We start from the raw sequence: 121,896 nt of genomic DNA on the forward strand, positions 1-121,896 counted from the left end.
TTACTCTGAACATCTCAATCGGTCTCTCCCATACATTTGCTGTCTACCTCTAACTGTCTCGGCTTAAAAAAGTGAAAGTATCTTATTCAGATCTACAGTCTTCGTACTGTGAGGATTGCATTCATGCATTTGAACCAGATCTGACAGGATGTCGATTTTAGTGAAAGCCACACATTGCATGAAATAGTGTTACGAGTAAAGCAAGTTGTCATCTGTTTAATGACTGTGTACCTCATGACCTTCTAGAATAAAGACTTTGATGGAGAATGGATTATGTAATTTGTGCCCACCCCCCTTTGACTATTGAATTAGCAATGCAAGCATTCATTTATATTTTGAATGGGTGTAATGCGTGTATGCAGTGGCGATTTTAGACCCTTTTTAGGGGTTCTCAAGCACCCCTAAATTTCATCTCAGCACCCCCGAAAATAATAATAATAATAAAAAATAAAAAAATAATATTATTGTTAATTATCATTTGATGCTGGTAGTTCATGAAGAAAGGGACATCCTTAGTTTTTTCATTCATTCTATTTTGCATAATAATACATAAATGTATTCATTGTTATCCAGCGAAATTACGGATTTATTGCTTCCCAACTTTACAACTTGCTCTGGAACCAATCGTCACTCCTAATGCCTAAACCTCACAGCCAATCAGAGGCAGAGTGGGGAGATGTTTACAGACCCATCTTACATCATCTAGTAGAAACAATTTTAATACAATATTAAAAATTATGTCTATTGGATGTGTGTTAGCTTTACAGCTTTTGACTTTTGCTTTTTAAAGTAGTTCAACACAGGTAATCATGTTTGTTTAACTGTTTATGGTTAAAAGAACATGACATTGTTTACAAGGGCACAGATTCTACATAGATCTAGCCTCTTAATTTTGCTCTCAAAGTGCACCAGATTCATGCGTTTAACTTTAGAATTTCATAGATTTTCGCTCTATCCTTCTCACCTTTTTTACCCCTGACCTGTTTGCATGCCTGTTATTAGCAAGGGGTTCAGCACTTTTGCAAGGCACTGTATTCATGTCACATTCTCATAGGGGGCTGAGCACCCCTAAAGGTCTGATCCTAGAATCGCCCCTGCAGGTATGTAATGTGTTTCAAGCAACAATAAAAACAAAAACAGTATTTTACACAGACAGCACGATCTAAATGTGTTTTATAATTGTATTTCTAATATTTATGATAAAGTATCCCAAATTTGTTAAAAGTATTTGGATTTCCAAAGCAGTTATCTGTGAGATGTACTCAAATTCAGTTGTTGTGCACTTGCAGATGTCAAGAGTCCCCTGTGTATCTGTGGTAACACTTAGACCCCCCATAACCCACTATCATTATCATCACCTTACCCATCACTTATCAAAACAAAATGTAGTCTGTTTTAGACATGTTTAAGAGTTGGGCATGTAAGACAAGGGAACACTATTATCATCCATCTTCTTCTTAATTTCAAGGTACAAAAGAGTATCAGTTTCAGTGAACACATAGGAAAAAGTTACCAGAATCAGTGTTTATTGTGTTTGTACAGGAAAGAAAAAAACATTTTAAAATCTGGTCAGGATTTTCATATTGGATGACAAAGAAATGGGTCAACAACTCAGTCACTCTATCCCACATACAAACTGTGCATTATGTGTGTATTTATACAGTGTGTGTGGATCCATGGGTGTTTGTAGTTTGTCATCAACTGACAACTGTGGGTCTTAGTTGGAAACTTAGGTACTGTCTACCGAAGCTTCAACAATTATTATCGAGAAAAGTATGCAATTAAATAACCCCATTGATATTGTTTTTATGTAAATCACGTGTATGTACATGAATGTAAAAACAGTAAACCTTTAATAATATTTTTACATTAAATGACTATGGTCAGACAAAATTAGATTTCACCTCAGTGGCAAGTCAAATTTAAGAAGTGCCAAAGGTGTACCAGGGTTAAAACTCTGTTATAACTTCTAACTTACTGAAACTTACAGAGGCTCCTACCACTTTCAGTGGACATATGTGTGCAGTAATGCCTCATGAGACGGTTTTTTTCTTCTGCTGAAGGTGCCATATGTAGTCATTGGCAACCTCTACAATCTTAGTCATAGCCTCCAACACCAGGACATCAATGTCATTGTTCAGCTGTGTCTCTTCATGGTAGTTCTTCACTGGCAGGATGCAGGTCATTGGGACACCCAGCAAATTGCTGCAGGTCTCCATCTGGAAGGAAATGAACCGGAAAGGGCTTGTCAATGACCAAAGTGGTTATATACGTATTTATATTTAGTTTGAGTCCACACAGAGGAGAACTTCACAGTCATTTAAATTTGTTGTACCTTAGATTTGATCTCCTTGCTTCGGTAGATATTTTTCAGATCCCGTGCCACATCTGGACAAGCAGTGTCTACCATGGTCATGACAAGAATTTGAGGAATTCCTATAATTAGATGAGTGTTTAATGTTACACACAGCCGTGTTCTGTATCCAGAGAATCATAAACAGTTTCTGATGTTCACTTACCCAATATGCTGGCCTTGTCCCTGACAGTTCTCATCTTGGCTGTAGTCTCTTTTGACATCATAGAAATTTTATCTGCAGACACAACACTCACCAGACAGTGAACTTTGTCACTTAGTTTGGGATCCTTGACGTATTCTGGCTTTGAATTTGTCAAAAATACATTGGGGTTAAACTGTAACAACAAAATAAAAGAAAGAGGGTTAGGTATTAACAGGAAAGTATCTGAAAAAATATTTTTTCACAGAATGAAAAAGTTAATTAAAGTAAGAGCCATTTCCTTTTTGTGTAGGCCTAATGTGGGTGGCAGTATAGCAAGTTGTAGGCATATTGGTGGGGTCACACAGATGGGCATGATTTGGGAAGCATACTAGGTTTTGACAATGTCAATCATGTGATACCGTGAAAAGCTGTAAGCATTTGCCTATATTGATTATGATTAGTGGACAGCTTCGAAATGCCAAAGAAACAAATTGTTAAACAAGACATAATCTATGAATGCAGGAATTCTGTCTGTGTTTCTGTATCTGTCTATTGCGCAGTTATCTTGAGAACTGGGCATTGTATGAAGTGTTTTGCTTAGGACCCAGGTATGTGAAGTAGCCAAGGCCTATTGGGTGTGAAGTTGTTTGGATGAGTAGTTATATAAATACATTTACATAGGCCTATACATCTATCATTTGCTATATACAGCCGTGGCCAAAAGTATTTGGAGCAACATACATTTTGTGTTTGCAAAGCTTGTTGGGCCTTGGCATAAAATGACTGCTAACATAATTTCAGTCATATCATCAGCACAGTGGAAAGATTGAACAAGTTCTAGCCAGGTGAAATCACACATTCTGATAGGATTTTAAGAGCAGATTGACTGCTGTAAAAGAGGGGACGACTATTTGCATATATTGCAAATTTTCGCAACCAAAAGGCTTGCAAAATATTAAATGTGCCTTATTATTATTCCAGTATTCTATAGAAATATGTGAAAAAAAATCCTCAGATACTGAACCAGCAAACTTTGCAAAACACAACATTTGTCATTGCATAACTTATGGCCACAACTGTATGCGCTGTTGAGCTGCACTACACGTGAAGCAATGGATCTTACAAGCTGCAAAAGGGCAGTGCACTAGTAGATATTCATTGCCATTGGGTAACACTTGCGTGCACCGCCTTCACACTAATATAACAAAACCGCATGAAACTGCCCTGACATCATCTTTAACGCAACACAACGCTCTCGCTGGATCTTTTTGTCGGCAACCACAGGTTCTACACCTCCTCCATTGACAATGGCGTTGTGCAAATGGATATTCAATCAAGTAGTCCAGTGACTTAAGAGAACACTGGCGTCCGCTATAGACAGTGGTTGCTATTTTATGCCGCTATAATAGTAGCTAATCTGGCTATTTAAGAATGGCAGGTTTGTGCTGTAGGCCCATGTCCCATGCTCCCAATTCTCTTTGACAAATCAGTAGTCTTCAGTGTTCTCATGGCACCTTTTGTTATTGCTTCAGATCTCTTGCAACCCCAACGGAGTGGTTCCAAGAAAAGTACCAGATACTAGGTTCCAGGGTGGCACAATGGAAAACCAAAAACGTCGAGTTGAGCCGGAACCACGCAGTGGAAAAGCATCATAAGTGATGTAGCCGTGGATCTTACTAGCTGGCAATGAACACTGCACTATGTGGAACACGCGGCAAACTCGTTATCCCCTGATCAGTCAACATACAGTGAGTCCCATGGTCCCAAGTAGCCCATGAATTACAATGCTAATGTTAGTGCATGTTTTTATGCGTTCAGGTTTGGTGTACCTCATAGCCTTCTGGGATATGACCTTTGAGTGCACTGATGATGTCGTCAATGTGCACCCCTCTGGATTCCTGTTCCTCCAGACCCATGGTATCGTTGAACACAAAAGGTGAACGTCCTTCTCCCTCTTTAATATAATGTGTTTCATACTACAACAGCAAATCAACTCCTTTCAGATTATTTTTATTCATGGTTTAGATGCATCAGTTACTAAACTGTAATTGAGTTCATCATACAGTATTATATTAATATATATATATGGAGTCAGTTGGCTGAGCAGTGAGGGAATCGGGCTAGTAATCCGAAGGTTGCCAGTTCGATTCCCGGTCAGCCAACTGACGTTGTGTCCTTGGGCAAGGCACTTCACCCTACTTGCCTCTGGGGAATGTCCCTGTACTTACTGTAAGTCACTCTGGATAAGAGCGTCTGCTAAATGACTAAATGTAAATGTAAATATATATATATATATATATTTGTCATTCAAGATTACTTACTTTGCTGGTAAAGCTACTGTCGGAAAGAGACGCTACTAGCACACTCATGACCACACGTCCAGCAAAGACACTTTTGACTGAGTTGATAAAGCTGGACTTTCCTGCCCCAACAGGTCCATGCAGCAGGATTCTGATCATGCCAAATTCAGGATCATTCAGCGGGAATGTTCTGAGTTTCTCCACCATCTGGTCTCTATTACTGTAAGAAAAATGCATTATTTCACAAATCAATATGCTACGTAATATTTATTTCAGAATTTGACACAGTTTGTGCAAGTACAATACAGTTTCTTGCCCATGTATATATATGTATTTTTATCAGTACTCACGTCCAGACAGTTTCTCTCCAAGGTTTTTCAAGAACTGCGTTTAAAAAAAAACAGTCGAATTAGAATAAACGGGAAGTTTGCAAAACTGCAGGTTATCCTAAAACATGGAACTTGTATGTAGTTGAAAAAAACATCTTGCAGCATAATCTTGGCTAACAACCAGATTTAATGCAAATTCTGTTGAGTTTCTACCCAACTGAATTTGAACTGAGTGGCATGTGTCTTTTCAACACAAGGATCTTAAAATCTATGATAAGTGACAGACAGGGAGGAAGACGAGGGAGAAAGAGAATGTTGAATTAATAGAGTAGAGTGCATTTAAAGCGGTTTTATTTAGAGTAAAGAAATTAAATGTTATACTTAATAGTATACTATATAAGCGCAGCTAGTTCAGGCAGGGCAATTGGGCAGCGCGCGTCATCTGCTCATTACCACACCTGTGTTAGTCAGCACAAGCCCATTGGGCCACGTCCGATAAGACGGCATTAAAAGGCCGCGCGGATACGCACACACACGCACACACTCAACCCATTTGTTGTATGATCATGTTTCTGCCGTCCTCCGCCATCCCCTTCTCCCCCGTGCTGTCTGTATGTTCTATCCATCAGGGGGATTATATCTCTATTGCTCCCTGCCTCATATGTCATGTATGTATGTGTTGCATCAAGGAGGCAGAGTGCTTCCCTTAGATCATCCACTCTGCCAAAGTCAAATCTACATGTCCATGTCATGTAACAATAAATGCTCAAATCTAATACGTGATTGTTTTGACTGAAATACTATAGTAAAATTGAAAAAATATTTTAAAATACTTAAATATACAGTAAAGCTGTCCCAGCTGTCTTTGACAGTATAGGTGTCTCACTTTACCAATGTCACATGATCAAATGTGGTCAGCAGAGGTTCAAAGAATGTCATGCTTCCTGTGTTTGGTCTTTCAGGCTTTTTCCTTATGAATAGTTTAAGGGACACTTAAAGCTTTTCATTAAGGTAATATGTTTTATTATATGGCAATGCATTCTTGGCAAATAAGTGACGTACAAAGCTATTTTTCTGAAAGTGTCCCACTTAACCTGTATTCTCTCTATATGGTAAATAACGACTGTAATCGTCTCTTACCTGCAGATGGCACTGAAGGAAACCAATAATTTCTCAAAGCAGATGCCATGTCTACCTATTCATGGGTACAACAATTTGAGAAATTAAAAAGCATCGAATGTTGTGGTGGTGGTGTTGACTCGTTACCTCCCATGTTGACTGTTTTGCAGGGGAGGTCAATACAACAACTTCAACATATGACATGTCTTTAAGGAATTTATTTATGTCAAAAGCAACATATTCAAAGAAACATATAATTTATGAATGATAAAAATGTTTCACCTGCACTGCACTTTCTAATATACAGGCATTCAACACAGTAGTCTCAGAATTTGCTATAGTCTACCAACCTAGATTTTTTATTTTGCACAGCATCACATAAAATCAATGTCTATTCGATTAAGAACACAAAACAACTTTTCTAAATGTTGGAACATCTAATGTAGCAGTTTTAGCAGTCTACCTAATGTACAAGTCCATGTATTATGGAGAAAGAGTTTACCGAAGAGATTCCAATAACAGCAGAAGCAGAAAAGACTTACCCTCTTGGATGTCTAAAAGATAAGCAGGGGTGTGACTGGACATGATATATATGCAGATACCCAACCCAGATACCAGTTACTTTCACTTTCCCGGTGTGCCACCGGTATGCCACAGGTGAGCATGCCAGTACGTCACGTTTTCTGAGGCAGGGGCGGACTTACATTTAGTCAAACTTGTAATTGTCTTGGGCCCCAAGCTAACAAGAACCCGATTTTCGTGTTGGACAGGGTACACACCTTTAAGTATGATCAGATTGCCATCTCGGTAGGCACTGCATAATTACCGTACGGACAATGAACAGCTTTGTTCTGTCAATTTCTAGAATGCCACTGTTGATTTACATTAGGGAAGGGGAAGATAGTGAAAGTGAAAGAGGTCAACTTGATATGTTTGAGATGTCCTCCGCAAAATGAGATGTCCTCCGCAAAATGTCTGAATGAGAGACAGGCGAGGAGGAGGGGGGAAACAAATAAGTAATGAAGATATACAAACAAGCAGAACACCTTCAATTAGATATGTTCTGGCATCTGTTGTACTATTACTTCTATCTATGACAGGAAAGTGAATGTGGCTTAATGGAGACATTCGATTGGTCAATTCGTCCCAAGCATCTGTATTAATTCAACCATAAAATACTTGAACGGCATACTCACTTGGGCAAACGGTAAGTGTGAACAATGTTTTTAGATAACAAATAATAACTTGTCCTTTGCAGTGTCAGCAGCATACCAAATTGTGATGGAGGATGTGAGGATGGATTCAACGATGGCTGTGTAGAAGTGCACCATCATTGTCTTTGGCAGGTTGAATTTCTTCAGCTGCCGCAGGAAGAACATCCTCTGCTGAGCTTTCTTGATCACCTCACTTTCAGTGATAGATGATCAGTGATTTTCTTATCTGTTCAGGATGAGGCTCTACAACTAGAACTGAGGCAGAGGACAAACATGGGAGTCAAGGAAGGTTGGGTGTAATACAGCTATCAGACATCCATCAATATTATTTATTATTACTGATGGACTTCTGACAGGTGTATGGTCACTGAAAATGTTGTTGTTGTCCCTGCAGTGTACTGTACCGTCTCTTTACTATGCCTGTTTCATGTTGTTTAATTGTAACTTGTTTAACTACATGCTCTTATGGTTCTTGCCTTTGGCACTTATTTGGTTTTTCACAATGTATGCTTCATGTTTTGGCTACCCGCAATGTTTGGGGCTATCTCGTTGTTATGGTCAGTGACTTTTGCACTTTTGTAAAGCGCTCTCTTGGAAGTCGCTTTGGATAAAAGCGTCTGCTAAATGAATACATGTCAATTTAAATGCTTCCAAGAATTGCCCCTTGGGGATTTTTTGTATTTTTATTGTATGTTTAAGTAAATATGTATAAAAGTTTGTTCAAAATTTTCTTTGTAAAACATATACATTCAATTGGTGTGTTTATTTATTGTGCATGATTATATTTTATGCCTATAAAAGTATTGACAAATTTTGTTGCACTCTTACCATAACTCTGTAAGTCATGAACAGGCAAACGACATGTCACGGTACGGCAGAGTAGAAAATCAATGTACACCAAAACCCTCGTGCTAACGAAACACTGCGTGAAATTAGACCTTCACCCAATGCAAAACATTGCAAAACAGTCAATTGTGCAGTAAAACATTTTGTTTGTGTTGCTGTCATTTTTAGGATATTAATATTTCATATATATTAAGAGGTCAATCAGACCCCCAACATGCTCCAAATCACCCAAAATTAGTTTGAGCTTTGTTTGTGCCGTTCACAGTTTTGCTTGTGCCGTTAATTATTTATTTATTTTATTAGACATTTAATTAGCCTATAGCCTAGGTGATGACCAGTACCACAAAACAAACGGAGCGCAAACGATTGAGACGATTTGAAACTTAAAATGCATCTTTTGGATTTAATTGGGTAAGCATTACAGGCTGCCTTACCTGAGACAGAGACTGTCAGATAGGGATCTTTGCAGAATCCTAACCTGTGATGTTGCAACTGACGGCTAAGGAATGAGGGAGAGATGTGTTGACATTTTATTGTGGTTTATTTTTTTCTCTATGGGACTATGACCATAAAGCTCAAATACAAAATGCATACATTTAAATCTGTTCAATCCATAGATTAATAATCAACTGAATGAGTCGATAATTGACAGTTGGACATTTTATGAAGTGTTTTGTCAGCACATACATTCAAATATGGGCCAGAGCATCTTTACAATAACTATACATCTGGAAGAAATGTATATGTCTGTAGGTAAGGAGATGTACTGTCAGTGTAGTCTAAAACAGCTATTACTCTGGACTGGATTTCTAATAAAATGCATTACATGTTGAAAACTGAGGAGGCAATATCATATCCTGTGTTTCCAAATCTGTGTACATTTGCAGGATTATATTATTACTACTTCCAGCGTGGCGCTGACTAGGTTGGCTTCCTGTTGCACCAGCTCCTGCTGAACCTGGCAGGTCCATGCTGAACATGTTCTACCAGTCAGTTGTGGCAGGTATTATCTTCTATGTTGTAGTGAGGTCAGCAAGACCACACAGAGCCAACATCTTGCCACACCTGGAAAGTGATTCAATCACATCAGACAAACCTAATCAGCCCTTGTGACACCCTCAGTATGCTGATTACCCACCAAACGCCAATGCAAAGGAACTATAGAATTGGGGGAGGACCTCTCCAATCTACCTAATCAGCCCTCCTGCTAGCTTGCAAGCTTCAAAGGGCCTGATTGAGACAACACGTCTCCAGCAACCATTTGCTATCCGTTTCGGCGGCGATTTGAACAAAGAACATACCTTGATCAGAACTTTTGAGGAAAGTTCTTGAGACTTCACCTTTACCACAAGAGTACAAGGTGGAGAATTATGAGAGGGATATTTGTTTCATGTTTGTTACTTTGTTTTAATATTGTGTTCACTGAAATCTTGATTCTAGTAACAACTCCTTCTTCCTGAAAGATAACCACGTCATTCTTGGTATCTACACAAAGCTATCATAATAAAACAATCATTCAACTATATTTTGTAACTGTACCAAGATGTCCAGAACAATATTTGAACAATCGAATGAACCAGCCAGAGATCAGATCACAACTTTGGTAGGTGTGAAGGAAGGAGGGGGGAGTTGAGAACCCAGCTTCCCCCAATCCACATCTGACCCCAGACGGGTCCTCCCTCGAACTCTGAACTGTATAAAGCCCTAAGATGACCATCAATCTCGGACTCAGAAGCGAAACCAACCATGGAATGAACGCCATCAGGATCGGCGTTCCAAAGGACGTCGCCAAGCTTCTCCTGAGATTCAACTTCATAGTGAACGCGTCACTATCTGGACGTTTCAACAGAAGAACCAAAAACGCAATTCTAAATGCGGCTTCACTGAGATCCCGCAGACTCAGTCACATGACCCAGCGCAGCCGCGCTTTGACTTCAGATTCTTAAAATGGACCTTTGGCGCAAACCGCCCTCAACCTCATTGATCAACCCCTGATCAAACATAACTACGGCTAATGCTCTTTCCTCCTCGACATGGCATTGGCGTGAGCTCTGTTTATGATTTGTAAGGATGTAATCATTGACTGTAGTACAATTTCTATCTTTCTTTAAGTTAGACCATTTCATTCTGTTCATTGAAACCAATCTCTCATATCAAACCCATAATCTAACTTGTTCATAAGATCTGTTTACCTTACTTGAATAAATTCATTGTAAAGATACTTTGACGTGCGTGTTCACTGATGTTACGATTGGCTCTACACTTAGAACGAATTCATTCCTAAAGATGAGACTGATTATTACATATTAAACATAGGATTCCCTAATGTCTTAAACCAATATTAGGGTGGTGCCCCGAGACTTTATGATACATTAAGTATTCTTAATGTATCATATATCTTTAAACAAGCAAACCACGCTACAATGTGACTGGCTGCTGGGGTAGCAGCATCAGAGTGGCAGATTGCAACGGACTGAACAACTTTATAGGGAGGGAAGGCTCTGTTTAAGGGGCCAGCCCTGACTGTGGCAGATAAGATAATGGTGGCCAAACAATTGACAGTTATGGACAACACCTCACACCCACTACACAACATTATAGCTGAGCATAGGAACCCTTTTCTGACCTGACTTTTAGTCAATGCAGACCCAGCCCAAGCCAAGGCCCTAAGCAACATTTTATTTTGTGGCCCACCACCACGTCAGGCTGCAAATAATATTGACATTATCATGGCTTAATCATTTGCACACCTACTCTAAATCTGGTGGGCTCAAAAGCATGACTTGAGGCAGAGTTCAGATTCTAAGTTTTTAACATGCATGTGTTCAGTACACAGAAAGGCAGTCAGAAGAACAAGCAATCCAACAGGAAGGAGGCATGGCAAGGTTCAGGTACAAAGCAGAGGTCAGTAATACGGTTAATCACAATGTCCTGATTAATAAGCTGTCAAATTTTAACTTTTGCCAAGAATCTCTTACCTTCTTGAAATCGTATCTTCAGGGAAGAACCCAGTGTGTCAGAGTGGGTAATGTTTCATCATCTACTCTGAGATCCAAAGTGGGAGTCCCCCAGGGTTCTGTTTTAGGACCTTTATTGTTCAGCTTGTACATTAATGATTTGCCTGGTGTCTGCAATGGATGTGATATTCAAATGTACGCTGATGACAGTGATTTATGTACATGCAAAAAACAAAGAACAAGCTGCACTAAAACTCACATCCACAATGACCATGGTATCTAAATGGCTTGCAGATTCCTGCTTTCATCTGAATGTTAAGAAGACTGTTTGTATGTTCTTCAAAAAAAAAGGCTTGCAAGGTGTCACTGGAACCAGATGTTTATGTTGCTGGTAAAAGGCTACAGGTAGTATCCGATTTTAAATATTTAGGAATCTTTATTGATTTCTAATCTCTCCTTTAAAAAACAGGTAAAACATGTGACAAATGTCTTAAAATTTAACCTCGTGAATTTTAGATATATAAGAAACGGTCTAACTATGCAGGCTGCAAAACTATATTTTAATGCAATGATTATCCCCCATCTGACCTACTGTTTAACCAGCTGGGCACACGCCAGCAGCACAACATTAAAATCTATACATATTCTCCATAAACAAGCTTTAAAAACACTTGATAAAAAAAACAAAAAGTCACCATCACTGCAATATCCTCATCAAACATAATATCTTGAGGTGAGAGAACCTTGTTAAATTCGCTGATGTGTGTTTGGTTTCTAAAATTTTAAATGGTATGGCTCCACCTTAGTGACAAGGCAGCTACGTGGTACATGCGCATTACATTTTTTTTCTCCAAAGATATGGGATATGAAAGAGTTCTATCACAATATATCGATTTCTTTATTAAATGTATAGAAAGGGTAATTCTGCAGAGTTTTTGTCTTTGTAAAGAAAAACAAAATTGTGTATGGCTCAGTGAGAAAGGGGTTACATTATTCAGATCTCTCCTGAACTAGTCCTTCAATTGACACATACCCTAACCGTCGGTTCACTGTTCTTTGTGAGAAACCCAAGATCTCCGCAATCTGTTTAGCAGAGAAGTTAAAGGACAACATCTGCAACTGCTCTTGGGCGATTTGGTAAACCGGCCTTCCTCCAGTCTGTCCTCGAATTCGAGGTACGATGAAACCAGGAGCAACTGCAGTTCAAGAGAAAAATGTTAGGCATCGTGTTTTGAATCTTGCTTCTTCAGATCATGTTTAAATATGACGAGTACATTACCAGGTTGTTGTTGCTGATCGTTGGCTTCCCGAATTAACTCGCTAATGAGCAAAAGCATTTCATCAACCACTTCAGATTGAAGCAGTCGACCTCTGCTCCAGCGAACGCTCGTCGCCATGATCTCTAACCTGTTATCATGACAACATATATTAGTGGTAGCTCTAGGCTAACTACAACAAAGCTTGTTAAACAACTCTTTGAGATTGCTGGCTTCAGTAACATAACCGCATTCAGTAACGCAATATTCAAAGCCTTATAAGGTCTAGTTTAGCGGCGTTAATTTGAGCTTGCTCATTATTAAAGAGTTAGCACTACAAGTGTGATGACGAGAAGTCAGGAGCCCAGGAGGACAGGAACAGCTATACAAAACTAGCCTGACGTTGTCATACTCATAATTCTAGTCAGAATATGAGTCTGAGAACTCTCCGTTGGGCTGTGACTATGGGGCGTGTTTCAAACGAACCTGGAAAACAAATGCCTCTTCGCTCAATTGGATAGATCTACAACCAATCAGAGCAACGTAGTATGTTAACTTTGACCGAATCCCGTAGGAAGGACGGCAAGAACATATTTTCCATCGACAAATGCCTTGATTGCGTTTCTCTGTTCCTCTTTCAAAATTAATGCGCTGTCGATGTCTTCTAAAACAGACTCAATGGCAGAATCATAACATCCCAGGGGGGTGTTCCATCAACGTCGCTAACGCAAGTCGCGCTAACACGAATAAGTCTCACTTGGGTAAACGTCAATTTAGACTTAAGCCTCAAGCCGTTCCACTAACGTTCCGTTCCACTAACAGGCAACGCTAATTCAAGCTAGACCTCAATAAGCTTAGACTGTGCAGCCCAGATCAGGCGATCGTCGAAAAGAGGAGTTATGTCGCAAAAAGTATAGCGTAAAGCAGAAGAGGTGTGTTGTTTCAGCAGCGTAAATTGATTTTTTGAGTTTTTTTGTTCCCAAAAAGGGCAATGTTGCTGCAATTAACATGGCAAGGGAGACAACTTGTCAAACCATTACGACCGTTAAAATGCCTAAATTGTAGACCGACCAAATCTACTTAACATATATATATATATATGCATTTAGGCCTACTGATAATTAGCGTAATAGCGCACTGTAGCCAAGCCTTGACGTTTGCTTCCTTGTGTGAGATTCCAGCAGACTACATAGTCTAGGCCTACCTACATAGACTGCAGTCTACTACCCTCCTTTCTACTATTATAGTCTACTCTCCTTTCTATTACTTTTTACAAAGGATGGTAGGCTGCTCTTATGTGTTCATTGCCATCCTTAAGAGTTGCTAAAGTGTTATTTCATATATATATATTTATGTCTTTTTTTTTTTAAGAATCACAATTACATTTATCTAGATAAACTATGCTGGGCCTGCTGAACCTATACTTCTTCCACAGATACCGGTCAAGGAACCATTACTTCTGTCTCTGAAGACCCTTAGGGCTGGTGGGATAAACGCTCTTTGTATAATCTGAGTACCTTCATCCACCACAGGGTTGTCAAAGAACGGATACGCCATAATTGATTGTAACTTGTCTAGACGCTCTGCTTAGTTTCTAAGTCCTTATTTTATGTCAATTAACCAATGGCTTTTGAAAACAAAAGTGACATTATTTCTTAACTTGTTTATTTAAATTAATATATTTTTTGGAGATTAAGTAAACATGTAGCTAAATCATTAATGTCTGCACTTCAAAATGTCTGAATTTAAGTTTCCGAACACGGACTAAAGTGGTTTGCGCGCAGGAATTTACTCGACGGAACTGTCTTTTGAGATTCTGTTTCCGCCTGTTTGAAATTATTTGCAACACATTTTAGTTTAGCTTGACTTTTAGCCTGACACGGATCAGGCTAGTTCCAAAGTATAAGTTACCTTGGTTACGTAGCTAGAACTAATATAAGCCACCTTAATGGAACGGAACTCTCGCTAAAGTAAGTGAGACTTGGCGAGATAAGTCTAGCTTTTCCTTAATCGATGTTGATGGAACACCCCCCAGATCTCCAGCGGTAGCCATGTTTGTTCATAACGAATTCAACTTAAGCACTCTTTTGTGACGTGGGTGATTACGTTACTGTTGATCATCTGTCCATCATCGTATAAAGCCCGCCCTGGCAATTTCATTGGTCCGCCCAGATTCTGGTTTTCTGTAGTTGTCCCCAATACGAGACCCTCCAGACCCAACTTCCCGACCAATTTTTTTTGTGGGCGGGACGAAGTTGGGCTGGCAGCCAGGCTAATACAAAACAAGTGACTTGGCTTAATCAGAATCAAAATCAGAATGGGTTTTATTCACCATGAAAGTTTGCACAGACAAGGAATTTGCTTTGGTAGGAAGGTGCATACATTAAACATATAGGAATCTTAAATTTAAACATGAGGACTAACTATACTAAGGCCAGGGTACATAACTAGCAATACTAAGTGGAATTAGAATTAAAGTAAAATATACAATAAAATAAAATATAAGTTGCCGTAATTTACAATATAAAACGTTGCTAATTGATAGCTTACCTGGTTTGAACAGTCTGTATAGAATCCTGGTCATCTGAAGACAAAAGTCGGGTACATTCTGCAAAAGTCTGGACAGAAAGTTTGTGGTCTCATTTTCTTCTTTTTGCCTCCACCAGAATTCGAAATCACACAGAAAGTGTTTGTCTTCTTCTTTGGTTCTTTTAATGGCGGTTAGCAAACAAGGTATAGGTGCATCATCGCCACCTACTGGACTGGAGTGTGATACAGGATAAACCGCACAAGTTGTTCTTCCCCACACAAATGGACTGTCCCAAATACTAAATGATAGCTACGTAAGAGCCCACATGATCACAGTAGGACTATGTACAGCCTAGCGCAGACACTAGGTCAAAATGGGGGGTGGCTATGTTGGTCCCAACCAATAGCATGGAAGCATAGATGGTCCAAACGTGTACAGACATTAAAAACGGCCGTGTACAGAGGTCAAAACGTGTACAGACGTTAAAAACGGTCGTGTACACGTTAAAATGTAACGTCTGTAAACGAACGAGAATTCAGACGTTTTGGCACAGTTGGCGTTCCATAGCTAGGCTACTATCAAATAGACCAATTATCACCCTACGTCACACCACTGTCAAGCATGCTCAACTGCGCATGTCGGCTGCAAAAGACGAACTTCTCCCGGGTATTGACCATAGAGTTAATATAACTAGAGGAAGCAACTTTTGTCTTCCAAGATGGCGTCCCCATTCATTTCTATGAAAAGTGCTCAGTGGCGCAGTGAGGCAAGCGAGAGCGCGAAACTGGACCGCGCCATCTTTCCACTTCCGACTCTTCTGGTCTAGCTTTAAGCCTCTATAGTGTGTAGACTAATTAATTCCTAGTCAAGTCAATAGCCTATATTTTTCTGTAGCTTTGTTTTGTGGTGTGTTTGGCCTCCGACAGTTTGGAAAAAAGCAGAGAACTGATGTTTAAATGTAGTACATTGCATTATATACACTGCATAATATACTAACCCCATTGGGTTAGAACAGGGGTGGGGAAATCATTTGGTCCGGCCCGCCATGTCACTGCAGGAACCATATTATTAGGTGCATTATTCGTTGGCAGCAGCACTATTCTAATATGTGGAAGAGGACCGTGGAGGCACGCAGCGTTGCGTACCAATGTACCAAAAAATTTGGTTCGCGAGGTTGCGCGCTCTGTGCGCTCGCATTAAGTGTGGAATTCCTTTCTAGCAAATCAAACCCAGAATACGTTGTTGGTTTGGGCTAAGCCCCGAATGTTTACAACGTATGGCTCCGCGCCTGATTAACACTCAGATCGATAAGCAGTCTCAAAAATGGTAGCAATATAAAAAAATAATACGATCCCTTTCCGTTATCATGATACCCCCGAAGAAATGTTCGATGCACCCCTAGTCAAAGCAGGCTGCATCCGTGCCAGCTAACATCACAAACCTCACCAAAGAGAAGCAGTTCCAGCCATCACATTAGGGGTGAGTTAATTAAATGTTTGACCAAATATAGCAGGCACATTTTTAAGTTGATAATTCTGTACGGCCCCCGAATGATTTTATAAATATCCAAATGGCCCTTGGCAGAAAAAAGGTTCCCCACCCCTGGGTTAGAATATTAAGATAGGCCTACATAATCTAAATTGGCCAACTTTAGACATTTCATAAACAACGTGTTCAACTTTATGCATAAATATATGTGACTCTGTAGCCTACACATAGGCCTACAATTTGAGACAATTTAAGACAAGCATTTCATGACAAACTATTCAGTGTCATTCATTTTACGAAAATGATGCACCTCGACTGGGGAACAGGGATGAATGCAACCATAGCCTATAATGACTCGGTGCAGAGCATGCAAGGAGATTGTAAATAATTGATGAAAGGTCATATACACATTTATTAAAGATTCGTTTTGGCATGAAAAAGTATTATGCTGAAACTTTACAACCACCAAAGTGTGAGTGAAAAAATAAATGTGTGCGCTATGCCCCATGTATGGTCAGAGAGGATTCAAACATTCAATAGCCTACCAAATAGGCAAAGGAATGCACCAGATATCTGGCCAAAGGTACTGCTCAGGCAATGCAACTAGCGGCATGGAGATTAAATCTGTTCACATTTGTTACATACTGTATTTGTTTTTACAGCCGATATGGCCCAGTTTCCCAGACATGGATTAAGCCTAGTCATTTTTCTCTTACTTTTGGACTAGGACTACAGGTTTAATCCATGTCTGGGAAACTGGGCCATAAATAATGTGCGCTCCTTGCTCAGGTTTAATTAATGGCACTCTGTTCCTTGCTCCACTAATTTACAACTCAAACATGCTCTGACTAATGCTGGGTACACACCACAAGATAATCGGGCTGATTATGGGCCGATTTCCCCCTTCCGACAATCCTAGGTAATGTCCCGACAATCCTAGGTCATGTCCCGATTATCTACAGATTATTTGATCAGATTTTCCCTTGATGTGAGGTGTGTTAAGAGTGACCGAATTTGCTCAGAAGAACGTCGGAGCCGCTCCGAAATCATGATGTGTGGGGGGAACCCCGAGGACAAACACCACACACTATAGGATCAAAAAGGTTAAATATAGGATTTTCTTGTCCTCATGTTTGTGGTCTCTCACATTTAAAAAATCTTAAAAGATTAAAAAAATATTTTTGTGTGTACCCAGCATAACACAGGTCTCTATCCTCTATAGACCTGTCCTGCATGTTTGAGATGTTTCCCTGCTCCAACACACCTGATTCAAATGAATGCGTCGTTAACCAGCTCTGCAGAAGCCTGCTTATAACAATTCATTTGAATCAGGTGTGTCGGAGCAGGGAAACATCTCAAACACGCAGGACAGGGGGTGCCCTGAGGACCAGGGTTGGGAACCACTACCACTACTGATAGGTTCCCATCCCTATCCAGGGGGAAAAAAACAGACCCTGTACATTTTCATTTACTCTCAATTACATTAAAAGTATTTTGTACATTCTCTGTGTTGGATATTACTCTATATTGCCATGGGTATTACATGTTTTATTTATTGAATAAGGCTACTCTGTGTACTGTCTTCAACCCTGTGTATTCCTAACCTGTTTTGTTGTAATGTTATTTGCTTGCTGTCGTGCCACAATTTATCCTTGGGTATACCCATCACATTGACCAGAGGTTTTGCCCTTACTATTTGTGCTCTCACACTGCCATCTAGTGGGCACTTTAGCAAACTTAAATGTATACCTTTTTCGAAATGTGAATGATATAGTATACAAACATAGTTATTTTTTCAGTAGCTTACAAAATAGCCTACAGTTGTTGATAATGTCACTGCCAATTTATATTAGCCTATTTCTTAACCTTAATTCAATCAAGATCGGTTGAGTGTGGACAGGTTTTCTCTCTTGCAACGATTGTTATCTGGTTTCCCCTCAGAAACGAATGAAGTAGTGATGGGCATTCCGGCTCTTTTTCGTGAGCCGGCTCGTATGGCTCAGCTCACCGAAAAGAGCCGGCTCTTTTGGCTCCCGAACGGCTCTTTAAAAAATACATGTTTTAACTATGAATTTGACTATGATGGGTGTGAAAACTATTTGAATTAAATTATTAAATGAAATCATACTTGACCGTAACCACATATCTTAAAAAATGCATTGATTTGTCATGGCTCTCCTCGGAGTTTTGACTACTCTCTGACTGTGTGTGAGTTGGCTCGGCCCTCCCTCATGCAGGATTGACAGGAACAGAATGTGAGGATGATCGTGTGCGCCTTTAAGCCTACAAGTATTTTTTTGTTGTTCTTTGAATTAGTCAATTATTTTAAATACAATGAAAATTCATTATTTCATAATCATTTAGTTTTTATAGGCTGTATTAATCTATAAAAAATAGAGTCGGCTCTTCAGATATGCGAGCCAGCTCCCGACGTTCACCTTCAAGAGCCGGTTCTTAGAGCCGGATCGTTCGCGAACGACCCATCACTAGAATGAAGTGGTAGCACCCAATTTTAAACGTGTACAGACGTTAAAAACGGCCGTGTGCAGACGTCCAAAATTGACGTCTGTACACATTAAAATGTAACGTCTGTACACGAACGAGAATTCAGACGTTTTGGCACAGTTGGCGTTCCATAGAAGTCGGCGCAATGGACGCCGTCTTTGCATGCAAAGGCAAAGACTGCGGCTTATGTGTTTTGATTCCCGCAAAGACTGTGGTTTGTATTTGGTGAATTACATTTTTTTATTTTTTATTTTATTATTTTTTTGAATTTGTATTACTTTTATCACTTGTATTATTGTTTTTATTGATTTTATGTAAAGCACATTGACCTGCAATTCTTGTATGAAATGTGCTATATAAATAAAGTCTAGTCACCAGACAACTGTGGGTCTGTTGTTGTACTGTAGTTGGAAACTTAGGTACTGTCTACCAAAGCTTCAACAATTTTGATCTAGACCAGTATGCAATTAAATAACTACATTGGTATTGTTTTTATGTATATCACATGTTTGTAAAACAGGAAACCTTTAATAATATTTTAATATTAAATGACTATGGTCAGACAGCATTCAATTTCACCTCAGTGGCTGGTCAAATTTAAGTACAAAAAGTGATTTCCAAAGAGTTAAAACTCTGTTATAACTTCTAACTTACTGAAACCTCCAGAGGCGGTTACACTGAATATATGTGTGCAGTGATGCCTCATGAGAGGTGTTTTTTCTTCTGCTGAAGGTGCCATATGTAGTCATTGGCAACCTCTACAATCTTAGTCATAGCCTCCAACACCAGGACATCAATGTCATTGTTCAGCTGTGTCTCTTTATGGTAGTTCTTCACTGGCAGGATGCAGGTCATTGGGACACCCAGCAAATTGCTGCAGGTCTCCATCTGGAAGGAAATGAACCGGAAAGGGCTTGACAATGACCAAAGTGGTTATATATTTATATTTAGTTTGAGTCCACACAGAGGAGAACTTCACAGTCATTTAAATTTGTTGTACCTTAGATTTGATCTCCTTGCTTCGGTAGATATATTTCAGATCCCGTGCCACTTCTGGACAAGCAGTGTCTACCGTGGTCATGACAAGAATTTGAGGAATTCCTATAATTAGATGAGTGTTTAATGTTACACACAGCCGTGTTCTGTATCCAGAGAATCATAAACAGTTTCTGATGTTCACTTACCCAATATTCTGGCCTTTTCCCTGACAGTTCTCATCTTGGCTGTAGTCTCTTTTGATATCATAGACATTTTATCTGCAGACACAACACTCACCAGACAGTGAACTTTGTCACTTAGTTTGGGATCCTTGACGTATTCTGGCTTTGAATTTGTCAAAAATACATTGGGGTTAAACTGTAACAACAAAATAAAAGAAAGAGGGTTAGGTATTAACAGGAAAGTATCTGAAATTTTTTCACAGAATGAAAAAGTAAATTAAAGTAAGAGCCATTTCCTTTTTGTGTAGGCCTAATGTGGGTGGCAGTATAGCAAGTTGTAGGCATATTGGTGGGGTCACACAGATGGGCATGATTTGGGAAGCATACTAGGTTTTGACAATGTCAATCATGTGATACCGTGAAAAGCTGTAAGCATTTGCCTATATTGATTATGATTAAGTGGACAGCTTCGAAATGCCAAAGAAACAAATTGTTAATAAACAAGACATAATCTATGAATGCAGGAATTCTGTCTGTGTTTCTGTATCTGTCTATTGCGCAGTTATCTTGAGAACTGGGCATTGTATGAAGTGTTTTGCTTCGGACCCAGTTATGTGAAGTAGCCAAGGCCTATTGTGTGTGAAGTTGATTGGATGAGTAGTTATATAAATACATTTACATAGGCCTATACATCTATCATTTGCTATATACAGCCGCGGCCAAAAGTATTTGGAGCAACATACATTTTGTGTTCGCAAAGCTTGCTGGGCCTTGGCATAAAATGACTGCTAACATAATTTCAGTCATATCATCAGCACAGTGGAAAGATTGAACTAGTTCTAGCCAGGTGAAATCACACATTCTGATTGGATTTTAAGAGCAGATTGACTGCTGTAAAATAGGGGACGACTATTTGCATATATTGCAAATTTTCGCAACCAAAAGGCTTGAAAAATATGAAATGTGCCGTATTATTATTCCAGTATTCTATAGAAATATGTGAAAACAAATCCTCAGATACTGAACCAGCAAACTTTGCAAAACACAACATTTGTCATTGCATAACTTATGGCCACAACTGTATGCGCTGTTGAGCTGCACTACACGTGAAGCAATGGATCTTACAAGCTGCAAAAGGGCAGTGCACTAGTAGATATTCATTGCCATTGGGTAACACTTGCGTGCACCGCCTTCACACTAATATAGCAAATCCGCATGAAACTGCCCTGACATCATCTTTAACGCAACACAACACTCTCGCTGGATCTTTTTGTCGGCAACCACAGGTTCGACACCTCCTCCATTGACAATGGCGTTGTGCAAATGGATATTCAATCAAGTAGTCCAGTGACTTAAGAGAACACTGGCGTCCGCTATAGACAGTGGTTGCTATTTTATGCCGCTATAATAGTAGCTAATCTGGCTATTTAAGAATGGCAGGTTTGTGCTGTAGGCCCATGTCCCATGCTCCCAATTCTCTTTGACAAATCAGTAGTCTTCAGTGTTCTCATGGCACCTTTTGTTATTGCTTCAGATCTCTTGCAACCCCAACGGAGTGGTTCCAAGAAAAGTACCAGATACTAGGTTCCAGGGTGGCACAATGGAAGACCAAAAAAGTCGAGTTGAGCCGTAACCACGCAGTGGAAATGCATCATAAGTGATGTAGCCGTGGATCTTGCTAGCTGGCAATGAACACTGCACTATGTGGAACATGCGGCAAACTCGTTATCCCCTGATCAGTCAACATACAGTGAGTCCCATGGTCCCAAGTAGCCCATGAATTACAATGCTAATGTTAGTGCATGTTTTTATGCGTTCAGGTTTGGTGTACCTCATAGCCTTCTGGGATATGACCTTTGAGTGCACTGATGATGTCGTCAATGTGCACCCCTCTGGATTCCTGTTCCTCCAGACCCATGGTATCGTTGAACACAAAAGGTGAACGTCCTTCTCCCTCTTTAATATAATGTGTTTCATACTACAACAGCAAATAACTCCTTTCAGATTATTTTTATTCATGGTTTAGATGCATCAGTTACTAAACTGTAATTGAGTTCATCATACAGTATTATATTAATATAAATATGGAGTCAGTTGGCTGAGCGGTGAGGGAATCGGGCTAGTAATCCGAAGGTTGCCAGTTCGATTCCCGGTCATGCCAACTGACGTTGTGTCCTTGGGCAAGGCACTTCACCCTACTTGCCTCTGGGGAATGTCCCTGTACTTACTGTAAGTCACTCTGGATAAGAGCGTCTGCTAAATGACTAAATGTAAATGTAAATATATATATATATATTTGTCATTCAAGATTACTTACTTTGCTGGTAAAGCTACTGTCGGAAAGAGACGCTACTAGCACACTCATGACCACACGTCCAGCAAAGACACTTTTGACTGAGTTGATAAAGCTGGACTTTCCTGCCCCAACAGGTCCATGCAGCAGGATTCTGATCATGCCAAATTCAGGATCATTCAGCGGGAATGTTCTGAGTTTCTCCACCATCTGGTCTCTATTACTGTAAGAAAAATGCATTATTTCACAAATCAATATGCTATGTAATATTTATTTCAGAATTTGACACAGTTTGTGCAAGTACAATACAGTTTCTTGCCCATGTATACATATGTATTTTTATCAGTACTCACGTCCAGACAGTTTCCCTCCAAGGTTTTTCAAGAACTGTGTTTAAAAAACCCCCAGTAGAATTAGAATAAACAGGAAGTTTGCAAAATTGCAGGTTATCCTAAGACATGGAACTTGTATGTAGTTGAAAAAAACATCTTGCAGCATAATCTTGGCTAACAACCAGATTTAATGCAAATTCTGTTGAGTTTCTACCCAACTGAATTTGAACTGAGTGGCATGTGTCTTTTCAACACAAGGATCTTAAAATGTATGATAAGTGACAGACAGGGAGGAAGACGAGGGAGAAAGAGAATGTTGAATTAATAGAGTAGAGTGCATTTAAAGCGGTTTTATTTAGAGTAAAGAAATTAAATGTTATACTTAATAGTATACTATTTAAGCGCAGCTAGTTCAGGCAGGGCAATTGGGCAGCGCGCGTCATCTGCTCATTACCACACCTGTGTTAGTCAGCACAAGCCCATTGGGCCACGTCCGATAAGACGGCATTAAAAGGCCGCGCGGATACGCACACACACGCACACACTCAACCCATTTGTTGTATGATCATGTTTCTGCCATCCTCCGCCATCCCCTTCTCCCCCGTGCTGTCTGTATGTTCTATCCATCAGGGGGATTATATCTCTATTGCTCCCTGCCTCATATGTCATGTATGTATGTGTTGCATCAAGGAGGCAGAGTGCTTCCCTTAGATCATCCACTCCGCCAAAGTCAAATCTACATGTCCATGTCATGTAACAATAAATTCTCAAATCTAATACGTGATTGTTTTGACTGAAATACTATAGTAAAATTGAAAAAATATTTTAAAATACTTAAATATACAGTAAAGCTGTCCCCCTTTGACAGTATACGTAGGTGTCTCACTTTACCAATGTCACATGATCAAATGTGGTCAGCAGAGGTTCAAAGAATGTCATGCTTCCTGTGTTTGGTCTTTCAGGCTTTTTCCTTATGAATAGTTTAAGAGAGACTGAAAGCTTTTCATTAAGGTAATATGTTTTATTATATGGCAATGCATTCTTGGCAAATAAGTGACGTACAAAGCTATTTTTCTGAAAGTGTCCCACTTAACCTGTATTCTCTCTATATGGTAAATAACGACTGTAATCGTCTCTTACCTGCAGACGGCACTGAAGGAAACCAATAATTTCTCAAAGCAGATGCCATGTCTACCTATTCATGGGTACAACAATTTGAGAAATTAAAAAGCATCTAACGTTGTGGTGGTGGTGTTGACTCGTTACCTCCCATGTTGACTGTTTTGCAGGGGAGGTCAATACAACAACTTCAACATATGACATGTCTTTAAGGAATTTATTTATGTCAAAAGCAACATATTCAAAGAAACATATAATTTATGAATGATAAAAACGTTTCACCTGCACTGCACTTTCTAATATACAGGCATTCAACACAGTAGTCTCAGAATTTGCTATAGTCTACCAACCTAGATTTTTTATTTTGCACAGCATCACATAAAATCAATGTCTATTCGATTAAGAACACAAAACAACTTTTCTAAATGTTGGAACATCTAATGTAGCAGTTTTAGCAGTCTACCTAATGTACAAGTCCATGTATTATGGAGAAAGACTTTACAGAAGAGATTCCAATAACAGCAGAAGCAGAAAAGACTTACCCTCTTGGATGTCTAACAGATAAGCAGGGGTGTGACTAGACATGATATATATGCAGATACCCAACCCAGATACCAGTTACTTTCACTTTCCCGGGGTGCCACCGGTATGCCACAGGTGAGCATGCCAGTACGTCACGTTGTCTGAGGCAGGGGCGGACTTACATTTAGTCAAACTTGTAATTGCCTTGGGCCCCAAGCTAACATCAACCCGATTTTCGTGTTGGACAGGGTACACACCTTTAAGGATGATCAGATTGCCATCTCGGTAGGCACTGCATAATTACCGTACGGACAATGAACCGCTTTGTTCTGTCAATTTCTAGAATGTCACTGTTGATTTACATCAGGGAAGGGGAAGATAGTGAAAGTAAAAGTGGTCAACTTGATGTAAAGTAAACAGGCTGATTTACATGAACTAGGTAATGAAGATGTACAAACCAGAATGCCTTAAGTTAAATATGTACTGGCATCTGTTGTACAATTATTGATATCTATGACGCAGAGGTGAATGTAGCTTATTGGTGACATTTAACTCACTTTTCCCTCTCCCCCATGGGTGTGTCTGAGGGCATGTGTGGTGTGTGCTCTGGAATGTCCCTCTGTCTATCCATCCATAGATACAGCTATCAATGTGACAGTTGAGTCCTTAGGTACATGACTGGCCCACCCAGAGCTTGAGATGTCCTCCGCAAAATGTCCGAATGAGAGACAGGCGAGGAGGAGGGGGGAAACAAATGGGTAATGAAGATATACAAACAAGCAGAACACCTTCAATTAGATATGTTCTGGCATCTGTTGTACTATTACTTCTATCTATGACAGGAAAGTGAATGTGGCTTAATGGAGACATTCGATTGGTCAATTCATCCCAAGCATCTGTATTAATTCAACCATAAAATACTTGAACGGCATACTCACTTGGGCAAACGGTAAGTGTGAACAATGTTTTTAGATAACAAATAATAACTTTCCAGACTACAGTTGTCCACATTTTCTTAGGTGACCAGCAGGAGATCCATTTTTGTATCTAAACATGATGACATTCAGTCTATTTACATGTTAATCACTATACATATAATATAAGCACTGTCGGGACATCATCAGGTCCAGTGTGTAAATGAGCTCGCTGTGTAAGGGCAGATTAGTAAAAGCAGTGTTGAGGCCATTTCTCCCAATCACCCTTCTTCAGGTGTTGTTCATCCTTTTCGTGGCCCATGTGGACATTGAATTCCTAGGCAGATCCTGACCGGGCCTGACTCTCCACCCTGACAACTTGTAGCAAGAAAGGTCCAGAGAATCTAAGCTGGTATCACTTATGCCACCTGCTCACAAGGTGAGTAATGGACCACTGAAGGTTCCGTCCAAACACCAGTCTCTAACCCAAATGTAGTTTAGGCTGATTTCAATGATCAGTCTGGTGTACCCACTTAATGGATCAGACCGCTAGATTGAAAAAACAACCATATTCATCCTGACTTAAATGTGTTATTTGGAGCATTAGGGTCATGTGACCTGCCTTGAACAACCTAGTAACTTTATTTACAAGTGGATTGGTTCACGTTTTCTGTTTTCAGAATCAGAATGAGCTTTAATCGCCATGTAAGTTCACACAAACAAGGAATTTACCGTGGCAGGAACGTGCATACAATAAACATATACTGATCTTAAATATAAAAATTAGAGAATGTACAATAGAAATAAAACATTCTAAACAACACTATACAGTGTAATATAAAATAAGATATAAAATAAGATCAGATAGTTCAATGTGACTGGTAGAGACCAGATGACATTGTGCAATGTGCAATAGTGATGGATGGACTTATAAATAAATGAATGTCTTAATGACAGTGGGAGTCCTTAGACTTGTTGGAGAGGCCAGCCACGGATGGAAAGAAACTTGTTTTTGTGGCTTGAGGTTTTGGTCCTGATGGACCGCAGCCTCCTGCCGGAGGGGAGTGGCTGGAACAGAGCGTGTCCAGGGTGGGAAGAGTCGGCCACAATCTTTCTTGCTCGCCTCAGGGTCCTAGAGGTGAACAAGTCCTCGAAGGAAGGCAGATTGCACCCATTCACCTTCTCAGCATCTCGGATGATACGCTGCAGTCTGCTCTTGTCCTTGGCAGTGTCAGCAGCATACCAAATTGTGATAATGTGAGGATGGATTCAACGATGGCTGTGTAGAAGTGCACCATCATTGTCTTTGGCAGGTTGAATTTCTTCAGCTGCCGCAGGAAGAACATCCTCTGCTGAGCTTTCTTGATCACCTCACTTTCAGTGATAGATGATCAGTGATTTTCTTATCTGTTCAGGATGAGGCTCTACAACTAGAACTGAGGCAGAGGACAAACATGGGGGTCAAGGAAGGTTGGGCGTAATACAGCTATCAGACATCCATCAATATTATTTATTATTACTGATGGACTTCTGACAGATGTATGGTCACTGAAAATGTTGTTGTTGTCCCTGCAGTGTACTATACTGTCTCTTTACTATGCCTGTTTCATGTTGTTTAATTGTAACTTGTTTAACTACATGCTCTTATGGTTCTTGCCTTTGGCACTTATTTGGTTTTTCACAAAGTATGCTTCATGTTTTGGCTACCCGCAATGTTTGGGGCTATCTCGTTGTTATGGTCAGTGACTTATGCACTTTTGTAAAGCGCTCTCTTGGAAGTCGCTTTGGATAAAAGCGTCTGCTAAATGAATACATGTCAATTTAAATGCTTCCAAGAATTGCCCCTTGGCGATTTTTTGTATTTTTATTGTATGTTCAAGTAAATATGTATAAAAGTTTGTTCAAAATTTTCTTTGTAAAACATATACATTCAATTGGCGTGTTTATTTATTGTGCATGATTATATTTTATGCTTATAAAAGTATTGACAAATTTTGTTGCACTCTTACCATAACTCTGTAAGTCATGAACAGGCAAACGACATGTCACGGTATGGCAGAGTAGAAAATCAATGTACACCAAAACCCTCGTGCTAACGAAACACTGCGTGAAATTAGACCCTCGCCCAATGAAAAACATTGCAAAACAGTCAATTGTGCAGTAAAACATTTTGTTTGTGTTGCTGTCATTTTTAGGATACTAATTAATCAACAATCATGACTTGGATTGTATTACAATACATTAAATAGGCAAATGGCACCTACACAGATAAAGACAAATTCTTCTGACCTCAGACTTTTAATGATAAAATTCCACCACAATATGCACACTGGGGGCTTAATTAATGAGGTGAAACTGATCAAGGCCAGGGAAGATGAGCACACAGGCAGGGTAGAAGAAGGAGACTCTGAAACGAGAGGACAGATGAGGACATCAACATACAACAGGAATTAAAATAAGACATGACAAAGAAAACATAACCCAGGGCAGGATGTTATAATACTGCATACTCGTGAGGTTTTTATTGATTTATATTGATCTATTGACATCTAAATTGAAGGTATGGTTAGGTTAAGTTAAGGTATATGTTTTATTTATTTATTTATTGTCCCATAGGGAAACTCGTCTTGGCTTAAAGCCAATCAATCACACAATACAATGTCACAATGCACACAACTACATAGATTATATATACAGAATATTTGCCTTTTGGAGATAAAGTTAGTTAATTCTGTCTGTCTGTCTCAGTGGTATAGAGGACAGCCTAAGTAAATTCAATCTCTATATGGAATATTTGGTCTTTTATTATTTTTCTAGTCGGCATCTTCTATAGAAGAAGCCCCTGGAAAAAAATAATAATAATAATTTCAATCTCTATGGTTTTCATGGTGGCTTACTATTGTTGTTGAAGTGTCCATATGTAATCATTGGCTGCCCCCACAATCTGAGTAATAGCCTCCAACACCAGTACATCTGCTTCATTGTTTGTCTTTGTCTCTTCATGGTAGTTCTTCACTGGCAGGATGCAGTTCATGGGGATCCCCAGCTCATTGCTGCAGGTCTCCATCTGAGAGCAATTAGAACCATACAGGGTTTTATAATGACCAAAGGCTCAGCCAAGACCACAGCAGAGTAACTTTAGAGCTTACCTGCTTTTTAATTGCCTTGCTTTTGTAGATATTTTTCAGATCCCTCTTCACTTCTGGACAAGCAGCGTCTACTTTTGTCATGACAAGAAACTGAGGAATTCCTAGAATGTCATGGGATGAAATGTACTTGGTAGGTCAAATGACAAGCCACTGTCTTCAGTAATCGCGCGACTAGTTGTTATTTAGGTTTGTGGAGAACATTTACCCAGACTGCTAGCCTTCTCCCTTATGGTCCTCAGCTTGCATTTGAGTCCATCTGACATTCCAAATAAGGCATTTGCAGACATGACACCCACTAAACAGTGGACTCTGTGTTTTAACTCAGGACTGCTGTTGTAGTCTGGTTTTTCTTGTGTCAAAGGACAAGTGGGGTTGAACTGTATCAGGTAAAAAGTACAGAGAGATGGAGAGTTAGAGATTGCATCTCTAACAGGATGGGAACTATGGAGGAGCCAGGGGGAACATTGGCTCCTCTTAGGACTTGCGCTCCCCTGAAAATATAATTTGTGAATTTTTGGGGGTCTCTAAAATTAAATATTTTTCCCATGAATTTGTATTTTTCTCTATCTTCATTCACTTATTGACTATGCATCAAATTAACCTACGATAGATGCATTATTCATGCATGTGGGTGATTCAGAGCTAATTCACTTTACGTAACTAGTGCAGTGCCCTTGCCTGTGATGCAGCTGGTAATTAAGATGTCGGTTTTTTGATCTGGTGCATGTGAATGAACTCAACTAAACACAATTGTTTATGAAATGTATATTGTTTATATAGGCAAGGTTGTAAAATAAACTTGCCTTTGTCCATCAGTCATCAATTTCCGTGTTCATAGCCTAATCAGTGATTATTTCATTAGAACGTTTCCCAGCAAACACACAAAGTAAAGGCACTGTATTTATATAGTGTTGGTAATTTGATTTTGTGATCTCTATTTATTGTTCTAGTGCATAGTGCCCGAGATGCTGTCGGTGCATGTAGCCTAGTTCTGCCTAAGCCTATAAAATGTTATCAAAAGTTTGGCGTGAGATTATCATACTTATCAACGGGGAGGGGGGTATTTCTCAATAAGTGAGAAATACAAGTTGTTGCGTGAGAGCATGAGAAATTGTTGAAATGCGTCTCACGGCGAATGTGTGACAATGGAGGGCCCTGGCCTAAAGGGTGTTTGCTGTTTTCATAAAAAAAAATGTATATCATGTTCCTTTGAGCTATGCAATGCTGTCATTTTTTAACAATTATTTTCTATATCACATTCACATAAATAAGACACTGACAACCGACCAAGGAGGCTACATTTGTAAGAACATGTTCCTGTCAAAATCCTCGTTTAGAGCTCGCTATATCCATGCCTCAAGAAACCAACAGAGAAAGCTTAAGTTGTAGGAATAGTGTTCTTGTCCTATAGCGCATGTCCTTGGGTTCGGAAATGGACATTACAATTACTACTTTGCACAGTGTCCAATTCTCAAACTAATACCTAGTCAAACAATCGTTGGCCTAAAATCCCACCATAAAACTTGCAGACAGAGATTTCTTGCATTGTAGTATACATATTCCTGTGATGTTACAATGATTCGTAAAGACTTAAAATGACAATTGTATTCATTGTGTTTTGTATTCAGACAAGGATACTACACAATAGCTATGTAAATGCAAGAAGTACGTTTGCTCAATTAACTATATAATCTCACAAAATGGCTAGCGTATACAGACCATTTTGAACTATTCGATATTTGATCGTATTGCCCCACCTATAGTAATGAAATTAAAGACTATCTACAAAAGTTAAAATGCATTCAAATCTGAAACACCCACAGTGCCTTGATGATATGCATCTGAGCAAGGTCTCATAGAGCCCTTCTGGTGAATACTAGGTACTCCATGAAACAACTTGAAACAATTGTCATGTGTTGCTGTGGTAGTTACATGTTGCAGAGTAGCCTACCTGATAACCTTCTCGGACATGGCCTCCAAGAATGCTGACGATGTCATCAGTGTGCACCCCCCTTGATTCATCTGTCTCCAAACCCATGACATCATTGAATTCAAAAGGTAAGCGTCCTTTTCCATCTTTAATGTAATGTTTTTGATACTACAAGAATAAAAGACACTTCCCTCAAAACTTTACATATTTTTTTTTTACAAAACAGTATATAATGTGTAAGGATGTATGTGTTTTCCGGGAATACTTGCGTTCTTGGTGAAGCTTATGCCAGTGTGAGCATCTACCAGCGCAGCAGTCACAACACGTCCAGAAAAAGCACTATTGATTGAGTTAACAAAGCTGGACTTTCCTGCGCCAATTTGTCCCATTAACAGCATCCTGAGCTGGCCCATATCAGGATCATTTAAATCCAATTGCCTCAGATCCTGAATCATAGTATCTCTCTGCCTGTCCAGAGAATTGCCAAAAATATATTTTTATAAATTTACTACAGTAATTTAAAGGGCTGCTGAGCAATGTTACAATACTTTTTCAAGAATTGCTAAACACTTTTCTATTTCACTGTATTTTTCATCAGTCAGGACAGTAGGCTACTTACGTCCAGTCAACCTCCCTCCAAGCTTTGTCATAAACTGTAGACATAAATAAACTGTTTATTTTACAAGTACAATTCATTATGGATTTTGTGAAATTAATTTGGGTCAGGGGCATTTCAAGAAGTTTAAAATGGGGCGGAGAGGACTGACCTGAAGGCTTACATGGGTATAACAATATGGATCATTCAAAAGTAACTAACCTAGTGATGGTGGTGGTGGTGGTGTTGACTGGTTACCTCCCATGTTGACTGTTTTGCAGGGGAGGTCAATACAACAACTTCAACATATGGCATGTCTTTAAGGAATGTATTTAGCAGACGCTTGTCAAAAGTAACATATTCAAAGAAACATATCATTCATGAATAATAAAAACATTTCACTTGCACTGCACTTTCTAATATACAGGCATTCAACACTGTAGTCTCAGAGCTTGCTTTTGTCTACCAACTTTGATTTCGATTTTTTATTTTGCACAGCATTCAATAAAATCTATGTCTATTCAATAACAGTTTTAGCAGTCTACCTAATATACAAGTCCATGTATTATGGAGAAAGAGTTCACAGAAGAGATTCCAATAACAGCAGAAGCAGAAAAGACTTACCCTCTTGGATGTCTAACAGATAAGCAGGGGTGTGACTGGACATGATATATATGCAGATACCCAACCCAGATACCAGTTACTTTCACTTTCCCGGGGTGCCACCGGTATGCCACAGGTGAGCATGCCAGTACGTCACGTTTTCTGAGGCAGGGGCGGACTTACATTTAGTCAAACTTGTAATTGTCTTGGGCCCCAAGCTAACAAGAACCCGATTTTCGTGTTGGACAGGGTACACACCTTTAAGGATGATCAGATTGCCATCTCGGTAGGCACTGCATAATTACCGTATAGACAATGAACAGCTTTGTTCTGTCAATTTCTAGAATGCCACTGTTGATTAACATCAGGAAAGGGGAAGATAGTGAAAGTGAAAGAGGTCAACTTGATAGTAAACAGGCTGATTTACAAGAACTAGGTCATGAATAAGTACAAACAAGCAGAACGTCTTTAGTTACATATGTACTGGCCTCTGTTCTACAATTATTTATATCTCGCTCTGGATAAGAGCGTCTGCTAAATGACTAAATATCTATGACACTGAAGTGAATGTAGCTTATTGGTGACATTTAACTCACTTTTCCCTCTCCCCCATGGGTGTGTCTGAGGGCATGTGTGGTGTGTGCTCTGGAATGTCCCTCTGTCTATCCATCCATAGATACAGCTATCAATGTGACAGTTGAGTCCTTAGGTACATGACTGGCCCACCCAGAGCTTGAGATGTCCTCCGCAAAATGTCCGAATGAGAGACAGGCGAGGACATGATGGCATTCAGTCTATTTACATGTTAATCACTATACATATAATATAAGCACTGTCGGGACATCATCAGCCTTCTTCAGGTGTTGTTCATCCTTTTCGTGGCCCACGTGGACATTGAATTCCTGGGCAGATCCTGACCGGGCCTGACTCTCCACCCTGACAACTTGTAGCAAGAAAGGTCCAGAGAATCTAAGCTGGTATCACTTATGCCACCTGCTCACAAGGTGAGTAATGGACCACTGAAGGTTCCGTCCAACCACCAGTCTCTAACCCAAATGTAGTTTAGGCTGATTTCAACGATCAGTCTGTTGTACCCACTTAATGGATCAGACCGCTAGACTGAAAAAACAACCATATTCATCCTGACTTAAATGTGTTATGTAGAGCATTAGGGTCATGTGACCTGCCTAACAACCTAGTGACTTTATTTACAAGTGGATTGGTTCACGTTTTCTGTTTTCAGAATCAGAATGAGCTTTAATCGCCATGTAAGTTCACACAAACAAGGAATTTACCATAGCAGGAATGTGCATACAATAAACATATACTGATCTTAAATATACAAATTAGAGAATGTACAATAGAAATAAAACATTCTAAACAACACTATACAGTGTAATATAAAATAAGATATAAAATAAGATCAGATAGTTCAATGTGACTGGTAGAGACCAGATGCCATTGTGCAATGTGCAATAGTGATGGATGGACTTATAAATAAATGAATGTCTTAATGACAGTGGAAGTCCTTAGACTTGTTGGAGAGGCCAGCCACGGATGGAAAGAAACTAGTTTTTGTGGCGTGAGGTTTTGGTCCTGTAGGGCTGTTTTGGCAGCCCCTTTTTCTCACTGGTCACCCAGACACTCGTCTGGGACATCTTTGATTTGCATGAATGCTAAAATGACAATCACACCTTAATGACACACCTCTCACTGGAAAGGTGGTCTCAACAGTTGAAGAGGAAGGTGGACCGAGGAAGACTCTGAAATTATAATTAAAAGTTGTGTTCTTGTAAATATTGTTTGAAACCGTTTTTAATGTCATGTTTGATATGATTTTGTTTCTTATTTCATGTATTACATTCTAGAAATATTTGTATTGCTGTAACATGTACATTTACAAGGTTTACAGAGTTTGTGCTTGCAGCAGACCAACATGTGTTTAACATATTCCCTTGTCTTGCAAGGGCACTACTTGGTCTACTGCAGCCTTGATCCAATGATCCAATTTGAATTTGAGTTCTGTTTATGATACAGCTCCGGTGCGTTAGGCGCCTAGTCTTCATTGTGAATACCTTTGTTAACCATTGCTCTGAAGGTATGTTTTGTATTTGATGATATTTCATTATCATTGTATTGATTATCTTACTATTTAGATAATAAACTATTATTGTGCATTTGAAGTTAATTGTTCTCCTTGAAACGTATCTATCACTCTACGGCAGTGAAAACTTTGATCTAGTCTGGTTGATGCGGCTAATACTGATTATAAACATTGACTTTTGAAGTAGGTTTTAACTTAAGGCCTCTGAGTCACTTACGGTGGATCTCCACGCTCCGAAGGAATTTACCGGAGCCTCTGAGTGATTGGTTTACATACTAGGTCTACTATGGTTAAAATCCATATTATAGTAATGATAAACAACTGATTAGTGAACACGCATACTTTAGGGTCGATGCTCTGATCAAGCAGACGATTTTTACCTACGCCAGAGTTTCATGTCATTAACTGTTTAGCGCTCAAGGTTACAGGTAACGCACTTGTGCACATTTCTAAAATTGGAGTCAGATATTAACGAGTCAATTATCTCCCTGAACATCTAACCAGAATTGAATTGGGTTTCCCAAGCCGGGGACAAACACCAAGCGTCCCCGGCCTTACGAGATATCCTCTCCAACCTACAGTCCTGATGGACCGCAGCCTCCTGCTGGAACAGAGCGTGTCCAGGGTGGGAAGAGTCGGCCACAATCTTTCTTGCTCGCCTCAGGGTCCTAGAGGTGAACAAGTCCTCGAAGGAAGGCAGATTGCACCCATTCACCTTCTCAGCATCTCGGATGATACGCTGCAGTCTGCTCTTGTCCTTGGCAGTGTCAGCAGCATGCCACATTGTGATGGAGGATGTGAGGATGGATTCAACGATGGCTGTGTAGAAGTGCACCATCATTGTCTTTGGCAGGTTGAATTTCTTCAGCTGCCGCAGGAAGAACATCCTCTGCTGAGCTTTCTTTGTGAGGGAGCTGATATTCAGTTCCCAATTGAGGTCCTGGGAGAGGATAGTGCCCAGGAAGCGGGAGGACTCCACAGTGTTGATTGGGGAGTTGCACAAGGTGATGGGGTTGAGTGGGGCTGGATTCTTCCTAAAGTCCAAAACCATCTCCAATGTCTTAAGAGCATTGAGCTCCAAGTTGTTCTGGCTGCACCAGGTCACCATGTTGTCAGCTTCCCACCTGTCAGACTCATCCCTGTCAGAGATGAGCCCAATGAGGGTGGTGTTGTCCTCAAACTTACGGATTTTGACGGACTTATGACTGGAGGTGCAGCTGTTCTTGTACAGGGAGAAGAGTAGAGTGGAAAGGACAATCCAATTGTCTTTCAAAATGACAGTAGAACTCGTTCAGGTTGTTGGCCAGGCTAGAGTAGTTAACGGAGTGGGGGGCTCTGGGTTTGTAGTTGGTGATCTGCCTGGGCCCTCTCCAGACAGAAGCAGAGTCGTTAGCTGAGAACTGGTGTCTTAGTCTCTCAGAGAGCAGTCGTTTAGCCGCTCTCACCATCTTGCTAAACCTGTTCTTCGACTCCTTGAATCTGTCTCTATCCCCACTCCTAAACGCTTCCTCCTGGTCCAACCTCAGCCTTCTGCTGCTTTTTGCTGTAAACCAGGTTTTGTCGTTGTTGTAGCTCACCGTGGTGCGTGTTGGTATACAGCTGTCCTCACAGATGCTGATGTATGATGTCACAGCCTCTGTGAGCTCATCAAGACTATCGGTAGCAGTCGTGAACATATCCAAGTCAGTAAAAACAAACACAGTGCACTGACCGACCGAGGCAGCCATCTGCGGCGCCATCTTGATCACCTCACTTTCAGTGATAGATGATCAGTGATTTTCTTATCTGTTCAGGATGAGGCTCTACAACTAGAACTGAGGCAGAGGACCAACATGGGGGTCAAGGAAGGTTGGGCGTAATACAGCTATCAGACATCCATCAATATTATTTATTATTACTGATGGACTTCTGACAGATGTATGGTCACTGAAAATGTTGTTGTTGTCCCTGCAGTGTACTATACTGTCTCTTTACTATGCCTGTTTCATGTTGTTTAATTGTAACTTGTTTAACTACATGCTCTTATGGTTCTTGCCTTTGGCACTTATTTGGTTTTTCACAATGTATGCTTCATGTTTTGGCTACCCGCAATGTTTGGGGCTATCTCGTTGTTATGGTCAGTGACCTATGCACTTTTGTAAAGCTCTCTCTTGGAAGTCGCTTTGGATAAAAGTGTCTGCTAAATTAATACATGTCAATTTAAATGCTTCCAAGAATTGCCCTTTGGGGATTTTTTGTATTTTTATTGTATGTTCAAGTAAATATGTATAAAAGTTTTTTCCAAATTTTCTTTGTTAAACATATACATTCAATTGGCGTGTTCATTTATTGTGCATGATTATATTTTATGCCTATAAAAGTATTGACACATTTTGTTGCACTCTTACCATAACTCTGTAAGTCATGAACAGGCAAACGACATGTCACGGTATGGCAGAGTAGAAAATCAATGTACACCAAAACCCTCATGCTAACGAAACACTGCGTGAAATTAAACCCTCACCCAATGCAAAACATTGCAAAACAGTCAATTGTGCAGTAAAACATTTTGGGCCCGATCTTGCACCCAGCGCAATTTACTTTGTCAACGACGCAAGTATCATTCCTAGTTTGCACTCGACGCAAAGCTGACTTTTCTTCTTCTTCTTCTTCTTTCTGCGAAGCTACGTTACATTGTTTTGATTTATGGCGTGTTACATTTCTTCAATGATTATAAAAAGATTTTCATGAGAAATCTCTATGTATGTGAACATGATTTGTAACAATTGTGCCAATTTTCTCCCACGCCTGTTTAACCGAAGCTAATTTGGGTGGGTTTCTTCTCCCATCTCCATCAGAATCAGAATTAGGTTTATTCGCCATGTAGCCTATGTTACACAAACACGGAATTTACTGTGGTAGTTACAAACAATAAACATATACGGGTCTTAAATTAAGTAAAAAAGTACAATAGTTCAACTAATTCCTGGAACCAAACAATTTAAAAAATAAAATATAGGGTAGGCTATATAAAAATAAGAATTTGAATGAGCAGCATGAGCGGTACAGGATTTAAAGTCTGTGTCTATTCCAATATGTAAATATAACTGCAAGCAGCAATGGCGGATTCCTCCAAACATTGCAAACCACTGAAAAATGTATATTCTTTAAAAATTATCACTGTAAAATTCCATGCAGCAGACTTACCAATGGGATACCAAATCTGAAATGCAATACCATCAAGATCCACAAGGGCTTTTATTTCAAGCCAAGGAGTGAAGGGAGGGGGCTTGGTGAGCCGACCCATTCCAGAAAGCCTTGTATCTTTGTGTATCAGGGCGTGGCCTGTAGCGTCACTTATGGGTGATATTGGGCCATTTGTGGTGTGGTAGTTACTCTTGGCCTATACTATCAATGTTTCAGGATTTTGAGAACTTTTTACCATTGCATACAAAATCGGAAATGCAATACCATCAAGATCCACATGGGCCTTTGCTAAAGACCAAGCTATGAGTGGGGGCTTGGTCAGCCCACAATTGCCTGAAATGTTGTGTATGCGTCTCGTCAAGCTTGCGCGTGTGTCAAGGGAAAGGCTGAGTGTGTGAGAATGTGGAGCGCGCGCGCTGAGGAGCAGGGGAGACATTTCATTGGAAATTTCCTTAACAATTAGCCAAGCATGCATTTTTTTAATAGTCACCAAAAATCAACTTTTCATTTTACAGTCAACTTTTTCTGAGATTTGTGTACTAAACATTCTCAAGAGTCTTCATGAACTTGTGATTGAATCAGAGTATCAGTTTTTGACTGGCGGATGTGTAAAGCATTATTTTAGCGTTAGAAATAAAAATGATTTCCTTTATTTCAATCATTTTTTAAGATATTAATTTGCCTTCTCACATGGGAACATGATGTAGTGTCTTTCACGTGACACACCAAGTTTGGTGGTGATATTTCAAAGATTTGCTGAGATTTGATCCAACTTCCTGTTTGGTTGCTTTGTTGACGATTTTGATTGGCTGTACCGGACAAACGGTTTTGAAATTCAAAAATCTGTTGAAGAATTCAGCGAGGGTTGCTCTGACGATGATACCTGCCAATTCTGGGGAAGATTGGACAAAAATTGTAGGAGAAGTAGCAAAAAAACGTGTTTCCTAAATCTTTATTGTACAAAAAAATCCAATATGGCGGCCGTTATAGGTTATTGAGGCTTTTTTGTTCCTCATGAGAAATAAGGCATATCTAATGAATTTCAGAATTTTGGGACAAATGGGATGCGAATGGCATCACTTTGTAAATGGACAATTGGGGCTTGGCCGTAGCGCCACCTATGGATAATGGTGCGTCATTTGTGGTGTGGTAGTTACTCCTGGCCTATACTATCAATGTTTCAGGATTTGGAGAACTTTTTACCATTGCATACAAAATCGGAAATGCAATACCATCAAGATCCACATGGGCCTTTGCTAAAGACCAAGCAATGAGTGGGGGCTTGTTTAGCCCACAATTGCCTGAAATGTTGTGTATGCGTCTCGTCAAGCTTGCGCGTGTGTCAAGGGAAAGGCTGAGTGTGTGAGAATGTGGAGCACGCGCGCGCTGAAGAGCAGGGGAGACATTTCATTGGAAATTACGTCAGCAATTAGCCAAGCATGCATGTTTCAAATATTCACCACAAATCGACTTTTCATGTTACAGTCAACTTTTCCTCAGATTTGTGTACTAAACATTCTCAAGAGTCTTCATATGAACTTGTGATTGAATCAAAGTATCAGTTTTTGACCGGCGGATGTGTAAAGCATTATTTTAGCGTGAGCGATAAATTCGATTTGCTTTATATCAATCATTTTTTGAGATATGAAGTTGCCTTTGCACATGGTAACATGTTGTAGTGTCGTCTACCGGTATACCAAGTTTAGTGTTGATATCTCAAAGATTTGCTGAGATTTGACCCAAGTTCCTGTTTGGTTACTTTTTTGCTGATTTTGATTGGCTGTGCTGGACAAACGGTTTAGAAAATCAAAACGCCATGGGATAACTTTTGTGAGGCTTGGTCTGAAGATCATCTCTGGTCATTTTGAAGAAGAAATGACAAAAAATGTAGGAGGAGTAGGCTTTCAAAGGTTTTTGATACAACCGGAAATAGCGGAAGATCTATATAACCGGAAATTGACGTCATAGACGTTGAACTCGTCTTGATCCAGGGAATCCAATGGCACCTCATTTTTGAAAATCAGTCATACGGTTCAAAAGATGCGTGTGTAAACACAAGTCCAACGTTGACCCATTGGTGGCGCTAGAGTGGTCTGATGGGATACATGAAACTTGGTGTAGGTATAGAAGGAACTGTCCTTAATGAGTGTGCCAAATTTAACAAAAAGTTATCCAAGGGTTCTAGGGGCTGCCATTGACTCCCATGGAACTAGAATAATAATAATAAATATAACTGCAAGCAGCAATGGCGGATTCCTCCAAACATTGCAAACCACTGAAAAATTTATATTCTTCACAAATTGTCACTGTAAAAATCCATGCTGCAGACTTACCAATGGGATACCAAATCTGAAATGCAATACCATCAAGATCCACAAGGGCTTTTATTTCAAGCCAAGGAGTGAAGGGAGGGGGCTTGGTGAGCCTACCCATTCCAGAAAGCCTTGTATCTTTGTGTACCAGGGCGTGGCCTGTAGCGTCACTTATGGGTGATATTGGGCCATTTGTGGTGTGGTAGTTACTCTTGGCCTATACTATCAATGTTTCAGGATTTTGAGAACTTTTTACCATTGCATACAAAATCGGAAATGCAATACCATCAAGATCCACATGGTCCTTTGCTAAAGACCAAGCAATGAGTGGGGCTTGGTCAGCCCACAATTGCCTGAAATGTTGTGTATGCGTCTCGCCAAGCTTGTGCGTGTGTCAAGGGAAAGGCTGAGTGTGTGAGAATGTGGAGCGCGCGTGCTGAGGAGCAGGGGAGACATTTCATTGGAAATTTCCTTAACAATTAGCCAAGCATGCATTTTTCAAATATTCACCTAAATTCAACTTTTCATCTTACAGTCAACTTTTTCTGAGATTTGTGTACTAAACATTCTCAAAAGTCTTCATGAACTTGTGATTGAATCAGAGTTTTTTGACTGGCGGATGTGTAAAGCATTATTTTAGCGTTAGAAATAAATTTGATTTCCTTCATTTCAATCATTTTTGAAGATATTAATTTGCCTTCCTACATGGGAACATGACGTAGTGTCTTTCACGTGACACACCAAGTTTGGTGTTGATATTTCAAAGATTTGCTGAGATTTGATCCAACTTCCTGTTTGGTTGCTTTGTTGACGATTTTGATTGGCTGTACCGGACAAACGGTTTTGAAATTCAAAAATCTGTTAAAGAATTCAGTGAGGGTTGCTCTGACGATGATACCTGCCAATTCTGGGGAAGATTGGACAAGAATTGTAGGAGAAGTAGCAAAAAAACGTGTTTCCTAAATCTTTATTGTACAAAAACATCCAATATGGCGGCCGTTATAGGTTATTGAGGCTTTTTTGTTCCTCATGAGAAATAAGGCATATCTAATGAATTTCAGAATTTTGGGACAAATGGGATGCGAATGGCATCACTTTGTAAATGGAAAATTGGGGCTTGGCCGTAGCGCCACCTATGGATAATGGTGCGTCATTTGTGGTGTGGTAGTTACTCCTGGCCTATACTATCAATGTTTCAGGATTTTGAGAACTTTTTCTAAAATGCATTACCATCAAGATCCACAAGGGCCTTCACTTCAAGCCAAGGAATGAGTGGGGGCTTGGTCAGCCCACAATTGCCTGAAATGTTGTGTATGCGTCTCGCCAAGCCCGCGCGTGTGTCAAGGGAAAGGCTGAGTGTGTGAGAATGTGGAGCACGCGCGCGCTGAAGAGCAGGGGAGACATTTCATTGAAAATTTCGTTAGCAATTAGCCAAGCATGCATGTTTCAAATATTCACATAAAATCGACTTTTCATGTTACAGTCAACTTTTCCTCAGATTTGTGTACTAAACATTCTCAAGAGTCTTCATATGAACTTGTGATTGAATCAAAGTATCAGTTTTTGACCGGCGGATGTGTAAAGCATTATTTTAGCGTTAGCGATAAATTCGATTTGCTTTATATCAATCATCTTTTGAGATATGAAGTTGCCTTTGCACATGGTAACATGTTGTAGTGTCGTCCACCGATATACCAAGTTTAGTGTTGATATCTCAAAGATTTGCTGAGATTTGACCCAAGTTCCTGTTTGGTTACTTTTTTGCTGATTTTGATTGGTTGTGCCGGACAAACGGTTTAGAAAATCAAAACGCCATGGGATAACTTTTGTGAGGCTTGGTCTGAAGATCATCTATGGTCATTTTGAAGAAGATATGACAATAATTGTAGGAGGAGTAGGCTTTCAAAGGTTTTTGATACAACCGGAAATAGCGGAAAATCTATACAACCGGAAATTGACGTCATAGGGTGCGTTGAACTCGTCTTCATCCAGGGAATCCAATGGTACCTCATTTTTGTAAATCAGTCATACGGTTCAAAAGTTGCGTGTGTAAACACAAGTCCAACTTTGACCCATTGGTGGCGCTAGAGTGGTCTGATGGGATACATGAAACTTGGTGTAGGTATAGAAGGAACTGTCCTTAATGAGTGTGCCAAATTTAACAAAAAGTTATCCAAGGGTTCTAGGGGCTGCCATTGACTCCCATGGAACTAGAATAATAATAATAATAATAAATATAACTGCAAGCAGCAATGGCGGATTCCTCCAAACATTGCAAACCACTGAAAAATGTATATTCTTTAAAAATTATCACTGTAAAATTCCATGCAGCAGACTTACCAATGGGATACCAAATCTGAAATGCAATACCATCAAGATCCACAAGGGCTTTTATTTCAAGCCAAGGGGTGAAGGGAGGGGGCTTGGTGAGCCGACCCATTCCAGAAAGCCTTGTATCTTTGTGTATCAGGGCGTGGCTTGTAGCATCACTTATGGGTGATATTGGGCCATTTGTGGTGTGGTAGTTACTCTTGGCCTATACTATCAATGTTTCAGGATTTTGAGAACGTTTTACCATTGCATACAAAATCGGAAATGCAATACCATCAAGATCCACATGGGCCTTTGCTAAAGACCAAGCAATGAGTGGGGGCTTGGTCAGCCCACAATTGCCTGAAATGTTGTGTATGCGTCTCGTCAAGCTTGCGCGTGTGTCAAGGGAAAGGCTGAGTGTGTGAGAATGTGGAGCGCGAGCGCTGAGGAGCAGGGGAGACATTTCATTGGAAATTTCCTTAACAATTAGCCAAGCATGCATTTTTTAAATATTCACCAAAAATCAACTTTTCATTTTACAGTCAACTTTTTCTGAGATTTGTGTACTAAACATTCTCAAGAGTCTTCATGAACTTGTGATTGAATAAGAGTATCAGTTTTTGACTGGCGGATGTGTAAAGCATTATTTTAGCGTTAGAAATAAAAAAGATTTCCTTTATTTCAATCATTTTTTAAGATATTAATTTGCCTTCTCACATGGGAACATGATGTAGTGTCTTTCACGTGACACACCAAGTTTGGTGGTGATATTTCAAAGATTTGCTGAGATTTGATACAACTTCCTGTTTGGTTGCTTTGTTGACGATTTTGATTGGCTGTACCGGACAAACGGTTTTGAAATTCAAAAATCTGTTGAAGAATTCAGTGAGGGTTGTTCTGACGATAATACCTGCCAATTCTGGGGAAGATTGGACAAAAATTGTAGGAGAAGTAGCAAAAAAACGTGTTTCCTAAATCTTTATTGTACAAAAAAATCCAATATGGCGGCCGTTATAGGTTATTGAGGCTTTTTTGTTCCTCATGAGAAATAAGGCATATCTAATGAATTTCAGAATTTTGGGACAAATGGGATGCGAATGGCATCACTTTGTAAATGGAAAATTGGGGCTTGGCCGTAGCGCCACCTATGGATAATGGTGCGTCATTTGTGGTGTGGTAGTTACTCCTGGCCTATACTATCAATGTTTCAGGATTTTGAGAACTTTTTCTAAAATGCATTACCATCAAGATCCACAAGGGCCTTCACTTCAAGCCAAGGAATGAGTGGGGGCTTGGTCAGCCCACAATTGCCTGAAATGTTGTGTATGCGTCTCGCCAAGCCCGCGCGTGTGTCAAGGGAAAGGCTGAGTGTGTGAGAATGTGGAGCACGCGCGCGCTGAAGAGCAGGGGAGACATTTCATTGAAAATTTCGTTAGCAATTAGCCAAGCATGCATGTTTCAAATATTCACCACAAATCGACTTTTCATGTTACAGTCAACTTTTCCTCAGATTTGTGTACTAAACATTCTCAAGAGTCTTCATATGAACTTGTGATTGAATCAAAGTATCAGTTTTTGACCGGCGGATGTGTAAAGCATTATTTTAGCGTGAGCAATAAATTCGATTTGCTTTATATCAATCATTTTTTGAGATATGAAGTTGCCTTTGCACATGGTAACATGTTGTAGTGTCGTCCACCGATATACCAAGTTTAGTGTTGATATCTCAAAGATTTGCTGAGATTTGACCCAAGTTCCTGTTTGGTTACTTTTTTGCTGATTTTGATTGGCTGTGCCGGACAAACGGTTTAGAAAATCAAAACGCCATGGGATAACTTTTGTGAGGCTTTGTCTGAAGATCATCTCTGGTCATTTTGAAGAAGATATGACAAAAATTGTAGGAGGAGTAGGCTTTCAAAGGTTTTTGATACAACCGGAAATAGCGGAAAATCTATATAACCGGAAATTGACGTCATAGGGTGCGTTGAACTCGTCTTGATCCAGGGAATCCAATGGTACCTCATTTTTGAAAATCAGTCATACGGTTCAAAAGTTGCGTGTGTAAACACAAGTCCAACTTTGACCCATTGGTGGCGCTAGAGAGGTCTGATGGGATACATGAAACTTGGTGTAGGTATAGAAGGAACTGTCCTTAATGAGTGTGCCAAATTTAACAAAAAGTTATCCAAGGGTTCTAGGGGCTGCCATTGACTCCCATGGAACTAGAATAATAATAATAATAAATATAACTGCAAGCAGCAATGGCGGATTCCTCCAAACATTGCAAACCACTGAAAAATTTATATTCTTCACAAATTGTCACTGTAAAAATCCATGCTGCAGACTTACCAATGGGATACCAAATCTGAAATGCAATACCATCAAGATCCACAAGGGCTTTTATTTCAAGCCAAGGAGTGAAGGGAGGGGGCTTGGTGAGCCTACCCATTCCAGAAAGCCTTGTATCTTTGTGTACCAGGGCGTGGCCTGTAGCGTCACTTATGGGTGATATTGGGCCATTTGTGGTGTGGTAGTTACTCTTGGCCTATACTATCAATGTTTCAGGATTTTGAGAACTTTTTACCATTGCATACAAAATCGGAAATGCAATACCATCAAGATCCACATGGTCCTTTGCTAAAGACCAAGCAATGAGTGGGGCTTGGTCAGCCCACAATTGCCTGAAATGTTGTGTATGCGTCTCGCCAAGCTTGTGCGTGTGTCAAGGGAAAGGCTGAGTGTGTGAGAATGTGGAGCGCGCGTGCTGAGGAGCAGGGGAGACATTTCATTGGAAATTTCCTTAACAATTAGCCAAGCATGCATTTTTCAAATATTCACCTAAATTCAACTTTTCATCTTACAGTCAACTTTTTCTGAGATTTGTGTACTAAACATTCTCAAAAGTCTTCATGAACTTGTGATTGAATCAGAGTTTTTTGACTGGCGGATGTGTAAAGCATTATTTTAGCGTTAGAAATAAATTTGATTTCCTTCATTTCAATCATTTTTGAAGATATTAATTTGCCTTCCTACATGGGAACATGACGTAGTGTCTTTCACGTGACACACCAAGTTTGGTGTTGATACTTCAAAGATTTGCTGAGATTTGATCCAACTTCCTGTTTGGTTGCTTTGTTGACGATTTTGATTGGCTGTACCGGACAAACGGTTTTGAAATTCAAAAATCTGTTAAAGAATTCAGTGAGGGTTGCTCTGACGATGATACCTGCCAATTCTGGGGAAGATTGGACAAGAATTGTAGGAGAAGTAGCAAAAAAACGTGTTTCCTAAATCTTTATTGTACAAAAACATCCAATATGGCGGCCGTTATAGGTTATTGAGGCTTTTTTGTTCCTCATGAGAAATAAGGCATATCTAATGAATTTCAGAATTTTGGGACAAATGGGATGCGAATGGCATCACTTTGTAAATGGAAAATTGGGGCTTGGCCGTAGCGCCACCTATGGATAATGGTGCGTCATTTGTGGTGTGGTAGTTACTCCTGGCCTATACTATCAATGTTTCAGGATTTTGAGAACTTTTTCTAAAATGCATTACCATCAAGATCCACAAGGGCCTTCACTTCAAGCCAAGGAATGAGTGGGGGCTTGGTCAGCCCACAATTGCCTGAAATGTTGTGTATGCGTCTCGCCAAGCCCGCGCGTGTGTCAAGGGAAAGGCTGAGTGTGTGAGAATGTGGAGCACGCGCGCGCTGAAGAGCAGGGGAGACATTTCATTGAAAATTTCGTTAGCAATTAGCCAAGCATGCATGTTTCAAATATTCACATAAAATCGACTTTTCATGTTACAGTCAACTTTTCCTCAGATTTGTGTACTAAACATTCTCAAGAGTCTTCATATGAACTTGTGATTGAATCAAAGTATCAGTTTTTGACCGGCGGATGTGTAAAGCATTATTTTAGCGTTAGCGATAAATTCGATTTGCTTTATATCAATCATCTTTTGAGATATGAAGTTGCCTTTGCACATGGTAACATGTTGTAGTGTCGTCCACCGATATACCAAGTTTAGTGTTGATATCTCAAAGATTTGCTGAGATTTGACCCAAGTTCCTGTTTGGTTACTTTTTTGCTGATTTTGATTGGTTGTGCCGGACAAACGGTTTAGAAAATCAAAACGCCATGGGATAACTTTTGTGAGGCTTGGTCTGAAGATCATCTATGGTCATTTTGAAGAAGATATGACAATAATTGTAGGAGGAGTAGGCTTTCAAAGGTTTTTGATACAACCGGAAATAGCGGAAAATCTATACAACCGGAAATTGACGTCATAGGGTGCGTTGAACTCGTCTTCATCCAGGGAATCCAATGGTACCTCATTTTTGTAAATCAGTCATACGGTTCAAAAGTTGCGTGTGTAAACACAAGTCCAACTTTGACCCATTGGTGGCGCTAGAGTGGTCTGATGGGATACATGAAACTTGGTGTAGGTATAGAAGGAACTGTCCTTAATGAGTGTGCCAAATTTAACAAAAAGTTATCCAAGGGTTCTAGGGGCTGCCATTGACTCCCATGGAACTAGAATAATAATAATAATAATAATAATAATAATAATAAAACTAACAATAACAATAGGTTTCCTCCTTACGGAGGAATCCTAATAAAACTAACAATAACAATAGGTTTCCTCCTTACGGAGGAATCCTAAATATAACTGCAAGCAGCAATGGCGGATTCCTCCAAACATTGCAAACCACTGAAAAATTTATATTCTTCACAAATTGTCACTGTAAAAATCCATGCTGCAGACTTACCAATGGGATACCAAATCTGAAATGCAATACCATCAAGATCCACAAGGGCTTTTATTTCAAGCCAAGGAGTGAAGGGAGGGGGCTTGGTGAGCCTACCCATTCCAGAAAGCCTTGTATCTTTGTGTACCAGGGCGTGGCCTGTAGCGTCACTTATGGGTGATATTGGGCCATTTGTGGTGTGGTAGTTACTCTTGGCCTATACTATCAATGTTTCAGGATTTTGAGAACTTTTTACCATTGCATACAAAATCGGAAATGCAATACCATCAAGATCCACATGGTCCTTTGCTAAAGACCAAGCAATGAGTGGGGCTTGGTCAGCCCACAATTGCCTGAAATGTTGTGTATGCGTCTCGCCAAGCTTGTGCGTGTGTCAAGGGAAAGGCTGAGTGTGTGAGAATGTGGAGCGCGCGTGCTGAGGAGCAGGGGAGACATTTCATTGGAAATTTCCTTAACAATTAGCCAAGCATGCATTTTTCAAATATTCACCTAAATTCAACTTTTCATCTTACAGTCAACTTTTTCTGAGATTTGTGTACTAAACATTCTCAAAAGTCTTCATGAACTTGTGATTGAATCAGAGTTTTTTGACTGGCGGATGTGTAAAGCATTATTTTAGCGTTAGAAATAAATTTGATTTCCTTCATTTCAATCATTTTTGAAGATATTAATTTGCCTTCCTACATGGGAACATGACGTAGTGTCTTTCACGTGACACACCAAGTTTGGTGTTGATATTTCAAAGATTTGCTGAGATTTGATCCAACTTCCTGTTTGGTTGCTTTGTTGACGATTTTGATTGGCTGTACCGGACAAACGGTTTTGAAATTCAAAAATCTGTTAAAGAATTCAGTGAGGGTTGCTCTGACGATGATACCTCCCAATTCTGGGGAAGATTGGACAAGAATTGTAGGAGAAGTAGCAAAAAAACGTGTTTCCTAAATCTTTATTGTACAAAAACATCCAATATGGCGGCCGTTATAGGTTATTGAGGCTTTTTTGTTCCTCATGAGAAATAAGGCATATCTAATGAATTTCAGAATTTTGGGACAAATGGGATGCGAATGGCATCACTTTGTAAATGGAAAATTGGGGCTTGGCCGTAGCGCCACCTATGGATAATGGTGCGTCATTTGTGGTGTGGTAGTTACTCCTGGCCTATACTATCAATGTTTCAGGATTTTGAGAACTTTTTCTAAAATGCATTACCATCAAGATCCACAAGGGCCTTCACTTCAAGCCAAGGAATGAGTGGGGGCTTGGTCAGCCCACAATTGCCTGAAATGTTGTGTATGCGTCTCGCCAAGCCCGCGCGTGTGTCAAGGGAAAGGCTGAGTGTGTGAGAATGTGGAGCACGCGCGCGCTGAAGAGCAGGGGAGACATTTCATTGAAAATTTCGTTAGCAATTAGCCAAGCATGCATGTTTCAAATATTCACATAAAATCGACTTTTCATGTTACAGTCAACTTTTCCTCAGATTTGTGTACTAAACATTCTCAAGAGTCTTCATATGAACTTGTGATTGAATCAAAGTATCAGTTTTTGACCGGCGGATGTGTAAAGCATTATTTTAGCGTTAGCGATAAATTCGATTTGCTTTATATCAATCATCTTTTGAGATATGAAGTTGCCTTTGCACATGGTAACATGTTGTAGTGTCGTCCACCGATATACCAAGTTTAGTGTTGATATCTCAAAGATTTGCTGAGATTTGACCCAAGTTCCTGTTTGGTTACTTTTTTGCTGATTTTGATTGGTTGTGCCGGACAAACGGTTTAGAAAATCAAAACGCCATGGGATAACTTTTGTGAGGCTTGGTCTGAAGATCATCTATGGTCATTTTGAAGAAGATATGACAATAATTGTAGGAGGAGTAGGCTTTCAAAGGTTTTTGATACAACCGGAAATAGCGGAAAATCTATACAACCGGAAATTGACGTCATAGGGTGCGTTGAACTCGTCTTCATCCAGGGAATCCAATGGTACCTCATTTTTGTAAATCAGTCATACGGTTCAAAAGTTGCGTGTGTAAACACAAGTCCAACTTTGACCCATTGGTGGCGCTAGAGTGGTCTGATGGGATACATGAAACTTGGTGTAGGTATAGAAGGAACTGTCCTTAATGAGTGTGCCAAATTTAACAAAAAGTTATCCAAGGGTTCTAGGGGCTGCCATTGACTCCCATGGAACTAGAATAATAATAATAATAATAATAATAATAATAATAAAACTAACAATAACAATAGGTTTCCTCCTTACGGAGGAATCCTAATAATAATAATAATAAAACTAACAATAACAATAGGTTTCCTCCTTACGGAGGAATCCTAATAATAACTAGAGAGGGTACAATTTCTGGGGAAATTGTAGGGTGTGCTTGCTTGCGTCGGTTGCAGGTGTTGCAAGTTTTTCCCTTGTAGTGATATTTTCAAGCATTTAGCCTACTCATATTGCATATTTCATTAAGAACACCCTTTGAAACAGCTGCGAACCCCCTTTGAAACAAGCTACTGTAACAACGTTGTCACTGGCAGTATGGAATCGCGATTCAAACAGTACTGTACCGTCTGCTTACTGAAAATATGCCGGCCCCCCAAAACGTAAATAAGTTTGACATGAATGTAGGGGGAAATGGCTACTTCAAAATAAGTTTGCTAGAGGCAAGCTAGCTGCTGTTGCTCCACAGTTCACTGATTGTTTGAATGCGCCGGTAATGAGAAAGTTTCTTTTGACATAGAGTTTAGCTGTGGCATTGAAGACAGTACTACTACACACTGCCAGTGGGCGAGCCGAGTCTGACTGAGGCTAACGTCAAAACAAGCCGCGGTGTCACTCAAATTCCAAGTTTTACACAAATCACAAAAATATGCTGACCCGCTGGCTATCTTCGCAATCGTCTTATCTTTAAAACACTGCCCTCCTTCAGATTTTTTTATGTAGAATTGACCCTGGTACGAAATTAAGAAAATACTCATCAGAGATCGACAACAGCTGACGCAATCGTCAACGGAGGCTGACGGGGCTCTCACGTAGCAAACCAATCAAAGTTTTTACAGCAACCTACATTAAAATCTCACCATCTGGCTGTCTTCACAATAGTCATATCGTCATAACATTGCCCTCCTTCTGTTTTTTGGTGTAGAATTGACCGAACTATAAAATTACGAAAATACTAAACTACGATGACGATTGCATGGCTGCCGCCTGAGCAGTCTCACGGGCGAACCGCACTCGCTCAAATTACAAAGACTTTCACGACCTAAATAAAAAATCCTAGATTGCAGTTCCACTCGAAATTGCTTTCTCAACAAAACCCAATGGTTGGTAATTTTGGGGGTTGGCATTTTTCACTCATAATCCAAGCTCCAATTTGCGTGCTAGAACGTCTCTATCACGTTGTATCCATGCGTCGTTGCTAACGTGTGCTGACGTAGTGACGTAGACTAGCACTGCTACCCTTCGCCGACAGAAGACACTTTTTGCCACAAAAACGTTGTAACCTCCTAAACTGTGCAACGGAGTGTAAATAAAAATACAAGCAACTCAATCGCTACCAAGACGAAACTTTTGACACCTAGGTTGTCTATGTAGGCCAAATAATGACTGAGTTTTAGGGGGGCAAAAAGAAATAAAAAAAATAATAAAAACTAGAGAGGGTACAATTTCTGGGGAAATTGTAGGGTGTGCTTGCTTGCGTCGGTTGCACAGGGGTCTGTATATTTTATATAAAAATGCATCGGGCCTACTTATTATTTATAAAGATTACATAGATTTAAAAGCATCTTTTTTTTGCTGCTCATTTACAACTCAAAATATGAGTGAAGTGTAGAATGAAATATGATGTCTTCTCATTTCCCCTGCAAGAGGCAGCTGACAGGCTGAATCAAAACGAATACATTTGGCAGACCGGTGTACAAATGGACCTAATCTCTATGACTTAAACGTCCTTTTAAGTTGTCCCTTCTCGTGATATTTTCAGGCATTTAGACTACTCATATTGCATTCATTCATTAATAAAGAACCCCCTTTTAAGATTATTCTACGACTTTACCGGCAGAAGATAGAATCGCGATTCAAACAGTACCATCTGCTAACTGAAAATATGCCCCCAAAAACGTAAATAAGCTTGACATTTATTTAGTGGAAAATAGCTCATTCATAAAAAGCTCACTGGTAGCGATCATTGTCAGTAACAACTCAAAATGCGATATAACCCTGTGTGGAGAAGCTGCCCCGGTAAATTCTACTACTACAGTACAGTACTAGACTACTGCTGTGTTCGTCTTGATAGCGATTGCGTTGGTTGAATTCGATTAAACGTTCCGTTGTACGGTTTAGGCTGAAATTAATTATTTTCATGAACAGATTGACAAAGTTTAGGCTGTGGCAATGAAGTTCAGGTTAGTAGTCAGATAGTTTCCCTACTGAAAGACTTTTGAGTAAGGGGAGTGCCGAACATGTTCTGTTGCCGTTTGACTTAAACAGCTGAGGAGTTGTTGTTAGCTACTCACACTAGTGTCTCGGGTACAGTAGGCTACAGCGTTGCAGTGAGCTACACTGGTTTGAAACCACAGGTAATGGTAATTTCACCAACAAATCGTTTACTAATGTCAGAATAAATCCTACAACGAAAATGTATATGTGAGAAATGTTTATTTTAACGATTGAAAACAGATACATCATAGACCACTGTAGTATGTGTTGCCCGGGCAACACAGGCTAATGTCATGATGCTAATATGTCAGTGAAATAGTAGACTACTGTTTCCGAAAGTAGATGTACTTCCTTAATAATATCAGCTTATATTGTACATTACACATCACAATTGTGTGTCATATCACAAAGTAAAATGAGTAAATATTTATCACCCTGGCCTCTTTGCTTGTGGCGTTTCTGCAGCTGCCTTGCAGTAAAGCTATAGTTAGCCTAGCTATCCCCCAAGTTAACAGATGCGAAACGAATGTTCTGCCAAAGGTAGTCACGCGTGTTTTCGTGACATTATTGCAGACCGGTGTAAAAATTGACCTAATCTCTATGATTTAAACGTCATTTTAAGTTTTTCTCTTCTCATGATATTTTCAGGCATTTAGCCTACTCATATTGCATTCATTCATGAATAAACAACCCCTTTGAAGATTATTCTACGACGTTACCCGGCAGTAGAAGATGGAATCGCAATTCAAACGGTACCATCTGCTAACTGAAAATATGCCCCCCAAAACGTAAATAAGCTTGACATTTATTTAGTGGAAAATTGCTCATTCATAAAAAGCTCACTGGTAGCGATCATTGTCAGTAACAACGCAAAATGCGATATAGCCCTGTGTTGAGAAGCTGCCCCGGTAAATTGTACTACTACGGTACAGTACTAGACTACTGCTGTGTTCGTCTTGGTAGCGATTGCGTTGGTTGAATTGGATTTAACGTTCCGTTGTACGGTTTAGGCTGAAATTAATTATTTTCATGAACAGATTGACAACGTTTAGGCTGTGGCAATGAAGTTCAGGTTAGTAGTTAGATAGACTTTTGATTTAAGTAAGGGGAGTGCCGAACATTTTCTGTCTCCGTTTGACTTCCTAAACAGCTGTGTACTGTAGCTAGATGTTTTTGTAGTGTGTCTCGCGTAAGCTACAGCGTTGCAGTGAGCTACACTGGTTTGAAACCACAGGTAATGGTAATTTCACCAACAAATCGTTTTCTAATGTCAGAATAAATCCTACAACGAAAATGTATATGTGAGGAATGTTTATTTTAACGATTGAAAACAGATAACGCTACATCATAGACCACTGTAGTATGTGTTGCCCGGGAAACACAGGCTAATGTCATGATGCTAATACTTCAGTGAAATAGTAGACTACTGTTTCCGAAAGTAGATGTACTTCCTTAATAATATCAGCTTATATTGTACATTACACATCACAATTGTGTGTCATATCACAAAGTAAAATGAGTAAATAGTTATCACCCTGGCCTCTTTTCTTGTGGCGTTTCTGCAGCTGCCTTGAAGTAAAGCTATAGTTAGCCTAGCTATCCCCCAAGTTAACAGATGTGAAATGAATGTTCTGGCAAAGGTAGTCACGCGTGTTTTCGTGACGTTAGTGACGCAGTGACGTTAGTAACGTCAGTGACTGTGGCTAGCAAATTAGCCACCGTTAGCTTCACTTTTCGCCACAAAAACTTAACTTACGCTTAAACCATGCAACGGAACGTAAATTCCAATAGAAGCAACTCAATCGCTACCAAGACGAAACTTTTGACACCTACGTTGTCTATGTAGGCCAAGTATTTACTGAGTTTTAGGGGGGCAAAAAAAATAAAAAATAAAATAATAATATATATGTGAGAGAACAAAGGTTGTGCTCTCGCCGAAGGCTTGAGCACACCCAATAAAACTAACAATAACAATAGGTTTCCTCCTTACGGAGGAATCCTAATAAAACTAACAATAACAATAGGTTTCCTCCTTACGGAGGAATCCTAATAATAAAACTAACAATAACAATAGGTTTCCTCCTTACGGAGGAATCCTAATGATGGTATTGAATGACACAAATCTGTGTTCTAGAAAGAGTGGTCTGGAGTCGCAGAGGTCCGATAATATCAGCTTTAATGCAGCAGTTGGAAATCAACAAGTACAGAGCTCTGGGGTTGTCTACGTTTCCCTACCCGCAACAGAGTTTGGGCTGGTTCACGAAGCATATCATATACAATGCAATTGAAAACACAAGTATCAAAAAAGGGTTGAGCTTGTTCTCTCGTGCGTCAGGGAGTCGTTCTTGCCTACGCGTCCCACCTGCTCGGGTGCCGTCTCCACCCGGTTTCAAGGTTGTTTCTCACACAATTTATATTGATCTATTGACTTCTAAATTGAAGGTATGGTTAGGTTAAGTTAAGGTATATGTTTTATTTATTTATGGTCCAGTAGAGAAACTCGTCTTGGCTTCAAGCCAATCAATCACACAATACAATGTCACAATGCACACAACTACATAGATTATATATACAGAATATTTGCCTTTTGGAGATAAAGTTAGTTAATTCTGTCTGTCTGTCTCAGTGGTACAGAGGACAGCCTAAGTAAATTCAATCTCTATATGGAATATCTGCTCTTTTAGTATTTTTCTAGTAGGCATCTTCTATTGAAGAAGCCCCCGAAAAAAATTTAAATTCAAATTCAATCTCTATGGTTTTCATGGTGGCTTACTATTCTTGTTGAAGTGTCCATATGTAATCATTGGCTGCCCCCACAATCTGAGTAATAGCCTCCAACACCAGTGCATCTGCTTCATTGTTTGTCTTTGTCTCTTCATGGTAGTTCTTCACTGGCAGGATGCAGTTCATGGGGATCCCCAGCTCATTGCTGCAGGTCTCCATCTGAGAGCAATTAGAACCATACAGGGTTTTATAATGACCAAAGGTTCAGCCAAGACCACATCAGAGTAACTTTAGAGCTTACCTGCTTTTTAATTGCCTTGCTTTTGTAGATATTTCTCAGATCCCTCTTCACTTCTGGACAAGCATCATCAACTTTTGTCATAACAAGAAACTGGGGAATTTCTAGAATTTCATGGGATGAAATGTACCTGTTACGTCACATAAAATGATGACAAACCACTGTCTTCAGTAATCGCGCCACTAGTTGTTATTTAGGTTTGTGGAGAACATTTACCCAGACTGCTAGCCTTCTCCCTTATAGTCTTCAGCTTGCATTTGAGTCCATCTGACATTCCAAATAAGGCATTTGCAGACACGACACCCACTAAACAGTGGACTCTGTGTTTTAACTCAGGACTGCTGTTGTAGTCTGGTTTTTCTTGTGTCAAAGGACAAGTGGGGTTGAACTGTATCAGGTAAAAAGTACAGAGAGATGGAGAGTTAGAGATTGCATCTCTAACAGGATGGGAACTATGGAGGAGCCAGGGGGAACATTGGCTCCTCTTAGGACTTGCGCTCCCCTGAAAATATAATTTGTGAATTTTTGGGGGTCTCTAAAATTTAATATTTTTCCCATGAATTTGTATTTTTCTCTATCTTCATTCACTTATTGACTATGCATCAAATTAACCTACGATAGATTCAGAGCTAATTCACTTTACGTAACTAGTGCAGTGCCCTTGCCTGTGATGCAGCTGGTAATTAAGATGTCGGTTTGTTGATCTGGTGCATGTGAATGAACTCAACTAAACACAATTGTTTATGAAATGTATATTGTTTATATAGGCATGGTTGTAAAATAAACTTGCCTTTGTCCATCAGTCATCAATTTCCGTGTTCATAGCCTAATCAGTAATTATTTCATTAGAACGTTTCCCAGCAAACACACAAAGTAAAGGCACTGTATTTATATAGTGTTGGTAATTTGATTATGTGATCTCTATTTATTGTTCTAGTGCACAGTGCCCGAGATGCTGTCGGTGCATGTAGCCCAGTTCTGCCTAAGCCTATAAAATGTTATCAAAAGTTTGGCGTGAGATTACCATACCTATCAACGGGGAGGGGGGTATTTCTCAATAAGTGAGAAATACCCCCCTAAGTTGTTGCGTGAGAGCATGAGAAATTGTTGAAATGTGTCTCACGGCGAATGCGTGACAATGGAGGGCCCTGGCCTAAAGGGTGTTTGCTGTTTTCATAAAAAAATGTATATCATGTTCCTTTGTGCTATGCAATGCTGTCATTTTTTAACAATTATTTTCTATATCACATTCACATAAATAAGACACTGACAACCGACCAAGGAGGCTACATTTGTAAGAACATTGTTCCTGTCAAAATCCTCGTTTAGAGCTCGCTATATCCATGCCTCAAGAAACCAACAGAGAAAGCTTAACCCTTGAGTTATCTTCGGGTCATTCTGACCCATCAGTCGTTGTGATCCACCGTCGTATTGTGACAACTTTACCGCATACAAAAACAAATTGAAGCATTTTCTTTTAACCGTTGGGCTGTATCAGACCCCCCACATTGTGAAGGTTAAAAGAAAATTACTTGTATTTGTTTTTGTATTGGGTAAAATTGGGTAAACACAACGATGGTTCGTTATGAACCTTTGGGTCATGTGACCCGAAGGCAGCACAAGGGTTAAGTTGTAGGAATAGTGTTCTTGTCCTATAGCGCATGTCCTTGGGTTCGGAAATGGACATTACAATTACTACTTTGCACAGTGTCCGATTCTCAAACTAATACCTAGTCAAACAATCGTTGGCCTAAAATCCCACCATAAAACTTGCAGACAGAGATTTCTTGCATTGTAGTATACATATTCCTGTGATGTTACAATGATTTGTAAAGACTTAAAATGACAATTGTATTCATTGTGTTTTGTATTCAGACAAGGATACTACACAATAGCTATGTAAATTTAAAAAGTACGTTTGCTCAATTAACTATATAATCTCACAAAATGGGTAGCGTATACAGACCATTTTGAACTATTCGATATTTGATCGTATTGCCCCACCTATAGTAATGAAATTAAAAACTATCTACAAAAGTTAAAATGCATTCAAATCTGAAACACCCACAGTGCCTTGATGATATGCATCTGAGCAAGGTCTCATAGAGCCCTTCTGGTGAATACTAGGTACTCCATGAAACAACTTGATACAATTGTCATGTGTTGCTGTGGTAGTTACATGTTGCAGAGTAGCCTACCTCATAACCTTCTCGGACATGGCCTCCAAGAATGCTGACGATGTCATCAGTGTGCACCCCCCTTGATTCATCAGGCTCCAAACCCATGACATCATTGAATGCAAAAGGAAAGCGTCCTTTTCCATCTTTAATGTAATGTGTTTTATACTACAAAAATAAAGACACTTCCCTCAAAACATTACATATTTTTTTTTTACAAAACAGTATATAATGTGTAAGGATGTATGTGTTTTCCAGGAATACTTGCCTTCTTGGTGAAGCTTGTGCCAGTGTCAGCATCTACCAGCGCAGTAGTCACAATACGTCCAGAAAAAGCACTTTTGATTGAGTTAACAAAGCTGGACTTTCCTGCGCCAATTTGTCCCATTAACAGGATCCTGAGCTGGCCCATATCAGGATCATTTAAATCCAATTGCCTCAGATCCTGAATCATAGTATCTCTCTGCCTGTCCAGAGAATTGCCAAAAATATATTTTTATAAATTTACTACAGTAATTTAAAGGGCTGCTGAGCAATGTTACAATACTTTTTCAAGAATTGCTAAACACTTTTCTATTTCACTGTATTTTTCATCAGTCAGGACAGTAGGCTACTTACGTCCAGTCAACCTCCCTCCAAGCTTTGTCATAAACTGTAGACATAAATAAACTGTTTATTTTACAAGTACAATTCATTATGGATTTTGTGAAATTAATTTGGGTCAGGGGCATTTCAAGAAGTTTAAAATGGGGCGGAGAGGACTGACCTGAAGGCTTACATGGGTATAACAATATGGATCATTCAAAAGTAACTAACCTAGTGATGGTGGTGGTGGTGGTGTTGACTGGTTACCTCCCATGTTGACTGTTTTGCAGGGGAGGTCAATACAACAACTTCAACATATGGCATGTCTTTAAGGAATGTATTTAGCAGACGCTTGTCAAAAGTAACATATTCAAAGAAACATATCATTCATGAATAATAATAACTAATTTAAAGGGCTGCTGAGCAATGTTACAATACTTTTTCAAGAATTGCTAAACACTTCACTATTTTCTATTTCACTGTATTTTTCATCAGTCAGGACAGTGGCTACTTACGTCCAGTCAACCTCCCTCCAAGGATTGGCATAAACTGTAGACCTAAAAAAGCGTATTTATTTTACAAGTACAATTAACTCTGGATTTTGTGAAATTAATTTGGATTAGGGCATTTTAAGAAATTTAAAATGGGGTGGACAGGACCGACCTGGAGCCCTTCATGGGTAGCCTACAACAACTTGGAGAATTAAAAAGTAACAAACCTGGTGATGGTGCTGGTGCTAGTGTTGACTCGTAACCTCCCATGATGACTGTTTTGCAGGGGTGGTCAATACAACAACTTCAATGTACAACATGTCTTCAATTAATTTATTTAGAAGACACTCGTATCAAAAGCAACATATCCTAAGTCATAATTTATAAATTATAAAAACATTTCACACTGCACTTTCTCATTATGTTTATTAAATACGATTGTATTTATCTAAAAACCTGACACTTTACGTGGTATTGCATTATATAAAACTATGTCTAACCAATAAAGAATACAACCAGAATATTCTAAAAGCTAGAACATATGATGTAAAAGTGTTGGCAGTCTGTCTTATGTGCAATTCAGTTTACATTACATCTAGAAAGAGATAAGAGACTACAATAAACACAGAAGCAGAAAATACTTACCCTCTTTTTTGACTAAAGACTAAAGCCAGGGTGTGACTGGAACTGATATATATATATGTAGGTGAAAAGTTACTTTCAGTTTCCAGTTGATTATACAACGTGTCAGTACTTTGTGTTGTCCACTTAGGGGCTGCCGTTTTGCTGTATCTATGCTGGCAGAAGCTGGCGGCCATTTCCTTGAAATGAGACTGTTTCCCGGAAGACATTTTTCTTTCACTTTCTGTTACAAAATTTATGACAGTGCTGAGTTTGTGCAGTTATAACAGTAGGACTGTGTTCCAACTTAGCCATCAAGGTTCTTTAATATTAGGTGTTTCAAAAGGCACTTTTTACATTTGTTCAAATAGGTCAATTATATAGAACAGATATTCTGTTGTTCAATTGTTCCATACTGGAGTTACTCTGGGTTGACATATCATCATTAACTGATAAAGGCAATTAGCCTGTAAAAAGAAATCGTGATTTGCACTTCAGGGCCACCGTAGTTATCCCTTACAAAAAAGAAGTATATTAAAGTATACTATAAGTATACTAAAATATGGATTGTACACTTTTAGTTCACTTTTGATATACTTTTAAGAAGTATACTTGGAAAATAGTTCACTTTTGATATACTTTTAAGAAGTATACTTTGAAAATAGTTCACTTTTGATATACTTATAAGGAGTATACTTAGAAAATCGTTAACTTTGATATACCTTTAAGTATGCTTTGAAAATAGTTCACTTTTGTAAGAAGTATACTTAGAAAATAGTTCACTTTTGATATGCTTAGAAACAGAAAATGGTATACATTTCTTCTGGAGTAGGATGTACGTTTTCTATTATTACACAGCAAAAACAGTCAAAATAATTTTAAAGTACAATACAGGTTACATTTTTTAGATCCATCTCATTCTAATTATTCATGTCTAGGAAAGTCTATTATGCATTGCACATTGAATCTTTTTTGTTACTGAAGCTGCAACCTTAATTACTGCCAAAACATTCTGAAACCCTATACTCTTATACTAATGATTATCAATCGGAGTATTAATGGAAAAAACGAAAAAGCTACTTGAGAAAGAAGCAGACAGAAGGGTATGGCGTGAAATTAGTGCCAGGAGAGCGAGCTGTGTAAAAACGATTTGTAACTTGCAAAAAAGATTTGTGTCTCTGTAGAAAATGATTCGTGTACTTGCAAAAAAAAAGTTTTGTGTCTCCGTAGAAGAAGGCAAGATTTGTGTACTTGCATAAAAGATTTGTAACTTGCAAAAAAAGATTTGTGTACTTTGTGTACTACTAAGTTTGAACTAAACATGAGCTGGACACACTGGATAGATCTAAAATGTTGGCTGGGAAAGTTAAGCGCATATTATTTGCCAGCTGGCCAGATTATTTTGAACTACTTACCAAATGACTCGCCATTGAAATCATCAGCATTCTAGTTTTGTTCTTATTCGCTGACGTTCTTTGTGTGATAGACAGACGAAAATGTCCAATGATACACAGAAATGGCTATATTTGATTGGCTTAGATGGTTTTGGGAGCATTGTTCCCGCCTTCTTCTACGGAGACACAAAACTTTTTTTAGAAGTACACAAACCTTTTTCTTCTACGGAGACACAAAACTTTTTTTACAAGTACACAAATCTTTTTCTTCTACGGAGACAGAAAACTTTTTTTTACAAGTACACAAATCATTTTCTTCTACGGAGACAGAAAATTTTTTTTTACAAGTACACAAATCTTTTTCTTCTACGGAGACACAACTTTTTTTTACAAGTACACGAATCTTTTTTGCAAGTTACAAATCTTTGTTGCAAGTACACAAATCTTGCCTTCTTCTACGGAGACACAAAACATTTTTTGCAAGTACACAAATCATTTTCTACAGAGACACAAATCTTTTTTGCAAGTTACAAACCGTTTTTACAGAGCTCGCTTTCCTGGCACTAATTTCACTCCATAGAAGGGTTGCATTTGAAGGTTATACTGTCAAACTGACTGAAGAATGAAGATAGCGTGGCTCATTGGCTGGTCAATTCCCATGATGCAAGGCGGTAAATAGTGTTAAAATTTGCTGATAAGTTTGCCGTTTGTTCGAAATACCAATGTGACTTCATGAATTTCGTTTTTTAAATGTTTCTGCTTAGAATGAAGTGTTTTGTTGAGTGGAAATTGTCATTGTTGTGCTGGTTTGCCTTTGTAGCCATGAGTTAAATGATTTACGTTTCATAAGAAGAGCTGGATTATTACATTTTAAGTGTATACGCAGTAATTAGCTTCTTTCAGTTTAAAATCTGCCGTGTCACTTTACGAGGCCCCGCTAAGTGACGCAAGCTCAGCGGCGTTTGCAGGCCCCCTGAATATTTAAACATACTTAACTAGATCATAGTAAATGGACGTTTATTAAGTTTATGTTTGAAGTACTTTCAATAATTCAAAGTGCACTTGTAAGTATTGCGAAGTATACTTCTGAGGCACTAAAGGAAGTATAGTTCCTGAACTGAAAGTGCACTACACAGGTTACTTTAGAGTATTCCAAGGTATACTTTTAAGTACTTTAGGAAGTATACTTTATGAACTGAAAGTGCACTACACAGGCTACTTTACAGTATTCCAAAGTAAACCTCAAATACACTATAAGTGTACTTTAAAGTGTACCAAATGACCCAAAAAGTGGGCCAATTCAGTTTACTTAGTACAAAAATAGTATATAAATAAGTACACTGCTAGTATACTTTAAGTTACATGATAATAGTATACTTTTTTATACTAAGTATACTTACAAAATAAACTTGAAGTATACTTCTTTTTTGTAAGGGATAGGCCTATGTTTTGGAAACTGCAAAGGCAGCTCGAGTCTAAAACGGATTCGAGATACGGCAAAGACTGCGGCTTATGTGTTTTGATTCCCGCAAAGACTGCGGCTTGTATTTTGTTGTTACATTTCAATATATATATTTTTTTTAAATTACTTTTATCACTTGTATTATTGTTTTTATTGATTTTATGTAAAGCACATTGAGCTGCAATTCTTGTATGAAATGTGCAATATAAATAAAGTCTTATTATTATCACCAAACTGTAGGTCTGTTGCTGTAGTTGGAAACTTAGGTACTGTCTACCAAAGCTTAAACAATTTTGATCTAGACCAGTATGCAATTAAATAACTACATTGGTATTGTTTTTATGTATATCACATGTTTGTACATGAATGTAAAAACAGTAAACTTTTAATAATATTTTTATATTAAATGACTATGGTCAGACAGCATTCAATTTCACCTCAGTGGCTGGTAAAATGGAAAACGAAAAAAGTCCTGTTGAGCCGGAACCATGCAGTGGAAAAGCATAACAAGGGATGAAGCCGTGGATCTTGCTAGCTGGCAATGAACACTGCGCTATGTGGAACACACGGCAAACTCGTTATCCCCTGATCAGTCAACATACAGTGAGTCCCATGGTCCCAAGTAGCCCATGAATTACAATGCTAATGTTAGTGCATGTTTTTATGTGTTCAGGTTTGTCGTACCTCATAGCCTTCTGGGATATGACCTTTGAGTGCACTGATGATGTCGTCAATGTGCACCCCTCTGGATTCCTGTGACTCCAGACCCATGATATCGTTGAACACGAAAGGCGAACATCCTTCTCCCTCTTTAATATAATGTGTTTCATACTACAACAGCAAATACACTCCTTTCAGATTATTATTATCCATGGTTTAGATGCATAATTTACTAAACTGTAATTGCGTTCATCATACAGTATTATATTAATATATTTATATTTGTCATTCAGGATTACTTACTTTCTTGGTAAAGCTGATGTCGGAATGAGACGCTACCAGCACACTCATGACCACACGTCCAGCAAAGGCACTTTTGACTGAGTTGATGAAGCTGGACTTTCCTGCCCCAACAGGTCCATGCAGCAGGATTCTGATCTTGCCCAATTCAGGATCATTCAGCGGGAATGTTCTTAGTTTCTCCACCATCTGGTCTCTATTACTGTAAGAAAAATGCACACAGCAACATAAGTGTTACCTTAATATTCATAGATGTACAGATTGTAACATCAAGTTTAAACTTTCATTTTCTCTGCAATGAAAAAGGGAAAGCAGGCAGATTGACACATTGAGTGCAAGTAAACAGGAACCCTTTTTGTCTTTTCATTGGCAATTGCACCCCAATGTGTTGCGTCCACTATCCCATTCATGTTCTGTTTGTTTGTTTTGTTTTATCCTGTCTTTTATATCTTTGCTGTTGTATTGTTTTGTTTGTCTTCGCACATGTAAAGCGTCTTTGAGTATTTAGAAAAGCGTTATATAAAAATAAATTCTTCAATTATTATTCAATTATTACTATCCCAACCAATGAGCATCACGCTGGCTGACAGCTGTCACAGACAAGGCACTTTGGTGATTGGATGCAAAGTTAAGATGCCAAGTTCAATGACCACTAAGTTTCAAGTGGCCATTTATTGTGTATGAAAGTCAACATCACGAATAGTGGGTGGATCTTGGTCACGGCTGTTTAATGCCTAAAGGTTAACAAAGAGGAACAAGTCATGAAGGGAGCTTAAGAGACCTCCAATAAGAACAGCTTCTAAAAGGACTGCATTGGCCCAGCACCCTCCAGCCCTGCACTGGCCCAGCACCCTCCAGCCCTGCACTGGCCCCCAGCACCCTCCAGCCCTGCACTGGCCCCGCACCCTCCAGCCCTGCACTGGCCCCCAGCACCCTCCAGCCCTGCACTGGCCCCAGCACCCTCCAGCCCTGCACTGGCCCCAGCACCCTCCAGCTCTGCACTGGCCCAGCACCCTCCAGCCCTGCACTGGCCCAGCACCCTCCAGCCCTGCACTGGCCCAGCACCCTCCAGCCCTGCACTGGCCCCCAGCACCCTCCAGCCCTGCACTGACCCCCAGCACCCTCCAGCCCTGCACTGGCCCCGCACCCTCCAGCCCTGCACTGGCCCAGCACCCTCCAGCCCTGCACTGACCCCCAGCACCCTCCAGCCCTGCACTGGCCCAGCACCCTCCAGCCCTGCACTGACCCCCAGCACCCTCCAGCCCTGCACTGGCCCAGCACCCTCCAGCCCTGCACTGGCCCAGCACCCTCCAGCCCTGCACTGGCCCCCAGCACCCTCCAGCCCTGCACTGGACCCAGGCTCCTAGCCCTTGCCTTGCATCCAGTGCGGGTTCCCATCACCTATCCTCTTCTCTGAGTGAAGGGCATTTTAAACTGTACTTTGATTCAGAGCCTGGATTGAAAATACAACCCTTCCTGAGCCACATTGGATCCAGCATGTCATTAGCATGATGCAACAAAGAACACTACCCCTTACAAAATCTGCAAGTTATCCTTTTATTCAAATTATTGGATAATTTCTATGGATAGTGAATAAAAATGACATGTAGGCGTGAGGGAATATGGAGAATAGTGTCTGTTTTTGTTGTGTAGTGTATGTTAAACATTATATGAAATCTAGGTATTCAGAATCACGTTTATTGTGTTAGGAATAAATTGTGAGGTCAGGTTGCACAGTGAAACAAATATGTAACTTGATCAAGGATATACTGCTCTCTAGTGGCAAAATGGAAAATTGAAAATAATTGTGTACCAAGATCCCACTCTTTGTGCCAAAACAGAAATCTTCAAATGTATGTGAATATAACAACAACAAAAACGAACAGTTTCTTGACTTCTGTCATTTCTATTGGACTCTATATACAATATACTGGAAATGCATACAAAACAGTGTATGTTTTGTGTATGTGAATGAGTAAAGGTTCTGAAATTATGGCAAAACTCCTCATACTTCAAATTACAGTAAATGCACAGACACACGCAAAAAAATTATCCTAATGTGTGTGTGTGTATTTTTTATCTGCTCCTAAAGTGTGACTCCAAGAACCCCTAGAACATATGTGTTGTGTGTCTGAAGCACCTGGAATTTATGCAGGAAGAAAAGACTCATCCAATAGAAAATAAGAGGAGAGGAGAAGTTGCCAATCACAAGCAAACAGGATTTCTCTGTGAGAAGGGGTGGGGCCAAGAAACGTGGCAATGTTTACTACAGCTCAACATGAATTTCAATGTGTGACTTTGCACCATATCTGAGTGGGTGTATGTATGTGTTTGTGTGCATGTGTGTGTGTGCGAGTGAGTGAGTGTTTTTGTATGTATGTGTGTGAACGCACATGTGTATTTAGTGAGGGAGTAAATAAATCAGTGAGTGTTTTAGTGTGAGTGGGTGGGTGTATGTTTTTGTGTGCACGCGTATAAGCTGTTAGGTACATGTGCTTGTGTACAGGCAAAAAACCTGACACCCTGAGGCGAAGCGCAGTGAAAAGCTATAAAAACAGACATGAGTGGTTGAGGAGGTAGGGCAAGAGAAGGATAAGGGTGTGTTGTAGCTTTCCTTTTTATAAACACGGGTATCATAGTATCTCTATCTGATTACAGCGAGCTAGACTAGCCTGTGTAGAAGCTTAGGATCATATGACCAAAACAACCCCGCTCACCCATAGACTGGCCTGCCTCTGGAACTACACAGGCACGTGGACAAAACAGGGGAGAGAGAGAGTGGGGAGGGTCACACCACCCTATCCTTCTGGTGGGAAGAGCGTGAACAAAGTCCTATGGTGTCAAAGTTCACAATTAAGTCATGTTTTAAGGCTAAAGAGAAAAGAAAAGTAAGGAGTATAAAGATGTGGTTGTAAACTGCATGAACCCAAAGCGATAAAATACTAGCTGCTTCTGTTTGTAGAACTACAAAAAAATAAAATCTTTATACTAAAATAAAAAAGTTTGAAAGGTCAAAAGAATTAATTACATGTATCCCACACAGCACAGCATTTCACAGCACAGATTATGTTGTTATCTCAAAGTAGAGGAAATCAAAATAATAATCCAGAGAGTATTTACAATACATGTTGTGGTTTTATGTATTTTTATGATACACAGGAAAGGAGACAGATAAACTTTTATAAAATTGTTGGTCTGCTTTGTTTAAAAGGTGAAACAGAAATTCGTGTGTGAGTATGTGTGCATGTCTTTCAAGACTTCATTGTTTATACATAAACACTTGTGGTGTACCACAAGCAGGCCATGGAGTTCTCTTTGCGCGCATGCACTGTCACTGATACATGTCATATGACTGCATGCAAAATTTCAAGCACATACCAAGCATAGCACACGTCTGCTCCATGTGTTTCACTATGTTTAAGCTTGAGAGCATGCAGTCGATACACCTTCCCATGACTATGCATTTTCATGAGCACACAATACTTATTAGTACTGTTACAGTATATAACAATATTCAATATATGTGGGCTTGGGTCTAACTATACAAAAGGAACAAAGTCTAGCTGAGGGGATTTAGAATAAAAAATAAAATATAAAGTAGACATAATTTACAATCTAAAAAAAATAAAAATACAAATAGTACAAAAGATACAAATAGTGCAAATTGCAATGTGGCAAGGTGTCATTGTGCAGATTGTGATTAAGTCATTAAAGTCAGTGTGAGCCCTTGGCCTTGTTGAAGAGGCCAACAGCGGATGGAAAGAAACTGTTCTTATGGCGTGAGGTTTTGGTCCTAATGGACTGCAGGGGAGTAGCTGGAACAGGGAGTGGCCAGGGTGGGAGGGGTCGGCAACAATCTTCCCCGCTCGCCTCAGGGTCCTCGAGGTGTGCAGGTCCTCGAGGGTAGGCAGATTGCAGCCGATCACCTTCTCGGCAGTGCGGATGATACGCTGCAGTCGACTCTTGTCCTTGGCAGTGGCAGCAGCGTACCAGATGGTGATGGAGGAGGTGAGGATGGACTCAATGATGGCTGTGTAGAAGTGCACCATCATTGTCTTTGGCAGGTTGAATTTCTTCAGCTGCCGTAGGAAGTACATCCTCTGTTGTGCTTTTTTGGTGAGGGAGCTGATGTTCAGTTCACACTTTCAGTTCAAACAGGGGTCTTACACAAAATAACTCTTTGTCTCCTTTCCTTTGAGTTTTTGAAGTTGGTTGAAGTGCAGTTCCGAGGGCATATGTGAAGCCATCTGTGACATTGCTTGCAAAAAGGGCTATACAAATACAATGTGATTTGATTCCTGACAACAGTAATGTCATTTCTGATGATGTATGTTTATAAATCCATTCATTCATTCTATGTTTGTCAAAGCTTTTTATGAATCGTATTAGTCTTTCAAAACTGGTATATTTGCTGTGTCCACTGTTAGAGGTTGTGTTGTACAAATGACATGTTTATTTATTTATTATTATTGGATTCTCATTAAAGACAGGCACTCTTAGCATTGTGGTATATGGGCCACAGAAAAAACACTGAAAAAGGGAGTGCCTCTTGAAGAGTTTAGACAAAAATGTGAGAGAGAGGGAGAGTGGGAAGGAAAGGGAGGAAGTGAAGGGGAGATGGATTTTAAGATGAATTTTCAAAGCGAGGGAATGAGAGAGAGAGAGAGAGAGAGAGAGAGAGAGAGAGAGAGGGAGGGAGGGAGGGAGAGAGAGACTGATGCCCCTTGACCTTGCTAGGCCCAAGGTATAAAACATTCTTCTCTGTTACAACACCAGTCTCAATGTCAGACAGACAGACAGACTGTGTGGCCAATTCATGGGTCAAGCTTCACAATCTGTGTCAAAGGGACACTTGTATGCAATGTGGTAGCCATGCCAGTCTCATGTACCAACAAGCTCTGTCATAACTGGCCTTGCTCCTAAATATACAACTGGTCGACTTTTGCCATGTACCCACCTGCTTCCAGCCATACTGTTGACAATGTTGAACGAAGGCCAGCTGTGTACCAACGATATTCTTAGAAAACAAGGCCACTACTGGCTAACTAGAGACTACCGTTTCGGAGGCTACCGTTTTGAAATAGGTTGTCTAGGTCAATGTATCGATTTGTCTGCTGGGTTGTTTCTCTGACTGTTGCTTCACTTGACCATATCTGTTTGGGAGTTGGGTCCGCTTCTCCTATTCAGACTCATCAGTCACCACAAGCATCTATGTCATGCTCAGTGTTAGCAGACATCTATGTCATGCTCAGTGTTAGCAGACATCTATGTCATGCTCAGTGTTAGCAGACATCACATTCATGTAGAACACTTCGAATACGGCAGAGCCCCTTGCATTTGAAAAGGGGAAGAGAATTATATCTCAATCACACAACCTGCTTTGTTTGGATGGGATCAAACAGGGTCTCCAGTGTCTCCCGAAAATACCCTGCATGCATCCACATTGTGGTTTGTTTTCTCGTTGTCTATGAATTTGTAAGGTTTAACTTTTAGGCTTAGATTCTATAATCCACAGAGGGAAACAGAAAACTGTCCAGCTTCCAGTATTCAGGAAGCAGGCATAACATTTTATTGCACGTCTCGGAAGGCGGGAAGACAGCTCTGACAACGATTGCAACAAAATCCACTGGGTGTTGTATTGGATAATGGGTTCTGAAGTGTGGCCAAAAATGGATCATTGGTCTCCTCTGGGTGTCAAGAGTGGCCACGCAACTGGAAGATAGATAGATGGAGAGATGACAGCCTTAACGTATTGTTCTTCCCTCACAGCTATTGTGACTGCTGCCCTTTGAACTGGACTCATGCCAGAGAAGGAAAGAGGGAGGGGGGGAATTGAGAGAGAGAGAGAGAGAGAGAGAGAGATAGTGTGGAGAGAACGAGTGGCTACAGAGGGAGAAGAAAGAGAGAGGGGAGTAGTTGGTTAAGAGAGACCAGGTGAAAGTCAAAGAGAAGGAGAAATCATCACAGAGTGAGAAAACAAGTGAGGTGAGAAAACAAGCGAGGTGAGAAAACAAGTGAGGTGAGCAAACGAGTAAGTGAGTGAGACAGAAAGAGGGAAAGAAAGGGAGCAGCACAGTGGGGAGGAGTGGAGGGAGGGAGAGAGCAGAGCTCTCCGCAGGGTAAACATAGCAGATTGGCTGCCGGAGCTGGCAGGCGGCCAATTATCTAAGGGCAGCGAGTGCATATCGCCGGCCGCTACAAAACACGTGCTCCCCGCCCATGCGACGGCAGGACAACACAAAACTTGGCCCCCACCACTCGATTAGAAGCCAGGAAAGGCCACAGAGTAAGGGAGGAGGAGGGGGCAAGAAGGATTCTTGGAAATAGTAGCTGACTGTGACAAGTGTGGCCCTGACCAAAAACAACTGTGCAAAACAAAGCAAGGCCCAGTACCTCAATAAGAGTTAGCAGACCTCAGGGTTGGCATTATATGACACCAACCACAATCAACTCAGATGAGGAGTTAAAGACTAGCTATTGATAGTCATGTTGGATTTCGTTTGACAGGTTTAATGATTTATATTTTTCTATAATTAGTGTCTTTGCAGTGGTGGGGCACATTTGCAGTGTCACAAACTCCAGACTAGTTATGGTGTTTTTTTGAATATTTTTTGCTAAATACACAGACTGAATTTGAGCCGACAAAGACAGACCAACAGACAAGCAAACAGCACATACACTTTCACAATGCACAGAGCAGAGGCCGTCTTTTATATATACAAGTCTCTGTCCTCACTTGAGTTCCTGCAATGTCTCTCACGTACACACACACACACACACACACACACATACATCTACCAAACCTATTAGCTTAAGGCAGTTTTAAGTCTATGAACTCAAAGAGAGGTGGAATCTCACAAAACACACATTCTCTCTCATACACTCTGTCTCTCTTTCTCTCTAATTCTCTCTCTCTCTCTCACACACACACACACACACACACACACTCACTTCCTAATGTGTGTCTGCAACTAATCCATCCACCTCTCCTCCCCCCTTTTCCTCTCCCCCTCATCCGTTTGTTTCCCAGGCTCCCGCTGGGTTTTGTTGTGACGGGCTGGAGAGATCGGGTTGCTAAGGCTTAGCTCTATGCTAGCTGAGGGTTGGAGGAGGGTGGGGGGTTGACAAGTTGCCCAGAGCATGGCCATGCTGCTGGGCTGATTCCTGGGCTCAACGTTGACTGTGACTGTAGTGTGATTCTATCGCGGCTGCGTCATTTCATTGCTTATTTTGGGTGAATCAGGGAGTGGTAAATGATAGACATGACTTCATCTTATATCCCTCTCTCTCTCTCTCTCTCTCTCTCTCTCTCTCTCTAACATACAGCACATACAATCTAATGTGACATTGGGCCTGCCAAAATATCATGAATTGTAAAATCAAGACTTGGAGATAGAGAGAGAAGGCGGGCTCCCAATTCATCCATTTTGCCGAATGATGGGCCTTCTTTGCATCGAACAAGAACAATTACACCAACCAGAACAACAACAATTTGACTACTTTTACAGTGGGTTACAACGAGAGTTTGTTTGAAGACCTGAGGCTCCTTTTTCAGGGACTTCATTGTATTTTCTTGTGGTGTGTGGCGAACAATATGCCTCATTAATATTATCAGGAAAGGGTAAATGGCCAACTAATCTGGGCTAGCTTACTCTAAGTAGGATAGATAACTACAGTCTCTATACTAACAGCTATTCACGCTCTACCGCTTTGTTTTTCAATCTTACTTACTAGCACAAGGATTATCTCCAAGGTTACTTGGCTCTAATCCACTTTGTGTTTTGACAACAATAAAAGCAAAAAAAGTGCATTACATTAGGACATGTGAATTTTTGTGTGCATGCATGAGTGTTTGTGGTGTGCGTGCGTGCGTGCGTACGTGCGTGTGTGTGTGTGTGCGTGCCTGGGTGTATAATGGTAGCTCCTTAACTTCAAACAATAACACATGTCTAACCCATACCTTCCCAAGTCCTTTGATTGCACTTTGAAGGATCTTATCACAGTCCCTCCAGCCTGGGCCACTTAGTTGAACTAGCAAGAGCAGAAACTTTTGTATTAATCATAAAAGCTGTAGGAGCAGAAACAATTGCATTAGTGTAGTTGCATGAATGTGGACGCAAGAATGAATCCTAGCTGTTGGATGCAGCACTGACATACAAGCAATACAAACAGAAACGCTTTCATGCCAAACTTTGCCCTCACATTACTAGAGAGTGTATTCAGATACACCAGTTAACTTTCTTGCTAAGCTTTCCTGTCTTGTACATTACATGTACAAGCAGGAAATGGAGAGACAGACAGGTTGAACAGCTCTGGGAGGTACAGAATGTAGTTACTATCAGCATGGGGTCAAAAAAGGTGCTGCTGTGTTTGTGCATAAAGGAAGTTATATAATTGAAGGCAACGACAAGCCTCAACAATGTTTCGTGTTTAAACCATAAAATCTCTGCTATGTGCAAAGGTTGAGACCTCTGTGCACAACAGGATTTCCTGTTCACTTGTATTTGTATAATTTGTCCAAAAAAAGAATTTAATCCGCTATGACTTGTTTTATGAGTTGCATGTGTGTCTCCATTACTATACATGTAAAACATGTGACTGTATTTGGACGTGTGTAATTTTGGAGTGGTAAGATAAGGTATACCACATCAACCTTAAGTTCTTAAACGGTGTGCACTGAGCACAACCTGTAATTGAGAAAGTATGTGCCAGCAATGACTAACTTTAGCCTTATGAGAACATGAACCTGGCCAGTATTGAAATGCAATGGGGGTCAGATGGTTAGCCTTTTCATAGCTTTCTCCTAACTGTCCATGTCTTTCTCAGTAGGCAATTTTGAGTGTTACTTTTCACTTTATGTGATTTCAATTGGTTTCAATGCTTTTCATATTAAGTGTTCATGGGCACGTACAAAATGTAAACCTACAGGATCATTACAATTTCATTTACATACATCACTGGCTCTGAATCTGGAAGGTTCTTCTGTCCTTACAGGAACTTACATTTGTTGTCAGTGCACACATCTAGTATAGTATAGTATAGTATAGTATAGTATAGTATAGTATAGTATAGTATAGTATAGTATAGTATAGTATAGTATAGTATAGTATAGTCTAGTATAGTATAGTAAATATACACAAGTGGGCTCTGTCCGTTTATCCCACACTGGTTCTACAACCTCCTTCCAGGGATGCATTTCATGGTTATGCCACAGAGCAACGACAGGCCAGGCAAACGTCTCCCCGTCTGGCAACAAGATTCCCTAAAGACTTCTCTTCTGCCTTCTCTCGTGACAGGGAGGGATATGACATTCAATGACCTCAATTACCAGAGAGAAACAAACAAGACTGTTTGGGCAAATCTATTAAAAAGTAACAGCCATTTTTGTCTCCAGGGAGTACAAGTGCACTCAAACCTTTTGTAAAATACTTGATAGACTTGACTCTGAGTTAAATTAGTACTTCAGATTGTGTGTTCCATTCAGCATTGTGTACAAATGTACACAATCAGCTGTATGGAACATTGTTGGTGCTGCAAAAGTTTACATGCAGTAAAGCCCATTCACAAACTCCTATGCCCATAGAACAACTGTGTTGCATAACTCTTGACACTGAAGCAAGATGGACAGCCCCTCAGTTTGGGGAACATAAGGTGAAGTAAAATGATAGGTCCCACTGGTCTGTTGAGGAAACTTTAAACTGTCATCACGTAATCTTTGTTTATGTATTCCATGTGGTTAGACAAGTTTATGATTGGCTTAGGCGGTTGCCAAACTAGGTTTAGAGCCAATGTTTTTTTCTTGCATGTCCATGGGCAAACAAAACAATGTGATAGTGAGTTAACAAAGAGATTTGCATCATAATGCCTAATGTAACTCTATGTCTTGTCATTATGTGACTGGCATATGTCAGTGATCATTTTTATGTAAAATTATTATTTTTCCATTAGAGGGGTGCCAGTAGTTCTGGGAAAAACCAAAAGTGGTTTAGGATCCTCCTTGCATGAACTGAATAGATAGATTTGATAAAGATACATTATTCTACTACAGGTTCTGAGTCTGTCCTAAAGGGTCTATCTGGTTTTGAATTTAATCACGGGAACAGCTGTGTGTGTGTGTGATCCCACCATCAGCCTCTTTAAATCAAATGGCTGATTTGACTCTGGGTTTTTCGATTACGGGAAAAACGAACAAATTATTTGTTATTGTCCCTCAGAGAATGCAGCCTCTTCACATTCCAGAGAGACGTTTGATGACAGGCTACGGCTGGCCCGGTAACTGTGAATGGAGGAAATAAACCCGCTGAACTCCGCCTGTGGCAGAGCTCCTACTCCTATCAAAGTTGATTCCACAGATGAATAGGCATGTTGGCTATTCTGCTCCCTCCAGTTTTCCCCTCCCCGTTCTCGCATACAAGGGTAGAATCACACGTTAGTAATGGGAACATTCCTGAAGCAATCTTCAGGGAAGTCTGAACAACCAGCTGCCTGTTGAGACAAACAGGATCTGTTGTTGAACAGTGGCAGCTGTTTATCACACGTCTGACTGGGGAAGAGATGAGGAAACATTCTACCATTGTTATTGTACGGGGCTCCTTACATTAAGTTAAAGTAAAACTTCTGGCTTTCTCATTTGAATAATTAATCTAGGATAACTGGTAAATGGTTTGTCTTTTCAAAATCAAACATGCTGTTTCTTGAATAGAGTGATGGGTGTTATTAGAGTAGTGAAGGGTAAATGAGCCCTACCACTGGCTGGCTTTTCAATACAGGCTAAGAACCACGTGGTCATGATAGTAGTTCCTTATTTGGTCATGAGGGCGCTCTTTGAATGGAGCCTGGGGCTTTAGTGCAGGGTTCTGAGAAATCAGAAATGAACTCCATGTTCTATTCATTTCAACTCCCTCATTCTACTTCATACAGAAACTAGTTTGCACACTGTGGTAAATGCACAAACCAGTATAGATGAAGATTATTAACCTGTGCTACTAATGAATTAGTCCTACGTGACAACATAAAACATTTGGGTCAAAAACATTCAAAACTGCCTGATGTCATTGAATGTCATGGATGGATTGTCATACAATGGGACTGCATGTAGACGATTAAATGTAAAATATATGTATGTTTATGTCTAGTTGTTTTACACTGGAAGACATTACAGTTACGTGTTATGTAATGTCCAGTTGGCTGAATGTTCCAAGATACAAAAAAGAATTAGGGTAATACAAAAAATTGGTGCATAAAGTAGATTAAAATATAATAAAAAAACAAGTGATAATTTATAAACATGTCTGACGTAAAGGAACATTGTAAATTATAATTAACAGAAAACCATATTTGTTTAACAAATGTAGATGTTTATTTTTGTTTGAGAAATAATGTCACCCCCATCCAAAATGGTATATTCCGGATCCTACGTCATCCATTGTTTACAAATGAACCGAAGGCTTTGCTTACTGTCGGGCAGCGTGGCGAGCACAGGGAGTAGTTCGAAGGTCTCATTCATTTCGACAAAATTGCCAGGAAAAACACAAATACAAGAAAATGCCTTGTCGAAAAGAAAATTACATCCTTCTGGAGCAGTCTGTTACCGTCGATTCTAAAGAAGTGGATGCTTTGGTCACAAAAATTGGTGAAGCATTACAGCTTCACAACAACAGTGCTAATCAGAAGACGATGTCATGTCTCCACGGTCTCAACGGCAGTAGCAACGTCAAACAGCCGAACAACAACAATGGTGCGCCGATCCTTCAAAAACGCACCGGTTGCTGCATGCGGCTTCGAAAACGAGGGCAACGTAGCAGCCGGGCCAGTCCCTACAACATCCCAGGGTCAAGTGACCAAGAGTGGGACCATTTCAAACCGTGGAACAGAAAGAGAGTCAATGTCGAAGAGGACGACCCACATCAATTACTTCAGGAATTAATATTGTCTGGGAATTTAATCAAAGAAGCCGTGAGGCGACTGCAGTTTTCTACCACCGAATGTGGGGACCATTCGAAAATGACAGAGACTCTGCAGTGCTAAAACTGTTACCACGATTAGTAGTCAGTATGGACAACCGGCTGTTCTGTAGCGGGGACAGAACCACCCACTGGCAACTGTTATAAATGTTAATACTTATGAAATATAATTAGGCTAGCTAGCTTTTTTTTTATTTGATTTTTTTTTTTAAATCTTTGTTTAGCTGGCTTGCTAGCTAGCAAACATTTCCCATAAGGTTTCAGTCTAGTTGACCGTATGTTTGTTTGAACGTCTGATTGAACATTGTTTTTGCTCATGAGATGGGTTAGTGCTCCCCTTTCATTTGACTATTTACTACCCCATGCCATGGCTATGCCTGTGAGTGCATAATTGCTATCTGTCAAGCTATTTTAACCTTGTTTACTATCTAGACGCTAAGATTGGTTTGGTACATCGGACATAAGCTAGCTACAACTGTAGTCTACATGTCGTGATGGATTTTCAAATTTCTCTGGCCTCACACTGTGACAGCGTCTACGGCAGCTGACATTTTCTTCAAAAGGAACTGGATAAACATTGTGTACCGAACTGCATCGAGAGCCACGTTGTTCACATGAACTATCTTGGGTGTTTTGAAACGGACTAGCTTATGTTTATAATGGGGGGGATGGGCAGCCACACTTGAGACACTTTGTGGTGCTTTACCTATGAATTCCGACGGGGAGTTCTGTTAATTATTTTCATTTTTCCACTGTGTAAAGTAATTTACCATGACCACTTCGTAACGAAGTATTTAATATTGTGCCTGAGTATTCAGGACTTTTGGTGTCTTAATAAACACGGTGTTTTTTTCAATATTCTTTTTGGCTTCATTTAATTAAATTGACCTTAATAGATTAGTGGTTAACATGGGTACAGTGTCGATTTCTGGTTAATTTATTTTCCTAAAGGCCTAGCTCAATGTCATCTGTACACCCCATTCTTCATGATCAAACTTTTAGATCTACATTTAATTCAACCACACTTTCCTGAATGTTTTGTCCAGGAAATGGGGGGTCTTGGGTGTGGAGACCCATAAACTTCCTCTTCTGACAGCAACGTGCTCGACACATGGCACATGCTCATTTTTCTCTTGCTAATAGCCTACCCCTAGTGGCTCATCAGCAGCCTCGTCAACTCTAGTTAGTGGGAAACGTCTTTCCTCCACAGGTAAATAACATGACACAACTATTCAATTTACAGAATGTTTTTGTGCTTCATGTTTGATATGGTAATATTTTTGTGCTCATGTTTTGGCCTTAAAGTGGAGTGAAATTTAGCTACTCTGATTTCACTCACACCCAGAGATACTTCTGGTTTGTTACCTCACTTGTAATCAATTAAATATACAATATAAAAGGTTTATAGGGGGACTAATGTCCAGCCCTGCCATAAAACAAGAACCACTCACTATTGGACCATTTCTGATGGTTTCAATTGGGTCCTATAAAACCTTTATACAATATGGCTTGTCTCTTTCTAACATAATTTAAAACTACCCAGATAATCCCTTTTTAACACCTTAAAGAATAATTGCTAAAATGTACTAAATTATACACCATAGGTGTACTGAATCCCAGCTTAAACAAGTGTTCCATTCCTGTTTAGAAAATGATGTAAATCAGACATGTATTAGTCGTTCCTCATGGGGAAAATACCCCTTAGAACAGACTAAGGGATGTATCCACAGTGGAATAAAAAACATGTTTTCTGCTGCTGAGCTTTTTGTACACCATTCAGCTCACTTAAGTGCCTCTGTGGTTTCCACTATTTCCACTAGGTGACAGCAAAAGGTAACTGAGCCGAGTCAGATTCCCACCAGTTTTTAAACATAAACTGTCAATACATCTGTATATTAAGTTGATGTAAATTAGGTTGTGTGTACAAGTACGTAAGCTCTCCTTCACGGCCCACACTGCTGCAGTCTCCCGGTCGTGTAGATTCACCCTCTACAACATCCGGAAGATTAGGAGATACCTGTCTGAGCATTCCACCCAGCTGCTAGTCCAAGCACTTGTCCTCTCCAAGTTGGACTACAGCAACTCGATTCTCGCTGGTCTCCCAGCATGCGCAACCCACCCTCCAGAGGATTCAGAATGCAGCAGCCCGCCTGGTCTTCAACCTACCCAGACGCTCCCATGTTACCCCGCTCCTCATCTCCCTTCACTGGCTACCCATCACGGCCCGTATCAGATTCAAGACCCTGGTACTGACCTTCCAAGCGGTGAATTGGACACCTGCCTACATCCAGTCTCTCCTCCAGCCTTACACCTCCACCCGCCACCTTCTGCGGGCACTCTCAAGGGTGGATCAAAATAATGTTTGATTAGATCAGAGGCATCACCCAAGGGGCATACACATCTTTGGAGGTTAAGATATGTTTGGTCATGTACATTTATTTTATTTTCTCCATTAAACCTTAACTGATTTGCAATGCAAAATATCTTCCTTGAGGGCCTTCAGTTTTGGGAGTCAGCTGTCCTTGTAGTTTCCCTGTTCAAGGATGAATTATTTGTAGTGGAAGTTAGTTGGTAATGAGTTTAATGTTTATCTCTCTCACAGACCTTTGCACACAAGCTACCCAATCAGTAGCTATTGTATTGCAACATCCATCTGCCATCTTCTTCTGATCAGATACCACCTCAGTCTGGGAAGCAAGCCCTTTAGTGTACTGTACACCTGCCTGTCAGAGCTGATAGTAGGAACTACTATACTGTAGGAAAGCAACAGACTCAATAACCTAGATACTCAATGTACCACCTTAAAAAACTACAGCCAAACAAAATAGAATATTCAGTATTTCTATTTTATTGGGTTGGAATGTTTGCAGACACTGGTGTCATTTCAGTATAAATTGCAGTTTCGTTCCTCTCCGTTTTCTGGGTGTCATCTCTCTCTTATCTAATTTTCTCTGAATATCCAATGCTGTTTATCTTCTTTACAAGAATATCCAGTCACAGATACACACACATACAGAGATATCTGGAATTATGTTTACATATTTAACCTTAAGAAAAAGCTCTCTCTCTCTCCCTTTCTCTCTCTCCCTTTCTCTCTCTCCCTTTCTCTCTCTCCCTTTCTCTCTCTCTCTCTCTCTCTCTCTCTCTGTCTCTCTGTGTGTATTCCCTCCTTGTGGTCCTTTTGGACTCAATGCGTAGTAAAGCTTATCAAATCCCTGTGATGTGTGGGCCCTCATGGCTCACAGTTACGGCAGAATGTTATAATCCAGCGTTTTACACGCTTACTAATTACTGTCTTTTTGGGTGGAAGTGGTCTTATCTCATGCTGACACTTACCAAGTAATCTGTCACTTTATTCAGAGGATACCAGAATATTAGTATGCCACTTTGTGTTCTGCTTACAAATTGGTACAGTTATACCTGACTCAGTTACCAATACTTTACTTAATAAAGGCAAGAGACATGTTGCTTAAACAAAGTGGACAAAACATGGTCAGAGAACAGAGAACCCCACTGAAAGGCAATGAGCACAAGAACACATTGGAAATAGGGACACCCATCTATTCTATCATTGTCAAAGATTTACATTGACATGATTCCAGAAATTGGCTTACATATTCCACCCACTCCAACGGAAAATATGTAAAAACATCCAAAACGTTCTCTCTATTCCAAGTGGTACTCATGCTGTCTTTTTTTGCACCACAACACTTCTGCTTGTCAAAGAGTTCTGTGCTAAAAAGCTTTAATCGCTCACAACTTGTCATAATGTCTTGTTGATTTTGCCTCACCCCTAGACTGTTAACCATTGTTGAATTACAACATAAAATGTTGAAAGGTTTGCAGGGACAGAACTGATAATCTGCCCATAAACCTAATAGATACTTCCCAGATGGGTGGATTAAGCTGTGCCGTATTAAAGGGAGGATGGATAGTATACCAGGTTTCAGTATTGCCTTTTGGGATGCCTCATTAACCCACTTACGTCCTGCATATAGGCAGAGAGAGGGGAATTCTTACAAGGACAAAGCTGGGGGCTCGTCCCTACTGGGTTCAAAGGTCAGGGAGGTGGGCATAACAGGAGGAGAGGAAAGAGGCTGTACCAGTGAAACCCTTTTGCCGGGCTGATTATATTTAATAACATGGCAACACGATTGCACTCTCAGAAGCTGGATTCTATTCATTGCTATTCTGTGGGATAATGGAAGTGGTGTTTTCTACTGCTTGCTTGAACTTGAAGAGGAATAAATACTAATCATTCAAAAGGGAATACCATAAAGGGCTGTACACACCAACCATAGTCTAGAATATGGCCTGTTCAGAAATAAAAAATCATTATTCTGATCTAGGATTAGTCCAAGTAATCTCAGGATCTGGGAAACTAGTCCATAATAAATTACATTGGACCCTGGGATATACCGGAGGAATATGTCTCCTTGAGGAGAGCGTTGGGATTTAATGAAGCAATGTTTGATGTTTGGGATGAAAGGTTTTTGCCGAGGGTCTCAACTGGAGAGGGACAGTTGTTGTTCCAAACACGATAGACATTTAATACCGGAGTTAGATCTGACTACCAACTTTCCCCTCTGAAAAGCAGTCATGATGTTTCTAAGGCTAAGGCTAGTCTACATTTCTTGAATCAAGTTCAGTTCAACAGAGAGCAATTCACTTTTTGACATGAGTGCATTTATATATTTCACAATAAGCATGTCGTGTAGAGGCCATTCATAACTTTGGAGATGTACTTGGGAAAGTTTCTTTGGCTCTCTGCTGTGGGTCTCAGCCTCAGTCTTATAATATATTATCTCTCCCAACAGTGAATTTGCCCCATGGCAGGTCCTGTCCTCTTCTTCTTCCCCAAAGGAACACCTGGCCTCTTTTAGGGTTCCTACAGTGTGTTGGCGTCTTTGAGAACCACATTAGAACCTATTAGCTAGCATAGGACCAATGGGCGTTGAAAGCACACAATACTGTATTGGGTGAACTCATGGATAAACATACATAGATTCATTTCTCTTTATGAATGAATTATGAAATGCTCATGCCAGCAACCCACATACACAGACTCCCAAGTACTCCTCCATTCTGACCTATTTCTCATACTCTGCTTGAATCCAGCGGCCAACAACGGGTCAGTCTGCGTTTTGCAATGGGTCTGCACATTTTGTACCCTGTTTAGAGGTCTCAAACATCCTAGCATTATTATATCAATATTATTATTATATTATATAGATATTTTCACAATTACAGTGTAAAGCTATATTTTTCTCTCGTGTTTGAAAGGGCTCAATTGCAGCTGAGTAAAACCATGTTTCTTTTCATAACATCTGATGGTGAACACACACACATATCACGAGAATAACAGTCCCAGCCATGCCAGCAATATTCACATCAGGAACAGGACAGGACATATTGTGAATCAACTCACCCAAAACTCACCCACTCATCCAAAACTCACTCAAGGGAATTCTGTTCAAAGTCCTAGTACTTGCATACAGTTTACATTTGGCCACACTACAGTCTTATCATCTTGTTGGAGAAAGAAAAACATTGGCACTGCTACATCACATGATGGATTTGAGCTTTGGAAAAGGTAACCTAAGTTTACAGGCAGAGATCTGGTTTATCTCTCCACAGGGGTTTGAGATGTCGAGGGGATTCTTTCCAGATGTCCAGATTCATTTGGCAAGAATCCGGTGAGAGGAAGTGGTTAAAGAAACAATTCAACCCATAAAACAGCTGAGTCGAAAACTGTGACGTCACGCCAAGTGTAGAAGATGCCTGATTGCTGCCCGTTAAAACACTGTCTCTCTCTTTCTCTCTCTAGTTTCAAATCTTTTTCTCTCCATTTCTTTCTTGGCGAGCCTAGACAGTTCCTGATCACGTCTCTCTCTCTTGCTATCTCCCTCTCTCTTTCTCTCGCTCTGTCTCTCCCCTCTCTCTGGTCTCTGATCTGTTCATACCCCCCTACTCTTATGACAAGCCTAGACTGTGCCTGATCACTTAAAATTCAGTCTCTCCATTTCCCTGGAGAGAGAAATCTTTCTATCCCTCATGGTCTCTGATCTTTTCATCTCTCTCTCTCTCTCTCTCTCTCTCTCTCTCTCTCTCTCTCTCTCTCTCTCTCTCTCTCTCTCTCTCTGTCTCTCTCTCCACATCCTTGTTAATTAGTGTACTTGTCTGTGCATCTCGCATCTGGCGTGCATGCATGCCAATGTAAATGTGTTTTAAGGAGGTTTGGGTTTCTATATCCCCACCTGAGAGTACGATGTGTGGACTGGTGCTCCCGATCAAATCAACTACCTTATTATTTGTGTTCATAAGTAAGTAAGTAAGTAAGACTTTATTTATATAGCACTTTTCATACAAGAATTGCAGCTCAAAGTGCTTTACATAAAATCAACAAAAACAATAATACAAGTGTTGATCTAAAACGTTTAACAAACCAAACTAGCCGCACTCTATCTGCGGTCTCTCGAATCCATCTTAGATCCGAGCTGCCACTTGCAGTTTCTAATACACAAACATGACAAGGGGGTAGACAGGACGAGACTAGAAAGTTACAGCATAACATGAGGAGAGAGGAGGAGAGAAAAAGGCAACACCCAGACAATGCTCCTAGAGGAGTACAGTGTGGGAACAGACAAAAACCTCAGCACATAAGCACAACAACATTTACAAAAACACGTGACTTGCAACGGGGAGTGGGGGGGGGTAGACAAGCAGCATCTGGACCTGCAGCCATGGTAGGCGCTGGACACAGACCCGCCAGCCACCCTGGGGAAACAAGCAGGCGAAGGCGTTGGATGGGGGTGGGGGGTGGTGATATCTGTAGTAAGTGAAAGTTAATATGTGAGTAGGTCTGGGTTGGCGCCCTCGACCTAGGCCACAATCAGTCCGATTCTCCCTATGCAGATTGTGTTGGCCAGGAGACATCCTTGGTCATGACCCGGGCAGAGACCAAACCACAGATGTCGGTGGGGGGGGGGGGGGGGAAGGGAGGAGCAAGATAATCTCGCTTCAGCGCTCTCCAGGGGAGTTGTGTTCCAGTGACGGCCTTGGCCAAGGCCTGTGCTGGTTACGGGGCCGAAAGTGGATAAGATTGGGGTAGTTGTTTTGACGAGTAGCCGCAACTCAATTTTCACGTCCACCCTTCAGGAAGGTCTCCATGTCCTCCATCTTCCTTTGCAGAGCCGCAAACTTATCCCTGTTGTAATCAATGCTGCGTTGTAAGTTCACAGTCTGAGCTCCAACAACTCTGCCCACCGCATCAATCATATCGGGCAGCCTAACTGGGCTTTTGATGGCTGCAGCCGTTTCCTTGATTTTCCGATATACAAAGCCAGCGCCTATTCCAAACAGCAGAAAGCCTGTAATCATGGTTCCGAATATGAAGATGTCTTCAACGTCCTACAGGGAAAGCGCCGCTAGACACACGACACGCCAATTCTCCCAGGCGTCCGGACAGTTGGGTTCCCCCGAACCCGAGCTTCTCTTCGAGAAGATGGTGTCAATAGCATTGAGAGACCAGCTAATTAATTCCATGCTTCTAGTTTCGGAGAGTGAAGATGAGAGAGTATCTTGAGACAAGACAAGATACAAGACACAGCCAAGCAGGGAAGGTCAGGGAGGGGAGGATAAAATGCGACCGCCTTCGTCGAGAGCCAAACAAAAAGAACATGTGGAGGCTTGTTCAAATGCAATTGCTTTGATGCCTGGTCCAAAAGGACATTGTCCTCCTCATGCTGACAACAACCAATCACTTCATTTGTCTTCTATGTCCTGAAACCTATTTACAGAGACACAAACTGAATCTGAATGACATCGAACAGCCATTAACACTGAACAAATGCACTCATGTGCACTCTCAGAAAAAGATGTTCGCATTTCTCTGTTAGTGTATCTGTCTAGACTGTAAAGTAGGCCGCAGGTTTCAGTCTTTTTGGATTGCGAAATGTCACTAAGTGTTTAGAGATGGCAGTGTTTTTTGCTAATTTGATTTGATGTTGTACTTTGTTTGACAGGAAACATGGCCTTTCAATTCCCAAAGACATTGGTGCCATAATGTTTTTAGTAGGCCATGAAGAAACATGCAGAGCGAAAAATGTATACAGAGATCCCATTTATTTGTTGGAGAAACCAGTCGGACAATTATTTCCTGTCCTCACAAATTGGATCCAGAAAAAGTGTATACTGTATGGTATATTGTGATAATGCATGGGGTTACTTGCACTTATACACCTTTACAATACAGCCCATCAAAACACCCATGTAAACCTATGTACACACATACAGGATGAAGTAGATCCAATTCCTGCCATACTGTTTCAATTCAGCCATAGCCTCAAATTACTTAGTTAAAGAGAGACCATGATGCTTTGCTATCAGGTCAGGTTGCCTGTGTCGTCAAGGGATAGACAATGGAGATCACTGAGGCAGCCTTCCATATCCACTTCCTCTTCCATACCCAAGATTACAACCCAGGGTTTTACAGAAAGGTGAAAGGAGAGTACTATGGGCCTTTCAAGGGGGAAACCACTTTTTTAAAGACATTTTTTATGGACATATTTTCTTAGATTATATCATGTGTGTGCCAGAAAAAAATTCGGATTATTCACAGAACAGATCATACTATATAAAAAGTCCAGACGGAAAGACAGAAACTGAAATAAGAAACTGATTATGCTCTTCCTACACACACTCTTTACCAACAAAGGAGATCTGCAACAGAATCACATTTATCAAGAACACCCTGTACCTGATGTAACACATTCAAATGCTGCCTTAGCTATTTCAAGCACAACTTCAGATCTCAAGTGAATTTACCACAGATAAATATGGCCTGGATCATCTCTCCACTTTGACACAAATAAAAGGCAGTAAGAGAGAACATTCAGGAGGGACTGAGCTTGTGAAAATGTATGTACGAAAAAGAGATCAAGTCGGTATGTGTGCGGAAGAGACAGTGAAAAAGAGAGATACTGAGAGAGACCGGGAGGGTGGGGTAGGGGGTTATAATTGTGAAATGTGTGTGCGTGTGTGTGTGTAAACCATCACTTCTCATAAAACCAGTCTATTGCTCAGGTATTCTTGGTAACTGTTCCAAACCGTTAGATGCATTCCTTTCGTTCCAGCCTGTTGCACCCTAGTCTGGACTGACATCAGGTCATCAGCCACCCCTACACACACACAAACCAATACCGAGGCAATTTCACTACAGAAGACCAATCATACCCACAGCAGTGCGAGAGAGACAGGGTTACATCAGTTTGATTTTGTGATGGTTCTGACCATGGACGCAGTGGTCCCAGGGACTGATGATAAAACGTAAAAAACCTTTTGTAGTTCTATAATTTATACTAACTTACTATATACTTACAATATTTATCTTGAATTTATACAATCTGTGTCAATTCCATCCATGTAACACATTTGTTTTACACACTAAAGAGATGCAATGCAACAATTTTCAAACACTCAAATTGATTTTCAATTGTCAGACTGATGAAATGTACCATTCTCACCCAAACTTGTGATATTTCACTCACATATCAGAGTTGCAGTTCACACATAAAAGCCTCATACCCTTTTGTTCTAGAAAATCAATCTTCTGTGAGCTATATTTATCCATTGTCCTTTTATCAAGCCACAGAAGGATCTTCAATACTTGAACTATACTGAAGGTTGCCTGTTACAAGTGAGCTGTTCACCTGGATAAATGTATTGCACTAAAAGCACACCCAGGAGTATATAAGGCCTTTCTACATTTGAGGCACATTCAGGCAGTGGGCTGGGAACCGTTCTAGCTGGTTCTCCTGGTAGTAACGTTCCATGTTGAGTGAGCGAGTCTGCCAAGAGTTGAACATGGATGGGATGAATCTCAAGTCCATTGGTCCAATTCATATTCATATCTTAAATTCTAACACTCGGCCTATGCCTTCTTTGGGTGGTTGGTCTGACTGAACTAGGGCATCAACACAAAAGTTCTTGAAAAAATTAGAAAAATTAGATTTGTTTGAGGAAGCCAAGTTACTTCTATATTCATAATAGTTATGGACAGTGTTGTTTTTTTGTGTTACTGTGTGACTGCAAGAGGTCTTTGCAGCGAGTTGGGTGAAAACCTCAGTGATTTGGAACATTGAAGTTTTCACACTCAAAATCGGCACAGCCTCTGATCGAGCTCTGTGACATGCACTGACCCACACTGAACCTCTTTCCCTGACCCTAGTGGCATTTTCTCCACACTAACCCACCCCCCCTTCTCCCTAACTGACCACCACTCAGGCAGCCCCCCCCCCCCTCTTGCTACCACCAGAGCTCATCCCCACCACTGCTCTTGGTGCTGGCCCTTTCCCTGCCCTGCAACCTCAGCATCTCCATCATGCTGCGGGCGTACGCGTCCCTCAGGTTCACCCCCTTGCTGTCCGCCCCGTCGGCGCCCAAGTCCCCTACCGAGCCCCTCGCCAGCCTCTTGAGCGCCTCGCCGTGGCGCAGCGCCGCCTCCTTCATCTTGAGGGTGAAGTAGCAGGCGGAGAAGCGGTCGTTGATGATGGCGATGGGCAGCGCCAGGATGAGGATGCCCGACAGGATGCAGAGGAAGGCCAGCACCTTGCCCGGGGTGGTTTCGGGCCGGATGTCTCCGTAGCCCACCGTGGTCATGGAGGTGGTGGCCCACCACCAGGCGCAGGGCACGCTGGAGAAGGTGGTGCCCGGCAGGTCGTGCTCCAGAGCGAACTCGACGGTGGCGAAGATGGAGATGCCCACGGAGAGGAAAAGGATGAGCAGGCCCACCTCCTCATAGCACTGGGTGATGGTCATGCCCAGGGACTTGAGGCCTGAGAGGTGGGAGACAAGGAGGTGTTGGGTTTGATTAAGAAAGCCTGCCAAAGCAACTGTCAATCCATTTTACAATGTCAACCACACTCAGTCTAAAAGACATTACTGCTCTTATTATTGTATGAACAACATGCCTAAATGAACAATATATGCAATTTCCTTTAATAAGCAACTACATCACACAGTGTTATAAATGCAGTGATGTGTGAAGCTTGTGACTGTCACAGTTCCGAAAAGAAAATGCAATCTAGCAGCAGGCAAAAGTGTAGACACACACACATACACACACCTACACACCTCTGAGCAGATAGTAGGAATATGTTCACACCCTGGAAATGCAAGTAATTTCTTCATCGCTCAAGTATCTTATAATACTGAGTAAGTCAATTTAGGGAAACAAGATTCAGAGTTGAATTTGTGATTCTGAATAGACACCAATACCTACAGTTCAGTCAAGACACGTTATTTGATTTGAGCATTTTTGACAACCATATGCATGACAATATGATTGACTTTGGCAGAGTAGATGTCTCTAGGGGGGGAAGGAAGCACTCCCTGCCTCTAGCATTAGCAAGCAGCACACAGAATGAGGCAGGGGGCAAATAGAGTAATAATCCCGCTGATAGACAGTAACATACAGACAACACAGGGGCGAGGGGGATGGGTGAGGGTGGCAGTAGCACTAATACAACAACCGGGAGTGATTGTGCAAGAATCCGTGCAGCCTTATAATGCCGCCTTATCGGACATGGACCAATGGGCTTGAAGCAGGCCTACACAGGTGTAGTTAACCCCTTTGACTCCTGTTAAATGTGCCTAAAAACGCCTAAACAGCATACCCAGGGGGCGGGGGGGGCAGGACGCACAGACCTAATTGGCTTTAAAGGGCTGTCAACGGGGCATGGAAGCTCCTATTGGGTCAAACAAGGTGTCAATCAAAAGAGGAGGGTTCAACGGACATTTTGATGCCTTCATATTGTAAATACTCCGTTGCTAACCGGAGTAAAGAACACTTTTATGTGAACAAGTTGTTTCTTCTGTCGGCTAACTTGCATAATGAAACAAAGGATAATGGATATTCATGAACGTAAAACATTGTATTTGGAAGAATTTGACGGCAAACATGTTGCCTGCAGATGCCCTAACTCTTCAGGATCAACATAGGCCTACTATAACTACAAGGGATTCTACTCTGTGGTGATGCTGGCCCTGGTGGACGCAGATTCCAAGTTCATCTGGGCAGATGTTGGTGGTAACTGTGTATGACTCTTTTGTTCTATACAGGTTAGTAACCAACTTATTACTTCACATACTGTCTTTAATTGAGATTGAATTAGATTATTTTTGGTGTTATTATTTGTAGTTGCTATTTTAGGGCCAACGATTTTCTGCGATAACGGAAAACGGACGGCATTAGCGGAATGTTCAACGGTTTTACGCACACACCTCCACTACAGCCTGTCACATTTATTTGCTCATCTTCACAATCGCCTGCAAATCATTATTTTTGTAGTCTTATGTTCTGTTGGTGGCTGTCAAACAACAATCTTATAAGGTTTGGGTCACTTTGTGGCACATATTATTCACTAATTTTAAGCCATCAATACCTCAGGGTGAACAAAATGAGCCGAAACGGAATAAAACGGAATTAACCCAAACGTGTAGGCCTAAAGGAAAACATTTTTTTGAAACAGAAAATAATTGGCCCTACTATTTGTACTGTGTTTATGTTGATGCAATTTGTTTTTCAGGGAAAGGAGCAGCATCCGACGCGCAGATCTACAACGGGTCTGAGCTGAAAGACTGCATCAATGATGGCTCCATCGGCTTCCCACCAGCTGAGCCCCTGGCCAACGACAACGTGCCGTACTACCTCATCGGTGACGACGCGTTCGCCTTGAGGTCTAGTATGATGAAGCCATACTCGCACCGTGGAATGATCGACGAGGAAAGGATCTTCAATTACAGGCTGTCAAGGGCACGTCGTGTGGTCGAGAATGCCTTTGGCATCCTTGCCAATAGGTTCCAGGTACTCCTCACCACCATGAACCATGCTCCCGCAACCGTAAGGCTCATCATTACCACGTGCATGTGTTTGCACAATCTCATGTGTATGAGGTATCCACTTCAGCAGAACATTCGCATGGACAGTGAGGACGAATGTCATCAAGTGATTCCTGGACAATGGAGAACACAGCGAAATCTGGAGGACACCGTCAATGTCAGAGGGCCCAACGTGGATAACAGACAGGGGAAGCACCAGAGGAACCTCCTGAAACACTGGTGTAACTCGGAGGCTGGTGCTGTCCCATGGCAGATGGATATGATATGAAGACTCTTGTGACATGGACAATGTGTGTGGATTTGTTGATGTTTTCTAATAATAAACATTAAGAAACACAAATTCAGTGTCAAATTTAAATCATTTATTTTAATAACATAAATCCCCAGGAATATAATTATATGAATAAGTCAGTATTTCTGATAACCCGACTGACAGGGCTGCAGGTCTGGAATCTGGGACATGTAGGATGGGTCCGCGGAGTTGAAGACCGCAATGGCTTGGGGCGGTGGCGGTCCCCACTTACTGGGAGGTATACCTGCCAACCTCCGTGCTGTGACTGGCACTCGCCCTGACTCTGACTGACTCGGCCTCATGCTCGGGGGGTGTTGAGACAAGGTCGTGTCACCAGTGACACTGAACATACACCATAAGGAAAATGGTCAGATAACTTCCTAGAGTGGAGACGAGGGATTTTGATCAATGTTTGAACCGACCCAACTAGATCTAATTGTACTTTTGATCAACTTTCGTGCCAGCTATTGGTCAATTTCAGTAATGAGGCAAGTCGGATACCACGCGTTGGTTATAATTGAAATTAATGGTAATAATTAAGCTCACAACAACGGAATCGAGGGCTGTCTGGAGGGGGGTCTATTGGACCGGTCCTCAATGTTGTCGTCAGATGAATCCGACTCACAGAAGGGCCTCAGGACCTTGTTGATGCCCTTCCGGGCCCGGCGAAAGTCCTTATCACTCAGCCCCAGCAGCACACTTTTGACGTAGGCGGCATAGTTCGTCCTCTCGGTGACTGGCTCGGGAGACGGGAATTGCTCACGCAGCATCGTCAGCATCTCCCTGCTCTCCTTGCCTTCCTCTTGAGGGTCTCCATATCGGAGGACACCGACAGGGCTGGGGTGGGTTGATGTATGACAGGGACAGTCTCAGCAAACTCGTCAACATCAACCCTCTCCTCCGCCGCTGCCCTCTCAGCCTCATCCAGGTCCCCGTGACTTTCGGCTATAATCGCCTTCAACTGGAAAGACACAGAATGACACAAGTAAACACAACATGTTTGGAAATTGACAGTAAACAATTGTACATACATTTGTCTTCTTCTGTCGGACTTACACTCTGGATGGGCTTTGAGCGGTGGTTGACAGAACGGTGGAAAAAGCTACATTTTTATTTTATCCATGACTCCCTCTCCGTCAACTCTTGTTGGCCCTGCCCACTCTTCTTCTTGTCCAACCTGGTAGATATTATAAGCATATGGTAAGTATATTGTAAGTATATTAAGTATATGATAAGTATATAAAATCCATTATTATTAAAGTCATGGCAATTATTTGAAGCATTTTTATAATTTCAAACATAAATACTTGCCTAGTGAACATGTCCCTGAGGGACTTGAACCAGGTCCACAGGTGGTCCACCCTGATCTCCAGCTCTGTGGCCTTGGTCTCCAGGATTCGTTGCCTCTTGGCCTTGTTCCTGTAATCTATTTTCTTAGAGTTCCACAGAAGTTCGTTGTCGCGGAAAAACTCTACCAGACTATCCTCCACCGCCCGGTCCTGGATCCTGCAGTCCTTCCTCTGCTTCTTCCCTCTCGCTACCATGGTTGGAAGGTCCTCATTAGAGTCTTCAGGGGGTGTCACATCTCGGATGGGCTCTTCTTCGTGCTGTCTTCCACTACTAATGTCTTCGTCCGAAGACATTGCTACTGAAAGAGGCTTTGCATTCTTCTTACTTTCTGCATGTAACATCTTCTTACTGGCAGCAGGGCTAGTGGCAGAAACCCGCCTCGCACCCCTACGTCGTCTAGGCGGCATGATGTTTACTGTTCTGGACAACTGAATCCATTGATTTTCCAGCGTTTTATACCCGTTAGACCATAAAACCCACATGCCAGCAAAACGCTACTCTGTCGTTATTCACACGTTGGTCACACGCTCAACAAGCTCGTCTAACGTTGACTAATCGTTCCCCGTCGCGCCACTAACACGTCATCACACGCTAATAGTTTTCAGGGGTGTCTTACTTGGTCGCTGTTACACGCTCCTCATGCGTTATAGTCACACGTTAGTCACACGCCAGATGTGTCCACCTCGCCCTAAAACGCTCGAAATTGGCCGATTAGAACTTTCAGAGAACATTAACCAGAACGTTATGGTGTGACGAGCCTTTACCACAGTGCTCTTTCTCATGTAGTAGTAACATATTTACTTTCGTCACCCTTTACGTGTACACTGAGTCTCTTTCTCCGCACACACACACCTCAAATCAATTAAACTCAGACATATTCAATCTCTTTCTCTCTATTTTACAAAAAAACACACGCACATACATGCACAAAAACACACATTCCATCTCTCTTCAATACAAACACACACACACACACATTCACTCAGGAACTCACTCAGGTCCCCTCCTCCCAATCCCCCAAAAATATGACTGAAATTTTTGAATGATTATATTTGTCTCTCCTTCTCTCTGCCTCTCTTCTCACACACCTTTTTATTCTCTCTCCAAGGCTTTCTGTTACACCATGAAAAACCTATCTCACAGACAGAAATATCATGGTATTATCTCTCCAGATACTTCAGATCTCTTCAGATGCTTCAGAAAACAGACAGAAAAATTGAGTTTATATGTATATTGTATCGTTATACTGCAAAGAGACAACAATTGTGCCTTGTTGCAAGTAGTTTATGTCAATAATGTAGTGTCTTCTGTCAATTGAAACTCCTGAATGTCTTGAATTTGCATCTCAAAAAAATTATTACAGACATTGGCCGGGTTTCCCAGATGCGTTGAACGCTCTTAGAACATTCCTAAGAAGCTCTTAGCGTTAAGAGCTTCTTAACGCATTTGGGAAACCCAGCCATTGTGATTACTTCACAAAAATCATTGCTAAAGCGGTTTTGTTTAACAAATGATGGAACCAGTATCCATTACTTGATTATATTGTGGGCTTTTTCCATCTCCCATAGATTCTACCTAGACCTAGTGTTACATGGTAGTAGAGGAGCAGAGACAGGCTGCAACAGCAGGACCTGGGTCAAACAGTATTTTCCAAGACTTTGCATGAGTTTTGGAAGTGAGACTGACAATCTCCTGGTTCCTCTGGACCAAGCAAGGCCAATCCAGCACAGCTGAAATAAAATACGACAACAACGGCAAATAAAAAGGAGACCTAAATACACTCGAGCGACCACCGTACCTGTGGAGTGTCGTCCCAGCTTCAGCATGCGGAGGGCCCGCATGAGGCGCAGCACCTGCACCACGCGGCCCATGTTCTCCAGCTCACTGGAGCCCCCGTGGAGGCTCTCCACAGCCAGAGTCACATAGAAGGGGAGGATGGCCAGCAGGTCGATCACGTTGGGCACGCTTCGGCTAAAGCGACACTTGTCGCGCACGCACAAGAAGCGCAGCCCCAGCTCGCCTGTGAACCAGACCACGCATGCGTATTCCAACACGTCCAGGATCAGCGGCGGACTAGTTGGATTCCCCGCTGTGCTGAAGCCCCCGCCCTCGAGGTGTCTGAGGTCCAGCGAGATGAGTGCCATGTTGATGATGGACGCCACCACGAAGAAGATGGAGAGCATGCCAAAGGTGCGGGCCGTGCGTGACGAGTCTGGCTTCTCCAGCACGTCCCACAGCTGGCGGCGATAAGCCGGGCAGGCGGCACCCGAGAAGTCCTCATCCTCGCTGTCGTCAGCCTTGGCCTCGCGGTGGACGTCCATGCTCTCCTTGAGCTCCTTGCGGCGGTAGTAGCGGTCGCGACAGCAGGGGTGAATTTGAACCTCGTCAATGCCCCAGTACTCAATCTCCTGCAGAAAGGAGACCACACACAGCTCCTCCCTCACATGCAGATGGCCTGTTCGGTAGTAGTTCATCACATACCTGTTGTTAGAAGATAAAGTTGTCAGATGCACCTATATAACAGGCATAGAATGTTCTGGACATAATGGCATAGGCTACTTCATATTTACATTTACATTTAGCAGACGCTCTTATCCAGAGCGACTTACAGTAAGTACAGGGACATTCTCCCCGAGGCAAGTAGGGTGAAGTGCCTTGCCCAAGGACACAACATCATTTGGTTGGCATAGCCGGGAATCGAACTAGCAACCTTCTGATTACTAGCCCGCTTCCCTAACCACTCAGCCATCTGACTCCCTCTGACTCATATCTCCAAGGAGCTACAAACATTTGCCATCAGGGGGTATCCAGTTCCACTGAAACAAGAAAATTAAGGTTGAAGAGAATTGAAGTTTATTTGTTAAACAACAAAAAATCACATACTGGAATGTCTGCGAGTTGCGATCGAAGAAGAACTCATTCTCCAGGAAGTCTGCATCGTCACACAGCTCCAGGGCCGAGTCCCGCGTGGACAGAGCCAGCTTGCCCAAGCGCGTCTCCGGGTAGGACGCCAACAGCTCCTGGGACAGCACATAGCGGCTGCCACCTACATTAATGATGAAGAAGTCTAGGGGGTCGTCGCACACCGGAAGGGCCTCACTGTAGAAGACGCTGGAGTCAAGGGACAAAAGGGAGGAACAGTCCCCATAGAACTCCGCTGGGCTGGATGGACAGCTTGTCTTCATGACGGGAGCACGTTGTAGGACAGGTACTAAAAGAGACCAAGTGTTTGCAAATTGATATCCGTTTTTAGGGAAATTACTCTTGCTCTTAGTAGGGAAATTACTCTTGCTCTTAGTAGGGAAATTACTCTTGCTCTTAGTAGAGAAATTACTCTTGCTCTTAGTAGCCTACTATCAACAAAAGCTTGCTATCAGCACTAGACAGCCTAATAGGAGCAGTTTACAATTCACACAAAAAAACAGTCAGCACTCTTTTAAAGTTAGCTTTCCCACTTTATGTAATCAATTCACTAAGGCATGGTCACACTGCTGCTGCTTGTCTAGAAGCAGTTGCTGATACTTTCTTATTGGAGTCTCAACTTAAATGCCCATAGGACTTGAGGAATACATTCCCTGAATGGTTCTAAAGCCTCCATGCCAGCTCCTACAAAGGAAGACATATCAGGCATCACATGAAGAGAAAGAGAAGGAGCCTCTGGCTGTGTCCTACTTCTTCAAAAGCTCTACGTGGATATTTAAATATTTTAGCTGGAATACCTAATTAATAGAACTAATGCTACTATTCCTGTAATCATTAATTCATCTTTGTTAGGTCCCACTGTTTAACACTGTCATGGTGGTAATGTAATACCCTGCATATTTCATAAGACTATTTGATGAGATACTGAGGGGGTCTCAAAAGCTGAGCACAGTTTAAACACAGATTTATTTTTTGTGCATACGGTATACATCACTGAAATAATGCAACACCTGCATAAGCCTAACTATGCATGCAATACATATCGTTTGGAGTATGTTCACCATTATGTAAGTGTGTGGATGCACACGACCTGTGTTGAAGCAAACTGCAAATCAAGCGTTTTGCATATTTCCAAGTCCAAATGTTGATTTGATGTATAGTTCCACCCCAAATGGCTCCAAAAAAGTAACAAAATGATCTAGACACCTCGTGCTCTAATGCTACAACTAAATTATAAATGTCTCTTCCACTAACACCAAATTTGCAGCATAGACCAAGGTAACCTAAGAAAAATACTAAAAAGTATGCAACCACGAAACCCACATTGGATGTTTACCTGGGCAATCAAACTTATGAATGTATGCTCACTGATGAAAAACTTGGAATGAACTGGCCGAATACTGAGGATGGATTGGTGGTTTACTAAAATAACACCAGTACATCACATGGGTGACAGACGACTGACATGCAAGACACTCAAGCACATCAAAGTAAAAACATGCAACGTTTTTAATTATGAACGAAAATAGGCATATGCTCTCTAGTAAATTCATATTTATATGTGGAATTAGACGAACACATTTTACATTTTATCTTTTAATGTCAACAAGAGTAGTCCATCACGCTAACGCTTACCGTGTAGGATTGTAAGGTGTAAAATGTAACTCCACAGCAGAAAGCACAGCCTGACTGAATCTGAAAGCCCATCAGATTACTTTCATAATACTTTTTACTACAGAAAAGAAAATCTCACCTATAAGCTGAGAATCGTTTTCGTCATTATTAGTGAGAAGTCCTCCATGTGCATTAATTCGTTTAACCGTTTACAGCTCATATTACAAACACCAAATGTATTTTGGAAATTGCCATGGTTCAATCTTCAGCAGTAGACAATTTTAACTTCTAATGTTATTGTATTTTAAATTCAATCAAGAAAACATAAAACTTCACAATCTTGCGCACTAAAAGAAAAAGGCAGACGGCAAAGTCAACACAGGTTCTCGTGGTGTTTAAAATGTAGTGGAGCAAGACCAGTCAAGGAGAGAGCGAATCAGCAGCAGACTGCAGCTGCTAGGCAACGAACTGTGGTTTTCTGAATCAAACCTCATGGAAATTAACAGCTGTTCCACTTTTCTGTAAAGCGCAACCACGTGTCCTTCGAACAGTCAAATATGTTTTTGAGGTTTTAAAAAATTAAATCAAGGTTCATCCTACATGGGACGCTAAACATGCAGTTACTTTTAAATGGTCTAATGAATATGGTATGGCGTCAGGTATAGCCTACACCTAGTTAATTGAGAAGCCTATAGTATATCGTCAATACATGCCATGCTCAAGAGAACATCAAGAGGTTTTGGATGATTTTTTATGCTCGATAAGTGCTTTTGGCTTGAGCATTTGTACATAAAAACAAACACCCATGGATTGTCACCTGCCATTATAATGATAATCTGACTGTTCTGCTTTCTTAAAGACGGAAGATGAAGCGCTAAGAATAAACCATAGGCTAGCGTACAACATGCACTTGTCACAACTATTCTGGTGGTCTGTAGGGTGGCTTGTCCCCATTTCCCACAGCAATTAGGAGAGTTTGCAGACAGGTCTGATGCCGCTCACCCCACATGCAATTAGGTAGGCTATCCGGAAAAGTATTGTAGCCTATTGTCGACTCACGTAAGGGGACCATGGGTATGTGTAGACTACTGAATGTTTCTCATTTAAAAGTAGGCTAAATCAACTGTCAAAAACATAGACGTGTAGGCTATGTACATGTAGCCTAAAACATCACTTTGAGGTATTATCAGATTTTCTCTATGTAACTAACACAACAAAAATGGCACCATCTGCTGTTCAATGGTGGTAGCCTATGTGCAAATGTTAACTGCATGCATAATCCGCTTTTAAACGTTGAATTTCAATTCACATCAGTTTAAGATAATTTCTAAAGCCAACCAGACTGTAAAATGAGATATCAACGTATTTTATTTGCGGGGTTTCCACCTGTGTTCACGCAGATGTAGGCTACAGCTCTAGCTAACGGCACCGCATAAACTACATGAACCTGTGGAAATTTAGCCTATAGGCAGCCCTGAGGCTACGGCTGTTCGTACACCTTTTCAGATGTTGCCTATAGGCTTTGTACATTAATATGCTTATAGGCTACTTTTGCACGGTTTAAACATCATGCGTGCATACACAACAAGGCTGCCAACTTTTCAAAAAAGTGAGATTTGAGTGAATTTGTGTGATTTGGAGTGAGATTTGGTGGGGCCAACCAAAATTTCACGTATTTGCATGCATTTTTCAAAATGAGCTGCTAGACTCGGATTGACGCTATATACCCAGAATTATTCTCAGGAACAGGGTTGGACAGACCACTACCATGGCTTTGCGACAGACAACGAACAAAGTGTACATTTTCACATGATAGTGGCTTTGGCAAGTCGAAGCAGCACAAGTGAATACAAATATAAAGGATGGAACATGTGGATTGGTTCATTTTTCAACTTTGTAAGACGTCATCCCCTCTGGTCGAATGGGATGTGGTTCCCTCAGAGCTGATACCCACCCACTTCACAAACCGCCATTTGGAAACCGAAAAAAAATAAACAGGAGGCACACAAGCGCATTGTTTACATCAAGGTAAAGTGTCTAGAGACATCATGTTTGCCTCTCTATAACAATAATGTAGACATAACTAGCTAAGTTCAATGTTGGTCGGAATTAGTTACAAAGGAAGCATTTACGTGTTTTTAACCTATGCTTAAAATCTGTGTGTTTTTCAAACATAGCTAATTTGCTGACGGGATATGTGATGGGCACAACGACGCTAGCTTGCTAACTACAGTGCTGGCTAGCCTGCTAACCTTACCCACTGTAGACGCGGTGTTTACAGAGCTAACGTTAGCTAACTAACCAAAAGTCAATAAGTCGTTGTATTTATACATTGCTAGCTTGTGTGTTAAGTCAGCTGGTTGTTTTACAGATATTAACCAGTAGTCACTGGTAAGCTGAACTGGGATGCTAGTATCTGCGTGATGATGATGGCAAAAGTTTGACGGCTGGTGCTGAGCAACTGCTGCGCGCCAATTTTGTTTTTAAAGATAAATAGGAAAAAGGCTTGGTCAACACACACTAAACTCTTGCAAACAAGCAGAACTAAGACGGTAGTTTAGTAATTAATGTTAGCAAGGTAGTGATGTCTACTGTTGATAGTTGTTATTAGCTACCATCCATACAGTGAGGGTCAAGTATTTTAAAGACCTACAGGTCTTGAACCGGTTACTGTTGCCGATCATATCTAGAGTTAAATTGCATTAAAAACGTTAATGTAATGTAACCTAATTTGTTTTAGTTAAGGAATGTAATATACTAGTAAATGTACGGAAATAAACATTGTAAAGCCCAATGATGGATATCTACAGAATTATGTTATCTTGATGTTGACGGGGTCATCAAACTCATTTGGGGTCATTTACTACTTTCATACAAGTAGTAAAACGAAGTGTACGTGTTCCAATTCAGGGCATGTCCGCAAATGATGCACAGTGTGTGAACATGATTGAGGATCAAGATGAGAAGATGGAGCCAATGGAGGAGGAGGAGGGAAAAGAGGAACCAAAGAAAACTGACGAGGATCACTCCATGGATGGTCGCAGAAAACCACGGAATCGACAACAAACGTTTGGTGGGTTAAGCAAAATAATGAGGATCACTTACTAATTTGACTGATTTTCCAAGCCAGCACTGCAAACAATGATATCATAGTTCATGTCTAATTAGAATGAATAAGTAATGGACTTTGCCTACTCAACAAACCACCTCATTTTTGGGGCTGATAACTATTTCCACAATTCTTGTGTATACCATAGCACATGTTCTAGATGCATCTGCCATCAAGTGATGTTAAGTATGAAGTTGATAGTAATTATTGCACATGAAGGTGACTGGTCCTGCTTTCAGATCTCAACGACATCATTAAAGGGAAGCGGGAGAAGAAGACTGTGCAGAGATTGGATTTTCAAGTTGCAAAACCAAAGGAGCGTCTTAAGATTGAAAATGGTATGACACAACTTTGGTCTTGTCCATTGATCTTTTGAATTTGAGTTAAGCTGTCTAGATTCATGCTACTCTCTTATCTGACATTCTCTTAGGCAAAGGAGATAAACTGGGAGATATTGCAAGAGCAAACCACCAAATTGGAAGGATGAAACCTCCGGATCTGAAGCCTCTCCACAAAATTCTCTTTGATAGACCTGGAGCTGTTAGTATACCCTTACATTAAGTTTTACTACTGTGGCATAAAATCAGATTTATGGATATCTCTGATGACGTGTTGCCTCATGCTTGAAGTATTGTTAAAATGATCTGTTCTGAACCTGTCGGGTAATGATGTGGTTCTCCTTCAGGTTTCAAATATGAGAAAAAACATGCGACTTTTCAATGGCTTCCTATTTGATGTCGACAGTGATCTCTATGCCAAAAAACAGAAGATGCTGTTAAAGTAAGTAGTACGGGACTCCCCCTCATTGAGTTTTAAGTGAATTCCATTGAAGACATCTTTTTTAGCAGTGACTTATTTGTGATTTTCACTTTCAGTAGATTAGTGGGAACTGAGAATGTTGTCTCCCACATAAAGGACTTCTTCGTTCCCTTACTTAGGTTAACAAACACAAAATTGAGGACAATCTGCAAGGTGTTGGACCTGGAGAGGGGAGGGACCCAGTCCGTTCTTGCAGAGAGAATCCTGACTTTCCTCATGGCGCCCAAAATCACAGGAAAGGTGCGGTGAAAGTAGCTGACTAGCACTTGTGTGTCATGTTGGAACCATAACGTGTAAAACTGTTTTTTCGAATGTGTGTATGTTTGTTTATCGCAAACAGCAAACCGCTCCTCAAACAACTTCCTGCTTCATGCGGGAAACAGACACACGGACGTTTCTGCCTTTTATAGTTAGATTACCTATTTCACCACGATCCATAGAAACTTTGTTCTAAATCTATGTGCTTCAATTTGGAACATGTCCCCTCTGCAGCTTGTAATTTCGAAGAAGAAAAAGAAATCCAAAAAGAAGATCTCTTCCAAAGACTCCACAGGCAAGACCAAGGCCAAACCCAAGAGTGCTAGTCCCAGGAAGCCCAAAGCAGAGAGCAAGTCCAAAGCCATTGTCACTGACTCCAGCAGTGAAGATGAGGACGAGGATGAGGAAGAGGACAAGCCAGGGGTCACCGCAGAGCTGGACGGGTCAGAGGCAGAGAAAAAGGGTGGGAAAGCTGCCAAAAAGGAAGAGGAGATGTCCAGTGAAGATACGGACGATTCTGATGATGACATGGATGAAGAAGAGGAGGAAAAGGTGCGCTGTCTGCTTCCCCCCCAAGCTGCTAAAAGTACAGGAGAGACAGGCTAAAATACATTTTCAGCATTTTAAGTTTCAGGTGAATTTAACCTCTTTACCAGCAGGCGTCCAAGTCGAAGCCAGCCGCCAAAGGGAAGGCCACATGTAAGAAGACCACACCTGTCAAGAAGAGACCGGTAAAAGTGACAGCTCCCCCGAAAAATAAATCAAAAGAGGTTGTGTCGGATTCGGAGTCCAGGTCTCAATCTGACAACGAAGACGAGAAAGACAGCGACAGTGAAGTTGAGAGAGCGAGAAAGGTGAGAGACTCGTCATTCAAGTATTCACTGATAACCTATTATGGACAGAGGAAAAGAAGGGACGGTTAAAGGGGAGCTGGTGGCTTGAAAACTGTTATTATAATCTCTGCTCTCAGACAAAAAAGAAACCAGCAGCGAAGAAAGCGCCAGCGGCCAAGCCAGCTGCCAAGACTAAGAAAGCAGACAGTAGCAGCAACAGGCTGAAAATAACCACGGACAAAGACGCAGGTAAGGACATAAGTGGAACATCTCCAGTTTATCCCTCTCCACAAAAGCCATCCTTTTTTATTCATTTAGACATTTTTGGTTTGTGTTTCTCCATCTTCAAATAGTAGTTGACGACAACTCAGACGATGACGAGCCGTTGATCAAGATGATCAAGAAGCCTCCTTCGGACGAGCAGTTGAAGGAGATGTTGAAGAGCATACTGAAAGACGCCAACCTGGAGGAGATGACCATGAAGCACATCTGCCAGAAGGTCAGTCTGAAGGAGCATTTCCACAATGTCCTAATTGGCTTCTACAGATATGATTGGCTTGTTCTGTTGAGGGATGCATCTCTGTAACCTTTCTAAAACCCTAGGTGTACGACACATACCCTGCATATGACCTGACTGGTAGAAAAGACTTCATCAAGAAGACAGTTAAATTGGTGAGTTTTTCCGTCCTCTTAAACATTTACTAAATCCTAGCAACATATGTACAAGTGGCCAACTGTTATAGCTCTCAGATCAGTAGTCAATGCCATATAGCAAATTTAGTATGCTTAGTTTGGATTGTACAAGATTTAATCTAAGGGATGACAGCAGCCTCTGCTTCAAAACCACCTGATATAAACATGTATATCTCAGCAAAATATTTTATACAAGATAAAATGGAAATGGTCTAAAATATATGCAATGTCTTCCTTGTTTTTTTTGCAGCTGATCTCTTAAAGAACCTTGGACAGTTAGCACCAATGGTGTAAATGAATGTTCTGGAAAAGGAATATCAAGAGAATGTATGAATCTATGGTATAACCGCCAGTCTATCTCCGCCTACTTTGTTGTCTTTTTTTTCTTTTTTTTATACATTAGTTTTCACTGTGTAATCTTCATTCCTGACTCTGATCTTTTATTTCATTTTTTCAATGTAATTCACCAGCTATTACGGAATCTGTACTTTGTTTGCCACCATTGTTTTAGAGAATTACCTCAATAAATCATAGAAAATACATTTTATGGATTATTTAGGAGAATGTTTCTCATTGTTCCTTGTGTGCACAGGAAAATGTGTGCACAGACTGGCAATATCAAATGCCCATTGAATGCTGGGATCATTTCCCAAACAAGATGGAATTAACAACCTGACTGTACCATGACATTTTTTAAAGAACGTTTTGCAGGTCAAAATGGCAAGATTTGGAAAATAGATTTTGAGTATTTATTGTTGTGGTTAAGTTTGTAAAAGGAAGTTCATGGGTTGCCAAATTGTTTACTTTAACATTTGTAGAACTAAATGTTTTTATATGTAAATGTGTACATACGTTTTTTATTAGTTAGCCCATCAAGTACCATGAGGACTAGAATTGTTTATTTTGTTTATGACTTTGTTTAGTTCTGTTTCTTTGGTCGGTGTTATTTTTAAAGTAGCACTGCCACTGAACTGTTTGTTATTGACATGGTGATATGCATACCGATTAAACGTGCTTTTGGAATGAAAATTGCATTGGGAATTTCTCTTTGAATTGTGTACGATGGGAAAGGAAAAACATTAAATAATCACGTTCGGGGATGTGTTCACGTTTTGAAGCAGGCGGGGGTTGGATTGCGAGGGTGTAGTTTTGATGATCGTCGTTGAAGGCTCATGCGAAAGTAGCTCCTGCAGACGCTGGAAACAATCGATGGAACTGACGGATGTAAAGTCTTTCACTATATATTATTTGCAATGTACATTTTAGTTGATTTTGACCTTTATGTAATTTTTTACGTAGACTTGTTCTTCTGTAGCCTTAAGGGTTGTTGGATGTAAGACCAGTTGTAAACAGGTTGCAATGTATTGATACTATTATATAATGTAGCATTTGCATAGTCGGGAAATTAAAACAGAATGAGAATTGCTCAAGAAGCCCAGTGTTGTGTTAGTGCATGATCACGTGTTTAGCAAGACCGCCTTCGAGACCGGTTCAAACTGACTTATCCGTGGATAGCCTATAGCTCTTAAAAAAATAGCTAAAATTCAGCACTGCCTGCAGAAGATTTTCACAAACAAAACGCGAGCATTGCATTTGCATACCCTCGAGGACAAAGCACATAAACTGCAATGGGTAGCTTCTGTTTAATACAGACTCGCTGTTTTCTCCGCCAGGTTTTGACAGGCCTGCCCGCTGTCATGCATCGGCAGTATGGCCTCGATATTTCTACACAACTGCTACGTAGTCAGGGCTATGTAGACGGGCGTTGGATATCTGCTGCTTCGTCCTTCTCAGTGTTGGACCCAGCGACAGGAGAAGAGATCGCAAAAGTAGCAGACTGCGGTCCATCCGAAGCTAAAACAGCGGTCGACGCAGCCTACAAGGCATTCTATTCATGGAAGCAATACACAGCCAAGGTATTAACATTAGTTATTGCAATCCGGATGCGATCGATATTGTCTATTTTGTCACAGAAGGTCACCCTGTGTCCATTGCCATGCATTATTGCATTATCTTGTCTACAATGAACGGTCATTTCATGTGATTATTTACAACCATGAACACCAATACGGCTTCAAAAGGAATCTTACTACATCCATCCATGTGCCACACTGTTTGGCTTCCCAACCAAACACTGTACGTACGCACTGTAACTTTTTATGAAATGCAGCGGGACTTTGTGGAGGTCAGTTGCTATATTGCAATCATTAATGTCAAACTACAAAAATTACGTTTCCGATAGCAAATCGTCTTTACAGGTATAACGTCAGTATATGCAGGCACCATACTGAAGCATGCTTATATGCATGCACCATGATAGGCACGATATACATGGCTTGGTAATTACTATACTTATGCTCATGCAACCATGTCATGCTGTTTACACAAGTATAATTCGGAGTCAAGGATCAATATGTATTCAGAAGTAAGTATTTCCTGAGTCCTACTGATCTTGCAATCAGCTTGCCAGGGAAGTGGTCACACAAGTGTGTTGGTTAAGAATGATTGTGGAGTTAGGACACTTGACCTCACACTCATTTAATAAATCACCCAACAATTTGACCGAACATGCAGGTCCATCTTGTCTTTTTGAGAGAATCCTGTTTTTTCCAGTTGTCTTCTTCCAAGATAGTTGCTGTGCCAGCTTTATTTTCCACTCCAGTGACAGCAATTGAACAACAACCCCCTCCCATAGTTCTCACTCATTTGTCTATCCATATCCTGTTCCTTCCTCAGTATGTCTGTATCTTTGTGTCTCTTCTCTATTTCCACTGTACCAATACCTTTTATACAAAACAATACAACACAATCTGCTTGTATGACTGTAAAAGCTAGAACTACTATTCAATGAATACACCCTTGACATTAACAAGTTCAACGCATGGGCTACTACTGTATATCAATGACCTACATCCATTCTATTATGAAGATCTGCAAGTGCGGGCTCTCTTTGCCAAGTCCTTTGTTGATGTCCTGACAAGTGGTACGCACCCCAGGGCTAGAGCCGAACGGCCAGCGATAGAAAGATTTTTCCCAGACAGACTCAGGAGGATCTTTCACCTCACTGAGTTCCCTCTGCGGTCTTTTGGGTCCCCAGGAGAGAAGTGTGCTCCTGCGGAAATGGTACGACCTGATGACACTGCACAAGGAGGACCTGGCTAAGCTGATCACGTTTGAATGTGTGAGTACTCGTTCCTGGGTCTTTCGAGGCGAAGAAATAATCAACTGAGGGAGATGTCAAAGTCCAGGCATTTGTATGTGGCAGCCTTGGTACCATCAGTCTTTTTTTTTTATTAGTTGGCAACATACAGTATTTAAGTGAATACAACTGTGCTGAAAGAGAAAACTGTCAGTGTGTGTATCGAACGACGTGTTTTGTAACTGGGCATGTGTGTGGATCTCTCACCATGTGGTGTTGGTCCCGTGTCTGTCTTTCAGGGCAAGCCTATGAAGGAGTCTCTGGGTGAGATCGCCTATGCTGCCGCCTTCCTGGAATGGTTCTCCGAGGAGGCACGCCGCGTCTACGGAGACGTGGTCCCCTCGGCCTTCAAGGACCGCAAGATCCTGCTGCTCAAACAACCAGTGGGCGTGGCTTCCATCATCACCCCGGTGAGCAGAACTAGAAGGAGGCTTTGTGTGGGCTATGATGCACCACCGATACATGGAACTACTGCTACATGGGATGAGTGGAAATTTGATTTAAATGAGTGGAATGTGTTTTAAATTTAAAATAAATAAAAGTTTGATTGATGCACCGCACCTCCTGAACACACTTGTCACCCTCTTACCCCAATAATAGATGGTAACTGTCACCTCAGCAACATTGTCTTCAACAATAAAATGCATTTGTGGTTCCCCTGCATAGTGGAACTTCCCCAGCGCCATGATCACCAGGAAAGTTGGCGCTGCCCTGGCGGCCGGCTGCACGGTGGTGGTGAAGCCTGCCGAGGACACGCCCCTCTCTGCCCTGGCGCTCGCCGAGGTCAGTACTTAAGCGTCCTCCTGCCAACCAGAACGTCCTGCCGCAAATGTACTGTCATTACATCCTGTGTGTGTGTGTGTGTGCGCAGCTGGCAAGCCAGGCGGGGATCCCAGCTGGGGTGTTCAACGTGGTGCCCTGCTCCAGGGAGAAGACCCCCTCTGTGGGGGAGGTCCTGTGCACAGACCCCCTGGTGGGGAAGGTCTCCTTTACTGGCTCTACCGCCACAGGCAAGGTAGGGCCGTGCAGTCACTCTTCACTAGGGATGGGTATCGAGAACCGGTTCTTGTTTAGAACCGGTTCCCAGTGAATCGATTCCTTGGAATCGTTAGCAAAATTCCTTAACGATTCTGTTAACGATTCTCTGTGCCGTTAAACAATTAAAATGCTAAGTTTAATAATGGATTAAAAATAGATATGCTCAGTTTAATAATGGGACACGCGAACGTCTGTCTGAATAAACTATAAAAGTTCGTGCATAGACAGACTGCAGCAAACATGGCAACTAGGAAGAAGCGTTCTAAAGTTTGGTTGTATTTCACACGACAAAATGAGAACAACGCCACTTGTAACGCGTGTAAAAAGTGTATTTCGTCGAAGGGAGGAAATACTACAAATATGAAGAAGCATTTGAACACACAGCATGGAATGAAGTTACTGGAACGTCATGTGTTCGATGCATGCAGCAGCGCAGCTAACGTTCGCGCTTCATCTCTAACTATCTAAGGTAGAGCTAAACTGCTCAAAAGTGATCACAACCACTTGTTACTGTGTGAAGAAATTTGCCTTTATTGTGTGTAGTCGATCTAGTTATCTTCTGTCCCGTCGTTTGAAGCATACATTTTAGCTCCGGCATTTGTCTCCCATTAGTATTGATCTTATTGATCATTTCACGTTATCGGGGCGGCGTGTGTTATCAGCAAACGTTCGCGTGTCGCATTATTAAACTGAGCATATCGATTTTTTACAACAACATACCCAAAGTACATTGAAAGCTGTTGTTGAACCATTTGGAGTACATGCATGTAAATGGTCTCTTTTGAAAGGTGACACTGAAGTTATTTCCCCTGTTAGGACCCCTGTAAATCCTACTGGTGTTGAGTAATAGAAGCTTGAACACAAGGAAACTGAAAGTTTCTATCTCCGACTATATTTTGTTTTGAAAACAGAGGCCTGAAGAGGCCTAGAGGTGGTAGGTATTAGCTAATTTCAGAGCCAGTCAAAGCCAGTTTGAGAAATTCATTTAGAACGTGTGTGTGTGTGGGGGGGGTGCAGGACGCACAGACCTATGGCTGTAGAGGGGAACATCGATAAGAGAATCGATAAGGAATCGAATCGATAAGCAGGAATTGATAAGGAGTCAGAATCGTTAAAATCTCATCAATACGCATCCCTACTTTTCACACCACTAACAAACTGCTATAAACAAAAGACTACAATTTAGAAGTGCTATTGTCAGTGTATTGTCCATGGTTAGGCCAAGAACACAGGATGGAAACTAATGGTGGATGCCATTGAATGCCATGAGTATAATTGAAAATGCAAATAGTGTTAAAAGGAGGCACTGCACTGTAGATGAACTATGCTCACATCCTTGTAATACAGCTCTGTATACACGCCTGAACAGGTGTTACCTACGCATGCAAATGTAACAAACCTAATCGGTGGTGTTTTTTTTGGTATGTCACCTTCTACCCCAGATCCTCTTGAAACACGCTGCTGACACAGTCAAGAGGGTTTCCATGGAGCTGGGCGGCCATGCTCCCTTCATTGTGTTTGACAGTGCAGATGTGGACAAGGCTGTAGCAGGAGCCATGGGCTCCAAGTTCAGGAACTCAGGACAGGTACAGAGCTTTTTTCCTCTGAGGTCTTACAATTAAGTTGTATACTCATGGCACAGCAAGGGTAAGGTATTTTTTATTGCTGCAACAAAAGGATTGTTGTTTAACAGAATTTGGCATGGTCTGAGGTAGAAAGTTAACCATTGTCGGTAAGGCATTTGTGTAAATAATTTGTTTTACACTCAACCGAAGATGAATAAAATAAATACATCTTTATAATAATACATTTTATATTTTATATTTTTTATATGTTTTATATATATATTTTTATATTTATGTACATTTATATTATAAATACAACCTCATAACTCTCCCGCCCCGCTCTCCAGACGTGCGTGTGCTCCAACCGCTTTCTGGTTCAGAGTGGCATCCACGATCGCTTCATGGAGAAGCTAGGCCTGGCCATGGACGCAGAGCTCAGGATGGGCCACGGCTCTGACCCCACCACCACCCAGGGGCCCCTCATCAACGTCCGCGCTGCTGAGAAGGTAACGGGCCACCCTTTCTGTCAGGTCTCCAACTGGTTTAGATTTAATTGATTACAGCTGTGTAGTCAAACGCCTGCTTGGAAGAGAGAAGATGTATTTTTTACAGAGTTCAAAGCAGGCCTAGGCTTTGGTTTGTTAACTGTCATGGCCACTGTTAATGATGAGTTTCTCTCAGGTGGAGCACCAGGTGACTGACGCGGTGTCGCTGGGGGCCAAGGTGCTGAAGGGGGGCAAGCGTCTGGACGGCTCCTTCATGCAGCCCACCCTGCTGGCTGACGTCACCACGGACATGCTGTGTACCAAGGAGGAGACCTTTGGCCCCCTCATACCAGTCATCAGGTCAGTCAGAGAGCCTGCTCAATCCTTAGAAAACGTTGCTCTGTTTCGTCTCAAGTGTTGGATGTGGGATGTATCCTTTATGTTTTTCCACCCCAGGTTCGATTCAGAGGAGGAGGCACTTGCCATTGCGAACGCTTCTCACGTGGGGTTAGCAGGTAAGCTATCACAGTTCACAGCATGATTCATTATTCAAAGGGGCCTCTGGGATAATTTGAATGTATTTGAAAAGCAAACAGTGTCCCAACCCTCTTGGGTTTCAGGGCACCTCAGTTGTACTGCCGTTTGCTAACTGCCTACCCCATCTCCCACAGGGTATTTCTTCTCACAGGACGTCAGTCAGATCTGGCGGGTGGCGGAGAACCTGGAGGTGGGCATGGTAGGGGTCAACGAGGGCCTCCTCTCCACCGCGGAGGCCTCCTTCGGCGGGGTCAAACAGTCGGGCCTGGGCCGCGAGGGCTCCAAGTACGGCATCGAGGAGTACCTAGATGTCAAGTACATGTGCTTCGGAGGCCTGACCCTCTGAAAGATGGAGGTCGGTTGACCTCCCAGTACCTTTGATTCAGTTGTCTTCATGTGCTAGTTTTGAAGGTGATTGCTAAAGAGGTTGCCCTTAACCACAAATCTGGGATTAGGGTTCAATAACTGCAGTATGAATCGGGAAGAGAAACATCTGATCCAGAATCTGTAGTTAAGGGCTTTTTGACCCCCATTTGATACAAGGTGGGGTTGAGTGATGGTCAAAGGGAGATTCTCCAAGGGTCCATGTCATAGTTAAATCGTTCACACAGCTAAAACAGTTGATGACAATCATCACATATGATTCCTTGTAGAAGTATAACAAGACTGGTATTATGTTGTTATTTCCTGTCTCTGCAAATAGAGAAAGAAACCTAACTAGAGCCTTAATTGCTTGGATACAAGTGAAGAAGTAGGAAAATCACTGCTGAAGACTACATTAGAATATGCTATCGACAGACTTATACTGCTAAGTTGATGGACTGCATGTAGACAGATGGGAGAAATTCTGGGTTCATAAGAGGGTGCTTCTTGGATCTGGCTCTTGATAGTACTGGATCTTTGCTGCTTAGTTGTTCTGCAACTTCACATAGTTTTATTTGTGCAAATACCATCAATGTTAATTTCAACTTCAAATAATATGAAGTGTAGCAAGATGACCACGAAAATAAGCACAACTGCACTGATAGTGAGATTCATACCAATGCACAATAATTACATTTAATTATAATTTTTTACAATCTTTATAAATAACTGTGATGTATTTTGATGTCTGGGGTATTGTGATATTAGAAATTGTATCAGCTAAATCTAATTTAATTACAATTTCATGATACTTGGATTTTGAATATAGATGTTTCAGATGTGCTGCGTAATACTACAGTAAAGTTGTTGTACTAACACTTCTTTCTTTTGAATAAATTGTCCTATCCTATCCTAACAATCCTAATCCTAATTGGATTGTTCTTGATTATATTGGGATGTTACATGGTCATTTTTAAGTGTCTCTAACATTTAAATACATGAAATAGACAAACTGAATTAAATACTGTTAATTACATGCCTGCAATGAAAAATCTTGTCTCCTGTGAAATGTTGTCCCATAAGTGCCATTCAAATGTTTTTTTGTCAATTCAGTTTTATATTCATAACATATATTTCTAACTACTGTAAATATTATATGGATTACTTGTGGAAATAATAATAAAAAAGCAATATACTGTAAAACGTTTCGTGTTGTATGATGACAAACCTATATCCCTCTTGCTTTGACAGGATAATACAACATCCAACAAACTGTTCTGTTTGATGGAGTATAAATCTGTTCCAAGTGTCTTTAAAAAGGGTAAAATATTGAAGTCTCACAGGAAATAAATGAAATAAATTATACTCACTGAGAACAAAAATCTAAATTACAATTCAGTTGGAAATGACAAAACCTGACGCAGCATTTAACTCATTGTATGTGTAGAGATAAACCCCAAATGTCAACAGAATACACACAGTACCTTCAATTCAACAGTGTACATAGTAGAATAGTCACATTTTCAAGTAGCTTTATTGTTGAGGAGGGAAGGTACATGTCAGTACAGACTAGTAGTGAGTGTGCATAACAACTCTACATTCACAGGCTAGGTTGATATCCGTAGGAGTACATGAGGCTGCTGGGCAAAGTGCACCGTGGTCCTTAAAGTGCTGTATCAAATAACCACCACTTCTCTATGACTGTAAATTCATCCATTTCAAGAGTCAAGATTCAGGGTCCTAAAGTCTGCAGGCCTACACCCCGCTCTGGACCTTCACTGACTGTATATCATAGTACAGATACGTGGCCAGTCCAGGTGAGCCTACACATAAAAAGACAAGTACAAAATCCAGTTGATCCTTTGTCCCAACTATGGTCTCAATGGGGGCTCTCAAAAACGATTGTCGGTCTGCCTCCATTTCCCCGCTCACCCAAAAGCGTTTCCGTTTCGGGATGCTTGAACGCTGGCTCGATTCCTGCTCCTGACGGGCCGGTCGCGGCTGAAGATGGTGTCCTGGTCGCTGTCCAGCTCCGACTCTGACATCATCAAGCTGGAGTTGTGCTCCGTGCTCCTGTGTTTGATGTCTGGATTGACATGAAATGGTCAGATGAAATGTCAGGGGCACCATAGTTGGGAGGGAGCTGCCAATAGCTAGCTAACACTCCACCTTATTTCATGTAAAGACTCCGGTAAAAGTACACCTCTGTGACACACAGCCAATGAAAAGAGACTTTTCTCACTGTATTTGGGCCGCAGCTCCATCCTCTCCTGTTCATCCATGTTGTCAAGGATGGTGTACTTGGTTTTCTTTCTGATCTTGGTTCGCCTTCTTCTAAACATTCAAGAAACCACTGCTCTATCGATACAACAATTTGCATTCAAATAACAAATCTGTCTGAATTGCATAATTACCTTCCTGACACAAACCCCTTTACTTAATTTCTGACTAGTCCTAGTAATTCTGACTAAAAGCCCTGTACTTTTGTACTCAGAAATGTAGGTCTTACTCCACATAGTATATGGTTAATGAATTGGTGAACTATAGTGAAGCTCATTCATTTAATATCAAGTTAATTTCCTGCTTGCATGTAAAGTACAGAGGGTGAAAGGTCAGAGGTCACCTCTTGCAGCAGCAGATGAAAGCCCAGGTGAAGGACATGATGAAAACTACAACCATGAAGCAGGAGATGACGACATACAGCACTCTCCATTCTGCCCAACAGAAAAAGGTACCATGATTTACTCCATGTTAGTAATTACATTCGCATTAAATGTGTAAACAAGCAAGTATATGAGGGTGTTACCTTGATGCTAACTTAGGAAAAGATGAAGGAGCTTATTCAACTCAGACGGCATGTTTTGTCTATAGGTTCATGTGTGACCCTGTATGTCATTTTAGCTCTCACCACAATTGCTCTCTCCGTCGCCGAGGAAGAGACGAATGAGATTCTCTGTCCAGAAGGGGTCGCAGACACACTCCTTGGTGACGGGGTCACACTGCCCGTGCCCGGAGCATCGAAGCAGGCACACTGCAGTCAAACCAGATCAGAACGTTTAGGACCAAAAGACCACGGCAAACATTTACAGAACAGGATGAGATGGAGGACAGAAGAAGAGGAGAGAAATCGGTGTCTTCGGTAAACAAATAAATTAAAACACATCAGATACAGTAACATGTTTCTCTTAAATCTGATTTGTAAAAAAAATAAGAATTTCCTTGCCAAATCTAACAACATTGGCATACTAATGTATATTACAACAATCAATTAAGAGATATCAATTGTCTTCTCATGTCTAATGCTAGATACAGTGTTGCTCCACTCACAGACTGTGTCCACACGGAGGACTCTGAAGAGCAGATAGTCAGTCTTTTCTCTCAGCAGCTGAGTCCGCAACAAACTGGCCAGTTTGGTACCAGGAACCGGTCCCTCTGGGCCCTGCACCGAGAACCTCAACACTGTGCTGTAAACACACACACACAGAAAACGAATCAGTCCCTAACGGTTAAATGTGTGTGCATGTTTGAGCAGAAAGTGTGTCCCAGATGACCTTGCACAGTTTGTTCTCTAATGTGTCAATCAGTGTGTATGTGCATGCCTGTATGTGTGTCTGTCTGTATGTGAGTATGTCTGTCTGTGTGTACATCCGTCTGTCTGCCTGAATGTGCCTATGCTGTGTGTTTGTGTGTATTTCTGAATACCTGTACATCTAAATACATGCATGTCTATATGCGTTCGTGTCTGAATGTGTGTATATGCTGTGTGTGAGTACGTCTGTATATGTGTGTATGTGTGTGACTGCTACCTGAGGTCGGAGTGTCCTCTGAGCCCTCTGAGGTGGATGTCGGTGTCCAGCACGTGGAGCAGCGCGGCCAGCTGCCTGAGCACCGTGTCCTTCTGAGCCACGCTCACCTGGGCCACAGCCACCAGCATCTCCACCTCCACCTCCTCACTCCCCCCGGGGTCTGGAGGGGGAAGCAGGGGCGCACAGCGGGTCAACGGAGCGCATTGAGGGCACATACAATAAGACAGTGCTGGCTAGCGTTGTGTTATGGACTCACTCGCACACACCTACCTGGGCGCACTTCCACGGTGGCTGTGGCAGTGCTGGTGCGTCCCTGGGAGTCAGTCACACGGAGCTGGAACAGATAGGTCCCCTCTACAAGGTTGGCGAGGTAGAGCGAGGCCTGGTTTACCGACCCATACAGAACATCCTAGGAGAGAGGAGAAAGCATGAACAGAGAAGACAAGAGACGAGAGAGTAGACAGAGAGAAGAGAACGCAATTATGTTCACTTTTCCCATTGATATGATTATTGTAAGTCCTACATCTTACGCCATTTTATCACAGTTCTACACGTGTGACAAGAAATCGAAATGATTTGCCTTTGTACTTACCCCAGCAGCAGGACTCTGGCTGTCCCGCACCCACAGGAAGCGCACCTCAGCTGGGTTACCATTTGTCACAGAACCCCTGAGAACCAGGGAGTTGTTGGGCATAGTGAGGGTGTGGCTGCCACTGGCATGGGCTACAGGTGGAAAGTTTCTAGCTGAGGGAAGATGGACAATTTGAGGTTGAGGTTGAGCAAGTACTATACCAATGACACGTCAGACATCGAAATTGAAGTATTCGACAGTCTCTTACCCTCCTGGATCCTTATGGTCAGTGAGGCACTGTCTCTGGCTCCTTCTTGGTCACTCACGATCAGCCTGAATGTGTAGCGACCTGCGCGGAGGCCCGTCGCTGTGGCAATAGCTTTATCCACACGTTCTATTTTCAATCCAGGTGGGCCGCTATAAATCAAAACATGTATTTCACAACTGTAATCCAATAGTGCACATAGTCTTTTTTAACACTCATCCAAAGGAGTGTCTGCTAAATGACTAAATGTAATGTAAATAGGAATAAATAAATGTTCTTCTCTACATTTGCCATAATATTTTTATTGAATCATGAAACCCCAGCATTTAAAAATAGATAATCCCTTACCAAAAACTTGTTACAGTCAGCTAACATAACTACAGATAATGATTTCTCAAGTTTAGGATTAAGAGACTTTAACCCCTACCCATTATAATCCTACATGACCTTTGACCCTGGTGCCTACCTGATGGTGTCCCAGTGGTAGCTGACGATGCCATGGTCATCTGTGGAGCCGCTGCCGTCCAGCATAATGCTGGTTACCGGGAGGGTCAGCTGTCTGTCCGGCCCCACTAGGGCTTTAGGGGCCAGGTTTGACTCTGGCTTGACCTCAGCTACGGGGACGTCACCTGTCTCTGAGGAGAACAGCAGAACCACCACTGTCACGCAAGTGTCCTTTCCTATGGTTAGTGACAGTGAATACCTTTTTTTGTGGAAAAAAAGTCTACTCAGGGATTGAACAGTGAGAACACAATTCTGTATATTGTCTAGAATCAAAGCTTAGACACAAATTAGGATGTTACAATTCTGCAGAATGTACATGACCACACCTGTAATAAACATTTCAATCGTTTGTAATGATCAAATGATACAAGATAACCAGACAGAAATGCTTACCTGGTTTGACAGTAGTGGTGCCAGGGGGGAGGTCGGGTGATCTGGCTGGAGTGGGGTCCCCCTCCTTGAGGGTTGAGCTGAGGGCAGGGCCGGGGATCCTGGTTGTGACGGCAGGAGGAACGTGGGGGAAGGAGAGGTCATCCCTCTCAGGCTGGACGACCTTCACTGAAGCTGTGGCGGAGTCTGATAAGCTGTCTGAATCAGTCACCGTCAGACTGGCAACGAAAGATCAAATCAATGGAAACACATAGAGCTGGCGAAGTTGGTAATTGTACCAGACTAAACAAAACAATTGCTATGACAAAACTAGGTAGGACTTAAAGAATAAAAACATTTTAAAACAATGTTTTACACAGTAAGCTATGGTTTGTGAAAAGCCTCAAAAGAAACAGAATTCAAATGACCACCAAAACCCTAGCTCTGATGTAGAAACTGGATATTTAGTGTTGTATAATGGCTACAGTGCTGTGTGGTGTAATGGCTGTGAACTGGAATAAACAAACCATAATTTACAACACAAGAAGTAGATTTATATTCAGGATGTTTTTCACAGTAGGCTTGTTCTATAAAATCTTGCAAACAATGTATTCCCCAAAACAGGGTTGTATTGGCTAGAATCAGGATCCTACCTCCAAGTGACAACATTTTGTTTCACACTGGGATGTTAACAATCTGGGAATTTACACAGCTACACTCCTAATTTACACAGCTTGTCAATCTGCTATGATTAAATATATTGTTTTAGTTTGAATTGGTACTCAGAAATCTTAACAATCAAGTGCAAACCAAACCATAACGGTATTGCTGCGTCCATGAAAGAATAGCACAGAACAAACCGGAACAGAACTGAATGGTTCTCTATTTGTGAATAGTTTCATCCACACCTCTACTTTTAACAACCTATAGCCTATCAACCATTGACACTGCTTACATGACAAGACATTGAATAAACCGCAAAATCACGATGGTTAAATAGTAAACAGACACCATCTATTAATAGAGACTATGTATCCTGTTCCAGAGTAACTGATTTTCTAGCCTTACTTGAACATGTACTCTCCAGGCATCAGAGTGGGAAGACTAAGGATCTGCGAGTCCAAGGAGGGCCCAAGCTCCACAGGTGCACCTGCCACCTGGTCCCAGTGGTAGATGACAATCCCTCCATCGTCTCGACTCTCTGGGGCGGGAGAGAAATGGTGCAAACAGACAGGTGCATTAGCCGTACCCTTCCAAGGAAAGTTAAACAACGGAAGGTGGGAGGGTCACTCACAGCTCATGCTCATACTTACTGCTACCGTTGATGATGGTGTCACGGGCGAGAAGCGACACGGTTTGTGTCGTCGGGACAACGATAGCCGTGGGGGGCTGACTCAACGTCACTGCTGTGAGGAAGACATTTTCAGTCGGTAGTCAATATTACTGTTGAATTATCATTAATTGTCTTCTAGAATTGGACTTGTGTTTTATATCCAAGTTGGATTTTCACAAACCTTGGTTCACAGTCATGTTAACTTCACACTCTCCATATACGCCTTCTCCAGATACAACCACTGACACAACGTAATGCCCGACAGACATCTGATGCAAAACAGCAGACACAGACATGCAGTCTTGTCTCAATACAGTGAATTATCACTCCAATTACGCCAATAGTTTTGAACATGTAAATTCATAGATTCTTAGAATGTAAAATCAAAGCTATATTCAGTGTTTAACTGAATCACACTGTCGTGTTTCACAGTCAGGAGGTCATTTTGACAAGCACTCACATTTCTGAGTCGAACTGCCCTACTGTGTTCGCCGTCTATCACCTCCTTGTGGCCATCAGTGGAATGAACCAGAACCCAGTTGTACCTGAAGAATGATCCTATGTAGAGACAGGGACGATTAAAATGAAAATGTCATGCACACACGTCATGAAAAACATGCATACATATGAGTGAGTGTGTGTGTACATTACCTATTTCTGGCTCTGGGCTGACTGAGGCCACAAGCTCAACAGTATCAATGGGAAACAGCACCTCCACGGGGTCTCCCAGTGACACCAGCAGGGCTTTGACTGAGGAGATATGACAGGGGACTATTGACACTAGTGAAGTAAACCACGAGCCCATTCAAGACCATGAAAACATAACCATGGCAAATGCATGTACATATATATACCTCCACTGACCAAAAGATGTTTTATTTTATTTTTATAAGCATAACATTCTGCTTTCTGAGGTACACATAGTGCTTGAGGCGAAGAAAAGTGCATTAATTAAATATGTGTAAGCTCATGCAACCTAATCCATTACCTGGTTGAGTGGGAAGGGAGAAAGGCGTTGTGATGGAGATGAGGGGAGTGGCTTCGGAAGGCCTTGTTTGGCTATGTTGGGTGGAGTTCTGCGATGAGGGCATGAGGGCTGGAGACTCGGAGTTGTTTAAAGGTGCATTCTGTAGGTCACTATTCTAAATCAGAGATGAACAAAATAGAGTTACATTAATATTTAAACTGGATAGTGTCCTGATCCCAAATAAACACCTTAAAAAAAACCTGCTGCAGATTCCAGGGACATTGATTACATCCTATCCTTCAGTGAGCGACAGACAATTTTGTAGACTGTAATCAAATGCACATACACAAATAAACTAGAGATATTAAATTGTCTTTGTCTTGACATAAACTAGTCAAAAAGCAGCACACACACAGCCCTTTCATGTGGTTAAACATTTTCTTACGATAATCTCAGACCAACGTCTCATTTTTTAATTTGTATTTAAAGGCTCTGTGGAAATAAATCTATTCTAAACCTGTATTCTTTCCTTCCTACCCAAGTTGTAATAAACCCAGTCCTGCATGTCAACCAGCTAATAATTAGGATCAGCTGTGCTAATTTAGGGTTTGGGGTGAAAACCTTACAAGACTTTATCTCTCCAGGTACAGGGTTAGACAGCCATGATCTATTCAAATGGCCCCAGCTGACACTTACTCTCTCTGCAGGGGTGGGGCTAAATGTAGGACTCCGGTCACTAGGGGGTGGTGCGTGATTGACTGTCGCCTCAGTGGAGTGACTATATTTGGGCATGCTGGACTCAGCCGGCCACCCCCCTGGCCCATTCTCAATCTCTGATTGGTTGAAACCGTCTCTCTCCTTCAACTCTGCAGGCCAATCCGGAAACACTTCCTCTGCCCCTGCGTCTCCTGTGACATCCGGCTCAGCGCCGTTATCTTCAGGACTGAGTTCCCCGTCCGAATACTCCAACGCCATCATGCCAGGGTCACCGAAACTGCGGGAAGCCTCGTCGAACAGGGCCAGGTCCTTCAGGGCCTCCACGTCCCCAGACGGCCTGGTAGGCAGCCTCCAGCGGCTGCGGTAGGGCTCACCTCGCACCAGCGACTTCAGCACCAGCGTCTGGGGCTCCCCGCGCTGGAGGAAGGTCAGGTGGGAATCTGCCCCAGGCCTCTGTCTGGGCTGGCAGTTGGCCCATTTCTGGCAGCTGAGGATGTAGCAGCGTTGCTCAAACAGCCAGGCCAGGTCACAGCCAGGCAGGTCACAGCAAGCCCCAACACACTGGGCCAAGGTGTCCACATTGGGCACCCGCAGGATGCTGCTGCTCCTCAGAGCCGGGGACACCACAGCCTCCGAAAAGGTCTCCCCCTTCCAGCACTGAGTCGCCACTACACCTGTGGGAAAGGATAAAAAAATACAACGCTTCAAAAATGCCGGTCAAACATGTTAGAAATAAGGCTCAAGGCGACACCTGCATCATTCATTTACTTTTATTCTGAAATGGTTGTGTCTCTTTACTTCCTGAATTGACAGGGTGTTTTTTACAGGAACAGGAATAAATTATGCAAATCCCACTTCACATATACTTATAGTCTACATTACAATGATGTCAGTCGGCACCTGGGAGACAATAGGGACCAGATACTCTCTTTTGTGTCACTGAACAGAGTAGAAACACACACACACACACACTGACCTTCCAGACATTGCAGAAAGAGATAGAGATGTAGGGTGGTTCTTCTCCACATGGCGCTCCTGACTGCTGTGTGGTCAGAGTAGACACCCTCTTCACCTGAAACAGAAGACACATTACAGTCATATAAGTTTATCAAAAACTCCAGAAACACAAATCTAACCAGAAAATGAGGTAAAACCTTATAGTAGATGTCCACTTTAGTGTTATTTTTGGACATCTGTTATCTTACAGACATTGGAAGTAGAAGTTAATGTGTACTGCTAACATCGCCATTGATCGCCATTGATTCGCAGTTCCCTTTGTGAATAGTCTAAATTCATACGTCTCGCCATAGCAACATGTACTATCTCTGTAGGACTAGCCCTGACTCATGGGGTTTGTGCGCACCCACCCATGTATGTGTGTGTGACTCAGTTTACTGCCACCTTGGCAGTGATGACATAGCACATCTTTCTCACTGTCCATTGAGGACTCTGCTGGAGGGGGCTTGTAACTGCTTCGATCTTGTTGTTTATGTTCTGTTCAGCCTCTATAGACATACTGGTCAGTTGCAAAATACTGTAATAAATTTGAATATCTACACTGTAGATATTTCAAAAAAACAATAGCTGTTCTACAGTGTTTCAGCTATTGGTTTGTTTGAATTGCACAGTACTCTGTTTCAGCAACTGGAAATAGATGAATACCCAAGCCAATACAATACGGGTTTGTGTGTGTGTGGCTCTATCAAACTACTGCAATGTGTTGATTGTATCGGCGTATTATTTTTCAGTTCTAGATGCATGGAGAAGTACGCCAAAATTTTAACGTCAGCTATTTCAAGGCATTAAAAGTTAACGCCATCTATTTCAAGGCATTACAAGTTAGATGTATTGAGACTAAGATAGTGCCTTATTTTGTACAATGTCAGCCGCATGGGCATGTTTCGTGCTAGGAGATTTCAGCACCCAACGCGGAGGGACAGCGACAAAGATGTGTGAGAGGGAATTACGAAAAGCGTTGACAATGACATAAATTACACAATTCTAGTTGTTAATGCTATTCCCTAAAATATGACAAAGCTAGCCTATATGAATGGTAGCATACACAAGGCGTCAACAGCAAGAAAGCATGCAAATACTGTCAGACAGAATAATTACATGTTAGCATTTACTGTTTTGTTGGTTCTTGATGGATGTGAATATAAATAAGAATAAACTATCAAGCCAAAAGATCTTTAGAAAATTACTTGCTCTTGCACTAAGGCGGCTGACGTGGGCAACTCACCAGTGATGAGTTGATGGGAATATGTCGAAATTGTATTTTAGGAGTAGTAGTGGCTAGACATCCATGTAATACAGCGATGCGTCTCTTTATGCTCAAGAGACCTACATCATTCAATAGGCTACAGTATCCCCACGTAACCACGTTTATTGAAATTCATGCCGCAAGAGCAAACTGCATGTAAGAAGCATCTTCGGCTTTGTCGACTCCTGCATGTTTCGGTTACATGATCGTTTGTCGCCTGTTTTCAACCGGTAGGCTAGGCTATATAGCTTATTGGGCGTTGGTACCTTTGTGGCGCATCTGGCTGTCTCCGAGCACTATGCGCGTTCAAGTGGGATGCATTAATAAGTGTAACGTGCTGCCAGTAGACTAATCTGTGGACAAGCGTCATACATATTTTAAAAATGGTTTCTGGTAAAAGGTTGGGATTGGGGAATTTCTCATGAATATATATTTATGGAACTGATTAAATGCTACATAGTGATACTTTGACATGTCCGATTATGTTAATAGGCCCAATGTATCTGGATCAAAACAGAAATGCTGGAAAGGGCAGTCTGTAAATCCACATTTGAACTGATGATGTTAAGCGTTTCTACAAAAGACTCTAAAATAACACTTTTGGAAAGACAATCGGAATCAAGACAATAACATGAGTTCAGCCGAGGGGGGGTAGCCTACTACACGGGTTCAAGTAAACACTCGCAATTATGATGGGTCTGAAAATCTCTATGAATTAAAATTTAATAATTTAATAAATGTATACCTATACACTTACATTTAAAAATTATAAAATTAAAATTTAATCTGATATTAGGTGACGGCCGTCATCCCGGGACATTCAGTTTCGATTTCCCCTTTGAGGACGAGTGGGCGGGGTTTCCGTAGAACGGAGTAGTGTTTCAAGCAGGTTTCAACAGCTACAGACAACTGTAAGAAAATAAAGGCGTTCTACGTGGCAAGCCTATAAATTTGTTTTTATTTAGCAAGCCTACGCAGGGTAGTCTAAAGTTTGTGTACATGCTTGCGTGTGTGTGGTGGCGCAAAGTGTCAAGCAACACAACCAAGGAAGTCAGAACGTAGGGCACAGTGCTGTCAAATCAGCTCCTCTTTTATTTCAAGCCTTGTTGTTGTTGATCTGTGTTTGAGTACGGATAATATTTTCTCCTTTGTGCTGTGGTAGAAACTTTGAAATGGGGGACAAGCAAGTAGGCCTATCAGAGAAAAGGTAAGTGTGTGGCACGTTGAAAATGACTTTGTGTTTACGTCTACTTTAATGTAGTTGACCAAGTTTAGGTACTGCACTGTAGCCTACCTACAAATTGTCATCATGACATGGTGTTTTAGTTACTATCTAAACATACAGTTGAATTATCCATGGTATGTAGCTATACTGTTGTAGCCTACTGAGTGATATTAAACAGAAAGTAGATGATCCATGTTTAGCTGAGATTAAATTATACACAAAAAAAATCTTAATTGTAGCTGACAATAATGTTTTGGGGGAAGGTTAATGACTGTGTGCTCTGATTGGACGGAATCACAGCAATTCGACAAGGCCAGGAAATGGTGACCAGAAGATGGGTGACTCTCTAAAACAGACCTCAAGGAGAAAGAAGAAAAGGGGGAAGAATGAAGGAAATGGAGAGAATAGAGACAATAAGGAGGGAGAAACAAATGAATCTGCCTCAGCATCTACTGACCCTGTCCAACACCGAAACTCAAAAGAAATCCAAGCAGGGAAGTCAACCGCAAAGGAATTTCATCCAAATCAAGATGATATTAAACTACAGCGACATGAGTTTACAAGTTTAACCTCAGTTAATTCTCCTCTGACCTCAACAAAGAAGCCAAAACAAGAACAGGTTCTGTCCAGACAATCACCCCTTCTGCAGTCAACTCCTGACCAACCAGACTGCTCACCTCTGCCACAGTCATCTCCTGACCAGCCAGACCAGTCACCTCTGCCACAGTCATCTACTGACCAACCAGACCAGTCACCTCTGCCACAGTCATCTACTGACCAACCAGACCAGTCATCCAGTGACCTGGTTCATGAAGAGGAGCCTAAGAAAAAGGCTGATCCAAACAAGCTGAGCCTGCTGACCTGGAACATAGACGGCCTGGACATGGAGAACATTAAAGAGCGCTTCTACAACCTCATAGACCACTTGATCGAGTGAGTCACATGACATTAAAATATCACATCACTGTTGCATTGCAACTGAATCCCAACTTATACTATCCTGGCCTAATGGGGGGACATTTCTTATTTTTCCGTACAAAAATGAGTAACTGCTTCGCACATATGCAAAATCCTCACCATTTCATGACTTCAGTGGTGTAGTACTTAATCTGTGTAGAGTAGTACACTCATACACCGGCTGTGTACAGTTATGATAAGATAAACAATGACCTTATGAATCCAAATGCCTTTTCAGAGTAGTCAAACTGTAAGTACCACAACGCCATTAACTGAAGACTGCCTCTGCTAAGTCTATATTTGCTTATTTTATAACGGCAAGGATGAAAGTAGGATCTCTGCCATTTTCTCACATTACCTTTCCATTGAGGGTTAGATTGGTACACATCAGAATGTGTTACGGCTTTCTTACTTTGAAGATTCATAGGGTCCGTCACTGAAAAGCAACTTGTCTATTCTTGTAAATAAGCTACATATAGTCAGGCCATTAGTCAGTCAAAAATCGAATGAAGTAAAAAGGAATAGTTGTAAGATGTTTTGTCTTTTTGTCCGCTGTTAAAGATACCACCCAGATGTGGTGCTGCTGCAGGAGGTGGTCCCGCCCCTCGTAAAGGCCTTAAAGGAGGTTCTGAAGCCCTATCACGTTTTGCCAGGTTTGATGTTACATAACTTGTATTTTTATTTCATGTGCACATTAGTCCATTTTCCATTATTACTCTTGACCAATAACATCCCATCCTGTTCTTTGAAAACAATTGGATAAAACGGTACCTAGTTTTGTGTTAAGTAGCCTACTGTGCTCCACCAATATATGTAATGTCAACGCGATTGCGAATGATGTGTAATCATTTACAGCATTTGGGGACATGATTGTGCCTCTCCTGTGTTGTGTTTGTGTACCTGCTCCCAGGTGATGACAGAGGTTACTTCACGGCCATTCTGCTGAGGAAGTCCAGACTCCAGCTCTTGGATTCCAGCATCGTCAAGTACCCCACCACAAAAATGCAGAGGAATTTGCTAATGGCCCATGTAAGCACTCAAATTGCAGTTCTACATGTGTACAGATGCAATCGTCACGTCGTGCACACACGCACCTATGTCATACTTTTCTAGAAGTATAAAAAGGAGATTTGAATACTGTTTTTATCTGGTGGAGTTAACTTATAATTAGGGTTTCACACTACTACGGAATGTTTCTGGATTCTCGAATGACCGATGTATTGTTCTGTATAGTGTTGATTTTTGTCCATTAAGCTACAGTGGTTATGGTTCTACTGGCCTACCTGTGTGTGTCAAGGTGAGCTTCCTTGGTCGCCCCCTGTGTCTGATGACCTCTCACATGGAGAGCATGAAGGTCAACTCCAAGGAGCGCGTCTCTCAGCTGAGGCAGGTGTGGAGGAGCATGGACGAGCAGCCGAGCGACCTCACCGTCATCTTCGGAGGAGATACCAACCTCAGGGACCGTGAGGTGAGAGCGTGAGGGAGACATGGCAGTGAAGGAGAAGAGAGAGCATGAGAGGCCAGCTAGGACTCTCTAATGTGGGTGTACAGTACATGTTCCAGCGCCCAAAGGAACACTGTTGGTGTCGAAGGACTACAGTATTTGGAGGCACGTAGCAAATGTGAAATTGAATTATGTTTGTGTGTTTGTAGGTCAGTGAGCTTGGCGGCCTACCTTGGGGTATCAGGGATGTGTGGGAGTCCCTGGGCTGCCCGAAAGACTGCTCCTTCACCTGGGACATGCTCACCAACGACAACAATGACCTCCCATTCCCAGCCCGCTTCCGGTTCGACCGCCTGTTTTTGCAGCAGGCCGTGAAGGGGTGGAGGGCTACGGCCGAGGACATGGTCCTGGTCGGCATGGAGAGGCTGGAGTGCAGCCGGTTCATCAGTGACCACTGGGGCATCCTGTGCACCTTCACCATGAACCCCCCCAGTCCACCACCAGCTGAGGAACGCTAAAAAAAAGCTATCTCTGTTCTGTGTATCTGTTCAGATTGTTTTCTGTTCTATTTATATTAATAAATGTAAGTCAGTACGTTCAGCTGTGAGCGTCTTTTTAACGAAGGACTTTGTTTACAGTAAGGTGTCAATTTTTAGTTCTTTCCACCAGAGGGAAACATAAACCTACAGTATTGACTTTCATTGCTTTTGAAGACTGGTGGAGGATGAAGGACATTATTCATTTTCATTTTAGCAGGTGAATTTATCCAAAGCGATGTACAGGGGGATTGAAATGTTTAATGTTGTTAAATGCTCTGCCACTGAGCTACACCTCATCCTGGGATGTTTTCACTGTGCTGTGGCAACTCCTTTACCCTTGATGGCGATAAATATTCCGAAATCAGTAAGCAATGGATCCAAACCCGTCATGTTTGAAATAGTTATTGACACAAATTGCATATCATTGATCTACATTGCAAGTCTCCAATTATAGAAGATAAAATCTATCCGGATAAACTTTCTCAACAGTAGCTCCAAAGACAATCCTCTTGGCAAACTTCATCCTGTTCTCAAAATGAACCCAAAAGACACTCTTTTATAATATATGTATCCACTAGGGGCTACCCTTTCCTTGTCCCAGATTTCACTGGTGAAGCCACTGGACAAGAATGACTTCCACATAGAAACTCATTTACTCTGTTAGAAGCAAACATCCTGCACACAATATATACACTGTTCCTTAATAGCATTCAACATAAACAGTTACAATGCAAAAGACATGCGTGTTTATTTATTTCCCCATCATGCTTTGCAAACGCCATTAGTTCTGGCACAGTGGTGGTGATGTTGTGTGGTGATGTTGCCTCGACCACAGTAACTTCAATACCATACATTCTGTTGTCGTGACATGGTAAGAGGGTTGCACGTGGCTTGAAAAACAAAGGTATTCAACTTACAGTCTCACCTTAAAAGTTCCAAACATGGATTCTATTAGATGTGACTCTGCCATGCTTCCAAATGTTGCGAGTCCAAATAGGCCCACCTACCCGCAGCCAAGTTGTAGCTTATTGTCATTAGACAGACGACCTAAAGTATATATATTTTGGACTGTTCCTTTAACAGTTTTTCCTTGTGTCTTGGAGTCCTCTCTTACAGATAACCCCAAGAATTAATGCTTCCTCATTGAAATGCATTGAGCACTTTACTATCAATAATGTGCATCAACGGCCAAGCAGACGATGCAGCTGACGTTGGTGTTTTTTAGGAAGGGAAACTGTACGAGGAGGAGGATCTGTTTGAACCGTGTATAGATTGTCTGTGCTGACTATATATCTTTTGGAGCCTTTCCTTCAAACAAAGTTTTAACCATCAATTGGCCATCAATTGAATAACAGATATGGTTAAGGTTAGGACACAACAATGCAATAAAGACAACCTGCGGGTTTTTTTCTGTGTGTGTGCGAGTGAGGATAGAGTGGAAGTGTGTGTGTTTGTCAGTGTGAGCGTTTATGTTGTATAACACAATTGGCATGTGTGTAAAG

At 41.2% G+C, this 121,896-nt stretch overlaps 9 protein-coding genes, 1 long non-coding RNA gene and 2 other non-coding genes across 18 annotated transcripts; 6 read left to right on the forward strand and 6 right to left on the reverse strand.

The window, feature by feature from the left end:
- Positions 1 to 1,829: 1,829 nt before the first annotated feature.
- LOC136944079 (interferon-induced protein 44-like) lies at positions 1,830 to 6,317 on the reverse strand. The gene is made up of 7 exons (XM_067237656.1): positions 6,268 to 6,317; positions 5,149 to 5,182; positions 4,820 to 5,018; positions 4,328 to 4,474; positions 2,520 to 2,691; positions 2,336 to 2,436; positions 1,830 to 2,219 (listed from the first exon to the last, which is right to left on the reverse strand). The coding sequence occupies exons 1-7, from the start codon at positions 6,314 to 6,316 to the stop codon at positions 2,034 to 2,036; spliced, it is 888 nt and encodes a 295-aa protein (XP_067093757.1). The 5' UTR covers position 6,317; the 3' UTR covers positions 1,830 to 2,033.
- Positions 6,318 to 19,455: 13,138 nt separating this feature from the next.
- LOC136944080 (interferon-induced protein 44-like) lies at positions 19,456 to 31,749 on the reverse strand. Of its 4 annotated transcripts, none has more exons than XM_067237658.1 (8): positions 31,681 to 31,749; positions 23,968 to 24,022; positions 22,849 to 22,882; positions 22,520 to 22,718; positions 22,034 to 22,180; positions 20,227 to 20,398; positions 20,043 to 20,143; positions 19,456 to 19,930 (listed from the first exon to the last, which is right to left on the reverse strand). In XM_067237658.1, exons 2-8 carry the CDS (start codon positions 24,014 to 24,016, stop codon positions 19,745 to 19,747), a joined length of 888 nt encoding a protein of 295 aa, XP_067093759.1. In that variant the 5' UTR covers positions 24,017 to 24,022; positions 31,681 to 31,749; the 3' UTR covers positions 19,456 to 19,744. The 4 variants fall into 4 exon arrangements, with proteins under 4 accessions (XP_067093759.1, XP_067093761.1, XP_067093758.1 ...); XM_067237657.1 differs by lacking the exon at positions 31,681 to 31,749 and adding an exon at positions 24,489 to 24,514 and having other exon boundaries at positions 19,484 to 19,930; XM_067237659.1 differs by lacking the exon at positions 31,681 to 31,749 and adding an exon at positions 24,489 to 24,514 and having other exon boundaries at positions 19,485 to 19,930; positions 20,043 to 20,110.
- LOC136944078 (interferon-induced protein 44-like) lies at positions 25,971 to 57,511 on the reverse strand. 2 transcript variants are annotated; one of them, XM_067237654.1, is made up of 10 exons: positions 57,285 to 57,511; positions 57,082 to 57,123; positions 56,798 to 56,845; positions 56,600 to 56,633; positions 56,250 to 56,448; positions 56,003 to 56,149; positions 54,021 to 54,192; positions 53,808 to 53,908; positions 53,556 to 53,725; positions 25,971 to 27,789 (listed from the first exon to the last, which is right to left on the reverse strand). In XM_067237654.1, coding segments are annotated over exons 1-10 (957 nt in total). In that variant the 5' UTR covers positions 57,328 to 57,511; the 3' UTR covers positions 25,971 to 27,788. The 2 variants fall into 2 exon arrangements, with proteins under 2 accessions (XP_067093755.1, XP_067093756.1); XM_067237655.1 differs by lacking the exons at positions 56,798 to 56,845; positions 57,082 to 57,123 and having other exon boundaries at positions 25,973 to 27,789; positions 57,285 to 57,505.
- Positions 28,171 to 28,226, forward strand: LOC136944986 (U7 small nuclear RNA). The gene has a single exon (XR_010876818.1). It is a non-coding gene; the product is annotated as a U7 small nuclear RNA (small nuclear RNA).
- LOC136944985 (U7 small nuclear RNA) lies at positions 53,447 to 53,504 on the forward strand. Its single transcript, XR_010876817.1, has one exon. It is a non-coding gene; the product is annotated as a U7 small nuclear RNA (small nuclear RNA).
- Positions 57,512 to 72,947: 15,436 nt separating the features above from the next.
- gbp (glycogen synthase kinase binding protein) lies at positions 72,948 to 74,313 on the forward strand. The gene has a single exon (XM_067238157.1). It carries the CDS (start codon positions 73,039 to 73,041, stop codon positions 73,519 to 73,521), a length of 483 nt encoding a protein of 160 aa, XP_067094258.1. The 5' UTR covers positions 72,948 to 73,038; the 3' UTR covers positions 73,522 to 74,313.
- A 9,449-nt stretch (positions 74,314 to 83,762) lies between these two features.
- Positions 83,763 to 91,184, reverse strand: kcnv1 (potassium voltage-gated channel modifier subfamily V member 1). Its single transcript, XM_067238524.1, has 3 exons — positions 90,883 to 91,184; positions 89,798 to 90,480; positions 83,763 to 84,292 (listed from the first exon to the last, which is right to left on the reverse strand). Exons 1-3 carry the CDS (start codon positions 91,182 to 91,184, stop codon positions 83,763 to 83,765), a joined length of 1,515 nt encoding a protein of 504 aa, XP_067094625.1.
- On the reverse strand, positions 87,435 to 88,008 carry LOC136944672 (uncharacterized). Its single transcript, XR_010876779.1, has 3 exons — positions 87,961 to 88,008; positions 87,706 to 87,826; positions 87,435 to 87,610 (listed from the first exon to the last, which is right to left on the reverse strand). It is a non-coding gene; the product is annotated as an uncharacterized lncRNA (long non-coding RNA).
- Positions 91,185 to 94,456: 3,272 nt separating the features above from the next.
- Positions 94,457 to 99,272, forward strand: dek (DEK proto-oncogene). Its single transcript, XM_067238181.1, is given in 13 exon segments — positions 94,457 to 94,519; positions 94,522 to 94,563; positions 95,446 to 95,608; positions 95,884 to 95,982; positions 96,075 to 96,184; positions 96,330 to 96,424; positions 96,583 to 96,703; positions 96,956 to 97,273; positions 97,381 to 97,575; positions 97,692 to 97,803; positions 97,908 to 98,053; positions 98,158 to 98,226; positions 98,498 to 99,272. Coding segments are annotated over 13 exon segments (1,545 nt in total). The 3' UTR covers positions 98,510 to 99,272.
- Positions 99,273 to 99,758: 486 nt separating this feature from the next.
- aldh5a1 (aldehyde dehydrogenase 5 family, member A1 (succinate-semialdehyde dehydrogenase)) lies at positions 99,759 to 106,616 on the forward strand. Its single transcript, XM_067237887.1, has 10 exons — positions 99,759 to 100,163; positions 101,345 to 101,428; positions 101,686 to 101,856; positions 102,113 to 102,229; positions 102,318 to 102,461; positions 103,927 to 104,070; positions 104,397 to 104,555; positions 104,731 to 104,894; positions 104,991 to 105,049; positions 105,206 to 106,616. The coding sequence occupies exons 1-10, from the start codon at positions 99,876 to 99,878 to the stop codon at positions 105,415 to 105,417; spliced, it is 1,542 nt and encodes a 513-aa protein (XP_067093988.1). The 5' UTR covers positions 99,759 to 99,875; the 3' UTR covers positions 105,418 to 106,616.
- Positions 106,617 to 106,971: 355 nt separating this feature from the next.
- Positions 106,972 to 116,363, reverse strand: kiaa0319 (KIAA0319 ortholog). 2 transcript variants are annotated; one of them, XM_067238712.1, is made up of 20 exons: positions 116,209 to 116,363; positions 114,943 to 115,038; positions 113,946 to 114,640; positions 113,271 to 113,424; positions 112,934 to 113,032; positions 112,743 to 112,840; positions 112,464 to 112,551; positions 112,263 to 112,355; positions 112,018 to 112,150; positions 110,974 to 111,188; positions 110,543 to 110,711; positions 110,080 to 110,228; positions 109,833 to 109,984; positions 109,511 to 109,649; positions 109,241 to 109,400; positions 108,762 to 108,898; positions 108,343 to 108,465; positions 108,058 to 108,148; positions 107,677 to 107,765; positions 106,972 to 107,520 (listed from the first exon to the last, which is right to left on the reverse strand). In XM_067238712.1, exons 2-20 carry the CDS (start codon positions 114,992 to 114,994, stop codon positions 107,363 to 107,365), a joined length of 2,994 nt encoding a protein of 997 aa, XP_067094813.1. In that variant the 5' UTR covers positions 114,995 to 115,038; positions 116,209 to 116,363; the 3' UTR covers positions 106,972 to 107,362. The 2 variants fall into 2 exon arrangements, with proteins under 2 accessions (XP_067094813.1, XP_067094812.1); XM_067238711.1 differs by having other exon boundaries at positions 107,677 to 107,768.
- A 766-nt stretch (positions 116,364 to 117,129) lies between these two features.
- On the forward strand, positions 117,130 to 120,451 carry LOC136944808 (tyrosyl-DNA phosphodiesterase 2). Of its 2 annotated transcripts, none has more exons than XM_067238713.1 (6): positions 117,130 to 117,436; positions 117,755 to 118,387; positions 118,973 to 119,064; positions 119,322 to 119,440; positions 119,709 to 119,879; positions 120,065 to 120,451. In XM_067238713.1, exons 1-6 carry the CDS (start codon positions 117,402 to 117,404, stop codon positions 120,371 to 120,373), a joined length of 1,359 nt encoding a protein of 452 aa, XP_067094814.1. In that variant the 5' UTR covers positions 117,130 to 117,401; the 3' UTR covers positions 120,374 to 120,451. The 2 variants fall into 2 exon arrangements, with proteins under 2 accessions (XP_067094814.1, XP_067094815.1); XM_067238714.1 differs by having other exon boundaries at positions 117,389 to 117,436; positions 117,718 to 118,387.
- The last annotated feature ends 1,445 nt before the right edge of the window (positions 120,452 to 121,896 follow it).

This window comes from Osmerus mordax, chromosome 6, assembly GCF_038355195.1.
Source record: "Osmerus mordax isolate fOsmMor3 chromosome 6, fOsmMor3.pri, whole genome shotgun sequence".
NCBI lineage: Eukaryota > Metazoa > Chordata > Actinopteri > Osmeriformes > Osmeridae > Osmerus > Osmerus mordax.

Coding starts and splice junctions, on each gene's coding strand:
- LOC136944079 (XM_067237656.1), bottom strand. CDS start 6,316: ATGGCATCTGCTTTGAGAAATTATTGGTTTCCTTCAGTGCCATCTGCA. Junction 5,019..5,148: donor TGGAGAGAAACTGTCTGGAC/GTGAGTACTGAT, acceptor TTTTTCTTACAG/TAATAGAGACCAGATGGTGG. Junction 2,220..2,335: donor GCAAGGAGATCAAATCTAAG/GTACAACAAATT, acceptor ATTTCCTTCCAG/ATGGAGACCTGCAGCAATTT.
- LOC136944080 (XM_067237658.1), bottom strand. CDS start 24,016: ATGGCATCTGCTTTGAGAAATTATTGGTTTCCTTCAGTGCCGTCTGCA. Junction 22,883..23,967: donor TCCTTCAGTGCCGTCTGCAG/GTAAGAGACGAT, acceptor TTTTAAACACAG/TTCTTGAAAAACCTTGGAGG. Junction 22,719..22,848: donor TGGAGGGAAACTGTCTGGAC/GTGAGTACTGAT, acceptor TTTTTCTTACAG/TAATAGAGACCAGATGGTGG.
- LOC136944078 (XM_067237654.1), bottom strand. CDS start 57,327: ATGGGAGGTTACGAGTCAACACTAGCACCAGCACCATCACCAG. Junction 56,150..56,249: donor GCACAAGCTTCACCAAGAAG/GCAAGTATTCCT, acceptor TTATTTTTGTAG/TATAAAACACATTACATTAA. Junction 53,726..53,807: donor GCAAGGCAATTAAAAAGCAG/GTAAGCTCTAAA, acceptor AATTGCTCTCAG/ATGGAGACCTGCAGCAATGA.
- gbp (XM_067238157.1), top strand. CDS start 73,039: ATGCCTTGTCGAAAAGAAAATTACATCCTTCTGGAGCAGTCTGTTACC.
- kcnv1 (XM_067238524.1), bottom strand. CDS start 91,184: ATGAAGACAAGCTGTCCATCCAGCCCAGCGGAGTTCTATGGGGACTGT. Junction 90,481..90,882: donor CGCAACTCGCAGACATTCCA/GTATGTGATTTT, acceptor TTCTAACAACAG/GTATGTGATGAACTACTACC. Junction 84,293..89,797: donor GCTGGGACGACACTCCACAG/GTACGGTGGTCG, acceptor CCCACCTCTCAG/GCCTCAAGTCCCTGGGCATG.
- aldh5a1 (XM_067237887.1), top strand. CDS start 99,876: ATGGGTAGCTTCTGTTTAATACAGACTCGCTGTTTTCTCCGCCAGGTT. Junction 100,164..101,344: donor GGAAGCAATACACAGCCAAG/GTATTAACATTA, acceptor TTGGGTCCCCAG/GAGAGAAGTGTGCTCCTGCG. Junction 104,071..104,396: donor AGTTCAGGAACTCAGGACAG/GTACAGAGCTTT, acceptor CCCGCTCTCCAG/ACGTGCGTGTGCTCCAACCG.
- kiaa0319 (XM_067238711.1), bottom strand. CDS start 114,994: ATGTGGAGAAGAACCACCCTACATCTCTATCTCTTTCTGCAATGTCTG. Junction 110,229..110,542: donor TACCACTGGGACACCATCAG/GTAGGCACCAGG, acceptor TTTGATTTATAG/CGGCCCACCTGGATTGAAAA. Junction 108,149..108,342: donor CGACGGAGAGAGCAATTGTG/GTGAGAGCTAAA, acceptor TCTGTTGGGCAG/AATGGAGAGTGCTGTATGTC.
- LOC136944808 (XM_067238713.1), top strand. CDS start 117,402: ATGGGGGACAAGCAAGTAGGCCTATCAGAGAAAAG. Junction 117,437..117,754: donor GTAGGCCTATCAGAGAAAAG/GTAAGTGTGTGG, acceptor ACGGAATCACAG/CAATTCGACAAGGCCAGGAA. Junction 119,065..119,321: donor GCCCTATCACGTTTTGCCAG/GTTTGATGTTAC, acceptor ACCTGCTCCCAG/GTGATGACAGAGGTTACTTC.